Raw genomic sequence first — 144179 nt, 5'->3', positions numbered from 1 at the left:
AATAGAGATTTCTTAAAAATTGCAAAAGGCCTTCTTGGTACATCTGGCCCAATGTTCTGTCTACAAGGTTGTTTCTTTTGGTCAGTGCTCATTACCAACATCATAACTTAAAAAGTCCTCTTCCTTACTTTCATGTCCATGCCATAGGCGCTGGAAGTAGGGAAGCATGGGGGTGCTGAATCACACCCAAAATAACTGTGCGGGAGTTCAGAAGTGAACAAGCAATAAACAAGCCTTTACATTTTGTGATCTTGTCTCATTTGCTGAGCATTCAAGGACAGAGGTCAAATGTTAGGCTCTGTCTTCCAGTAGGTGGTGCTTACTTTTCTTTCTCTGACTGCAAAGCAAGAGGATTTATTTGACACTTTTACTGGGTACTGGGGTGTGAAAAGAAAGGCTGTAGAATGTTAATTTGTTCTAGCGTACGACAAAATGTAAATGCCAGTAAATGAACTGTACAAATATTTCAAAATATTTCAGAATTAGGAAAGCACAAATGAAGCACATTTATTTGTAATTCTGACGTGTGATGGAAGCAAATATTTTAATACGATCAAAACGAATCAATACACTAGGTGATATAGCTTTCCACAGGTTATCATTTGTGCGCTGTATATTTTTATTTGTAAAACAAACGCCGTCATTACAACCCTGGTGGTCGGTGATAAAGCGGCGGTAATAACGCCAACAGGCCGGCGGTAAAAAAATGGAATTATGACCACGGCAGAAACCGCCCACACAGACAGCCACTTCAACACATTGACCGCCACGGCGGTAGCAACAAGCACCGCAGCGGTAACCGACAACAGCCAGGGGGAAGACAATGTACCGCCCATAGTATTACAACAGGCCCATCCGCCACCTTTTCCTGGGCAGTACCAACAACATTAAAAGCACGGTGGAAACAGAACACAGAAGGCAAAGGACTCACCTCTGGAGGCACAAGGAAGAACCACAACGCCATGGAGCCCGAGTTGCACATCTTCTCCATGCTTGTATACCTCCTCATGCATTACGAACAGCAACGCCGGCGAAGACGACCATGGTGAGTAGTGCCGCCTAGCACACAAGGGAGGGGGGAGGAAAAAGAGAGTGACACATACACACAACACCCCCAACACCATACAGACAACCAGATGCAATAACATCACATATCTACCCCGTACACCTCAGGAATAATGCAAGGACAAAAGGAATTGATTGAAGTGAGTGTAATAAGATAACACAGTAGAAACTGCTTCAAAATCAAAACAGTATATACATATATACAAATGGAGGGACACCGCCCAATCCTCAATGTCTGTGGGCCACAGGGCCACATCACATAGGCCAAAGCCCCACCTTACTCCTGCAACAACACGGAGAGAACACTGCAGGGGCATCAGGTTGAAAATACACAGGCACCTCAGGGGGACGGAAAACAGGGGGGCACCTCAGCCGGAAGATGGTACAACGCCACTGGTCCTGGAGGGGGCTACATGCTCATCAGTCTGTCCTGGTGAGTGCACAGCCACAGTTTTTAAAGTGGGTGGTTAGCCCACTGCTTGGTCCCGGGGAGTGCAAGGCCACAGTCTCTCAAGTGGAGGGCTTCTCCACTGGTTCTGGAGGGGGTCTTGTGCCCATTGTGCTTCTTCCTGGCAAGGAGGGGGTGAGTGGATGGCTTCTTCCACTGGTTCTGGAGGGGGCCTTGTGCCCAGTGTGCTTCATGTTGGCAAGAAGGGGGTGAGTGGATGGCTTCTTCCACTGGTTCTGGAGGGGGCCTTGTGCCCTGTGTGCTTCATCCTAGCAAGGACGGGGTGAGTGGATGTCTTCTTCCACTGGTTCTGAAGGGGGCCTTGTGCCCTGTGTGCTTCATCCTGGCGAGGAGTTGGCGAGTGGATGGCTTCTTCCACTGGTTCTGGAGGGGGCCTTGTGCCCGGTGTGCTTCATCCTGGCAAGGAGGGGGTGAGTGGATGGCTTTTTCCACTGGTTCTGGATGGGGCCTTGTGCCCAGTGATGCAGCACTTGGGGAGTGAAAGGTCACAGTCTCTCACCTGGCTGTCACACTTACAGGATTTGCAGAGGCCAGGACGCACTACAACCCATGGAGGCAGGACTACACACTCCCCGCCGGCGATGACGGCTGCTCAGTAGTGGCAGTGGCAGTGCTGGTGGCGGTGCAGGCAGTGGTGAGGGAGGCTCCAGCTCTTCCCCTGCAGCCTCGGACGGCTGCCCACTGGGGCTGCTGGCAGTGGTGCTGGTGGCGGTGCAGGCAGTGGTGTGGGGAGGCTCCAGCCCTTCCCCTGCAGCCTCGGACGGCTGCCCACTGGGGCTGCTGCTGCTGGCAGTGGTGCTGGTGGCGGTGCTGGTGTCGGGGATGCCAGCGGTGGGGGGAGGCTCCAGTCTGTCCCCTGCAGCCTCCAACAGCTGAACCACCATGGTTGGTGGTGGGGGCTCAGAATCAGTCCCAGCACCAGGCCTCCTGTCCTTCCTGCCTGCAGGTGCAGGACCCTTGCCCTTCCCTTTGGCAGCTGGTGGTGCCTCCTTGCCCTTCCCCTTGGCAGCTAGTGGTGCCTCCTTGCCCTTCCCCTTGGCAGCTGGTGGTGCCTCCTTGCCCTTCCCCTTAGCAGCTGGTGGTGTCTCCTTGCCCTTCCCCTTGGCAGCTGGTGCAGGCACACTGTCAGTGCTGATGGCTGGTTCCCTGGAGCCTCTCCCACCTGCAGTAGCTGTCGACACTACTGTGGCCATGGACTAGGTGGCTGAGGTGCTCGCCTGGGTTCTGACCACCCTGACCTGATGTGAAGGACGGGGGGAGGGGTAGGGAAGAGGTCAAAGGCAGAGAGCAAAAGCTTCTTAGGGACACTGGGGCGGGAAGAGGGTGAAGGTTTGGGAGTGGTTGTAAGAGGTGTCTGTCTGCTGTGTTTGGGTGCAGGTGCATGGGCTTGATGCTGTACTGAGGTGGATAGCTGTTGGGTGTATGAGTGCTTGTGTATCTGTGTACTTTGGGAGGAGGGGGCACAGACACAGTGGGAGAGGACACAGGGGACGTGTGCATGGATGTGGGGGTGGTGACTGTCAGTGAGGGGTGTGTAGTGATAGGCGTGATGGTGATGGGGTAGTGGATGATGATGTAGTACATGCAGGTGTGAGTGGAGACGTTACTGGGAGGGTAGTGGAGGACGAGGAGGAGGGGGACACAGTGGAGGCAGTGGATGTTGGTATGTCTGCATCTGGATGGTGTTTCTGTGAGTGCCTGTGGGATGATGTGTGGTGCTTGTGTTTGCCTGAGCCACTCCTGTGTGTTTTCTTGGGTGCATGCTGGTCTGAATGTGTGCTTGGGATAGGTTGGGGTTCAGGGGAAGGGGACTGGGTAGAGGAAGTTGGAGGGGGGAGGGTAGAGGCAGGGACAATGGCTACCATCAGGGAGGAGGCCAGAGCCTGGATTGATCTCTGTTGGGCCGCCATGCCAGAGTGAATGCCCTCCAGGAATGCATTTGTTTGTTGCAAATGGGCTGCCAGCCCCTGGATGGCATTCACTATGGTTGACTGCCCAACAGAGATGGATCGCAGGAGGTCAATAGCCTCCTCACCCAGGGCAGCAGGGCTAACTTGGGCAGGGCCTGAGGTGCCTGGGGCGAAGGAGATGCCCACCCTCATGGGTGAGCGGGCACAGGAAACTCGCTGAGGGGCTGCTGGGAGGGAAGTGCTGGTACGGGGGTGGCAGCTGTACCTGCAGTTGGGGTGGGCACAACGGTGTCCGCCACCAGCAGGGAGCTTCCATCGGAGAAGGTATCACTGTCAGAACTGTCCCCTCCTGTCTCCATGGTGCTCCCCTCGCCCTCCATCCCACTGGTGCCCTCACCGTCGGTGGATTTGGCCTCCTGGGCCCTGTGGGATGCAGCTCCCTCCGTTGCCTGTGCCTCTGCTTCTCCGCCAGATGATGCTAATGCACATAAGGACAGGGTGACAAAACAAAAAGGGGGGGGGGAAGAGACGAAGGATACATTTGGTCAATGGCAGCAACAACACCACAGTTGGAGTACACAACACACACACAGAGAACAGCCCTACGCACTGGGCAATGCACTACCAGTCACATTGCTAGCCCATGGATATGAATACCTAACACCTATTGCACCATACCTGACACCCACAGACCCCTGCCCATTAGTGGTTGCCTGCTAGCTTGGTCGGAGGTGGTGTTTATCAGCCCCTGCCCAACATGGGACCTACCCTGCAATGTCCGGCCTGGCCTAGGGGCACCCACAGGCCCACATCCCCCACCCAGAGACCACCCCACCACGCACAAGTAGAATATTGGGAAACTGTACTCACCCCCTTATGGCTGCTGTGATGCCCTCAAGCGCCCATCTAACTCCGGATAGGCCGCCGTCAGTATGCAGGCCATCAGGGGGGGGTCAGGGTTCGACGGGCAACCCTTCCTCATTGGGTGGTCATCCCCAGCTGGGCCTCCGCCATCTTCCTTGCCCAGCGTCTCAGGTCCTCCCACCATTTGCAACAGTGGGTGCTCCGCCTGCCGTAGACCCCCAGTGTCCGCACGTCCTTGGCGATGGCACGCCAAATACCCTTTTTCTGATGGGTGCTGACCTGCAAGAAAAGAAACATAGAAAAAGGTATCAGTCATACCGTCCAGCCTGTTACACTCATGGCCCACCATAGCCCTCACATCCCCTTACGCATAGACATTGCCCACTATACATGCATCACGCGGCCCAGAACCCTTCCACCAACCCCCCCCACACGAGGCTCTCACACACAGCACTCCATGCATCCATGCCCCTTGCATCGTGCTCACAGTGTACTCACCTGTTGGTCTGGAGGCCCATACAGCATTCGGTACTGGGGTAGGACCCCATCCACCAGTCTTTCCAACTCCGCAGCAGTGAAGGCAGGGGCCCTTTCCCCAGTGACACAAGCCATGGTCGGTTCCAGACACAGGTCACAGCAGCATTTGCAGTGTAGGTCCTCTCCTGTTGAAGGTCAGGTAGCAAGTGAGTTAACAGATAGAAAATGGCGGTCACGCGTACCGTCACTGCCGGCGTACATCACCATTGGCCACTGTAACCCATAAGGCCCAATGACAACCAATGAGGAGTTGCACGGCGGTACTCGACCGTCTCCCGCAACCGCGCACAACATCAGCGGCATTACCTCATTTCCACATGTCCATTCACACAGGGCAGCCAGATGCCATTTCAAGGGGGGCAGGCCATGGCACCTAACTGCGTCATAGTACACATAGGCACCATTTGGGCCTATAAAACTAGATACTGTTACAGTCACAACATGCAATGCAGTGTAGTGTTTGGAAATGTGGAATACTGCTCACCGTTTTGCCCCCTAGATTACAACCGTTGCGGATGAAGAGGAGATGGAGACATCCCCCCGTGTACAGAACCCTGGTGGACTTGGCAACAAAGGAGGACAGGCACATTATCCTGACCTATAGACTGGACAGGGCCACAATCACAGAGCTGTGTGCCCAATTGGAGCCTGACCTGATATCTGCTATCCGTCAGCCCACTGAGATCCCCCCTCTTGTGCAAGTCCTATCTGTGCTCCATTTCTTGGCAAGTGGCTCCTTCCAAGTGTCAGTGGCTTGGCAGCAGGAATGTCTCAGCCAATGTTCTCAATAGTGCTGACCAGAGTGTTGTCTGCCCTGATTAAACACATGCGCAGCTACATTGTATTCCCCCAAGTGGAGGATATGGCCACAGTGAAAGCTGACTTCTATGCAATGGGACACATCCCCAACATTATTGGGGCTACTGATGGTACACATATTGCATTTGTTCCCCACCCCCCCGGAGAAATGAACAGGTACTCAGAAATCGAAAGAGCTTTCACTCGATGAATGTGCAGATAGTGTGCCTGGTGGACCAGTACATCTCCCATGTCAGTGCAAAGTATCCTGGGTCTGTGCATGATGCCTATATCCTGAGGAATAGCAGCATCCCATATGTGATGGCTCAACTCCAGAGGCACCAGGTGTGGCTAATAGGTGAGCCCTGGTTCCCACCCAGTGGATGTTGGTGTATGGGTATGGTGTGGGCCCTAAGGGTTAGTATGTGTCTAACAGTTGTCCCTCGATATTTGCAGGTGACTCTGGTTACCCCAACCTCTCATGGCCACTGACGCCTGAAGGCCAGGTTTTGTTGCCTCCATCTAACAGGTGGATCCCTGTACTACTCACCCAAGAAGGTGTGCCAGATCATTGTGGCATGCTGCATGTTGCATAACCTTGCCTTGAGACGCCAGGTACCTTTTCTGCAGGAGGATGAGGCTGGAGATGGGCGTGTGGCAGTAGTGGACCCTGTGGACAGTGAAGATGAGGAGGCAGAGGATGAGGATGAGGACAACAGAACAGCTATTATACAACAGTACTTCCAGTGACACACAGGTAAGACACTGCAACTTCACTTTGCATTGACAGTTTTGTGTTTGACATTGTGCATGGCAGGCAGATTCTCCCAGTCCTATGGCCACTTTCTGTACCCTTTGGCATCTCTATTTTCAGATATCTGTGCCCCACTCTGGCACCTGGTATGTTGACTGCAGCCAACTACAGGTCATTCCTATGTATATATTACTGTACAGTTGTATTGCAGTGTTTAAAGCTTGTTAAACGAATACATGCTTAAATCATTTGACATACTCCATACTTGAATTTTTTTAAAGGGTGTTTATTTAAGTGCTAAGGAGTAGAGGGTGTAGTGGAATGGGCTGGGTTGATGGTGGAGGAAAGTCCAGGATAGAGTCCAGTCTATTTGTATCACAGGTGCATTGTCTAAGGGGGCATAGGAAGGGGAGCACTGGCAGTTCAAGGTGGACAGGGTGACAGAGTGGGACACAAGGGTGACAATCGGGAGAGTCTTATTTCCTGGCGGTGGTCTTGGCAATGTTCTCTGGCTTCTGCCTGGATCTCAGGTACCATTTGTGGGGTGGTTCTCCTTCTGCAGGGGGAAGGGTGCTGGTGGCCTGTTGTTCCTGTGGCGGGGCCTCCTGTCCACTAGCGGCAGCGGAGGTGGAGGGCTGTTAATCAGTGTGGCTAGTGTCCGGTGGTGTGCCACTGCCCCCCTCATGGTGTTGTCCATGTCTGCCAGCACCCCTGCAATGGTGACTAGGGTGATGTTGATGTCCTTCAGGTCCTCCCTGATCCCCAGGTACTGTTCCTCCTGCAGCCGATGGGTCTCCTGCAACTTGTCCAGTATGTGGCCCATCGTCTCCTAGGAATTGTGGTATGCTCCCAGGATGTTGGTGAGTACCTCATGGAGAGTCGGTTCCCTGGGCCTGTCCTCCCCCTGTCGCACAGCAGTCCGCCTAGCTTCCCTGTTGTCCTGTGCCTCTGTCCCCTGTACTGTGTGTCTACTGCCACTGACCCCAGGTCCCTGTAGTGGTGGGCACACTGCTGATTGACGTGTGCTGGGGACAGAGGTATGGGCTCCCTGGGTGGGTGCTGTGCTGGTGTTTCCTGAGGGGCGGGGGGCTCTGTGGTGGTATGGCAATGTGCCTGGGTAATCGACTCTCCGGAGATCCCTGATGGGCCAGGTTGGTCATCCAGATCCAGGCGACCAGAGGTGCTGTCATCACTGTGGGCCTCTTCTGTGGGGGGACAGGATGTTGCAGGCCCCTCCTCTCCGGTGACGTTGTGTAGGAGACCTGTGGGGATGTAAATGCAGTGTTATTGTTTCTGGATGTGACATCTTGTGCATGTGTGTGTTGCCCTGTATGTTTGTGATTGCCCTGACAGCCTTGCCTTGTGTGAGTAGTGATTTTGTGGGCTAGCTCATTGTCTCTAGTGTGCATGCTTTAGTGATGGGTGTCCATGCAGGGCTGTGAGTGGTGTCCATGCATTGGTGTTTCATGCAGGGCTTGGTATTGGGACGGGTGGGGTGTATGTGAGGTGGTGGGGTGATGGGGGTGAGGGTAGGGTAGGGGTATGTGATGGCATGCATGTAGGGGGGGTGACAGTAATAGAGATTTGACTTACCAGAGTCCAGTCCTCCTGCTATGCCTGCCAGGCCCTCAGGATGCAGCATTGCCAAGACAGGCTCCACCCATGTTGTTAGTTGTGGGGGAGGAGATGGGAGTCCACCGCCAGTCCTCTGTACAGCTATCTGGTGTCTTGTAACCACGGAACGCACCTTCCCCATAGGTCGTTCCACCTCTTCCTGATGTCATCCCTTGTTCTTGGGTGCTGTCCCATGGCGTTGACTCTGTCCACGATTCTCCGCCATAGCTCCATCTTCCTAGCGATGGATGTCTGCTGCACCTGTGATCCGAATAGCTGTGGCTCTACCCTGATGACTTCATCCACCATGATCCTTAGCTCCTCCTCAGAGAACCTGGGGTGTCTTTGTGGTGCCACGGGTGTAGTGTGTGTGGTGTGTGTGAGGGTATGTGGGTTGATGGGTTGGGGTGTGTGCTGTAAGGTGCATGGATGGTGTATGGGTGATGATGTTCTGTGGCTCTGGTTCTGTGGGTGCTCTTGGTGTCTCTCGCTCTCTGGTGGCAATTCTTTCTAGTCGTAAAAAGTTGTGGGTAATGTGGATGTATGTTTTATATTGGTGTGGGTGTGTGAGTGTGGTGTGTGTATGTGTGTCAGGTGTGTGTAGTTTGAAAGGTCCAATGTAGTGTTGTTTTGTATGTGTGTGTGTGTATTTTGAGCGCAGCGGTATGTACTGCCAATGGTTTACCGCAGTTGAATGTCTGCTGCGGTGATTCGTGGGTTATAATGCTGTGGGCATAGTTCTGTTATCATAACGGTGTGGGTTTTGCTACCGCCAGTTTATCACTGACCTTTGGGCTGCCGGACTCATGTGTGTGGCTGTATAGTGACGGATTGCTATGTGTGGGTCAGAACGTGGATAGAGGTAAACCCCCTCAGCCGCAGTCTGTTGGCGCTAGTCGGCACGGCGGTAAGCGGCACTTACCGCCAATGTCATTATGAGGGCCATAATGTCTCCGCAAATGTAATGGTAATTTCATTTGAAAATGTGGTGTCTGTAATGGCAGTGTACTACACACCATACATACTCTACTTTACACCACTCCATTCTATGCCACTCTACTCCACTGTATGTCACTCCACTCTAAGTTAACCAACTCCACTCTGTGCCACTCCATGCCCCTCCACTCTACAACACTCTACTCCACTCTATGCCACTCTGCTCTGTGCCACTCCACTCCACTCTACGCCATTGCACTCCATGACACTTTACTCCAGTCTATGCAACTCCACTGTATGCACTCACTGTATGCCACTTCACCCTCTGACACTCCACTCAATTCTACAACATTTTACGCCACAATATGCAGCTCCACTTTACACATTCCACTGTATGTCACTCCACTCTATGACACTCCAATCTTCGCCACTCAACGCCACTTCACTCTACAACCACTCTACTGTATGACACTATACTCTACTCCACTCTGTCACTCTACTTTAGAACACTCTACTCTACTCCATTCTATGCCACTCCACTCAACAAAACTCCACTCTATGACACTCTACAACACATTACTCTACTATACTCCATTCTATGGCACTCCACTCTATGACACTTTACTCCATTCCAGCCTACAACACTCTATGCCACTTTAGGCTACTCCACTCAACAACACTCTACTCCATTGTTTGCCACTCCACTATACGCCGCCCAACTTCACTCTATGCCACTCTACTTCATTCTATGACATTCTTCTCCACTCTGCACCACACCATTCTATGACACTTGACTCCACTCCACTCTCCTCTATGCCACTAACTATTAGCCATGCTGAACAGCAGCCACGCTAGTGTGCTACATGGCTAAAACACATTGGTAAAACCAATAGCTCTTGCAGAGACCTATTGGATTTGCCAGTGCTTGTTCTATCTATTTTGCTTTGCCTAGTCCCTATTCTCTGTGCAAATCTGCTTCTATGTAGGACTCTTGTGCTTTTCAGCTTCCACACTACCTATGGCACTTAAAATCGCAGGCCACATGTACGAACATAAAAACTTGCGATTTCCTACTTGCGAATCCATGCAGTTGCAAGCCGGTAACAAGTAGCTTCACAAGCATGCTGAAGGTCCTTTCAATAACAGCTCTGGTGTGTCAATGTGGAATGTAATAGCGCCACTTATTATGGTCTGCAGGGGCTAGGTACTGGGTCAGAATCCATGGCCTCAATGCATATGTACTGTCACCTGGTGGAAAACATTGTAAGTGTGAGCATGGCATGATCTGATTATTGACAGACACATATATGTAATTTAGGTTACAGCTACACAAAACCTAGTAAATATCCATCATGAAACTCCCAATGTTCTAGGCGTTGGTGTATTCCACTGTGCCTTAAGATGTATGTATCATATCAGGGGTGCTCCCTGGGTATTTTGTCACTATGTCTGTGATGATATTATGGGCATCGCATACAAACTGGATGCTGAATAAATGAGTACTATTCCTATTGCGAGAACACATTTTCTAGATGTGCAGGAGGACAGATGGGAAGATGTGTCCCATCCGCACACTCTAATACATGGGAGAAGTTGGCTATCCTGTAAAAGTTCACTTTGGTGTTGCGTATTTCCTTCGCATTCCTGGGAAGGTAGATGTAGTTGGGCATGTATGAGAGCATAGCGTTTAGGAACCTTCTAAAGAAACGTGACAAGGCACTTTGGGACACCCCACCACCAACAGCAATCACCCTTTGGTAGCTACCTGGGGCCAAAAGGTGCAGTGAGCACAAGACTCTCACATGCATGGGGCTGGAGCAGCTGCGCAGTGTACGACTTTCTATCTGAGGACTAAGTATTTCTATTAGCTCTGAGATTACTGTGCTACTCAGTCTGTATTTCTCATACATTTTCTCCTCTGTCTGGAGGAAAATTGAGAGCCTGGTTCTGCAGAACCTCTACTGTCTCTGCCTCTCCCTCCTCTGCTGGGCAGCCAGAAATGGCCTCCTCAACACAATCACATAAAGTGCAGCCATTGTGGGACACCATGATGTATTCTGGGGCTGTTTTTATAGTTTGAATCTACTTACCACCTGAATTGAATTAGTGCTAAATGGACAATATTGCAACAAGCTGCTAATTGCGACTGTCTTGTACATATGGATTGCAACTGATAAATAGTGATCCTCTCTTTGAGAGTCACAAGATGCAGTCGCAAAACATATCAATTCACAAGTTGGTCGCATCGCTATTTGTGCTTACCAATTGGCGTTCATACATACAGAAATACCATTTGGTTGGTCGCAAATAGCGATGCGACCAAATTGCGACTCGCAAAATGTGCATACATGCGGTCCCTAGTGAGGTATAAGTGCCATAATAATTATGACAAAAGTTTTCTAGAATTTAAAATTATGTTAAGTTTTGCACTAATGCAGGAGTGAAGCAGTTCCCAGTTCCAGGTTTTTGCAGATTATCTAATACCAAATGAAGCAAACAGTTTTGTAGAAGGGCCGCCTTACATTGCTATGTTGCAGCAATCCAGAAATTATTCACCATTCTGTTTGCTGCTTGCACAGTAAGAAATTGGTGAATTCATTGAGCTTCAATTGAATGCCAGTGTTTTAAAACTGAAAAGTAGAGAAAGAAGTGATTGTGTTATTATTTATGAAATGATAACACACAAAATGGTGCAAAATCAGACAGAAGATACTTGCACTGGCAAAAACTATCTCCAACGTATATCTCTCTGCAACACCTTACAGTAATAATGTGTATTTTGTACAGTGCTTTTTGCCATACATCTGCTTTTTCTAAATACTTTAAATATCAGATGTTGTCATTGTTCAGTTTATGGTACTCAATTTACTGACCTTGAAAAAGATGGAAGGCTGAACTTAGCCCACATTCGAACTCATGATCTCTAGTCCATCGCATTTCATTAGCAGGAAGTCTGAGATCACAGACGCATTCTGCCTGTTTGCAACATGACCTTTAAAATATGTTATATCAGCTGGCACTTGTGTAGCACACAGCTGCCACTAGTGTGACATTGTGGCTCTCTAATCATCCTGAGCAACTGCAAGTGTGCCTGCATGCTTGATGGCAGAGGTTTCTGGTTATAGAAGTGTTGGGTGAGGGGCGTGAAGTACTAATGTGGAAGCCTGAACCGCAATAACTTACTGAACCACAATATCTTGTTTGCCTCAAGATTATCTCCAGCGATTTGGCTCTAGCACTCTTAATCTAGCATTAAGAGACACCACCTTCTACAACATTAGGCCTAACAAATAGCAGAGTAACATAAAAAATTGTACTGGGTCCACTCAAGAACTAAGGTCTAGAACAATGTAAAAATAAAGAGTTTTATTACAAACTTCTTAAGTAAGCAACACAAGATAAATCAAGGCTTGCCACAAAGGCACAATTACAAAGATACAAAGCCAGAAATCAGAATTATCAGGTTCAAAGAAAGAACTAACAGCATTTATAAAGGTAAAGTTTACAGGGTTGTGAAAAAAGTGAAAGTCTCACCAATTAAAATAGAGTTCCGTGAGGAAAAATCAAGATTCACGCAAACAGGCAGAGTTCCATGAGGGAAAGTAAAAGTCAACCCCATCCACATAAAACCAGGGTTTATTTATACAATTACTATACAACCAATGAGGTAAAATTGCAGATTCAGCATAGCATGATTGTGAACTATACATTGTAGACAAATCAGAAAACGGATTGTCACAATAATGTCTAAAACACTAGCCCACTTTTAAGAATAGTTAAGAATCTCCCACTACCTCCAACAGCAACATAACTCCCGAAATGCAAAACAAAATATGAAACATTCCCTAACAAAGACCAATACATTGATGTGTTAGCAAACCGGTATCTGCACGTCCAGCTGAAGTGTCTTTCAATGGAAGCTTTATTCACAGTCCATGCGCTCTAAAAAAGCAAGACAAATACGTCATGATATACTGTGATCCACAGAAACTCTGCCAAGAGAAGGCTTTCAGACGGAAACTGATTGAGATGGAGAATGAGCAGGAGCAAGATGAACAAAATACTAAAAACTGCATCCATTTTAATAAAATGGTGTCTCGACGAAAATGTGTCATAACCAAACTGTTACTAGCCACATTTTTAAACATTTCTATTCATTTGTTTTAAATGCAACATCATTAATTCATCAGTCATGACAACTATTCATCATAAAATGACTAATTCACACACATTATTTACTGCTTAAAATTGGACATATTAAAAAACTAACACTAGGGCTTGGCCAGCCAACATGGCCGACCGGTCGTGAAGCCTGGAGGCACCGTGACCACCCGCGCATGCGGAGCCCTTTTCCAGGTGTCTGGGGGGAGCCGTTAGCTGGTGTGGCTCCCCGGACGATGCCGTGAGTCCGGGGGAGCCGTGGAGCGCGCCGGGGCGGTTTGGAGGCAATCAACACCCACGCCGGCGCGGGTAGCACATTTCCTGGGAGCCAGAAACGGGCGGAAGCCCGGAGGCCTGTACTTTGGGGGGAGCCCCTGAGTGAGGTGAGGGGAGGTGTGGCCGTTTCTGCAATGCTGAGTGCATCGGATGGCCCTGGCGAGGAGCATAGGCTGAGTACCACGGAGTAGGGCTTTTTGGCTTGTTGGGCACCCCCCCCACATGGAGGTCCGGGGGGGGAGAGGGTAGACCCCTGGAGGCCCGTCTTTTTTCTTTTTTGGGGGCCTGCCTGACCTGGATGCCTGACCTTAAGATGGCATCCGGTCCCAGGCCTCGTGGAACTTTCCTGAGGCGGCTAAACAGAGAGCCATTGTGGGAGGGTCACTTCTCCTGTCCCTACATAGGGATCTGGTTTTTTTTGTGTGTCCACCAGCATTTTTACTTTGGGAGTCATGTCCTAGTGAGCAGCAGCTGGGGCTAGCAGCAGGAGTGGCCCTTATTGTGGAAAGAAGAGCACCACAGCAAGTGAGGTCTGGGGGCGCTTATGCCTCGGAGAAAGCTACAATCGAATAGGGTCTCTGAATATTTTCCGCCTGCCGGATCTGAGGTGCCCGAGACGCAGGGTCAGGTGGCACGGCACTCACCAAGGAGGATCTTCTGACCTCCCTCCACACCATTAAGGCGGAACTACGAGAGGAACTCATGGCGGATTTGAAGTTGGCGCTGGAGGCCCTTCAATCAGATGTTACAAGTTGCATGATCTCTCTTCAAGCGGACGTGGATTCAGTGGGGGCCCGCACGTTAGACCTTGAAACTCAGGTCCAAGAGATAAAACAACAAGTAAGTCCTTTGGAGAAGGATGTCTCGCAGCTCAAATCGCAACTCCAACTATCGATACTTAAATGTGAGGACTTGGAAAATCGTTCTCGAAGAGACAGCATTAGAGTGCGGGGGCTGGAGGAGGGCAGTGAGGGTCCAGATCTGGAGGCGTTTGCGTGGGTCTCTTCTCGCATCTCTTGGGCGATGATCATCCAGAAGTACAGATTGAAAGGGTGCATAGGGTGGGGAGCCGTCCCACCGCCGAGAATAAGAGACCCCATGATATTTTGATAAAACTGAGCTCATTCAAGGTTAAAGAGAGCATACTTCAGAAGGGGAGGCGACAAGACGTGGTGTCCTTTCAAGGTGCTCAATGTGCACTGTTCCAGGACATTGCCCCAGCTACACTGCTCCGGCGGCAGCGATTCCGCCTGATCATGGATGAGTTGAAAGCGCGAAATATTCGGTACAGATGGACATTTCCATTTGGCATTGCTTTTGCACTTAACAACAAGCCGTATAACTTTGTGGAGTGTAGGGAGGCGGCGGCTGCACTGGGCCTTCCGAAGAAGAGTGTGAACAGTGGTCTTGCTGGACAAGGGGAGTCGCGGTGTCGGGAGGAGTCCGTCGTGTCTCCCATTGGGGACCGTTGGAGATTGCCGTGGAGGGGGAGGAAGAACCTCAAGGAGTAGTATGTGAGCTTGTCTGCCGCCAGTTGGGGAAACCCTGGGGGGGGGGCGGAGACAGAGGCTTTTTGAGAGGGGCCATGTGGGGTTCCTCTTTCCGGGGGAGAGTGTGGAGGATCTGGACAGACTGGCGAACTGCTGGTGGCTTGAACGCTTTCGGGACAGCTCTCTAATCGTTCCTCCAGGGGCAGCAAAGTTCCTGTCAGGGGCACCAGACACTATGGGGGTCATTACAACCCTGGCGGTCAGTGTTAAAGCGGCGGTAAAACCGGCAACAGGCCGGCGGTAAAAAAAAATGGAATCACGACTGTGGCGGAAACCGCCAACATAGACAGCCACTTTAACACTCAGACCGCCACGGTGGTACAAACAAACACCGCAGCGGTAACCGCCAACAGACAGGCGGAAGACAAGGTTCCGCCCACTGTATTACAACAGTCCAATCCGCCACCTTTTCCGGGGCGGATTCACAGCGAACAAAAACACGTCGGAAACAGGACTTGGAAGGGAAAACGCTCACCTCTACACACCCCATGAGGAACCAGGACGCCATGGAACCTGAGCTCCAGATACTCCCAGCCTTTATCTTCCTGCTCCTCTACAAGGAACAACAAAGACGGCGGCGAAGACCACAGTGAGTACTGCACCTACGACACAGGGGAAGGGGGAGGGAAAAAAGAGTGACACACACATGCAACACTCCCACCCCCACCCACTACAACACACACACAAGTACATGTTGATACATTACATTAACAACCCCCAACCCCCCCTGGAAGAATACAAGGACAAAAGGAAATGAGTCGAACATTTGTAATCTATTAAAATATAGTAATCAAAAATACATATATATATATATATATATTTACACTATAAACAAATATGTACACCAAGAATACAAGTCCAAGGTATTGCACCATCATAGTCCGTGGACAACTGGAACCAAAATGCGAGTCCACTCAATACCCGATCAAAACGGAGAGAACACTGCTGGGGCATCAGATAGAAATACAACAGGCACCCAGGGAAAAGGAAAGGGAGGGCACCTCAGCCGGATTAGTGCACAACGCCAGATCCACGAGGGGGCTCCATGCCCACTGCTGTATCCTGAGGAGTCCAAAGCCACAGTCTCACAAGTCTTTCCAGTGGGTGGGTTGCCCACTGCTGCATCCTGGGGAGTGCAAAGCCACAGTCTCACAAGTCTTTCCAGTAGGTGGGTTGCCCACTGCTGCATCCTGGGGAGTGCAAAGCCACAGTCTCACAAGTCTTTCCAGTGGGTGGGTTGCCCACTGCTGCATCCTGTGGAGTGCAAAGCCACAGTCTCTCAAGTGGATAACAGTCTCCACTGGTTCTGGAGGGGGCTTTGTGCCCAGAGTGCTTCATCCTGCCAAGGACAGAGGTAGTGGATGTAAATCTCCACTGGTTCTGGAGGGGGCCTTGTGCCCAGAGTGATTCATCCTGCTCGTGGCGGCCTCAGTAGCGTCAGAAGCTTTGGCGCTCATCGGCCTGCGGTGCTGGTGGCGGCGGTGTCCTTGGCAGCGGTGCTTGAGGCGGCGGTGTCCTGTTCAGCGGTGCTGGTGGCGGCAGTGTCCTTGGCAGCGGTGCTTGTGGCGGCGGTGTCCTGTTCAACGGTGCTGGTGGCGGCGGTGTCCTTGGCAGCGGAGCTTGTGGCGGCGGTGTCCTTGCCAGCGGTGCTTGTGGCGGCGGTGTCCTGTTCAGCGGTGCTTGTGGCGGCGGTGTCCTTCGCAGCGGTGCCTGTGGCGGCGGTGTCCTGTTCAGCGGTGCTGGTGGCGGTGGTGTCCTTGGCAGCAGTGCTTGTGGCGGCGGTGTCCTTTGCAGCGGTGCTTGTGGCGGCGGTGTCCTGTTCAACGGTGCTTGTGGTGGCGGTGTCCTTAGCAGCAGTGCCTGTGGCAGCGGTGTCCTGTTCAGTGGTGCTTGTGGCGGCGGTGTCCTTGGCGGCGGTGCTTGTGGTGGTGGTGTCCTGTTCAGCGGTGCTGGTGGCAGCGGTGGCCTTGGCAGCGGTGCTTGTGGCGGTGGTGTCCTGTTTAGCGGTGCTGGTGGCGGCGGTGTCCTTGGCAGCGGTGCTTGTGGCGGCGGTGTCCTATTCAGCGGTGCTGATGGCGGTCTTGTCCGCCGTGCAGGTTTTCGCAGACTTGCCTGTTTTTCTGTGCCCCTTCCCTACCTTGGATGGTGGTGCAGCTGTCTTCACACTCCCAACTGTACCCCTGGGAAAGGCATTGGTGGTAGATGTTTTGCCTCACTCCCGCCGGGCACTGGCCAACTTTTTGTGCTTTTGAGGTGGGGGACTGTCCGTGGTCTGGCTCCTTGGCACACTGGCTGCCCTGCTGCCTGGCGCACTCCAGAAGCCGGTTACTACTGGCACCACTGTTCCCGCAGATGTTGTGGCTGAGGTGCTGGGTTGGGACCTGTAAAGGCGGGCCCTAGGAGACTGAAGGGGTGGGGGAGGTGAGGGGAAGAGGTCAAGGTTGGGCAGGAAAAGTTTTTGGGACACACTGGGACGGGTAGATGGGGGTTTGGGAGTGGAGGAAGAGGTAGTGGTTGTAGGAGGTGTACGTTTGCTGACTTTGGGTGAAGGTGCATGGGCTGGAGGCTGTCGTGAGCCGGATGGCTGTTGGGTGGGTGTGTGGCTGCGTTTGTGTACCTTGGGAGGTGGGCTCGCAGACACACTGGGAGAGGACACAGGGGATGTATGAATGGTAGTGGGGTGGTGACTGCACGTGAGCAGGGTGTGGTGGTGGGTGTGCTGGTGATGGAGGTAGTGGCTGTAGATGTAGTGCAGGCAGGTTTGAGTGGAGACGAGTCTGGGAGGGAGGAGGGAGACGAGGAGGAGGGGGACACAGTCGAGGCAGTGGCTGTTGGTATGTCTGCATGTGTATGATGCTTGCGTGAGTGCCTGTGGGATGTGTGGTGCTTATGTTTGCCTGAGCTTCCCTTGTGTCCATGCTGGTCTGATGGTGTGCTTGGGATAGGATGAGGTACAGGGGTTTGGGTCTGGGTGGAGGAAGTTGGAGGGGGTAGGCTAGAGACAGGGACAATGGCTGCCATCAGTGCTGAGGCCAGAGTCTCAAAAGCTCGCTGTTGGGCTGCCTGACCAGAATGAATGCCCTCCAGGTATGCATTGGTCTGTTGCAACTGCCTCTCTACACCCTGGATTGCTTTCAAAATGGTAGACTGCCCAACAGTGAGGGACCTGAGGAAGTCAATGGGGCTGAGGTGCTTGGGGCAAAGGAGATGCCCACCCTCCTGGGTGAGCGGCCACGGGGCACACGCTGAGGGGATGCTGGGAGGGCGGTGCTGGTAGGGGAGTGGCGGCTGTACCTGTTGATGCGGGGGCACAGAGGGGCCCGCCACCGCAAGGGAGCTCCCATCAGAGGAGGAGTCCGTATCGCTGGTCTCAGCTCCTGTCCCTGTGTGGAGCTCCCCTCGCCCTCCGTCCCACTGGTGGCTTCTGACTCTGTTGTGTCGCCCTCCAGGGCCACGTGGGATGCAGCTCCCTCCTGCTCCTGTGGCACTGCTCCTCCGCCTGATGATGCTAATGCACACAAGAACAGGGAGACCACAAAAAGGGGGGGGAGACAGAAGAAAGACATGTTCAGTGCATCCAATACCGCTACCGTTGGCGGACACTACAGACACAGAAGCCCCCTGCACTACGCCGTGCACTTAGAGTTCCCTAATTAATCACAGGGACATGGGTTACAAGGCCTATGCCCGATTGCTGCACACATAGAAGTCACAGGAGCCTGACTAGGTGTAGTTGGCTCTGAACACAGGTGGGGTGGGGTGCCACAGGGCCTGCCTTAAGAAGGGACCTTGCCTACTAAACTCGCCCTGGCCTAGGGGAACCCACAGCCCACCTCCCCCACCCAGACACCTACAATGCGCGCTGAATCAGCAGAATGAGAGTGTACTCACCCCCTTGTGGCTGTTGTGATGCCCTCAAGCACCCATCCAACTCCAGATACGCCACCGCCAGGATCCGGAACATCAGGGGGGTCATGATGCGACGGGCACCCCTCCCACGTTGGGAGGCCATCCCCAGCTGGGCCTCCGCCGTCTTCTTGCTCCAGCCGTGAATGTCCTCCCATCTTTTCTGGCAGTGGTTGCTCTGTCTGTGGTGGACCACCAGGGTCCGGACTTCCTTGGCGATGGCACGCCAAATATCCTTCTTCTGGTGGGCGCTGACCGACAGGAATAGTACAGGGGAAAAGGAGAAGATATAACTGTCCGCACCGTCACAGTCATTGGCCCGCATCCCTACCCTTGCCATGATGCACATGCACTCACCGTCGTATCATGCACGCCTCATTCTCCCTCCCTATCTTTCATCAACACCACTCCAAACAGGCATTGCCCATACAGCATACTCATAGTGTACTCACCTGTTTGTCTGGAGGACCGTAGAGTAGCGTGTACTGGGGGAGGACCCCATCCACTAGTTTCTCCAACTCCTCCGTGCTGAAGGCAGGGGCCCTTTCCCCAGACACACGAGCCATTGTCTCTTCCAGACTGAGGTCACAGCAGCACTTGCAGTGTAGGTCCTCTCCTGTCGAAGATCAGGTATCAAGTGATTGAACAGACAGAAAATGGCGGTGACGTCCGTGGCGGTGCGTACTGTCACCGCCGGCGTACATTGTCATTGGCTCCTGGGACCCATAGGGTCCAATGTTAACCAATGCAGGATTGCGCTGCGGTCTTCGACCACCTACCGCGACGGTGTACAACGCCAGCGCAGTTACCTCATATCCCCTTGTCCCACATTACAGGTCAGGCAGCCGCCATTTCAGGGGGCCACATGGCATTAATTTTGACTGCGTCATAGATATCTAGGCCTTGCTTAAACACTAATACAGCCATATGTCGATTTTCAAACATTTTCATATTAAGTTGTGTTTACGTACCTCAGTGTTGGCTGACCCTCTGATCGCTGTTCTCATCCATAGGGCACGTCCGCTGGGGCAGGTGAGGAGATGGCGGCATCCTCCGGTGTACAGACCGCTGGTGGACCTGTCGACAATGGAGGAGCGACATGTAATTGTCACCTACAGACTTGATCGTACCACAATCCATGAACTGTGTGCCCAGTTGGAGCCAGACCTGATGTCAGCTATCCACCATCCCAGAGGAATCCCCCCTCTAGTGCAGGTGCTGTCAGTACTCCATTTCCTAGCAAGTGGGTCTTTTCAAACAACAGTGGCCATTGCATCAGGGATGTCCCAGCCTATGTTCTCCAACGTGTTGTCCAGAGTGTTGTCTGCCCTGCTGCAACACATGCGCTGCTACATTGTTTTCCCTCATGTGGAGGACTTGCCTACAGTGAAAGGTGACTTCTATGCCCTGGGACATATCCCCAACATCATAGGTGCCATTGATGGGACACATGTGGCCTTGGTCCCCCCACGCAGGAGTGAACAGGTGTACAGAAACCGGAAGAGTTACAATTCTATGAATGTGCAGATGGTGTGTTTGGCTGACCAGTACATCTCCCATGTAAATGCCAAGTTTCCTGGCTCAGTGCATGACGCTTACATTCTACGGAATAGCAGCATCCCTTATGTGATGGGGCAACTCCAGAGGCACGGTGTGTGGCTATTAGGTGAGGACATGGACCCAATACAGTGTGACTAGGTGTCTGGGTCTGGGGATGTCCCTAAGAGTTAGTGTGTGTCTAACAGTTGTCCCTCGACATTTGCAGGTGACTCTGGTTACCCCAACCTGTCATGGCTACTGACCCCAGTGAGGAATCCCAGGACAATGGCAGAGGAACGCTACAATGAGGCCCATGGGCGAACTAGGAGGATTATAGAGAAGACTTTCGGCCTCCTGAAGGCCAGGTTCCGGTACCTCCATATGACAGGTGGTTCCCTATTCTACTCACCAAAGAAGGTGTGCCAGATCATCATGGCCTGCTGTATGCTTGACAACTTGGCTTTGCAACGACAGGTGCCTTTTCTGCAGGAGGATGGTCCAGATGGAGGTGTTGTAGCAGCTGTGGAGCCTGTGGACAGTGAAGACGAGGAAGCAGAAGAAGAGGACATAGACAACAGGAACACACTGATCCAACAATACTTCCAGTGAGACACAGGTAAGAAGACAACACTGCCTGCTACATCTGATTTAATTCTTCTACCTCTCATCTGTCTGTCATTTTCACCCAGTGTATGGACACTGAGTTTTCACTTTCCCTTTCGATTTCACAGATGTGGGTCCCACTGTGTGACCTCTGCTTTGTTTCCGCATGGACTTGAGCTGTGTGACATAGGTATGTTGACATTACATTGGATATAGCATTTTCCCACAGTTATTGCAAATACACATTTTCAAAAGCACAGACTGACTCCAGATTGTTTTGTGATTTAAGGGTGTTTATTTAAGTGCCAAATAGTGGAGGGGGTTGTAAAATGGTCAGGGGGGATGGTGGAGGAATGTCCATGGCAGAGTCCAGCCTATTAGTCTCACAGATGCATTGTCCAAAGGGGCATAGGAAGTGGAGCTAGGGCAGTTTAAGTATGGACAGGGAGACAAAGTGGGACAGAAGGATGACAATCAGGGTGGTCTCATTTCTTGGCGGGGGTCTTGGCATTGTTCTCTGTCTTTGTCCTGGATCTCAGGGACCGCTTGCGGGGTGGTTCTCCATCTGCAGGGGTTGGGGTGCTGGTGTTGTGATCCTGTGGCGGTGCCTCCTGTCCACTAGCGCCGGCGGAGGTGGTGGGCAGTTCATCGTCCAGGCTAGTGTCAGGGGCCCCTTGTTGTGCCACAGGGTCCCTCCTGGTGTTGACGAGTTCCTTCAGCACCCCTACAATGGTGCCCAGGGTGGAATTGATTGATTTGAGTTCCTCCCTGAACCCCAAATACTGTTCCTCCAGCAGCCGCTGGGTCTCCTGAAACTTGGCCAGTACCGTTGCCATCGTCTCCTGGGAATGGTGGTAGGCTCCCATGATGTTGGAGAGGGCCTCGTGGAGAGTGAGTTCCCTGGGCCTGTCCTACCCCTGTCACAGAGCAGCCCTCCCAGTTCCCCTGTTTTCCTGGGCCTCTGTCCCCTGAACCGTGTGCCCACTACAACTGCCCGCAGGTCCCTGGTGTTGTTGGGGTGGTGGGTTAGCCTGGGTTCCCTGTAGTGGTGGGCACACTGCTGCTTGACGTGTCCTGGGGACAGAGGTATGGGCCCGCTGGGTGGGTGGTGTGCTGGTGTTTCCAGAGGGGGGAAGCTCTGTAGTGGCCTGTGCCAGTGTGAGGGGAACCGACTGTCCCGAGGTTCCAGATGGGCCGGGCTGGTCATCTAGATCCAGCTGGACAGAGCTGCTGTCTTCACTGTGGGCCTCTTCTGTGGGTGGAGTGGACATGTCTGGACCCTCCTGTCCGGTGACGTTGGGTAGGGGTCCTGCAGGGGTGTAAAGGCGTGATTATTGCATCTGTATGTGCCATGGTGTGCAATGGGTGGGTGACCCTGTACCCCAGTGCTTCCATTCTTATGTGGGACCTTCTGTGATAATGGTTTAGGGGGGTGTATGGGTATGTGCAGTGGACATGCTTTGGTGATGGGTGTCCATGCTTTGGTGTTGCATGCAGGGCTTGGGTTTGGGATGTGTGGTTTGTGATAGTGGGACATGTGTGAGGAGTTGGAGTGATGGGGGTGAGGGCGAGAGTGGGGGTAGGTGATAGCATGCAGGTAGGGTGGGGGATATGGTAGTTTAAGGTTTGACTTACCAGAGTCCATTCCTCCAGCTACTCCTGCGAGGCCCTCAGGATGCAGTATAGCCAAGACCTGCTCCTCCCATGTTGTAAGTTCTGGGGGAGGAGGTGGGGGTCTGCCGCCAGTCCTCTTAACCGCAATCTGGTGTCATGAGACCACTGAACGCACCTTCCCCTGTAGGTCGTTCCACCTCTTCCTGATGTCATCCCTAGTTCTTGGGTGCTGTCCCACTGCGTTGACCCTGTCCACGATTCTTCGCCATAGCTCCATCTTCCTAGCTATGGTGGTGTGCGGCTGTGGCTCTACCCGGATGATTTCCTCCACCATGACCCTGATCTCCTCCTCAGAAAACCTGGGGTGTCTTTGCGGTGCCATGGGGTGGTGTGGGTGATGTGTGGCATGGTGTGTGTTGTGATGTGTGGGGTGATATTTAGAGGTCTGTTGTGTGAGGTGCGTGGATGTTGTGTGAGTGATGGTGTTGAGTGCCTGTGGATGCTAGTGTTGTTTCTGGTGGTGTCTCTCTCTGGCCTTCTGTCGCAATTGTTGTCGTAGGGGTTTGTGGGTGATGTGGGTATGTGTTTTATATTGTATTGGGTGTGTGGGAGTGGTGTGGGTATGTGTATCAGGTGTGTGTATTTCGATTTGTCAAATGTGGATGTGTTTTGTAAATGTGTGTGTATTTTGAGCGCGGCCGCCAATGGAGTACCGCGGTTGAAAGACCACCGCGTGGATTCGTGGGTCGTAATAGTGTGGGCGTATTCCTGTTGGCGTGACGGTGGAGGTTTTGTTATCGCCAGTTTATCACTGACCTTTGGTGTGGCGGACTTGTGTGGGTGTCTAGATTTTGGCGAATTCTGAGCTGTGGGTCATAATGGCTGTGGCGGAATACCGCGGCTGCGGCGGTGTGTTGGCGGTCTTCTGCACGGCGGTAAGCGGCTTTTACCGCCAATGTTGTAATGACCCCCTATATGTGCTTCTGTCAGGGGTCTGTAGGGGGTGGAGGCGGATGAATACCCCCTCCAGATCATGAGGACTACACGGAGTTTCTTGTTTCAATGTCAGAGACTTATAGTTGTTATTATATTATGTTTTGTGTTATCATTCTTGATGTTTGATTATTGTTTTTTGTCCCTATCTCTTGTGGGTGGACAGTTTGGGGGAGGAGGGACACGGGGGGCATGAGATGGAGGGGGGCACCAGGGGTTCAGGGCAACACATTTGGTCAGAAGTAATCATGGGAGAACGCCTCCTAGACACCTTGGTATGATGTTACACTTTTTAACATGGAATGTTAAAGGGTTGAATTCGCCTAACAAGCGGTCACAACTGCGGAAATTCTTTGATGATCACCAATACGAAATAGTGGCATAGCAGGAAACACATCTCAAGAAGGGTGACGGCCATAGACTGCAGCACAAACACTACCCGCAGATATATACTGCGTCTGCAACAACAAATCACTGTGGGGTAGCCTTGCTGTTTCATAGATCCATGCACTTTCAGCTTTCGGGGTCAAATCTAGATAAGGAAGGGCAGATTTTTGTTGGTTAAGGGATCCCTGGGCAGACAGGTTTGTACGATAGCCACACTCTATCCACCTAATAGTAGGCAAGTACAGTTTCTATTGCAATTTCTGGATGTGTTGGGGGGCTTTGCGGAAGGTGAGATAGTGCTTTTGGAAGATTTCAACCTGATTTGGGATACCGCTCAGGACACAACACATCCTCAGAGACTGCTTACTAGTGTCTTTGCAAAATCCATTAAGATGGCATTTCGCTGGTTGAGGAGCCAAGATGGCGCCCGAGTCGGACGCCTAAGCAGAAAGCTCCGACTCGGGCCCGGAGAAATGATCCTGCAGAGCGCTCCCGACCGGGAGATTGGAACCCTGTAGAGCACATCCGGTCCCGGGGTCATCCACGGAACCGGGGGACCGAGCAGAGCCATACAGCAGCGGGGAGCGCGCGAGCGCCGAGATGCGAGCGAGGCCGTGAGGCCCCGCAGTGACGGCACCTCAGAGGCTCGAGCCCCCGAAGAAAGAAGAGCGGAGTGCCCCGGTGCGACAGGGGTGGAGGTAAGAGGCCGGGGGGCTTCGGCGAGGGGGAGGCCCCGAGGAGTGAAGCCCGGGAATCGGTGCAGCTTCTCCCCTCGCCACTGCATCCCCCCCAGCGGATCCCAGCGGAGAGAGCCGATGGGCTCCATAGCGGGGCGGATTGTCCCCGCGAACCACACACGAGGGGGTTTGTTGGAGTGGTGGCGCTGCGGCCGGGCGCCGGAGACGACCCGGACGCGCAGAGGATACAGTGCGACCGGCGAAGGGGGTAAAAACAAGGCCTCACAGGCGCTCACCCGATCCAAGGGTGCAGCACCTAAGCACATCGGGGATAGCCCCCCCACCGCCCAACTAAGGAAATAATTGCCTTCCCCCCCCCCCAGAAGCGTGGGGACAGTGAAAAGCAAAAAAGGGGGCAACAACATGGACAACAGCAAAAAATAGCCGAGGGGGTGGATTAACCAGGAGGCTTTCCCCCCTCCCCCCGTGCCATCGCCCTCGATAACACTGGCCTCCCCTGCAGGCCTCCCTGCGCTACGTCGGTCGGGGCCTACGGACACGCGCAGGAGCGGTGACGGCGGTGGACGCTGCGGGCACCTTGGCCGCCTGGACCCCCCAAAGGCTCTACACAGGGTGGGCACCCTGTGGGGACACCTACACGCACCCCAGGACCGGAGCACCTAACCAGTAGCAACAAGACCCCCCACAACTAATCCAATCGATCCAGTGCAAGGTCCCACAGATGGAACTGATAGAAAGGGCCCATAAGCAGGCCATAGGGGCCTCAATAGGGCATTATACGTCGGAAGGAGAACTGGTGCTCTTGGGGCGCCCAGCCGTTCTAGAAACACACAACAAAGTTGCCCCCTTGCTGTGGGAGTTACTCAAAAGATAAAACAATGGCTGGGAAGTCCAAGTCAGCTAAAAATCAAGAACGAACTGCGCCTGGCCCGGCGCCCAGCGACCAACAGCAAATCCCAACCTTGCAATCACTGGAGAGCACACTCCAATCCCACTCTATACAATTTTCGAAAAAGTGCTACAGGCAATCATGGACACTAAATCCTCGCTAGAACTCAAAATAGACACAGTATCGCAAGATCTGAACCTACTCAGAGTGGACCATCGGAGCTTGACAGAGAGAGTGAAAACGACGGAGGATACCCTGAGCAAGACGAGCCCTACGGTCTCGGAAAACCAGAAACAAATTCAGCGTCTGGACGCAGAGGTGAAGATCCTATGGAGGCATGCCGAAGAAGCAGAAAGCAGATCCCGGCGCAATAATATTCGCTTCGTAGGGTTCCCTGAGCAATTACCAGAACAGAGCTCAGAACTATTCATAGAGCAGTGGCTAATTAAAGAGGTACTGAGCGGGTCCCCCTCGAAGTTCTTCTCTGTTGAAAGGGCGCACAGAGTCCCGGGAAGACCGCCATTGCCAGGTCAACCACCCAGACCATTAATAGTGAGATTCCTAAATTATAGGGACCGAGACCTGCTACTGCAGCAATTCCGTAGCAAAGGCCCATTTCGATATGAGGGCTCAGAGGTCCATGCCTACCCAAACTTCACACAAGAGGTACAGAAACAACAGAACTCCTATGTAAAGATTAAACAACGACTCCAGGAGCACAATATCAAATATGCTCTCCTTTTCCCTGCCAAACTGAGGGTAATTTCGGAAGAACGCACTCACATGTTCACCTCCCCCGAAGACGCCTGGACCTGGATGCACACTAAAGGCATAGCGCAGACTAACGAAGGAGTGAATGAAGAGGAGGAATGGCTGACCTCCACATCGAGAAAGCGCAACAGGAGATGCCCCAGGGGTCAACCCACGGAGAGACAGGCAGCGGAGGAAAGAGCACAAGTGTTGAAAGAAACCCCGTTGCTAATGCTGAATTCTTTTGAGACATTCAGGTCGGGCCCCTTGGCGGGCTCGGAATCGGCCAGCTCGGACTCCACGATTACAGAAGCGCTTAGGGGCCCGGAGGTCACCCCTAGAACTGCAGAGGAACTGTGAACGGTAATAACAGGACGGCCACCTCAGCCCTGCTGGGGCAGCAAGCGGCTAGGGTACAGAAGGGACCGCAGCAGGAACCGAACTGTCAGCCAATGTGGCTATAAAAAGTATATTTTGAATGATTAATCCCTAACTGTTGTGATCGCTGATTAATATCTGTGGACATACGGAATGGGGGGGGGGCTAACATATCAGGAGTGCCCACACCTACATATGTACATACACGCAGAGTAGGTCTGAGGGAGGATGTGAGCTCCATACAAGGGGCACATCTGGCACCTAAAATGGCTCTCCCACAGGTATTCGTTCAGATACAGACCTCACCAAATAGTAGAGTGTGGGGTATTTCAATGCGTGATAGTAGCTGGTTAAGGGAAATAGTTAGAATGGGGAGGGGAGTGGGGAGTTAAGTTGTATGTTATAGGTCAACTCAGTGAACAGGGTATACTACCGCGGATGTCAGTCTTAAACACACACCTGGCGAAATGGGGGGGGAGCTCGGAAGGAAGTCGTAATCCGGAAAGTGCATTGTGGTGGTGCACCACACAATAATACATGTCTCAACATACGAATGTACACGCACACCAATATGAAATAGTCACGTGGAATGTGAGGGGCATGGGCATGCCGGGCAAAAGAGCGCAAGTGCACGCGCGTCTCAGACGCCAGAGGGTTCACATAGCTATCTTACAAGAAACACACTTACTGGAGCCTGAGCTACAGGAGATCCGTGGGAAATGGGGCGGGCAGATAATAGGCACAGCCTACTCAGCATTCGCTAGGGGGGTACTGATATGTATAGCAGGCGGCGTCCCATTTGTCCAAACCTCGTATAAGTTAGACCTAGGAGGCAGATATGTAATAGCAGAGGGACAACTAGATGGGAGACACTTAACGATCATAGAGATTTACGCCCCCAACAACGCATTGGCGGGATTTCTGGCGAAACACTCCCCGGCACTACTAGTAAACCCCGCAGCCCCAGCCATATGGGGGGGCGATTTCAACAGCTTACCGAATGCAGTGCTGGATAGATCAACCCCCCCCAAGAAAGGTATAACAAACAGAAGTGCTAAGAGCCCTTTGCAGATATGGGCAGAAGATATGAGAATATACGACTTATGGCGCATGCAGCACCCCCAACAGAGAGAATACTCATTCTATTCAATACCCCACAAAGTACACACAGTACACACAGAATAGATATAATCTGGGGCACTGCGGATATATGCACATTGACGAACGGGACAGAATACCTGGCTAGGACACTATCGGACCACTCACCACTCAGAATGATATTAAAATGGGGGGGAACTCGCTCAGTGATCCCTAATTGGCGTCTACAGCCAGAAGCACTCCAAGATCAGGCATACGCAGAGGGACTGGACACGGCATTGAGGCAGTACTGGGAAATTAACACAGACTCCGCGGGCTCAAGGGCGACGGAGTGGGAGGCGCATAAGGTGGTAGTCAGGGGGTACTGTATGTCGTCCACTTGGGGGGTTAGGCGCACCCTACACTCGGAGATTAGCAACTTAGAAAAGGAACTGAGAGCACTTTAAACAGCGGTGGCAAGGAAGGAGGCACCCTACACTGTATTAAAAGAGGCACAAATAAAATATAATGAAGCAGATTCTCGCCTCCGAAGACACGACCACAAATATCATTTAATGCGGCTGCAGTCGGAGGGAGACAGGTCAGGCAGGCTGCTGGTGTGGCTCCTGAAGGGGGACCAACAGCAGTCTCCAATAGGGGCCATAAAACTAGATAACGGCGAGACAGTCACCACGCAAGGAGAGATAAATGGGGCGTTCAGGGAATACTATACGAACCTCTACGCCAAACGAGCGGCCTGCACACCTGCTCAGCTCGCATCCTTTCTTGCAGGATCTCAATTAGCACAACTATCTCAGGAAGATGGTGAGAGATTGGAGGCCCCTCTGAGTGTAGCGGAATTGAACGTAGCATTAGCACAGATGCCCAAGAACAAAGCGCCAGGAATAGACGGCCTTCCACTAGAATACTACGCGAAATACTCAAAACATTTAAAGCCTCATCTGCTGAAAGTATATGAGGAGGCTTGGAACCACAAGGCATTGCCCCCCACGCAGAGAGAAGCTATGATAGTGGTCCTACCCAAGCAGGGGCGGGACCCCACTGATGTTAAATCCTACAGGCCACTTTCACTCTTAAACACTGACTGTAAAATCCTGGGTAAAATATTGGCTAATAGGTTAGCACCCGTCATCCACACTTTGCTACATGACGACCAAAATGGCTTCATCCCCAGACGCAATACATTTCTAAATATGGCTGGATGGCACTCCGCCGGGGGCGCACGAGGAAATGGTGCTTTCACTAGACATCAAGAAGGCATTTGACACACTAGGGTGGGACTTCTTATTTGCCACCATGCGGAAAATGGGAATCGGCCCTAAATATATACAATGGCTGCAGACACTGTACTCCAACCCGCAAGCTCGCGTGAAAACGGGGAGAGTTGTATCTGATAGCATCCCAATTGCTAGAGGCACCGGACAGGGGTGCCCCCTGTCCCCCTTGCTATTCGCAATAGCAATGGAACCATTGGCGACCCACCTACGGATAATGGAGGACAGCTGGGGTATACTCAGGAATGGGGCGCACCATATAATATTGTTATATGCAGACGATGCCTTAATATACGTGCGGAAGGGAAGCGAGACGATTCCGTTAGTAATTTCACTCCTGACCGAATTCGGAGAGATGTCTGGACTGGTAGTGAATTGGGAAAAATCGTGCGTGTTCCCCCTGTCCGTACGGCCCCTGTCAAGCAGAGAAACATCCCCGACTGGGCACCTGAAATGGTTCTTTGACTCATTCAAATACCTGAGGGTGCAAATAAATCACAGACCAGAAGACCTTAGAGATGGAAATTTGGGGAGAGCACTGGCTTCCATAAAAGGGTCGTTACGTTTCTGGAGTAAACTACCACTATCACCGATGGGCAGCGTGGCGATCGCAAACATGCTGATATTACCCAGGCTTCTATACTACTTTGCGGCACTGCCGATTTTGATCCCCAGGAGTTTCTTCCGAGACTTGAACGGAGCTTTGCTGCAACTTATATGGGAGGGGGGTTAGAGCGCACATCGCGCTCACTACACTGCAGCGCCCAGTGACTGCGGGCGGTTTGGGTGCCCCTAATTTTGAACGCTACTACGCGGCTGCACAGCTACAGTGGATACTGAGCTGGCTGCATAGGCCCACGTTGGCGGAGTCTGCATGGGTACTGACGAGTTTGCGCGGTACACCCTTGGTCGCTTGGCTGGCAACCAGGTCTCCGAAGGGGGTGACCGACAAACCACTTATGCTAGTGGCGCATGCATGCTGGAAGAGATATATCCAGAATGGCCGCAGCGTGCTCCCCTACTCGCCGCTCATTCAGTTAGGTGTGATCCCTGGTTGGGAAAGAGGGGAAAGAAAACGCTTGTTGGCGGCCTGGACAGAGGCGGGAATAGTGACGGTAGGTGACTGCTTCGAGGAAGGGAAATGAATGCCTTTTGAATCGATATGGGACCTCACCTCAGTAAATCCAGGGCAGTTCATGACATATTACGCCATATGCCACTCCATCAAGAAGATGTGGTTGGCAGGAAACCAAGAACCAATGATCTCCCCAGCACTGCACCACATGCTGCAATATGACAGCCAGACGAAGGTCGTGTCGAATCTATATAAAACCCTGAATAAATACCCCGCACCCAACCTGGAGAATGCACGGGTAAGGTGGAACGCTGTTCTTCCAAACCCAATCTCGCAAGAGGAATGGCCGAACGCTCTACATCACACACAGGGGGTATCGAGAAACCCCAGATTTCGCTACACGCAATTTAAATACACACATCAAACGTACCTCTCACCAGCCAGGATCAAACGTATGCTCCCCAGCTCGGACCCAACCTGCCCAAGATGTAAGGCCCCGCTGGCACACTTCTACCACATGGTTTGGGAATGTGCCCAGGTGCACAGGGAATGGAGCGGAATAGTGGAGAGGGTATCGGAGTTGACAGGGTTGGTGCTCACAGTGGACCCTAAATCCTGCCTGCTGGGTCGGAAAAAAAGAGATAAGAAACATAAGCATCTACATAAATTCACACACCTACCATACGTGATGTACAAAAGACTGATAGCGATGAACTGGAAATCGGCTACTGCTCCAGATCTGAAAACCTGGCACAGCATGACACTGAGATGGGCTAATGCAGAATTAATGGTACTGCGGAAATCAGCTAGGGAGGGCCAACAGCATGCAGGAAGCGAGGTCTGGGAAACTTTAATAAGCAGACTAGAAGCCAAAAGCGATGAGAAACCGCCATGAATTGGAACACACGGCGACCCTGAGACAAACATTCTTTTACTTAACAGATCCTCTTACTCCGAGTAGGCTTGACGGGACAAATTGTATAATAAGAGTATGCTCCCGTGCCCACCTCTTCCACTAGAAGTAACCTACAGCGACTATTCAGAGCGGATCTAGGGCCCCGCACAGGAACACAAAGTTAAGGGAACCCACATACCACAAATTGCCACTAACTGAGTCTCCCCCACCAAAGCAAATAACCGCATAATCCAGTAAATGAACATAACTAAGCCGGGGCACACAAGTCCATTAAATCCACATGGTAAATGTGATCACCCAGAAACCCCATTTGAAAACCCTTTAAGCATAATGACAAGACCTAAGTTAAGTTTTATTGTTAATTTATGTGATAATTGCGTAATAGATCTACCATATCCTGAAACTGTAAATGTTAAATGTTGGTAATGGATCTAAAGTAAAAACAATAAAAATATAAAAAAAAAAAAAAAAGATGACATTTCACATATTGGGGCTTCTTGACTCTTGGTGCGCGTTTCACCCCATGGTAAAAGACTATACTTTTTTTCTCCCACTCTCACAGGTCCTATTCTAGGATTGATTATATTTTCATAAGCAAGCCCCTTCGACAGCTCCTCGGAACGCCCACTATCCACCCAATAATCCTCAGTCTTTACCCAAATTACCATCTGAGTGTGTACAGTGACAGAATTATCCAATTCACAAGAAGCTGGCCTAATCCCCCAAAAATCTTTAACTCTTTTCATCCAAATTTACAGCACCACCAGGAAATGCCTAAGTAAGAAGATAAGGCATTGAACAGCACTGTCAGAAATGGCATGCAACTAAAATGCAAATGTAATTAATTGTTCCTTTTAAAATCTTTACCAATTAATTGTCAAGCTCTAAGCAAACATAAGCTATTATCTCTTTTGCAAAATGAAAACCATAGTCAATCTCACAACAACCTTCACACGCCCCCCAGCCATAGCCAATAACCACAACCATATGCCTCACCCACATAAGAAACACATCTTTGAAACAACAGCTATAAATAGAGTATAAATCCAATGCAAGTTGCCAAACAACATCAATCTTTTACCCCACAAACAAGGTAAAGAATGGGGGCTAAACAGTGTTATATCCGTGACAAGAGCAGTGTCAAGAACTCACTGCTTACAGTAAGCAAATAAGCTCTCCACATGCCCCCTTTCAGCACTTTCCAGAATACCACACTCAGTTTATGGTTAATAATTTGCACCTCCCATACCACTCAGACATATCTACACTCTCAGGCATCCAGACCAGTACTCCACAAGCTGCCTGAAGCACGAAAGCATTAATAGGGTGGTGAGGCTCTGAAATCCAGAGTGGAACAAATGATGACTAACTGGGCTTCTTCTTTGCTTACCAAATGAACATCACCACTTCCTGGAAAGGGTGTGGACATGCTTTTTAACCAGCCATTACCAGGATGGCGGTCTGATTATAGTATGCAATTTGAGGTTCCTAATCCAAGGTGAAATAGAGCCTTATCCTATATCAGTTCCTGTTATAATCCTTTATAAATGAGGCAATTACAAGTGGAAGTTGTGTTGCAATGCAATATTTCCCTTATTCTTATTTTCAATTGGATTTCACACCCCATCCCCATATTTTTGTTCTAAATGTTTGCTTCTAGAAGTTGAATCCTCTCCTGTATCCACCACAGGGATTTCCTACTTAGTTTTTTCTATAATCCAAGGGAGAGTTTGGTGTCTTGCTGGTTTCTTCAGTATTAATCTGCATCTTCACCCCATACCTAGAAGAATACTTAGTAGTATTTCCACCTTTGTGGGTTTTTCCTAACTGGGGCCTTCTTAAGGAGACACTTGACACCTTAAACATATAGGTGGTCATTCTGACCCTGGCGGTCTTTGACCGCCAGGGCGGAGGACCGCGGGAGCACAGCCGACAGGCCGGCGGTGCTCCAATGGGGATTCCGACCGCGGCGGTAAAGCCGCGGTCGGACCGGCACCACTGGCGGGGTCCCGCCAGTGTACCGCGGCCCCATTGAATCCTCCGCGGCGGCGCAGCTTGCTGCACCGCCGCGGGGATTCCGACCCCCCCTACCGCCATCCAGATCCCGGCGGTCGGACCGCCGAGATCCGGATGGCGGTAGGGGGGGTCGCGGGGCCCCTGGGGGCCCCTGCAGTGCCCATGCCACTGGCATGGGCATTGCAGGGGCCCCCGTAAGAGGGCCCCTACATGTATTTCACTGTCTGCTGCGCAGACAGTGAAATACGCGACGGGTGCAACTGCACCCGTCGCACAGCTTCCACTCCGCCGGCTCGATTCCGAGCCGGCTTCATCGTGGAAGCCTCTTTCCCGCTGGGCTGGCTGGCGGTCTAAAGGCGACCGCCCGCCAGCCCAGCGGGAAAGTCAGAATTACCGCCGCGGTCTTTCGACCGCGGAACGGTAACCTGACGGCGGGACTTTGGCGGGCGGCCTCCGCCGCCCGCCAAGGTCAGAATGAGGGCCATACTGTTCTGAGCATGGTGGCACTACGATTACTGAGCAGGGCAGCCCTTCTCTCTGGCAGTCAAGAAGAGGACTCATCAGACTTTTTAACCATTCAGTCTTTGACACATTCCCAAAACCAAGAAACTGAAAGAAACAACTAGCAACTAGTTACAAAAAAACTGCTGCAAACTTCACAAAAGCAGTAAATTGTACTGTCCTGATTCACTACTAAACTCACCAAGTGTGACTTGCTCATTCAATCTCAGCCTTTGTCTTAACAAAAATGTACCACCCAATAGTAGTAATAAAGTTTATTGTAAATTATATAAAATCAATATAAAACAATAACGCATAAAAAGTCACCTGAGGTGAGCCTCAATCAAATAAAAAATGTAAAACAATGATAGCCACAGCCCCATGAGGCCAATAAAACCATATTCAATTATCAAAAGGTAAAGGCCCTGCCTAACGCAATATTTTAAAGCTTCAGAATAAAAATATTTAATAAGACACATAATTCAAAGATTTAAACATACAAAGTAGTTTATAGGCAAAGGTGTGGATTAATGTACTTTTTAAAGTAATGTTACTGATGAACATTGCTGTAATGCTAACATATGCTTGTGCTGTAATGATGTTCAAGGATATGGAAAACGTGAGTGTTGAATTTCATTGTTGGATAATGCTTGAATTTCTATCATTTTTTTGTATTTGGTACTAAAAAAATGAATAAAAACAGCTTTAAAAAAATACAATGCAGTTACTAATTAGAAATTTTAATAGTGTGTTTTTCAAGTATTTCATTGTAAGTGCACACATTTTTTTACTAACCACATTTTATTGATTTTCTTGCAATAGAGAAACAGTACAGAAAACAACAATGCATTACATACACATAGTAAGTTTGTCCAGGTGATGATAAGTTAGTAAACACCAAAAGAAAAGGAGTAAGGATCACACGTCCACCCCTAAGGTACCAATATAATGTAAGAGGCCCACTACCTCCCCTAGATCTTCCTGTGTTTATGTGGGCACCCCCATGCTAGGTATACTTGCTCCTCAGCTTGGGACACCAGTCCATCGCTGCTCTCCAAGCAGTTTGCAATGGGGCTTGGGTAGATTTTCAGTTCTTAGGAATGTCCCTCTTTGCCACGGTGACACCGATGCCCACTAACATGCGTTCTCCCCTAAGACCAACCACATCATTCAGGGTCCCCAACAGAGCTATGCATGGGGTGCAGTCAGTTGGGTGTTCAATCATCTTAGGCAGTGTGGAGAACATTTTTGTCCATTAAAGTGCGATAATTGGGTAGTCCCAGCCCATGTGGAAGAATCTGCAATCCTCATTCGCACATCTGGGACAAGCGGCCCCTGTGATTATCCCCATCCTCTTGAGGTTCCGGGGGTAGCATAGGGTGTATGTAGGTATTTTAGTGCCATGAGGCGGAGGCAGGAGAAGAGGACCAGCTCTCTTAGGGTAGGGAACATAATTTTTTTTAAACTGTTTTTATTAAGTTTTAAAAGTTGAAACCATCAAAAAACATACAGTACAGTGCAGATTATAGCAAGACAATACATCATCATTGCATAAGAGTACCAGAGGGCCATTTTCAACAGAGTTCAAGTCATGAGAGAGTCACAACCACTGTACAAACATTATCCTCCATCCCACCATCCCAATCCAAATCATCATGAGACAAGACATTAAACAGCTTATGCAAATAGGAATGTTGAAACCATAGTTGGCCGTCACATGCTCAGGGACGCGATGTGTGTCCCCACCCCAATCATCCTCCGCACTGCTTATAGAGCTTATGTCCTCCCCACCAGTAAAGCGTTCCAACAAGGTTCCCCAAGCCCCTACATCAGCGAGTGCCCTCTCATCTCTTTGTGTCAAGCGCATATGCTGCTCCTCGGCTGCCCCCCATTCCAGTATATCCTGTATCCAGTTGGAGATCATCGAGTTCCGGGAGCTCATCCAACCAATTGCTACCCTTCGCTTGGCCAGTACCAGCGCTGGCTGTGCCAATTTATATGGAATGCTCCAACCACGCGGCTTACGCACCGCACCCAAGAGATAGATCATCAGCGTTGCCTCTAACCCCAATCCCATTGCCTCCTCAATCGCTGTTGCCACTTCCTGCCAAAAGTCATACACTGCTCTTCAAGTCCTGGCCAGGTGTAGGAAAGAAGCACTAAATGTACCACACCTAGGGCAGCACTCTCTACGGCTCGGGTTGATCCTGTTTAGTCGATGAGGTGTGAGATACATTCTATGTACAAAGTTAAATGCAACAACTTAAACCTACAAAGCCAAATCCCAGTCGGCATCCGCTATGTGTTCCCCCAGGTCACACTCCCTAGCCCTGCATACCACATTTATCACACCTGGTTTATCCTCCCAAAGGGCTTTATAAAACCGAGTAATCAAGTGCGTCCCCTCACCCCAGTTAATCAGACCGTTCAGCACCGAGGAGACCCCAGGGGCGACCGGAAAACCACTCCAGATCTCACGTGCCAGATTCTCGATTTTCACATATTGCAGAAATTGACCAGGGCCCAGATCAAACAAATCCTGAGCGTCAGTAAAAGAGAGAAACTCTCCATTGGGATAAAGATCCCAAGCCACCTCACATCTTCCCAGTCTCCAAGCCTCTACCGACATAAGCTTCTCCAAATCCTGAAATGAGGCCAAGTCCCATAACTTCAGCTCTCTATCAAAAGGGGCTTGTCGGAGTACATGTTTAACTACCTGCTCCCAAATCCCAGCAGTGGTCTTGATCAGGTAGGGCGTTGCAGGGTCAGACCTACCCCGACATCAATATATGCAACAATGACCGTCCATCGCACATTCCTGCATACAATCTCTTCTCCCAGTTATCAGTATCCGTCATCCATTTGGCAGCATATTGCAAGTGTGCTGCGTAACAGTAGAGTCTGATGTTAGGAATCGCCAACCCACCCCCGTCAAGATCCCTCTGCAACACCGACAGAGCTACCCTACTTCGTCGACTAGCCCACACCAAAGAGATCAGCAGACTATCCAAACAACAAAACAGCCAGCAGCCAACAGATACAAAGAATTCTGGACCAATTATAAACACCGTGGCAAGAACACTATCTTTGCCACTGCAGCCCTGCCAATCACAGAGAGAGGTAACCTGTTCCACAAGGAGACCGAGCGTTCCAGGCAGGCAACTACTCGCTCAACATTGTGTTTATCATGTGCAGCCATAGAGTGACCCAGATACCGGAAACTCTCAACCTCCCACTTGAGTCCTGCTCTACGTAGATCAGCCTGCGGAACCCCGCTAAGGGACCCCAAGGGGAACAGGAGCGACTTCTTCCTGTTAACTTTGTGACCAGAGAAAGCCCCAAGAACATCCAACCTCTGCAGCAGCATCGGCACGACACACGAGGATCCCGTACACACACCAATGCATCATCCGCATACAGGGAAATTACATGTGTGGACCGTCCCACCTCGATCCCCCACGGCTCCAACCCCTCTCGAAGTCATATCGCTAGTGGCTCCACCGCCAGAGCAAACAGGAGAGGCGAGAGCGGGCATCCCTGCCTCGTGCCCCTGACGATCTCCCAGGTGTTCGAGAGCTCTCGCCCCACCCGTACTTGTGCAGTAGGAGCAGTATACAGTAACGGCACCCAAGCACAGAAACAGGGGCCAAACCCCATGCCCTGCAGGACCTCTAAAAGATAACCGCACTCAACTGTGTCAAAGGCTTTTTTCCAAATCCAGGGACACTAGCGCCAATTCAATCTCCACATCTTCGGTCTCGTGCAGGATATGTGCCAAGTGATGCAAATAATGGAACGTACTACGACCAGGGATAAACCCACATTGATCCTCGTGCACTAAACCCTAAAATCTTACAAAGTATCTTGACATCACTATTTAACATGGGAAGCGGGCGATAGGAGGAGGGGTCACCAGGGTCCCCCTCCCGGCTTGACCATCAAACACACAATACCCAGACGCATGGTGTCTAGTAACATACCACGCATTTGAGCTTCCTCAAATATCACCAGGAGCTTCTCCCACAGAGACAAGGAAAATGTTTGATACAATTCAACAGGAAAACCATCCCCACTGGGGGATTTGGACTTAGTCATCGCAGCCACAGCCTCACTCACCTCCTCTGCAGTAATCGCAGTCTCAAGGGCATCCCTACTCTCCAGGCCCAAGAGCGGGAGCCGCATCTGCGTCATAAACCTCCCCACACGCTCCTCGGGTAGTACAGCACCAGCCCTCGACACCCTTTGGAGATGCGCATCCAATTCCCGTAGAATGTCCGTGCGCTTTGTGAGCATTTCACCGTCAGCATTCCTAAAATGCAAAATAGGAGGGGCCTCCACCTCCTGTTTCAGAATCCACACCAGGAGTTTGCCAGATTCATCTCCTTCCCGATGCAGTCGCTGCCTATACCCTCTAAGTCTGATCTGGCTTAAAGTATCCCAACAACCATTAACCTCCCTGTATAACCTGAGTTCCTCCCGTTCAGCCATTCTCATGTCCGGTAACTGTTGCTGGACGTCCCCCAATTTCTCCTCCAGTTCTGTAAGATCCCGCTCCAACTGTCTGTGTACCACGCATGCCATGCCTATACACTCCCCCTATATGACTACCTTCATAGCCTCCCACTCCAGGCCCGTAGACAGTGTTGTGTTCCAATTAAATTCCATGTAGTGTTTATTGCCCTCACCCACCCTTTCACAACACCCGCATCAGTAAGGAAGTCTGCAGGCATATGCCAAATACGTGCTAGACTGGTGGCCGCTGCACCCCATTGTAATTGCAACCGCACTGGTGCATGATCAGATAAGAACCTACCCATATGTCTAACATCCAGTATTTGCAAGCTATTGAGACCACCCAGCAGAAACCTGTCCAATCGGGTATGCGTATTATGTGTTCTAGAATGGCAAGTGTATTCCCTGCCCTCAGGGTGCAGCTCCCTCCAACTGTCCCATAACCCTAAATGTGTCATCACTTCTGTAAGAGATTTCACCATCAAAGGCTTAGTCCCCAGCTTCGGCGGAAGGCGATCCAGTTCACAGTGCAATACTCAATTGTAGTCCCCCGCCCAGACCAAAGGCCCATCCACACTGTCCCCCAAAATCTCAGGTATTCTGGTATAAAAGGAGTGATCATCAGTGTTAGGTGCATATGTATTGAGGATAACGATGGGTGAGCCATCCAACATGCCTTCCACCAGAACATATCGACCCTCGACATCTACTTCACTGTATATGTGGGTGAATGGAACCCCAGGAGCCACCTATATAGACACACCTCACGCACAGGGGAAGAAGGAGAATAAAAACATTTGACCCGCCACTTCTTGGACAGTTTGTGTGCTTCCTCCTCAGTCATTTGTGTTTCCTGAAGACAGGCAATATGAACCTTATGCCTCCTTAGAAATGAGTGTACCCTATAGCGTTTGGTGTAGGTCTTCAACCCCCTGACATTCCATGTCAACATATATTTTGACGACCCATAGTGATACTGAGTTGCCCTCCCTCCCAACTGACCCCACCATGGTAAGACAAAGAAAAGACATATTGCACATCTCGCCCTTATACCTGCACTGTTGAATAAACTTCAAACATTGACAAACTTGGCCAATCAAACCCACTAAACCCCCAACCCCCACTCTGGATATACAGTAAAACAACCATAACAAACCATACTGTAGGTCCACTCCATAGATGGACCTCAGCCTAAACCCCAACTTTCCATGTCTAAAGTCCTACCACAACTGTGGGGTGACCACCCCCCACCCCTGCATCAATCCACTGATTACCCAAGTACCACCCCAATCCTAGTTCAATAAGTATCAGAGGTCCCCCCGATGACCAATACAGTCCAATCCTTAAGTAAGGCCCCGTCAGGACCAGAACCAAATTAGGGCTGCAGCTCTCCACCAGAGAAATACTTCCATTGTTGACACCAACCCTGCAAGGAAGGGCGCAATGGCACCCTGAATCATTAAGATCATAGTCAGACTCACACAGGAACACCCCCCAGCTCCTCGCCTCAGCTCCACATCCAGACCCCCAGCCAAACCAGTAGATACTACCGCCATTGTTCCGTCCTGTTGTATCTCAACTCTGTCATTAGAGTCCACAGCCGACCTGCAAGTCCCAGCACCCTCCAGCCAACTAGCTTCACGTGACCTCCAATCCGGACTCTCCGCTCCAGAGGCCCGAAGAGCGACGCCTCCAGTTCCCTCCGTCCTCCCCCGGGGCCACCTTATCCCACATCCCTAGCCATCTCCACACCTCCTCTGGACGATCGAAGAAGTGTGATCTCCCACCTGAGAGTACCTTTAAGCATGCCGGATACAGAAGCATATATCTAATGTTCATGGAGCGGAGTTTTGCCTTGACATCCATGAATCCCTTTCGAGAACTCTGCACCTTGTTTGTGTAATCAGGATAAATGGATATTTTGCAGTTCTCATATATTGCCTTGTCAGGCTCACGGGCGGGCCGCAACACACAGTTGCGATCCATATAGTTCAAAAGATGGGCAATGATGGCCCTGGGCGGTGCGCCAGGCCGGGGAGGCGCAACAAGGGCCCTATGCGCACCCTCCACTACAAATCCCTTGGATAGCCCAGTCGGCTGCAGCACATCTCTGATCAAGCTCTACACAAAAGATTCCGCAGCGGACCCCTCCGCACACTCCGGGAAACCCAGCAGCCTGACATTGTTCCACCGGGACCTCCCTTCTGCGTCCTCCAACCTCGCCTCCAGCCGTCCGACCGTGAAATTGGCCTGCACCATTTGTTTCCGCAGGGCCCCCACCTTTGTTTGTAGCTCCACAATAGAGCCCTCCGCCACTTTGACCTTGTCAGACACCTTCCGAAGGTCAGCCCAAAGCAGATTAACCTCCACTGCCACAGTCTCTATCGTACCCTCCAGTGCCACCCTAGAGCCCTGGGTGGCTGCAAGGAGCTCCGCATGTGAAGGTTCCTCAGGATTCACTGGCACCCTCATAGCGTCTCCGCTCCCCTCCGATCTGGCCGGACGCTGTGGCAGGGGCACCAGGGTAGTATACTGCTCCATGGTGTTACCCTGTGATGTGTCTGTCCACTTATGCCGCCCCATCCCGTCCCGTACCCGGACCAGGGCTCTGACCCAGTCCCAGCTGTAACAGGGAGACGCCAGTAAAGTCTGGAACTCAAAGTGTCACAAAAGCAGAGTCCACTGTTATTCCCACCGCCAGGCACTGCTGTCCACCACTATTTCACAAAGTATGCAGTGCAGAGGCTGCAAATACCCCCAATAGGAAAGGACCCCCCTCGATGCGTTCATAGGTAAGAGCCAAAGGGATCAAAAAGGTAGAAAATGTAGGGCCAGGGGCCACTTCCGCGCACACCCGCTCCGTTGCAGGTCAACCAGCGACTGCAGTCTATCAGGCCCCAATTCGGATCCCCAGATTCCAGTCGACCCCCCCGGTACTCCCACAGGACGCCACCGCCCCTCTCCAGGCCTAGGCGACCTCTCCCAGAGGCCGGGGGCCGTGTATCTGGCAGGCCCACCAGAGTCTGCAGCGTAGGAAACGCCGCCTGCTCTCTGATGCCGCACCTGTCAACGGGCCCAGCAGCTGGCCCCCGCACAGCCCAGGGGAGGCCTCCGACCACAACCTCCACTCACTTCAGGCCCTCCTGCAGCTCACCAGGGCCCAGCTGTCTCCGTCGGGTCCTTCTAGGATGCCGCTGCCCACCTCGCAGCTCAGGAGGCCTTCCGCATAGGAGGGGGCCGCCTAATCAGCGAGCCCCCCGAACCGGCAGTGCCTCCAATGCGCCTGCTCGCCACTCCAATGCGAGCTCACCGGGACCAGCTGCCACCTCCCCCACGGCCCAAGAGAGACGCGCGATCACCGCCTCGGCACCGGCTCTGCGGGTGCCAAAAAGAGGGGCCGTGCTGTGCCCGACTTCTCAGTATGTCGTCCCACTGCAGGAGGAATGTCCCTGCTGCCTCAGGTACCCCAGGATCCCTTCAGGATTTCACCGGGAACGGGAGCTCACTAGGAGCGCATCCCACCGGCCATGTTGCTTGGCCACGCCCCCTCTGAACATAATTTTATCACTCTTTGACCATGTACAGTGCTCCACTGCCTTTTGGCTACATTCATGCCATACAAATAAGCATACATACATCCTTACATATTTATCTAATTGTTCTGCAAGTAGATACCTAAAAGCAGAGGTCAACAGATGTTCAAACATTCTGCACCCGGCTTTCTTGATTATTATATGAAGGTATTTTTTTGAGGTTTTGAGGGAGGGCAGCTGTGGAAAAATACAAGTGATATATGCAATAGTTTGTGGAAGTTAGCAATGTAACCATCAAATAATTTTTTTTTTTTTATTGTGTACCGAGCAATTTTAGTATTGGAACGTATAATAGCTGGAAGTATGGAAATAAAAAATTGTCATGCACATGAAGATTAGATGTAAAATAAGGTCGTTTGTTAATGCTGTAGGGATTGGTCAAAAAGAAGAAATACTATTCTTCTATGTTTTCCTACATGTCTATGTTAAAAGCCCAATATTTAATTGCCTTCTTCAATGTAAATCTCCTTTACTTTTCAGCATATTTTAAAGTGATTAAAGCTTCCCATGTGTCCAGTTGGTGTTTGTACAACAATGAATTTAGACGTAATATGTAGTTCAAATACTTAGGTCTAAGCTTGCAATTCACAACGTCTCTGTACCAAATAGACTTTAAGAAACAGTGCTCTGATCTTGCAGAGGACATCAAATAGGTAAAATAATATTTGTCTGTCAGAGCATATATGGTGGTCAAGCCTAACTCAAGGTGGATCATAGGATGAGGAGCAGATTAAGGCAGATTTTGTCATCTGCATTTCTGTTTAATTGATAACAATTCTAAATGCGTAAGGTGTCCAAAGAGCAATGCTGTCCCACAAAGTGGCTAATAGCTCCACTTTATTTCTTAATGCATCTGGAGCTTCAGCAGCCCTATAGTCAGTGTCATCTTGAGGATTTTGGGAGTCTTGAGCAAGACATAATTATGTGGCCCCTGTATGGAACAAATTTGAACGATATTAACCTTTTTTGCTAGATCACACCCCAATATGATAATCAGTGCTAAATTAAGCCTTAAACTTAAAACGTTCACGCAAAACAACTGAAATGTGACTTGCCTAGAACTCCTAAAATGCTAAAGATGATACTTGTAGAGAGACAGATGGCCTAATTTATATGTTGGCAGAGAGGAAACACCGTCGCAATAGTGACGGTGTTCCATCAACCAACAAAGTGGTACACCCATCTGCCCAATTTAAATGCAGGCGGACAATAGTTAGCCATGTTAAGGGACTACTACGTCACCACCATGGCCAAACTTTTTCGACAGCCCAAGAGAATAAGGGCTGTCAGAGAATTGACTATGGCCCTCATTATGAGTCTGGCGGTCGCATGACCACCAGACTCGCGGTGGCAGTCTCACTGCCAACAGGCTGGCGGTGGGACTGCCACATTATGACTGTGGCGGAGCCGCCACAGTCGGGCCACCGACACTGCCAGGCTCCCACAAGCCAGCAGCTTGGTGGTCCCGGTGGTTTTCATCCTCGAGGGCAGCGCTGCACCCCTGCCAAACTCGTAATGAGTGCCTATATGTCCGTCCACCCAATTAGGATGGGCGGACATATAACCATTTTTTATTGTCTGTCACTGCTAGGTAAACCTTGGCGGTATGGGATAGTAGTAAAAAAACACCAGATGCCCCCCTCACCATGGGAGATGGCTCGCATTGTGGGGAGGGCATTATCTTTTTTATTTTCAAAAAGAAAATCCAGCTTCAGGATTTTCTTTTTGAAAATAAAAAATAAAAACGTTTGGTGCATGGCTTGATGATGTTGACAGAGCCCTGCACCAAACTGCAAAAAGCATTTACAGGAAGCACTGTGACAGTCATTTCTTGGCAGGCACCATCACCATCAGGGCAATGGAGTAATTTATTCAGTCGCCCTGGCAGAGAAATGGGCAGCTTGCCAACAAATAAATTAGGAAAGAGTCAGCAGTACAGGTAGGCCGAGAGGGAGAGAGGTTCTGAAAGAGAGTAAACAAACAAAGGCCAAATAGAGGGAACATTCACTTTCCAAGGATGCCGTGTGGAAGGTGGGGTCCCTGGGCATTTATCCACTTTGCCCATGCCTTAAAACGACTCTGCCTACAGTCATAAAACAATCAAACTCTATAACCACAACCATTGATGGCGCCGTTATAGCTTCAAGGTGGACCTGCCGATTCAACTAGGTGTATAGATAAAGCATCATCTGTCCAATCATTATATTTTAATATTATTAATCCTCCTCTAATAGTTATTGTGGACCTCCGCAAAAAAAAGTGCATTCCTTTTGAGACCAAATTCTTGATAAGAAAGGGAAGCAATGACATGCTTCTAATTTATTAAGTAATCGCTAAATCCCTAAGAGGATGACTTCCACTAGTACAAAAGTATCTGCATATGTGGCATCACTTAATGTATGCAGGCCCACCTTATTTGAAAAGCAATCTACCACTGTAAGGAAATATGGGAGCACTCTAAGCAGACAGAAAAAAATCAGCAGTTCCAAAAATACACCGCTCCTTTTAGCCGCACTTTATTCACTCTATCAAACCTGATAGTAAATCATCCAGGCTGCCTGTGCTCCTTATTGTGTACTGCTTTAGAGGCTATCCCTATAGGTGTAATAGTTTTCTTTATTTTCCCAGCCAGCATCATTCTCCCAGGCGGCAGGGTCTACCCCATCTTTGTGTTCTCTGTGATGCAGATTATTTTCATAGTCCATGAACCTATATAGAAGTGCCTTTTTCATACAAGCATAGTGTGTGTACTAATGGAAGCCAAAGGATACTACAGCCTGCTGTGATTATAATGGAAACAGCTCACTGAGCTCCCCCAGCCCAGCTGAATCCAGGTATAAGCAGTAACCCATCACATGTTTCAAACTCTTCAAACCCTGCAAATCTGGACACCAAGGAGCATATTAACAAGAAGCGCTGGAATACGGCACATCCCTGTGTTCCCCCCTGCGCCCGCACTAAATTAGCTGCTGAGCGCCAACGCAGCCATCCTTGCGCCATGGTGCAAAGATGGCTACGTTGCGGGGGAGATTGTTTTTGTGCCGGAAGGGATGCCTTCCGGCACAAAAACATTCTTCAGTGGGGATTTGCTCTTTCTATGTGTGCTGCATAGTGCAGCACACATAGAAACAACAAAAAAAGAGGAGAAATTAACACATTTCTCCTTGTTGTGCCATGCTAACGCCACCTCTGGGGTGGCGTTACATTTTGGTGCTGCCTCCGGGTTATGAAATCTTATAAGTCTGGGGCAGCCTCAAAATGCAATAGATGTTGCTATGGAACACCCACAGCAAATTCCCACTGCACGCCGCTTCCACGCAACATGCTGCGTGTAAAGGGGCCGTATTTACAAGGTGATGTTAAGTCACCAAAAGTGGCTTAATGCGACCTTGTAAACACGGCACAGTGCACAGCGCCACTGGAACGTCACAGAAAATGACACGGCAGTGGCGCTAGGGGCTTGTAAATATGCCCCTCAGTCTCCATCAAGGGCGTATGGCTCTCAAAGCGGAGATACACTAACTAAAGTTCTCTCAACCAAACCTTTCAATCCGTTTTAGACTCTTCTGTTCTGCTGTTTGTGGTTTAATAAGTGCACAAAAACTGGACTTATGAAATGGAAACTAGTGAATCTCAGCACTGGCTACCAGTGTGACAAATCTGGGTTGGAGTGTTCCAGAGGCGTCAGAAGGTACTGAGCTCCAAATTTAACAACTTGGATGTTTGCTTCTGGTGCCAGCAGCACCAAAACTGGAAATCAAGTACCCCTTTTTAGCACATAACTTTCAGGGTAGAGAAGGAGACCAGTCCACGGCTTACTCATGGGACACGCTCTAGGGCAGAAACTCAGAACTGAGAAATGGAACAAACATCACTTAATAAATCACTGTCCAGTCACTGCTTTTACTTTTAAAAATGAAATGTACTTTCTTACATACAAAACTAAATACTGCTCACCAAATAACAAACGTATGCAGACTGGCAAGTGGAAATGCCAATAAGGACACTTGTAAAGGGTCTCTCAGCCTTCATGCAGGGAACAATAAAGAAAGGTCACACAGGTCAAGTAACCCCCTAGATGTATACAGGACTCTTATGCCAGAGGTACCTCTAATGATCTACACACCAGTATTCTCTAACGCCTAAACACAATACACCACAGATGCCTAACACAACAAGCAATTGCAATGCAAGAGGTCTCGCATTTTCTCGAGTTACAGCTATTGACACTGTAAATTCAGAACTCAAATTTTCTTGCCACGTAAATTGGTCAACCCCGGCTCATAAATTCATGTTTTCCTGCCATGTTTTGGTGGCCACTGGCGGCAACTGACATCAGAAATCACAAGCCCTTGAAGAGAAATGAGACGACTCCACTACCTTGCGATGTGTAAACGTCTGAACAGAAATTAAAACTAAGGCTGTAAAAGTATTTTCTTTTTAACAGAGTAAAAAGTCTTGCAAACATTCTTGACTCGCATTTCAAGCAGAGCAGCCTGAGGAGATTTATGGCCCCAATAAAGGAGGTAAGCAAAGCCCTGTGTGGGATGTCCTGAGTGCTGGCAGGGAGGGGCCCTGGAGAGAGAGACTTCAGATGCGATGCAAGGCTAAGAATGTTTTGACATCATTGCTTCTAGGTTTAGCTACATTTTGCCAGAAAGGGAATATTGTGGCTTTCATTTCAGTGAGCTAAATGACTGAATGTTTCTTTTGTAAAATAAGCTTATTTTATGAGCCAGAGGTAAACGAGGACAGCACTGGAATAAAGCCAAAACAAAACTCAGCAACATGGGAGGAGGTGGGAGGAACTGAATGCTGCAATAAAACGCAGGCTGCTACCAGCCTAAAACACCCACACTGAAAGGGGAGCACCAAAGAAATAACAAAAATAGTCCATCACAGCAACAGATAAATAAAACAAAGTGGAATATTACAGTAGTTGGTCACTGCTCTGAAACAGAAAAAGGAGGGAGAAAAAGGCAGAACTGACAGCTAGCAAGCAAGAATTTTTAAAGGACACTGCAACCAATAAAGGAAATTGCTTTAAGCCATAAGAAGTATACTAAAAGCATACATGAGGTCGAACGCTTACACTCGACCTAAAAGATTGTTCCTGAAGACCCACTAGTCATTAAGTCCAGGTCCTGTAACTTTCTCCTTGGTGATGTCCACGAGTTTGCAAGCTTTTGTACCTGTTTTGCTATGCATGTCACTGATGCAAGCTCAAATCCTACACGTATTTTATTTACATCTTGGAACTGCTCTTTATCTCTATTACCTTCCTGAGTCCAAGTCTGATGATACCACAGTGGTGTGCATTTAGTCTTCGGAGGCAGTGAGTTTTTCAGCCACTTGGGGCTTAATATTGGCTCTAACTGCCTTGTCGGCGATGCAGCAGGTCATGAGGACGGCGTGGGACTTTATGGGCAGTCACCGTAGGGGCTGTCACTGTGGTTGTACTACTTTAGCCCTTTGATGGGGTGAGTAGTAGTAGGCTGAGGAAGAGTCAAGTTAATTGTGAGTGGAGTCTTGCAACCATCCAGGTGCAACATGACCAGGGATCAAACTGTGCTTCTGAAATACAATACATGCAGGTATGTTTGTTTGTGTACGCATGATAGCTGACGTCTGGATGTTGGAATTTTTTTACCATCTGGGTTCTGAGGGAATGGCCACTGTGATTTACAAATCCGCAAAGTATATCTGATGTGACTGCATCCAGTTTTGTGTTGGAGAGTCAGTGCTATTGTCAGTAGATGAATTTGGTGTTTTCTGGATTGAGTTTGATGTAGGCAATTGACATCCAGACTTGGATAAGGATGAGGCAATTACTGGGCCGATGTATGTTCTCACTTGCGGACACTTTCAAATATTGTATAATTGACAGTACTTAATTTGAGGCGGTGGTGCAGGTGGGTACCACCCGTACTCTTTTTTGGGAACCAGAGCTTATTTTTAATCATCAGACTTTGGTCCAGAACAAGAGAGATAAAGGCAACAGCGGAGGAAAGAGGATGAAGAGAAATATGGCAAAAAGTGAAAAGTGGAAATCAATCTGGGATGAAAAACAACCTGCATGTGTGAGATAAAAGTACAGGGTGCACAGGTTGGTGGATGAAAGAGGCAGTTAATATCAGATTGGACCGTCTCTGCATTTGGCAACACAGACATTAGGCAGCGTCAGCTGCAGATTTCTTAGAAAACTTTGGGCCCTGGAATTTATTCTTTTTTAAAATAGGCACTGACTCTACATAGTGATCAATCTTAAATTTGTGGTTATCAAGAACATTCTGAGAGGATCCATACCTAGAAAAGAGAATCCAGAAAAGAAGATGAATCCCCTTGAGTCAAGAAGAGAATGGCTTTGCCAAAGCAGCCACCTCAGGAGAGGTGTTTATCTATGGAGGACTCAGCAACTTTGGGGGGGGGGTTAGAGACACACCGCAAGCGCTTTGACATGGCCAGCGTTGGCTGCATTATAGTGTGGGTTTTTTGGCGGCAGTGAGGGATTAGGACAGGTAAGCAACGACGACGGGATGGGTGGAGGGGAAGCAAGCAAGATGATGGGAGGGGATACAAACAACAATGGGTGGGCAAGCTACAACGACTGGAGCTGCAGGAGCAAACATTGGCTTTGCCAATGCTTATTTTCTGTATGAAGGCACACATTGCATGACAACATACATTGTCTACATCCCAAAATGTATATAATTGTAATGTAAAAGCACACATTGCTCCATGCTGTCGTGGGTGGAAACTAAGGGGGTCATTCTGACCTCGGCGGTAAAAGGCTCTTACCGCCGGTCAGAAGACCGCCATTCTACCGCCACGGCCGCGGTAACCCGCCACGGTCATTCTGACCCACAACTGCCAAGCCGCCAAAAACCCGACATCCACGGAAGGCCGCCTCATCAGCGGGCAGCGATAAACTGGAGATGACTAAACCTCCACCGCCACGCCAACACAAACACGCCCATGCCATTACGACCCACGAATCCACGCGGCGGTCATTCAACCGCGGTATTCCATTGGCGGTACACACCGCCGCGGTCAAAATACACACCCAGCTCCAAAACCCAGCCACATTGGACAATTTGAAATACACACACCTGATACACATACAAACACCACCCCCCCACATCCAAGCAACTATAAAACACACACCCACATCACCCACAAACCCCCACTAGTTGGAAATCGGAGAGAAGGCGAGAGAGAGCGAGCGAGCGAGCACAGCAATCGAAAACCCCAACACACACAGGAACCCAACATCATCAACCACACCACATCTACGCACACATCACCACACACCACCACTCACATCACCGCAAACACCACCCCACACCTCATCCACACCACCCCATGGCACCCCAAAGACACCCCAGGTTTTCGGACCAAGAACTCCGGGTCATGGTGGAGGAAATCATAAGGGTAGAGCCCCAGCTCTTCGGCACACAGGTGCAACACACCACAATAGCCAGGAAGGCAGAGCTATGGCAGAGGATTGTCGACAGGGTCAACGCTGTGGGACAGCATCCCAGAAACCGTGAAGACATCAGAAAGCGCTGGAACGACCTACGGGGGAAGGTACGGTCGATGGTCTCCAGACACAACATCGCTGTGCAGAGGACTGGCGGCGGACCACCACCATCCCCTCCCGAATTCACAGCATGGGAGCAAGAGGTCCTTAACATCCTGCATCCTGCGGGCCTCGCCGGAGTATGCGGAGGAATGGACTCTGGTAAGTCTAGTCTCAACTACTCCCCCCCCCAACCACCAGCATGCCAACCCACACCCCCACCCTCACCCCCAACCCCCCAGCACACAGCCTCCCTGCCAATGTCTCACCAGCACAACCCACCCAACCCAAAACCAAACCCTGAATGCCAACACAAACCATGGACACCCATCACCTATGCATGACCACTGCACATACCCATCCCCCCACAAACCACCCTCACAACTCCTGCCACAAGGGAATGCCAGCACTGGGGGACAAGGGCACCCACGAATCGCACACCATGGAACACACAGAAGCAATAACCATACTCTTTCACCCATTCAGGGCCCGAACGCCAACACACCGGCCAGGAGGGTCCAGATATGTCCATCCCACCCCCAGAACAGGCCCGCAGTGAGGACAGCAGCTCTGTCGACCTGGAACCTGATGACCAGCCCGGACCATCGGGGACCTCTGGACAGTCGGTTCCCCACACACAGACACAGGCCACAGCAGACCTAACCCCCTCTGGGAATATCAGCACCGCTCCCACCCAGCGGGCCCATGCCTCTGTCTCCAGGACAGGTCAATCAGCGGTGTGTCCGCCACTACAGGGCACCCAGGCTGACCCAACACCCCAACAACAACAGGGACCTGGGGGCAGTGGTAGTGGTCACACCGTCCAGGGGACAGAGGCCCAGGGAAACAGGGCAACTGGGAGGGCTGCAGTGCGACGGGGGGGGAGGACAGGCCCAGGGAACCGACTCTCCAAGAGGCCCTCACCACCATCATGGGAGCATACCACCGCTCCCAGGAGACGATGGCGACGGTAATGGCCAGGTTCCAGGAGATCCAGGCACAGCAGGAGGAACGGTACATGGGGTACAGAGAGGAGCTCAGGAACATCGTCCAGGCCCTGAACCTAATAGTCACCACATTGCGGGACCATGTGGCACCCCAAAGGGCCCCTGTCACCAGCCCGGACCAGGAACAGTCTACCACCTCCGCCGGCGCTAGTGGACAGGAGGCCCACACACAACGACGGGCCACCAGAACCCCACCTCCTGCTGAAGATCAACCACCCCGCAAGAGGAGCCTGAGATCACAAAGGAAGACAGAGTAGGATGCCAAGACCCCCGCCAGCCTAAGATCCCCCCGGATGTCATTCCACTGTCCCACATCGTCACCCTGTCCAACCTTGAACTGCCCCTGCTCCATCCTTCCACAGGCACATGGACAATGCACCTGTGCGACCGAGAACTGGACTCTGCCATGGACATCACTCCACCCCCACCCATCACCGTTTTACTATCATGGACCTATATGTAGCACTTTAAATAAATCACTTATTGCACTTAAAACACTCAGGAGTCTGCTTGTATTCTTAACAAATGTATTACACATAACGGGTCAAAAATGTACAGTTACATTGTGATGACAACATACCAATGTCAATTTGCTTTACTCCATGGCCGAACAAACCAGAAGTCACGCAGTGGGTCATACAGCTCTGAAAAGCCAAGGGAAAGTCACAATTCAGTTGAAAGGAACTGGGGGGAAACACAGAAAGTAGAGATGCAGGAGGCCAGAAGTAAATGTAAAATGCCGTGGGGGATTCTTACCTGGGTGCTACTGAAAATACTGTTGTATGACCGTGTCCGTGTCATCCCCGTCGTCTTCCTCCTCTTCACTCTCCACAGGCTCCACAGCTGCTACAACACCACCATCTGGACCATCCTCCTGCAGAAAAGGCACCTGGCGTCGCAATGCAAGATTGTGAAGCATACAGCAGGCCACGATGATCTGGCACACCTTCTTGGGTGAGTACATTAGGGATCCCCCTGTCATATGCAGGCACCTAAACCTGGCCTTCAGGAGGCCGAAGGTCCTTTCTATGATCCTCCTAGATCGCCCATGGGCCTCATTGTACCGTTCCTCTGCGCTGGTCCGGGGATTCCTCACTGGGGTCAGTAGCCAAGGCAGGTTGGGGTAACCAGAGTCACCTATTAGCCACACACGGTGTCTCTGTAGCTGTTCCATCACATAGGGGATGCTGCTATTTCGCATAACATACGCGTCATGCACTGACCTAGGGAACATGGCATTTACATGGGAGATGTACTGGTCAGCCAAACAGACCACCTGGACATTCATCGAATGGTAACTTTTCCTGTTTCTGTACACCTGCTCATCGTCTTTTGGGGGTACTAAGGCCACATGGGTCCCATCAATGGCACCAATGATGTTGGGGATATGTCCAAGGGCATAGAAGTCAGCCTTCACAGTGGCCAAATCACCCTCCTCAGGGAAAATAATGTAGCTCCGCATGTATTTCGTCAGGGCAGACAACACTCTGGACAAAATCTTAGAAAACATAGGCTGAGACATCCCTGATGACATGGCCACTGTTGTCTGAAAAGACCCACTTGCTAAAAAATGGAGGACTGACAGAACCTGCACCAGAGGGGGAATTCCTGTGGGTTGGCGGATGGGGGACATCAGTGCTGGCTCCAGCTGGGCACACAGTTCATGTATAGTGGCTCGGTCAAGTCGGTATCGAAGTATTATATGACGTTCCTCCATTGTCGACAGGTCCACCAGCGGTCTGTACACGGGAGGATTCATCCTTCTCCTCGCAAGTCCCAGCGGACGGTGCCTAGGAAGGACAACATGGAGCACAGAGTCAAGCAACCCACAGGTACGAAACTCCAGCTTGCACTGTACACGATTGTCAATGCATTGAATGGCTTGTATGAGTGGCAATGCAAGGCCTAGGCCTGTGTGACGCAGTAGTAATTAAGCCCTGTGGTCCCTTGTAATGGCGGCTGCCTGACCTGAGAAGTGTGACAGTGGGATGTGAGGTCAATGCGCTGGCGTGACACACCGTGGCGGTAGGCGGTCGAAGACCGCGGCGCAAAGCCGCATTGGTTAACATCGAACCCTATGGGTTTCACGAGCCAATGACTAGCTGCGCCAGCGGTCGCGGAACGCACTGCGGCGGTACGCGCCGCCGCGGGCGTGACCGCCATTTTCTATCTGGTTAATCACTCTAGACCTGATCATCCACAGGAGAGGAACTATACTGCAAGTGCTGCTGTGACCTCGGTCTGGGAGATACAATGGCTGCTGCGACTGGGGAAAGGGCCCCTGCCTTCACTGCAGAAGAGTTGGAGAAACTTGTGGATGGGGTCCTGCCCCAGTATGCGCGACTCTACGGTCCTCCAGACCAACAGGTAAGTACACTGTGTGCATGTTGAATGGGCTATGCCTGGGTTGTGTATGGTGGATGTAAGATGGTGGGGTGGGGGGACAATGACGAGTGCAAGGCACGACAGATGAGAGCATGTGCCACATGGCAAGGTTGGGGAGGGGGGGGCCAATCGCATCTATCATGCGGAAAATTGATGATAGTTCAATTTCCACCCTGTACATGTCAAATAGGTCAGCGCCCATCAGAAGATCGACATTTGGCGTGCCATCGCCAAGGAAGTCCGGACCCTGGGGGTCCACAACAGACGGGGCACCCACTGCCGCAAGAGGTGGGAGGACATCCGCCGCGGGACCAGGAAGACCGCCGAGTCACTGCTGGGGATGGCCTCCCAACCTAGGAGGGGTGCCAGTCGTACCCTGACCCCCCTGATGTCCCGGATCCTGGCGGTGGCCTACCCCGATTTGGATGGGCGCGTGACGACATCACAGCAGACACAAGGGGGTGAGTACCAGCACATTCAGCTATCTTTACGCGCAGTGGAGGTGCCTGGGTGGGGGAGGAGGGCTGTGGGTGACATTAGGCCAGGGCGCTTTCTGTATTGTATTCCTCTCCTTTAGCCATGTCCCTGTGCCCCCGCACCCCACCTCTGTACGGTGACAGGTACAGCTAGCCATGGTCCTGCATCACCCATGTGCGCGTTTGTTGTCCCTAGACCTGTTGGCCCAGTCACAAGTACTCAGTAGTGTACCCCGATTGCGCGGCTTAGTGCATGAGGCTCCTGTGTCTGTCCTCTCCGCCAACGGTGTTGACAATGCATGTACTCAACCTTTTATTATGTCTCCCCCCACCCTTTTTCTTCATCTTCTTGTCCATGTGTGCTTCAGCATCATCAGGCGGAGGAGACTTGGCACCGGAGCACGAGGGAGCTGCGACTCACAAGGCCCCGGTGGGCCATGGCACAGACACCGAGGCCACCAGTGATACGGAGGGCGAGGGGAGCTTCACAACGGGGAGTCGTGGTGAAACCAGCGACACCGACACGTCCTCGGATGGGAGCTCCCTAGCGGTGGCGGCAACATCCGTGCCCCCCGCCTCTACAGGTACAGCCGCCACCCAGCGCACCAGCTCCGCCCTCCCAGCAGCCCCTCAGCCTACGCTCCGTGCCCGCTCGCCCAAGAAGGCGGGCATCTCCTTCGACCCAGGCACCTCAGCCCCTGCCCCTGTTACCCCTGCTACCCTCAGTGAGGAGGTCATTGACCTCCTGAGGACCATCATTGTTGGGCAGACTACCCTTTTGAATGCCATCCAGGGGGTAGAGAGGGAGGTGCATCGTAGCAATGCATACCTGGAGGGTATTCATTCGGGTCAGTCTGCCCATCAACGATCGTTCAATTCTCTGGCCTCAGCACTGACGGCAACCATTGTCCCTGTTTCCAGCCTCCCTATTCTAACTGCCTCCACCCTGTCTCTGTCTCCTGTTCCTCTGCCTATCCCATCCACACCATCAGACCAGCCTGCACACACCTCAACACCCAAGGGCAGCTCATCCAGACATAAGCACCACAGATCACACAAACATTCACCCAAGCAACACCCAGATGCAGACATGCCAACAGCCACTACCACCTCTGTGTCCCCCACCTCCTCGTCTCCCTCCTCCCTCCCTGTGACGTCTACACTCACACCTGCATGCACACCACCAACAGCCAGTACACCCATCACCAGCACACCCTCCAGTACAGTCCGCACACGTGCAGTCACCACCCCCACTGCCATTTACACGTCCCCTGTGTCCTCTCCCACTGTGTCTGTCACCCCCTCTTCCAAGACACACAAACGCAGGCAGCCACCCACCCAACAGCCAACCACCTCACGACAGCCTGCAGCCCATGCACCTTCACCCAAGGACAGCACACCTGACTCTCCTACAACCACCTCCTCTTCCTCCACTCCCATAACCACTGCACCTACCGTTTACCTTGGTCCTAAAAAGTTTTACCTCTCCAATCTTGACCTCTTTCCCTCACCTGACCCACCCCCTCCATCTGCTAAGAGTCCCAGGAGCACCTCAGCCACCACCAGCCCGGGTTCACGTGTCAGCGTAGTCCATGGATTTTGGAGTCCCCCCTTTGCCAGCAGTGAGACATCGGTCAGCAGCAAGGGGACAGCCAGCCCCCCCTGGAAAGAGGACCCGGAAAGTGAGGGGCCGCCGCGGGAGGAGTGCCACGGCTGCCCCCAAGGACCAATGTTCAGACACTTCACCTGCCACAACATCCAGGGGAGGCAAGGCCCAGAGAGCCACAGCGAAGGAGGGCAAGGGCAGCAGGGCGGAGAAGTCAGGCAGCAGGAGCGCAGACCAGGAGGGCCCCACAAGCCCCATCCCGGGTGTGAGGGAGGACACCCAAGGGCCCAGGACATCGTCACCGAAGGGTCCAGCAACTGCACGGTCGGAGGGCGACTGAGCAGGGAGTCCTGCCCAGGTCTGACTCCCTGGAATTACAGGACAAGCACCGCTGAAGAGGGCCCCACCGTGCAGGAAGGCACCGCTGAAGAGGGCCCCGCCGTCCAGAAAGGCACAGCTGAAGAGGGCCCCGCCGTCCAGAAAGGCACCGCTGAAGAGGGCCCCGCCGTGCAGGAAGGCACCGCTGAAGAGGGCCCCGCCGTGCAGGAAGGCACCGCTGAAGAGGGCCCCGCCGTGCAGGAAGGCACCGCTGAAGAGGGCCCCGCCGTGCAGAAAGGCACCGCTGAAGAGGGCCCCGGCGTGCAGGAAGGCACCGCTGAAGAGGGCCCCGCCGTCCAGAAAGGCACCGCTGAAGAGGGCCCTGCCGTGCAGGAAGGCACCGCTGAAGAGGGCCCCGCCAAGACAGGCCCGCTCCGCTGGGCCCTTCCTGTCAAGCACCGCTCCGCTGGGCCCTTCCTGTCAAGCACCGCTCCGCTGGCCCCTTCCTGTCAAGCACCGCTCCGCTGGGCCCTTCCTGTCAAGCACCGCTCCGCTGGGCCCCGCCGTCTCAGGCACCGCTCCACTGGGCCCTTCCTGTCAAGCACCGCTCCGCTGGGCCCCGCCGTCTCAAGCACCGCTCCGCTGGGCCCTTCATCTCAGACACCGCTCCGCTGGGCCCTTCCTGTCAAGCAACGCTCCGCTGGGCCCTTCCTGTCAAACACCGCTCCGCTGGGCCCTTCCTGTCAAGCACCGCTCCGCTGGGCCCCGCCGTCTCAAGCACCGCTCTGCTGGGCCCTTCATCTCAGGCACCGCTCCGCTGGGCCCTTCCTGTCAAGCACCGCTCCGCTGGGCCCTTCCTGTCAAGCACCGCTCCGCTGGGCCCTGCCGTCTCAAGCACCGCTCCGCTGGGCCCTTCATCTCAGGCACCGCTCCGCTGGGCCCTTCCTGTCAAGCACCGCTCCGCTGGGCCCTTCCTGTCAAGCACCGCTCCGCTGGGCCCTTCCTGTCAAGCACCGCTCCGCTGGGCCCTTCCTGTCAAGCACCCCTCCGCTGGGCCCCGCCGTCTCAGGCACCGCTCCGCTGGGCCCCGCCGTCTCAGGCACCGCTCCGCTGGGCCCTTCATCTCAGGCACCGCTCCGCTGGGCCCTTCATCTCAGGCACCGCTCTGCTGGGCCCTTCCTGTCAAGCACCGCTCCGCTGGGCCCCGCCGTCTCAAGCACCGCTGGCCCAATGACTGTGCCGGTTCTGTATCGTGCTAATGTTCACGCTGCACTCGGGCCACCCTGCCTCCTCCATTGCCTGTGGAGACTGTTATCCACTTGATGGACTGTGACTTTGCACTCCCCAGGTTATGACAGTGGGCAAGCCACCCACTGTAGAGACTTGAGAGACTGTGGCTTTGCACTCCCCAGGATTGAACAGTGGGCATGGTGGCCCCTTCTTGGATCTGGCGTCGTGGACTCATGTGGCTGTGGTGCCCCCCCTTCCCTTCCCCCTGAGGTGCCTGTAGTTTTGTCATCTGATGCCCCTGCAGTGTTCTCTCCAACGGACTCAGGTCTCCTGTGTGGGCTTTGCCCATGTGTTGATGCACTTTGGCCCACGGACATTTGCAATTTCTGTGACTGTGCGGGACTTTCTGCCTCTATTTCTCGGTCACGCAATGTTTACATTTGAAATTTTTTGCATAATTTTCCTATTTTACCATGTCTTCAATGAACCTATTTTTTACATAAATGTTGTTTCTCACTTTAATCATATCTTTTCGTTATTCCGGGGGGTTTGGGTGGGGTCACTTTGACTTGGTGCTCTGCATTGGTGTGTAGATAGTTGGGGGGTGGGTGTGATGCGTATGTGTGTGCCCGTAACCCTTCCTCTTCCCCCCCTCCCCTGTGTCGTAGGTGCGGTACTCACCGTTGTCGTCTGCGCCGGAGTTCGTACTCGTGGTAGATGAGCAGGTAGACGAGAGCGGGTAGGATGTGTAATTCGGGCTCCATGCTTTCCTCCGTCCTCGTGGAGTGTATAGAGGTGAGCGTTTTCCCGGACGGAAAAGGTGGCGGATTGGTGAGTTGTGATAGGGTGGGCGGTACATTGTCTGCCGCCTGCCTGTTGGCGGTGACCGCCGCGCTGTTTGTCTGTCCCGCCGTGGCGGTCGGAGTGTTAAAGTGGCGGGCTCTGTTGGCGGTTCCCGCCAGGGTCAGAATTCCATTTTTTGAACCGCCAGCCTGTTGGCGGGTTGGCCGCCGCTTTATCACCGACCGCCAGGGTCAGAATGACCCCCTAAATGTGAATGCCACTGTAGCAGACCAGTGTATGTTAAAGGTGGGACATCTACTGATGTGTTATACATGGCCTGACAGTGAAATACTGCCAAATTTGGTGTTCACTGTGCAAGGCCTGTCTCACTCATAGGTTAACATGGGGGCTGCCTTTAAATATTATTAAAGTGCAGATTCCTTTTGAGAGCAGAAAGAAATTTAGAGTTTGGGGTCTCTGAACTCACAATTTAAAAATACCTCTTTTAGTGAAGTTGGTTTTTAGATTGTGTGTTTGGAAATGCCACTTTTAGAATGTAGGCATTTTCTTGCTTAAACCATTCTGTGACTCTGCCTGTTTGTGGATTCCCTGCCTGAGTCAGTTTGACAGTTGAGCTGTTTGTGTATCTCCTCTAGAAAGTGACACAAAGGGTACTGGAGTGTAGCCTGCATATCCTGATGAGCCATCTGTGCTAGAGTGGAGGGAGGAGTGGTCACTCACACTTGAAAGGGCTGTGTCTGCCCTCACACAATGCAGTCTCCAACCCCCTGGTGTGTGTCTGGGACCTGGCCTGGGCAAGGCAGGATCTTGTGAACAACAGAGACTTTCCTTTGAAGTTTGCCTACTTCAAAGGCAGAGAGGGGTATAAGCAGTGGACCCAAAATCCCAGACTTTAGATTACTTCTAGAATCAAGAGGAACATTTGCCAAAGAGAAGAGCTGAAGAGTTGAGAAGTGCTACCCCTGCCTGTGACTGTGGTTTGTTAGACTATGCTGTTGTTGCTGCATCTGTCTGTGAAAGGGGACAGAGATTGGCCTGTGTTATGCATTCCTGCTTGAGAGGTAACTCCAAGGGCTTGGAGTAGATCGTCCCTTCTGTTTTGAAGCCTCAGGGACAGCAAAGGCTTCATCATCCAGTTTTGAGCCTACAAGCTGTGGACTCTAGCTTGCCAGAGGGTGCCATTCCAGTTCCTGGGCCCTTGGAAGTAAATTTCTGGTGAAGTCCTGTGAAACAACACCGGATGACATAATGCGACTTCACTAAGGACGCTGCTGCACAGAACCCGTAATGCCGTCTGTACCTGGGGGTCCGTACGATTCCTCAAACGGCGCCAGTGGCGTCGTATTGTGGGAAACAAGTCTATCACAATGCTGCCTAACATCAAATTGCAGTATTTGTGCCTCCAGGCAGTATTTTTGTGTTTTCAAGTGCTAAGATCATATTTTTAATGGTGTATTGTGGATTTTTATTGTATATGGTCTTGTTTATTTAGATAAAATATTTACTATTTTTCTAAACCTGTGTTGTGTCATTTTGTAGTGGTTCACTGTATTACTATGTATGTTGGTACAAATACTTAACACATTGTCTTTGAGTTAAGCCTGCCTTCTCGTGCCAAGCTACCAGGGGGGTGAGCGGGGGTTAACTGAGTATGATGCTCCTTTACCCTGACTAGGGTGAGGGTCCTTGCTTGGACAGGGGGCAGCCTGACTGACAACCAAAGACTCCATTTCTAAAAGTCCCGATTTTATAGAGGATAAAACAGAACTACAGATTCACAATGTAAGCTCCTGGGCTTGGTGAGCGTCTTACGCAACTTGAGAGCTCTGTAATTGGCACATCTCGTCTCTTTTTTCAGAAAAGCCTTTAGTGGAGAGGCCAATAACTGAATGGGAATGAAGCCTCAGCGCCGCTTTAACCAGTCTAACCCAGTGCGAGGCACCAATGGCTAATGTGGACAGTTCGTATACTCCTAAATATCTGATGACAATGTCACCAGAAACCCCAGTTGCAGCATTGGGATTTAATTTAAAAGTCCCTTTTTCAGTTGTGCTAGGCTAGGTGGATCAGTTGAAATTATCCAAACATACAACTCCCAGGATGCATCAAGTTGATATAGAAAAGGCCAGGGTTAGAGCAGAGTCATCTAGTATCTCCTTTAAATACTCAAGGCTGTGTGCAGCTCAGTCCAGCGCTACATTCGAGCTAAAAGTATATATACAAGTCCATTCATTTTGCTCCCTAAGTGCAGGATACGAGACAAATGCCCTTTTGCTCACCTGTAAGTCACTGTCCTCCCTTGGGACCTAGCACCTCTCTTGTTCAATATCTTTTTTAGACGCAGGCTCCCTGGAGCCCCAGCCCGTGGTCTTCTCCGAGTACCGCTCTCTGTTTCCCGGGCCTGGCCACTCTGACAGTCTCCCCTCCCTGGGGTGCTCCGGGTCCTCTTAGTCCTTTTATTCCCCACCCATGGGGTTGGTTGACGTGGGAGCCCCGTCCTCTGATAACCTTCAGTCTGAGAGCAGGGATTAGCCAGGGGCAGCGAACAAGCATGAATAAGAGGGAGGGGAGAGTCTGGGGCACCTGTGGGGCAGAAGGAGAAAGTGAGGGGGCAAAGGAAGGGGGAGGGAAAAGGGAGACAAAGGGTAAGATGAAGGATGGATACCGCAGAACACCCAGAAGGCAGTAAAAGGCAAGAGAGAGTGAATTAAAGAGCAAGGGAGGGAAGGAACGAACGTGGATGGAGGCTAGGAGATTTCGAGAAAACATATCATAAGGGGCAGGGAGCATGAGTGTGAAAAGAGTCAGAGGTAAATGAAATCTATTTCATAAATCTGTATTGAAAGTTAAGGCTAACTGTATGCCTCATCCTTTGTGGGGCAAAGGAAGCCTTTTGAGAAAGCATTTGAAATGCAATGGGTCTCGCGCTTGCTCTAGTTAGAGCTATTAGTGTTGTAAATTTCTAACTGGACTTTTCTGGCCACGCAAACTGACAATAAAAAGTTAAACAGTTGACATAAGCGAGCCAATTCAAAGCGCCACCGCTGCCATGAGCATGTGCACGAAGGAGCAACACAAAAGGAAAAAGAAGTTCGTTGGCAGGCAAAGTTATCAGCAAAAGTGCAATTATCCATGTAACAGGGTCGGTGGCCAAGGCAGTAACAAACCGCCCAGAGAAAACAAAGGATTTTTGGAAGGCAAGCCCATGAACGAATGATAGTAGCGAGCATGCGGTGGGTGTGGTTAAAAGCCCAGGTACATACTGATGAAGCAGAAAAAGAAAGACTAACAAACATTCATATATCATGTAACAAAATCGTATAAGACAATGTGATTTTAGCAAAGAAAAATAATGTATGTAAAAAAATGTGCCCACGAAGTAGATCGCCATTAGTATAAACAAGCTTAATTAATCATGAAAACCAACAAATGTATCAATGTGTCATAATTGCAGCTATATTCTATGATTTTCTCGTTAAACTGTTATATGCTTAGCTTAAATTTAGCAGAGGCTTTGGCCTAGTCGCCTGGTCTCAATTTTAACTGCGTAGTTTTCATTTGTATTAACAAAGACGTGTTTTAAACCTTTAAAAGCTGTATTTTTCCAGTAGAATGACTAATACACTTATCTCAAAGTTGCGTGCTAGGCAACTTTCATCCCCTTTGAAGCAAGGTCAGTTTCTGCAGGTGCAGACAATGAAGACACTGATGCAGAATTAATTGGCAACTTTGTTGCTACTTGTGTTCCAAAACTCCAAGGACACCTTATGCGTAGATGAGCATTAAGAGAAGGACACTATTCATTGGTTAAAGAGAAACCACCCCATGGACCCTCCAATGGAAGAACCTGAAGAACTTGGAATGTTTCTTACTTAATCCCACCGGACAAAGAGAAGCCAGCCATTTTCTTTGATGCCATTTTGAAGCCAGATTCGAGAAGCCATTTTGATGACACTTTGATGCTTTTTCTCTATCCCAGAGAGAGAGACTTTAAAGAATTCTCACCCTAGAGACTTTAACTTTAACTTTACTTTGCCTTGCCCATTCCATAACTCTTGTTCCCCCATTTTCCTTGCTGCTGCAAGGAAAACTTGCCTTAAAACTTTGCCCCTTGAAGTCTGCCCCATGCTGATCGAACCGGTACCTGAAGGACGAAGACTTACGAAGACCTGTTTCAGGTCCTGAGCTCGCCCCCCACGACCGCAGCACCAACCTGCTGCCCTCTGCCTCTGTCCCACGAGCACGCTGCCGTTTGCGTGTTCGAGGCCCTCCTCCACCCGCAGGCATCCTCCTGCGCCTCATCCCTGGTGGCTAGTGGGCTCTCTTGACCCGTGTGCCGCTTCCGCCGTCCTGTAAGTTGTTTTTTGGCTTTTTCGCTTTTTCAGCGCCTCGCCGCCGGCGCTTTTGCCCCCTTTGTGCCCCCCTGAATTGCTGTCTCCCCGATCGTGTATTGTGCCATTATTGTATTTCTGATTGTGTGCTTTTCTTATTGTTACTGCCTGTATTTTTGCTCGTTTTCAGTGTTTTTGCCCCTTGTGCGCTCCCCGTTCCCTGCCGCTGCCTCCCTGCGGCCCCGCCCTCCTCGCGCCCCCATTTGCCGCTCCCTCCCGCCTCCCGCCTCCCAGCTGCTCCTCCCTCCCCCCTCCCTTCTTAATGGCTGGCGCTGCGCGTCGCGAGTGAGCGAACTCTGACCTGTTTCAGGTCCTGAGCTCGCCCCCCACGACCGCAGCACCAACCTGCTGCCCTCTGCCTCTGTCCCACGAGCACGCTGCCGTTTGCGTGTTCGAGGCCCTCCTCCACCCGCAGGCATCCTCCTGCGCCTCATCCCTGGTGGCTAGTGGGCTCTCTTGACCTGTGTGCCGCTTCCGCCGTCCTGTAAGTTGTTTTTTGGCTTTTTCAGCGCCTCGCCGCCGGCGCTTCTGCCCCCTTTGTGCCCCCCTGAATTGCTGTCCCCCCGATCGTGTATTGTGCCGTTATTGTATTTCTGATTGTGTGCTTTTCTTATTGTTACTGCCTGTATTTTTGCTCGTTTTCAGTGTTTTTGCCCCTTGTGCGCTCCCCGTTCCCTGCCGCTGCCTCCCTGCGGCCCCGCCCTCCTCGCGCCCCCATTTGCCGCTCCCTCCCGCCTCCCGCCTCCCAGCTGCTCCTCCCTCCCCCCTCCCTTCTTAATGGCTGGCGCTGCGCATCCACGCGCAGCGGGCGTGCCGCTGGCGCGCCGCTGGCGCGCCAGAGGCAAGCCCGTCTGCGCCCGTCTGCGCCTGGACTGCGCCCAGCGCCACCCCCCCTGGCCCCCGCGCCCCCCGCATCCGCTACTCAACCAACGAACTCCGCGCTTTCAACCCCGGCCCCTCCACTGAATGCTTCCGGGCGTCCCCGAAGCATACTAAAGGGCCTTTTTCCTGCCGCACCTGCAACTTCTCCTGCATCAGAACTACTAATCCAACTACTAAAATATTCAACCCCAACCACCTGAACTGCATCCTCATCAACACCCGCTCCGCACGAAAACACGCCATCGAGCTCTGGGATTTGCTCGACACCTCTGCACCTGATGTGGCTTTCCTGACCGAAACCTGGTGGAACGATCCCGATCCACACGGACCCCAACACGACCCTCAGAGGAACCCTCATATACCGCCCTCCAGGACCAAGAGCCCCCTTCAGCGACACCATCGCCGACCTCGCAAGCACCCACGCCCTCGCCTCCACTGATTACATCCTCCTGGGAGATCTAAACTACCATCTGGAAAACGCCAACGACGCCAACACCGCATCACTGACCTCCAACCTCCTCAACCTCGGACTCCACCAGCTAATCAACACTCCCACCCACATCGCCGGACACACCCTTGACCCCCTCTTCACCTCAAGCAACCACATCTCCTTCAGCCACACCTCCGAACTCCACTGGACCGACCATCACTGCGTCCATTTCACCTATAAGAAAATCACAGAGCAACACCGCACCCAGCTACCTCCTCACCGCCGCTGGGGCAAAGTCACCCAAGACCAACTGACCAGCACCCTCATCAACAACCCTCCACCCGACGCAACCGACCCGAGCACAGCCGCCATCAATCTCCATCAATGGATCCTCGACTGCGCCAACACCCTTGCCCCACTCAAGAAACCCACGCAACCCAAGGAAAGAAAAAACCAGCCTGGTTCACAGACGATCTAACCACCTCCAAAAGCATCTGCCAGAAGCTCAAAAAGAAATGGATCCAAGAACGCACACCCGACAACCTCGCCACCCTCAAAAACGCCAACCGTGAACACCACCAACGGATCCGCCTCGCCAAGCGCGCCCACTTCACCGAACGCATCAACAACAACGCCCACGACTGCAAAGAACTCTTCGGCATCGTGAAGGAACTCTCCAACCCAAAAGCCAACTCCAACGACATCCCGCCCTCCCAGAAACTCTGCGACGACCTCTCCACCTTCTTCCACCAGAAAATCGCCACCATCCACGACAGCTTTAACACCGGTCCGCCGCCAGACCCCACCCCCGACGTCTCCTCCCACGACTGCCGCCTCACCGCCTGGACCCACGTGGACGATGCAGAAACCATAACAACCATGAACACCATCCACTTAGGTTCCCCTACGGACCCTTGCCCTCATCACGTATTCAACTCAGCCAACGCCACCATCGCCCCCGAACTCCGCAAGATCATCAACCTCTCCTTCACTTCCGCCACTTTCCCGGACAGCTGGAAACACGCAGAAATCCAACCCCTCCTCAAGAAACCCAAAGCCGACCCCAACGATCTCAAAAACTTCCGTCCGATCTCTCTCCTCCCTTTTCCAGCTAAGGTCATCGAGAAGATCGTCAACACTCAACTCACCCACTTCCTCGAAGACAATTCCATCCTGGACCCCTCACAATCCGGATTCAGACGAAACCACAGCACTGAGACTGCTCTCCTCGCCGCCACAGATGACATCAGACATCAATTGGACAACGGCGAAACCTCAGCCCTCATCCTCCTCGACCTATCAGCCGCCTTTGACACAGTCTGCCACCGCACCCTACTGACCCGCCTCCAGGAAGCCGGCATCCAAGATAAAGCCCTCCACTGGATCTCATCCTTCCTCTCCGACAGAACTCAGAGAGTCCGTCTCTCCCCTTTCCGCTCCAAAGCCACCAACCTCATCTGCGGCGTCCCCCAAGGATCCTCCCTCAGCCCTACGTTGTTCAACGTCTACATGGCCCCCCTCGCTAAACTGGCCCGCCAACATCATCTCAGCATCATCTCCTACGCCGACGACACCCAGCTCGTCCTCTCCCTGACCAAAGACCCGCTCACCGCCAAAACAAACCTCCACGAGGGACTAAAAGCCATCGCCGAATGGATGAACAACAGTCGCCTGAAACTCAACTCCGACAAGACGGAAGTCCTCATCCTCGGGCGCACTCCCTCGGCCTGGAACGACTCTTGGTGGCCCTCCGACCTCGGACCCCCGCCCACCCCTGCCAACCACGCAAGAAACCTCGGCTTCATCCTGGACTCCGCCCTCACCATGTCCAAACAGGTCAGCGCCGTCTCCTCCTCCTGTTTCAACACCCTTCGAATGCTCCGCAGAATCTTCAAGTGGATTCCAACAGAAACCAGAAAGACGGTGACCCAGGCCCTTGTCAGCAGCAGACTTGACTACAGCAACGCACTCTACACAGGCATCCCAACCAAAGACATCAAACGACTCCAACGTATCCAAAATGCCTCCGCCCGACTGATTCTCGACATACCCCGCCGATGTCACATCTCCCCTCACCTGAAGGAACTCCACTGGCTCCCGGTAGACAAGAGGATCACCTTCAAACTCCTCACCCACGCTCACAAGGCGCTTCACAACACCGGACCCTCCTACCTCAACACCAGACTTAACTTCTACACTCCAACACGTCAACTCCGATCCGCCAACTTCGCCCTCGCCATCGTACCCCGAATCCAGCGCAAGACCTCCGGCGGCAGATCCTTCTCCATCTTCGCCGCCAAGACCTGGAACTCTCTCCCCACACCTCTTCGCCAGACCCAGGACCTCCTCACATTCAGAAGGCTCCTCAAAACCTGGCTCTTCGACTGCTAAACAGCAGCGCTCCACGCCCCCCCCCCCCCCTCCCCTCAGCGCCTCGAAACCCTGACGGGTACATAGCGCGCTTTATAAATATTGTGATTGATTGATTGATTGATTACCTTGAATGCTGATTGTATTTGGTAATTATAAAAGGATAAAATGTACTGTTCATTGTATTTTCCTTCTTAGGTACCAACTGCTTATTTTTGACAGAGCCTAAGCTAGAAGTTTTCTAAATTTATGTTGATTAAATTCATTTTGCATGAAGCCCCACATGCCAATGCTAATCAGAGGTTAGTTGAGGTATTCATTTGATGCACGGTGCTGAATTGAAATCTTGTTATGCTGACCGATGTATGCAATTAGTCAAATTCAGTTACTTTTATTAGTGATTTGCATTGCTATAGCTGAGTGTATTATAATCCAAGTTTTGCGTAAATTGCGTTTCTTCCGTCGCTATGGACAGCTAGTAATGTTCGTATATGTGTATCATTTGATTTTAAGACTTACTTACATTGTGTTAGCTTTGTTAATATAGGGAAATAAACTCATTAACTTTTAATAAACAGGTGTGGTTATTCATGACTGAAAGGTCATGGTGTGTCAAATTACTGATTACTATTGATTCCTAATTTTTTGTTTGATTACTAATTGAGTATTGGTTATTGATTATAAATGATTATTGATTATTGATTCGAGGATCCGAAAATTCTTTGGATGAGGAGAACTCAACCCGGTCAAAAGGTTCACCGGCCTCTGGCGTGTCCAAGTGTAAGTAATTTATAAGGACTGGACGCGCTATCAATACCAACACGTCGGAAAGGCAACTTGCGCAATGCTATGCTAGACCTAAAATGGGGGTGCATTAATAAAAAGTCAGGCCTACTGGCTTCTTCAGGTGGTTAACATGCAAATCAGTAGTAGATCATAAGCCTGCAATGTCTTATTTAACATGCTAGTTACCAGAAATATGCACTGTTTAACTATAGTTTTGCACACTTAAGTTCAGCACAATAAAAGTGTGAACATTTTTTGTGAGAGTATTATCGGCTGCCTAACAACATCAGAAACCTAACAACAAAGATCCTTGTACCTAGGAGCCTCCACTCAAAAGTACCCCCTCCAGGAGTGTTTGTTTCGTGGCCAAAACTCTTTCACTATCACTCCTTTTGTGATCGAGAATACTTAAGTTGAGGGGTTGTAAAATATAATGTGGGCACCTTTCCTCCAGCTGTCCATTGCTGCTCTTGGGTGGCCATTATGCACAATTCTGCCCCTTCTACAATGGTGTGCTCCTCCCTTTCTAGAGTTCCATGCACCATTTCTACAAATTTTACCAAGTCCTGCGGTGGCTTATGGGACAAGCTCAAGCTGGTGGTAGCATTTTTTATAAAGCAGATGTTCAACTTTTTCTTTTCCCCACTGTTTGTTTTTCGCTGCATCCCGTGGTGCACTTTCTTCTTTTCATCAGGAAGCACCTGCGCTCACTATGGGATAGAAACCCAGACCTGCATGGTCAGGCTGGTTTCCCACCCAGGCGGTGCACCTCTTACTGCGCAACAGGAAAGATGACTGCTGCTTTTTCCATTTCCTACACATGCTCCTGCATTATCCCTCTGCCGCCTCTCTCTTTCTCTGTGGCTTCTCCTATGACCATGGAAGACAGACAGGCAGCCTTAACTGATTCTGGGAGAGTCACCTGTGGTGGTGAGGCCTGTCCCATAGGCTCACATAGCAACTGGGAGACATAATCAGGCCCGTAGCTACAGCTTTAGAATATTAAACAGATTTTGATAGGGCTCAGCACTGCAGGGTCCACAATGGCACTGGTCCTTCTCAGAGGTACAACAAATGGATTGCTGCATGCGCTAACAGTTTTCTCTGCCGAGCGACCTGAGGAAAGGCAGCTCACAATAGGCCTACACAACACAGTTTCTTCAGCCCCATTGGGTGTTTTTGGATGGGGGTTTCTGTTTTCTGCTTCTGGGTTGGGGCTCCAGCCAGCAAGAGTGGTTAGTCAGGGCCTCCTTAAACTTAAAAACAGATAACAAATAGAAACACTTTGCCAATTAAAAATAGTTTAAAGAGGAAACAAAAATCAAACAGTTGCTGCAGAAGAAGCCACCACTGCTGGGAAGTGTCACTCTTCCTGACTGAAGCTATGAACTGAAAGGCCGCAACACTCACCAGAAATGAAGCCCCTCCATTTTATAAGTAAGTACTAAATTAGAACATAAGTTAAACTAAACTGCCAAGATGAGCTAAATAATTTAATACACACACAAATATATAACAATTATTTACAAAGCATATTTCCAAAACAGATACCAAGGCTATTAAAAAAGAACACCAAACAACGCACACAGAAGTCCAAGCCACAAAACTGTTGCAAAATAAAATTAGAAGAAATATAAAATGTAAGTATAACAACAAATACAACTTAACTACTGTAGGTAATAAATAACAAACCTGTTTTTACTTTTGTAATACGTACAGAAAAGGTAAAATACAAAAAAAGTTGACTAAGTAACCATAACTAAAATATTTCCCTTTCTGGATAGTAAGTTCAAAACAATTAGACAAATGCAAAGAAAAAAAACAGAACAGCTCTCCAAATAAAGCAGAATCAACCTATCCTGAAAAGAAGAAAAGCCAAAACTGTAAACATATAGGCCCTCATCATGAGTTTAGCGGGTTTTGGGCAAGACCGCCGTGCAAAATGGCGCCACCATAAAGGCAGCGGTGGCGTATAGCGACTGCCAGATTACGAGTCACAAAACACAAACCACCCAAATACAGACACAAAACCAACACTGCCAGGGCAACCCAGGGCGAAAGAGTGATTCATCAATCACTGGCCCGCCACGCCGACACCATTCCGACTGTCATATTATAAATCAACCTCCATCACAGTGGAAACATGCACGGTGGACACCGTAGGTGGTTCGCACGGCGTTGGAACAGATAAGCACCACGGAAAGTAGCCAACACCACATTAGCCAGTTTGAATATCCCACACCTGAAAACCATACACACACCCAGCACACCTGACCACGCCACCATATAGCCCCTCCTCAACAAGCCATTGCGACAAATACGAGTAGCACTCAAGACTAAGCACAGCTAACAAATATCACACAGCACACATTGCACAAATCAACACCACAGCTCATCAGCACACCAGCACACACAGCCAAACACCCCCACATCACCACACACCCCGTACTGCACCCAACACGCACAATACGTACCCACCCCCACAATATGTCACGCCAGAAGCACCCACGGTTCACTGACAATGAGTTGCGGATCATGGTGGATGAGATCATCAGAGTAGAGCAACAGCTCATGAGAGTCCAGGTAGAACAAACATCCATAGCCAAAAAGACAGAGTTATGGCAGAGGATCATCGACAGGGTCAACGCAGTCGGCACATACCCATGCACAAAGGAGGACATCAGGAAGAGGTGGAACAACCTCAGGGGGAAGGTCTGTTCCATGGCATCCAGGTAGAGGATCAGTAACAAGACCGCCGGAGGGCCCCCATTTCCTCCCCTTCAGTTGACAGCCTGGGAGGAGAAGGTCCTGGACATCATGTATCCCAAGGGCGTGACTGGCATCAGCGGAGGGCTCGACACTGGTAGGTCAGCAATACCCCCCAAGCACCAACCACCCATGCCCAGCATGCCTCCCCACCACTCTCCAACCTACTGCAACCCACACCACTGACCCCATCCCAAACACCCCACGCCCCTCCTCTGAATGCCACCCCACCCACTCCCACCATTCCTACTCACACACCCCGAATGCACAAATTTCAACCACAATGTGAAGGACCACAGAGCCCACAATCCAATCCAAACCAATGTCTGCAGCTGTCATTGCAATCACTGGGAAGCAAGTTCGAGCCACTACATGCATCACAACAGTCACACAACTAACATCTATCGTATCCATCCACAGGTACCCCTGCCACTGATACCCTGCAGAGGATGCCAGACTCAGAAAGCCCTCCCCAGGATGAAGGATCCACTGGCTGTCTGGATGAGGACGACTTACCTGGGCCATTTGGGGCCACTGGACAGCCCACCAACGGCACCCCCACCCTGGACACACCGGAAGACCCTACCCCTGTGGCAACAACACCACAGCCAGACCCTGAACCCCAAACCTGTGCCCCAGGGACCCATCAGTCAGAAGTGTGCCCCGGAGTACAGCGGCCAGAGTAAAGGGCTCCCACCCCAGGCAATGACAGCCCTGCTGCTACTGGGCGTGGACACACTGTGCCAAGGGTCGGGACAGCCACACCAACTGACTGCCCCAGAGGGGCTCAACCAAGTCCTGGGTGTATACAAGCACACCCAGGATACAGTGGCCCAGATCCTCGCAGCCAGTGGCATGGGGGCCCCACCACAGGGCTCACAGGACACCAGCACCCGTATCCCTGTAGCAAGTGGGGACGTCCAAGTAGACATCCAGCCGGACATGATGCCCAGATCATGACCACCGCCAGGAAGTGACCCTCACCTGAACATTTTCCCTTGTGTGTGACTGTGACACCCTGCCGACTGTCCACTTCCATATCTCCGTCTACCCATGGTCAGTAGACTGAACCTGGTCTACCTACAGCTGGCCTTACCATTCTGATGATCTCCGCCGCCATGACCCCACTCTTCACCCCTTACACTTGTACATCCCAAATAAAAACGACAATTGAGCACAGTCCATGTCTACATGTTTACTTGTCATGCGTATATATGGAACTGCCAATGCGTGTACAAGTGGCAATCCATCGCCCAGCACATTCATGGGAAGGTGACAGAGGGGGAAGCAAAATGCCAGGATGTCAATCTTGGAGCAGCCAGTGACTGGAGATATGTGTCAATAGAGGCAACAGCCCAGGCAGGGAGCACCGAACACCACTACATTGTCCTGAAAGGAGGGCAAGACAGGGACAACAATCACTGTAGGAGTCACAGATGCCAACCCCACACATGCACTGTGGGAACATGTATCCAGGGCAGATATGCCAGTCAGGTCCACAACCATATGGCCAGTACCAACCAACACACCTACACAACACATACCAACCCAATGGTCCCACCCTCATAGCACCCAGAGCCAGACCTGGCCCCAAATCCACTGCCACCAACAACAATGTTGCACTGCCACCCAAGGCCGACTCCCAGGATTGATGCTGCACAGATGCAACAACCCTGTGTGGCTAACACATAGCACTTGAACTGGCAACTCAGGAGACATTCTACATACACATTGATGGCACTAGTGCACCAGCACAACAGCTGCCAGACCATAGGCCTGACCTGTACACTATGACTACCTCAGTCATGGGCACATGTGACATCCCCCCAACCTACCTAGAGTCAGAGCTGCAACCAATACTGTCAGTGGTCACAGACAACAGGTGGCATCAGGGACAAGGCAGACAATTGTAGCCGGCACATACCACACAGTTTTCACATACCTGCATCTCAGCCGAAGTCATGTTGAATCAGCGCCGCCCTGGAGTCAGCTGCATCCTCATCATCCTCCTCTTCATCACATGGGGACAAGATCCCCACGGAGCACCTGAACTCCCAACTGACACAAACCCCTCCCCCCAACACCACCGACCCCAACACCGCTGCACACAACCTCAACAAATGGATCACCACCTGTGCCAACGCTCTCGCGCCCCTCAAAAAAAACATCACCACCCGCAATATCAAGAACGCCCCATGGTTCACAACTGAACTCCACGAGTCCAAACGCAAATGCCGCAAAGCAGAGAAAACCTGGAGACAAGAACCCTCCGCCACAAACTTCTCCGCCCTCAAAACCACCACACGCATCCACCACCAACTCATACGCACCACCAAAAGAGCACACTACAAGGAACGTATTGACAACAACTTCCAAAGCAGCAAAGAACTCTTTACCATCATCAAAGAGCTCTCCAAACTCAAAGCCAGCAACCGAGACCCCACCCACACACAAACCCTCTGCAACTCCCTCTCAAATCATTTCCACCACAAAATCCAGGACATACACAACAGCTTCATACCACACACACCTTCCACACACAACCCCCACCCACCCAACACAAACCCACCACACACACCCCCAACCTACTCACCACCTGGGCCCCCACCACCGACGAAGAAACTGAAAAGACAATGAACTCCATTCACTCTGGCTCCCCCTCCGACCCATGCCCCCACCAAATATACAACAAGGCCAGCCCCACCATCGCCCCTAAACTCCGAGCCATAATCAACAGCTCATTCGCAACCGCCACCTTCCCCGACCTCTGGAAACACGCGGAAGTCACTGCGCTCCTAAAAAAAACCAAAGCCGACCCAGACAACCTCTCCAACTACCGCCCCATCTCCCTCCTCCCTTTCCCAGCCAAGGTCACTGAAAAACTAGTCAACTCCCGCCTATCCCACTTCCTCGAGACAAACCACACACTTGACCCCTCCCAATCTGGGTTCCGCAAGAATCACAGCACGGAAACCGCTCTCATTGCTTGCACCGACGAAATCAGATCCAGAGTCGGCATGGGCGAGACCGTAGTACTCATACTCCTGGACCTCTCCGCAGCCTTTGACACTGTCTGCCACCACTCACTCCGTACACGACTCCACCACGCCGGGATCCGCCACTTAGCCCTGGACTGGCTCACCTCCTTCCTTACCGACAGAACCCAAAAAGTCCATCTCCCACCCTTCCAATTCTCCGCCACCAAAATCACCTGCGGAGTCCCACAAGGCTCCTCCCTCAGCCCCACACTCTTTAACATCTACATGGCCCCACTATCCAACATCCTCGAACCCCACGGCATCACCATCCTCTCATACGCTGATGACACACAACTCATTTTTTCCCTCACCTGCAACCCCACCACCGCCAAAACCAACCTACACGCTGTACTCCTTGACACCGCTGCCTGGATGACAGCCAACCACCTTAAACTCAACTCCAACAAAACCGAAATAATCATTTTTGGTCCACACAAAAACACTTGGGACCCCTCTTGGTGGCCCACCACGTTAGGCCCCGCACCCACTCCCGCAAACCACGCACGCAACCTCGGCGTCATCCTGGACCCCTCCCTCTCTATGACCCAACAAATCAACGCCCTCACCTCCTCATGTTTTAACACACTCCGCACACTGAAGAAGACATTCAAATGGATCCCCACAGAGACCAGAAAGACAGTCACCCACGCACTCATCAGCAGCAGGCTTGACTACGGCATCGCCCTCTATGCCGGCACCACACTAAAACTCAAACGCAAACTACAACGTATCCAGAACTCAGCAGCACGACTCATCCTCGACCTGCCCCGCCATGAACACATCTCACCACACCTCAAATCCCTCCACTGGCTCCCCATAGACAAAAGGATCACCTTTAAGATCCTCATCCACGCACACAAATCCCTCCACAACACCGGCCCAACCTACCTCAACGAAAGAGTGACCTTCCACACTCCCACACGCCACCTCCGCTCCGCCGACCTCTCTCTCGCCACAGTCCCTCACATCAAACACACCACCACTGGAGGCAGATCCTTCTCCTATCTGGCCCCCAAAGCCTGGAACTCCCTCCCCACCCACCTCCGCAAGACCCAGGACCTCCTACTCTTCAGGAAAAACCTTAAAACCTGGCTTTTCGAACAAGGATCTCCCCTCCCCTCCCCCCCATTCTCCCCCCTCCAGCGCCTTGAGACCCTCACGGGTGAGTAGCGCGCTCTATAAGTCTCTTTGATTGATTGATTGATCACTCCCCATGTCCTCTTCATCAGCCACTGGCAGAGCTACCCCCTCATCTGCATCCAGCAATGGGATGTGATGCCTCAGGGCCAGACTGTGCAGCATGCAGCAGGCCATAATGATTTGGCACACCTTTTGTGGGTTGTAGAGCAGAGCACCCTCGGAGACATGCAAACAGCAGAACCTGGCCTTCAGCAGGCCAAAGCATCTCTCAATGACCCATCTGTTACGACCGTGGGCCTCATTGTAATGGTCCTCTGCAGCTGAGGTTGGATTCCTCACGGGTGTCAGGAGCCTGGGCAGATTGGGATAGCCAGAGTCACCTGTGTGCATAGAGGGAAGAGGCATGTCAAGACCAGGAGGGCAATAGGGCAGGGACACAAAGGTGCAGTGAGCTGAGAAGGCACACATATACAGGGGTACATACCGATGAGCCAGGCTCGGTCCCTCTGGAGTGGTGCCATCATGTGTGGGAAGCTGCTGTTCCGCAGGATGTAGGAATCATGCACAGAGCCTGGGTACTTGGCCGTCACCTGGGAGATGTACTGATCCGCGAGACACACGACCTGCACATTGACTGAATTAAAGTTTTTGCGGTTTCTGTACACCTGTTCATTCCTCTTGGGTGGCACCAGGGCAATGTGGGTGTCATCAACAGCCCCATTGACATATGGGATGTGTGCCACATCGTAGAACGCAGCCTTGACAGTGTGCAAATCTGCATGTCAGGAGAACCCGATGTAGTTGGCCATATATTTTATAAGGGCACACAGTACATCCCTCAGGAAGTTGCTTAACATGGGCTGCGACATCCCACTTGCAAGGCCCACTGTGACTTGGAAGGAGCCTGAGGCAAGGTAGTGGAGGAGTGACAACACCTGCACTATGGGAGGAATGTCATTGCGAATGGCAGGCAACAGATCAGGCTCCAACTGGGCCACTAGTTCCATTATGGTCACACAGTTCAGGCGATAGGTCTGGATGATGTGACGTTCCTCCAGGGTGGCAAAGTCTACTAGGGGCCTGTACACCAGTACATTCCTCATCCTTAACTGTCCATCATACCTGGGAACAGGAGACAGAGTTGGTTTAATGTCGATGGTGTTGATGTGGCCGCAGGCCAACATATGTCACCCATGACGCACAAACTTACACACACATTACACATTGGATATGTAAAATGGTAGCCGCCTGTCTGAATGCATGGGACAGGTGAAAGTGAGATCATCCCACCGGCATAACACGTCATGGCGGTAGGAGGTCAATGACCGCTGTGCAACTCACCATTGGTTAACACTGTTGCCTATAGGAAGCAGGAGCCGATGGTTACCGCCGACGGCGGCGACAGTGATGTCCGCCGCGGCCGTGATGGCCCTTTCATGTGCACACGCTCACTTGACTCCTGAACCTCGTGCACTGAAAGCCTCCACTGCGTGTGCTGCTGTGCTCTGACTCTGGTAGCCAAGCTACCAGGTCCTGCAGGAGACAGGGCCCCAGTCTTCACCCAGGAAGAGTTGCAGTGGCTCGTGGATGGGGTCCTGCCCCTGTATAGACAGTTGTATGGGGCACCAGGTGAGCAGGTGAGCCCAATGTCATTGTCCTGTAAGTGATTTGTGCAGATGTGGATGGGGGCCTTGGTAGGTGGCAGTGTGTATGGAGCATGGACATGGGTGAGGGGCCTAAAGCTAAGTTGGCTGATGACATGTGGGAGTGGAAGTGTGTTGTTTGCTGACCACTACATGCCACTCTACATGACTGTGTCCTTCTGTCTGTCACACATGCAGGTCAGCGTTCATCAGAAGAAGGGGATTTGGTGTGCCATTGCCAAGCAAGTGCGGACACTGGGGGTCTATACCCGGAGGAGCACCCACTGCCGAAAGAGGTGGGAGGACCTGAGATGCTGGGCCCAGAAGACCGCAGAGGTACAGCTGGGGCCGTCCTGCCAACGTGAGAGGAGTGTCTGTCGGACCCTGACTCCCCAATAACCTCCATTCTGGCGGTGGCCGACCCTGAGGTGGCTGTGCGCTTGAGGGCAGCAGAGCAGCCACAAGGGGGTGAGTACACACTCTCACTTACAACATGTGTTGCCATGGTGGCTCGAGGTCAGCACTATTGGGGAACTGTAGCGTGGGTAGTAGGTGGATTCATGTCCACTATGGGTAATAGACAACCGGGCAGGATTGGCATCATAGATGTGTGGCTATGCCATGCCATGCAGTTAGTAAATAGAGGGGCAATTACCTATAATGTGCTATCTGTCTTGTCACCTACTACCAAGAAAGGGCTAGGCAGCTCATGCCAACAGGATCATTGCATCTGGGGTGTCAGGCCAGTGTAATCAGTTTTTGCCAAACAATGTGCCAGGGGCGAATGTAGAGTCCTCAATCTGCTGGCAGGTACTGTGTGTTGTGAGGTAAGGTGGGGCAAGATGTCACTGTGCAATTAGACAATGACCTAGTAGGCATGCTAACTACCCATGCAGGATTATGTACGTTCAGTTGTCCAGGACTTGTGTGTCTCAACGGGCATGGGAAATGGACAGGTACTGGGCAGGTGTGCTAGGTATGCCTCTCATCATGTACACAATTGCATCTGTATCAGCGTCAGTGGTACACATGTGCATAGCTATGCTTTCCCCTATGGTGTCCCATTGTTGTATCATGTGTAGGTGAGGGCATGGCATGCATTGGCATGGCATCAGAAGATGATGTGGTTACTCTGTGTGACTGTTGAGCTGGCATTGACTGATTGCACCCTGTCCCTCTCTTCCACCCACCCTCCCTCCCTCTTGTCCTCTGTCTTTGTGTGCATCAGCATCATCTGGTGAAGGAGAAGGGGCACCGGCCCACTGAACCAAGGAGGCTGACACCACCGGAGCCGAGGGGACCATTGGGAAGGAGGGCCAGGGTAGTGGCAAGGGGGAGACAAGATCGACCACTCCATCTTCAGATTCCTCCTCCAATGGCGGCTCCCTGGCGGTGGCGGACCCATCTGTGCCCATGCCTGCATTATCCTTGTCCGCCATCCCCCTTACCAGCACCGACCTCCCTTTGGCTCCCCACCCAATTGCCCGTGCCCTCTCACCCAAGAGGGTGGGCATCTCCTTCGCCGCAGGAACATCTGCCCCCGCCCCAGTAAGCCCTGCTGCCCTCATTGAGGAGGCTATTGACCTCCTGAAGTCCATCTCTGTGGGGCAGACATGGAGCAGACAACTACTGTGAATGCCATCCAGGGACTGGCATCCCAGATGCAACAGCGCAATGCGTTCCTGGACATCATTCACAGTGCCTTGTCTGGCCTGCAGAAATTGTTTCAGGCTCTGGCCTCCTCCTGGACACCGGCCAGTGTCCCTTCTACTTCTGCCCCCCCTCCAGCTACCTGTTCCTAAACCCGCATCCCACTCCCCCACCCATTTAAGTTACACCTACTGACACACATGCATCCACATCAACAGACACGGTACGCAAGGACAGACATAAGCACCACAGATGCCACCACCATGCACACACTCAACTGACAAATGCAGACATGACAGCATCCATACCCTGCTCCGACACCCCCACTGCCTTCCCCCTCACAGGCGGCACACCACTCACACCTGTAGTCTGCACCACATCAGTCACTGATCCTGCCACATGTGCCCTCACTGGCACTGTCGCCACATCCTCTGACCCATATTCATGCACCCCATACACCACTATGGCTCAACTGTCAACACACCCACATGCAGCACATCCACCCTACCTGCAGACACCACCCTAACATACACTCACACGTTCCCCTTGCCATCATCCTGCATCTCTTCCCCACCTCCTCCCAGTACATCTAAACACCCGCACTCACCCACCCAACAGTCCCCCAGCACACTCATATCTTCCACACATGCACCTGCACCCAAGACACCTCCAGGTACACACCTCACAACCATACCCACTCCCTCCACTCCCAAACGTCCTTTCCTTGACCTCCCATGTGTCCCCAAAAAATGTTTCCTTCATGAGTTTACCCTGTTCTCCACCACTGACCCAGTCCCTGTTCCCCCCAAGCGCACTGCTACCCTTAAATGCCCCTGCCTTCTGCCTCCCAATCAGCCACTGCCCCCGCCCATGCACCTCCACCACCTGCCACTTCTGCCCCTGTCACGTTCACTGCTCCTGCTGCCAAACCCAAGGCCAGGCCCACTCCCTCCACTTCCCAGGTCAAGCCCACTTCCTCCACTTCCCAGGCCAAGCCCACTCCCTCCACTTCTAAGGCCAACCCCCCCCCCTTGGCAAACTCCCCCTCCTCCTCTAAAGGCAAGTCCAAGGACCCCCCATCCAAGAACACCCCTAAGGACCCCTCACTCCCACTCACCCCTGAAGTGACTGCATTCCCCATTGATGCCCCTGCCCTGTGGAGGCCTGCACTTTGCAGTGAGGAGTCAAGTTGCGGTGTCACTTTGTGCCCAGTGTACTCGGGGCACCTATTGGACTGGCCCTTGGGACTGTGTATTAATAGGTACATTCACAATGTTGACTTTTGTGATATATCTGCGCCACAACACCGTTGGTGTCAATGGTACCTACCTTGTCCACGCTTTCCTTCCACATGTGTGTGTGGTGGTTGTGGGTATTAGCGTGTATGCGTGTGTGTATGTGTGTGTGTAGGTACGAGTTTTTGTTTGCGTGTCTGTGTGTGTGTGGCTTCCCGTGTTGTGTGTGTGTTGTGTGTGTGTGTGTACTGAGATCGTTCTCTCCAGTGTGTGCTAGGCTGGTGTACTTACGGTTGGTGTCGTGGTCGCCGTCACTGGTCTGGGAGTTGCAGGCCCAAGTGGAGGATTTGGAGGAGTTGCAATTCTGTGCCATAGTGCCTACTGTAGTGCCTGTGTTCCTGAAGGTAGGTGTTCCCATTTATATTGTTAGTTTCTGCAAGGCTTTTGGTGGCAGTGGTTCCACGCCGGAAATCCTGGCAGTGTGCAACCTTGTAATATGGTTGTGGCTTCCTGTCTGACCTCCAGACTGATGATGGCTGCCGCCTGGCACGCCAGCCCTTCCGCTGTCGCGGGCCGAACAGTAACTTGCCTGTATTCTGCAGGTGCCTTTCCAGTACTTGTGATATGGCGGTCTTCACCGCCAGGCCCGCGGTGGTGCGGCCGCCAACTCCACTGCAGAAGTACGCTGACTGCCAAAACCTTAATGAGGGCCATAATGTAACACATTTTGCAAACATTTAAAAATTATTTTTTGATAAGAAATATCTTGCATATCAATAACATATGTTTAAAATGTGTTTATCCCACAAATACAATGTTGTAAACTACAGCATAAATCAAATTGCAAGTGGGGAACTACTATTAAGCTATAAGGTATACACTAATTGCAGGGAAAGCACTTGTAGTGAAAGGACACATTAGAAGTACAGTCAATATTATTCCAATGCTTGCTATTAAATAGCCACCCCTAAAGAAGATATTATTAAAGGTGTAAGAGGATCCATCCACCCTCCAAATATCACTAACATTCAAGTTAGGAGTGTCCTATAGGACTTCAGAGAAGCACGCACAAGCTCAGAACAACCCATAAGACCTATGCTAAAATATAAATCCCTAAATTCATGAAGAAGCTACTGGGTAACTCCCTGCCATTGAGAACCTAAAAATAGTAATAACCAGAAAAAGGAGAATTACTAGAGAAGCACAAAGAGGACCTACAACATATGACAAAATAGAACGCCCCCAAAAATATAAAAATAACACATGGTAACCAAGATATCATACTGCAAAACAATGAAACTAACAGCAAAACAATCATTGTCCACCCAGCTAACAATAATTTACTAATCCTAAGGCACTGCAACACATGGATGATGGACGACACATTTAAATCATGCCCACCACCATTTACACAAATGTACACACTCCATGGGCAATATCATAAAACACATTTCCCTCCTGTATATGCACTGCTCCCAAACAAAGTTCTACTTATAACAAACTCTTAACACTAATCAAACAAAAAACAAATTATTTTAATCCCCATAAAATACCTGACTTTGAATAGGTCCTGATTTGTACTATCTTGAAAGTTTAACTACATACAGCAATAGAAGGGTGCTACTACCACTACAACCAAAGTATATGGAAGTGAATTACACAAGTTATTTTTTTGCCATAGCAATAGAATTTTAAATGCTGAGATTCTTTAGAAAAATGTATTCTGCATCTGTACCTTGTCTTCTGCATTCTCCTTCAGTTTGCTGCAATGTTCTCTCAGCACCGCTGAGTATTAGCTGTACTTACCTTGCTCTTTTGCCCATTTCCTTTGCACATTGCACTTACTTGCACTTCACCTTTGTTCCCCTGTCTGCCCCGGATTTACACTTTGAACCGGAGAGAATTAATTGGAGACTTCCCTTGAGACAACTATGGTGCCATTTTTGACTTGGTCAGCAGTATAGTCTCTTGAATCCCAAATGTCTATTTACTCAGCATTCTGGCGCAGACACGCAGAGGATGTGTGCAGTAGGTGCACCACTGGTTCGCCAAAGGCAAGCCCAAACGCCACCAGCCACCAGACACCCTGCTTCAATTTCAATAGAGGTAAGAGAGATGCCTCTACTCTGTTACACGAGTGCTGAACATAAAGATATTAGGGACAAGGCAGCCCTACATAGGACTCCCATGCTATTCCGTCCCTCCCATCTCTCCTTGGAAATGGAGGGCCTCCCCTCTTGCGAGTCCTTCGACTTTGTGTGCTCATTGTGCCCCTCTCAGGAGGCTAGCATCATCACAAAGGACTCCAACCTTAGACAAACACAGGATGTATAGGAAAGTCCCCTCCTATGCTTGGTAGTAGGACCTCCATTGAACCGAGTTAATGATCAGCTTTTGCTACACAGCCTCTATTGCAACACATTCTGTATCCCTAAACATGCCATTGACCATGGGATCTTCTTTTAATCAATCAACCAGATATGTTGTTTAATTTCTTAAACATGGCTTCATTCCCTAGCTCTTCCCAATATCCCCATAGCAATCCCTGCTAACTATAGGCTGACCAGATCGGACAGCGAGACCACAATAGAAGGTGGAGCTACCATTGCCTTTTACGACTCTGCTAAAATCACAGTGGTACACTCCCTTTTTACTGATTGAGTCGAACTTTGCATATTAGCTGTCTGGTGTTTCATGGAAAGGCACTTTTGTTTATTGCCTTCCTGGACCCAAAAAAGACTTTAGCAACAGGTTGACAGAACGTCTAGCACCTCACGTTCTCACCTCTGGCAACTTTATGTTGGTGGGGAACTTTAACTACCATGCTGAACTGTATTCTGATCCAGAAACCCTACTTTTGTTCTCCATTATTGAGATGCTGGGTTTGCATCAAAAAGTATCTGACCCTACGCACATAGCGAACAAAACCTTGGATGTTATCTTTACAAACTCTCCTAACCTTCAGGTTGACTCCCTCTGTCCTTTAATTTGGACAGATCATCTTTCTATTAGCTTTCAGCTCCACATCAAAGGAGAACTTCCTGGCTGCAAGGAGGGTCCTAGAATGACAAAACCATGGAGGAAGCTCTCCCTCTTCTCCTGCTTCCCTTTTTTTCCACCCAGTTCCTCCATTAAGAATTCAGATGTATGTCAACAGAGCCCTTACGGACTTTCAGAGTTCCTTTTCTCATGCTTTAGATATATTCACTCCCTTTAAACAAAGCCACTACAATCAAACTAAAATTCACTCCCCCTGGTACTCTGAGGACCTTAAAGGGGAGAAATCAGCTTGCAGAAAACTTGAGAGGAGATGGTGCACCACAAAATCTCTCCCCGATAAAACTGCCTATAAATTGGCAATAGGGACCTACCATAAAAATAACAGAGGAGCTTGCAGGCCCCACATTATTAACAGGATAGATAATGCCAGGAACTCGGTGAAGGAATTATACAAGGTATTCAACAAGTTTACTAAGTCCACCGCCTGTGCTTTCACAATCCCGGCCTCGCAGCCTTTGTGGGATGCTCTTTCGAATCATTTTGAGGAGAAAATCTAAAAAAAATCTACTGAGCCCTACATTCTTTAACATCTATGTAGCCCCCCCTAGCTCAAGTGGTAAGATCTTGTGGCTTTGAAGTCATCTCATGCGCAGATGAGACTCAACTGAACATCACTACGGGACCCAACCCTGAATCCACCAAAAGCAGATGTGGTGAATGTATGAGGAAAATTGCCTCCTGGATGGCTTTTATTTGCCTACAACCGAACAGAGACAAGACAGAGATCCTGCTATTTGGCAAGGCCTATGCACACTGGTCCGACGTTTGGTGGCCCTCTGAGCAGAGGGCAGTCCCCCACCCTAAAAAGGTGGTAAAAAACCTTGGCATCCTGATAGATGAGAGCCTCTCTATGAGGAAGCAGGTAGGCTCCACCTGTGGTGTCTACTTTGAGATCACGCGTAGGCTCAGGAAGGTCTTCCAGTGGCTCCCGCTGCATACTACAAAAATCCTCACTAAGGCACTCCTTATAACCAGTTTGGATTACTGCAATGCTCTCCTGGATGCACCAAATGATTCACTACTTTCTAAGCTGCAGGTGGTTCAGAACACTGCTGCCTGCCAGATTGGCAAACCTCCTCCTGGCTCTCCAACAGAGCCCTTACGGACTTTCAGAGTTCCTTTTCTCATGCTTTAGATATATTCACTCCCTTTAAACAAAGCCACTGCAATCGAACTAAAATTCACTCCCCCTGGTACTCTGAGGACCTTAAAGGGGAGAAATCAGCTTGCAGAAAACTTGAGAGGAGATGGTGCACCACAAAATCTCTCCCCAATAAAACTGCCTATAAATTGGCAATAGGGACCTACCATAAAAATAACAGAGGAGCTTGCAGGCCCCACATTATTAACAGGATAGATAATGCCAGGAACTCGGTGAAGGAATTATACAAGGTATTCAACAAGTTTACTAAGTCCACCGCCTGTGCTTTCACAATCCCGGCCTCGCAGCCTTTGTGGGATGCTCTTGCGAATCATTTGGAGGAGAAAATCTAAAAAAAAATCTACTGAAACCTTTCTATCTGCACTTCACAGACAGAAGTCTCCTCTAATATCTCCTCTGCCAGCAACCCGCCTGCTTTCCTGGAGGCATTTGAATCCATCACCTCAGAGCAAGTCTCTGGCATGAAGAGTAAAATTTAATTAGGCTCACCTTCTGATTCTTCCCCCCATTATTGTGACCCTGGCCACTTTATTCCTTCCTGTCATCACTTTGCTCTGAAACTCTACCTTTGAGCTGGAAAGCAGCACAAGTCTTGCCCATTCTAAAGAAACCTGATGTGGATCCCCTTGAGCTCCCCAATTACAGACCCATATCGCTACTTCCTTACATTAGCAAAATCTTGGAGACCTTGGCAAATAGACAACTTTCTTCTTACTTGAAAAGCCCACTTTCTTTTGGATCCCTCTCAGTCAAAGTTTCAAGCCTCCTATAGCACAGAAACAGTGCTGGTGGTGGTACTGGATACCATCAGGCTTTCCCTAGACAAAGGTCTCCCAGCCATGTTGGCACTATTGAATTTATCTGCTGCTTTCAACACCATCTCTCATTCTATCCTGATCCAAATACTGACAGAGATTAGTGTTGGAGGGAAAGCTTTAGGATGGCTCAATCATTTCCTTAGTAATAGGACTCAGACTGTGCTTTTGGAATCCTTTAAATCCCATACCATGACTTTAGATAAAGGGATTTCACAGGGCTCATCACTGAGCCCTACATTCTTTAACATCTATGTAGCCCCCCCAGCTCAAGTGGTAAGATCTTGTGGCTTTGAAGTCATCTCATACGCAGATGAGACTCAACTGAACATCACTACGGGACCCAACCCCGAATCCACCAAAAGCAGATGTGGTGAATGTATGAGGAAAATTGCCTCCTGGATGGCTTTTATTTGCCTACAAATGAACAGGGACAAGACAGAGATCCTGCTATTTGGCAAGGCCTATGCACACTGGTCCAGCGTCTGGTGGCCCTCTGAGCAGGGGGCAGCCCCCCACCCTAAAAAGGTGGTAAAAAACCTTGGCATCCTGATAGATGAGAGCCTCTCTATGAGGAAGCAGGTAGGCTCCACCTGTGGTGTCTACTTTGAGATCACGCGTAGGCTCAGGAAGGTCTTCCAGTGGCTCCCGCTGCATACTACAAAAATCCTCACTAAGGCACTCCTTATAACCAGTTTGGATTACTGCAATGCTCTCCTGGATGCACCAAATGATTCACTACTTTCTAAGCTGCAGGTGGTTCAGAACACTGCTGCCTGCCAGATTGGCAAACCTCCTCCTGGCTCTCCAACAGAGCCCTTACGGACTTTCAGAGTTCCTTTTCTCATGCTTTAGATATATTCACTCCCTTTAAACAAAGCCACTGCAATCGAACTAAAATTCACTCCCCCTGGTACTCTGAGGACCTTAAAGGGGAGAAATCAGCTTGCAGAAAACTTGAGAGGAGATGGTGCACCACAAAATCTCTCCCCAATAAAACTGCCTATAAATTGGCAATAGGGACCTACCATAAAAATAACAGAGGAGCTTGCAGGCCCCACATTATTAACAGGATATATAATGCCAGGAACTCGGTGAAGGAATTATACAAGGTATTCAACAAGTTTACTAAGTCCACCGCCTGTGCTTTCACAATCCCGGCCTCGCAGCCTTTGTGGGATGCTCTTGCGAATCATTTGGAGGAGAAAATCTAAAAAAAATCTACTGAAACCTTTCTATCTGCACTTCACAGACAGAAGTCTCCTCTAATATCTCCTCTGCCAGCAACCCGCCTGCTTTCCTGGAGGCATTTGAATCCATCACCTCAGAGCAAGTCTCTGACATGAAGAGTAAAATTAAATTAGGCTCACCTTCTGATTCTTCCCCCCATTATTGTGACCCTGGCCACTTTATTCCTTCCTGTCATCACTTTGCTCTGAAACTCTACCTTTGAGCTGGAAAGCAGCACAAGTCTTGTCCATTCTAAAGAAACCTGATGTGGATCCCCTTGAGCTCGCCAATTACAGACCCATATCACTACTTCCTTACATTAGCAAAATCTTGGAGACCTTAGCAAATAGACAACTTTCTTCTTACTTGAAAAGCCCACTTCCTTTTGGATCCCTCTCAGTCAAACTTTCAAGCCTCCTATAGCACAGAAACAGTGCTGGTGGTGGTACTGGATACCATCAGCCTTTCCCTAGACAAAGGTCTCCCAGCCATGTTGGCACTACTGAATTTATCAGCTGCTTTCAACACCATCTCTCATTCTATCCTGATTCAAATACTGACAGAGATTAGTGTTGGAGGGAAAGCTTTAGGATGGCTCAAGAATTTCCTTAGTAATAGGACTCAGACTGTGCTTTTGGAATCCTTTAAATCCCATACCATGACTTTAGATAAAGGGATTTCACAGGGCTCATCACTGAGCCCTACATTCTTTAACATCTATGTAGCCCCCCCTAGCTCAAGTGGTAAGATCTTGTGGCTTTGAAGTCATCTCATACGCAGATGAGACTCAACTGAACATCACTACGGGACCCAACCCTGAATCCACCAAAAGCAGATGTGGTGAATGTATGAGGAAAATTGCCTCCTGGATGGCTTTTATTTGCCTACAACTGAACAGGGACAAGACAGAGATCCTGCTATTTGGCAAGGCCTATGCACACTGGTCCGGCGTCTGGTGGCCCTCTGAGCAGGGGGCAGTCCCCCACCCTAAAAAGGTGGTAAAAAATCTTGGCATCCTGATAGATGAGAGCCTCTCTATGAGGAAGCAGGTAGGCTCCACCTGTGGTGTCTACTTTGAGATCACGCGTAGGCTCAGGAAGGTCTTCCAGTGGCTCCCGCTGCATACTACAAAAATCCTCACTAAGGCAATCCTTATAACCAGTTTGGATTACTGCAATGCTCTCCTGGATGCACCAAATGATTCACTACTTTCTAAGCTGCAGGTGGTTCAGAACACTGCTGCCTGCCAGATTGGCAAACCTCCTCCTGGCTCTCCAACAGAGCCCTTACGGACTTTCAGAGTTCCTTTTCTCATGCTTTAGATATATTCACTCCCTTTAAACAAAGCCACTGCAATCAAACTAAAATTCACTCCCCCTGGTACTCTGAGGACCTTAAAGGGGAGAAATCAGCTTGCAGAAAACTTGAGAGGAGATGGTGCTCCACAAAATCTCTCCCCGATAAAACTGCCTATAAATTGGCAATAGGGACCTACCATAAAAATAACAGAGGAGCTTGCAGGCCCCACATTATTAACAGGATAGATAATGCCAGGAACTCGGTGAAGGAATTATACAAGGTATTCAACAAGTTTACTAAGTCCACCGCCTGTGCTTTCACAATCCCGGCCTCGCAGCCTTTGTGGGATGCTCTTGCGAATCATTTGGAGGAGAAAATCTATAAAAAAATCTACTGAAACCTTTCTATCTGCACTTCACAGACAGAAGTCTCCTCTAATATCTCCTCTGCCAGCAACCCGCCTGCTTTCCTGGAGGCATTTGAATCCATCACCTCAGAGCAAGTCTCTGGCATGAAGAGTAAAATTTAATTAGGCTCACCTTCTGATTCTTCCCCCCATTATTGTGACCCTGGCCACTTTATTCCTTCCTGTCATCACTTTGCTCTGAAACTCTACCTTTGAGCTGGAAAGCAGCACAAGTCTTGCCCATTCTAAAGAAACCTGATGTGGATCCCCTTGAGCTCGCCAATTACAGACCCATATCACTACTTCCTTACATTAGCAAACTCTTGGAGACCTTAGCAAATAGACAACTTTCTTCTTACTTGAAAAGCCCACTTCCTTTTGGATCCCTCTCAGTCAAAGTTTCAAGCCTCCTATAGCACAGAAACAGTGCTGGTGGTGGTACTGGATACCATCAGGCTTTCCCTAGACAAAGGTCTCCCAGCCATGTTGGCACTACTGAATTTATCTGCTGCTTTCAACACCATCTCTCATTCTATCCTGATTCAAATACTGACAGAGATTAGTGTTGGAGGGAAAGCTTTAGGATGGCTCAAGCATTTCCTTAGTAATATAGGACTCAGACTGTGCTTTTGGAATCCTTTAAATTCCATACCATGACTTTAGATAAAGGGATTTCACAGGGCTCATCACTGAGCCCTACATTCTTTAACATCTATGTAGCCCCCCCTAGCTCAAGTGGTAAGATCTTGTGGCTTTGAAGTCATCTCATACGCAGATGAGACTCAACTGAACATCACTACGGGACCCAACCCTGAATCCACCACAAGCAGATGTGGTGAATGTATGAGGAAAATTGCCTCCTGGATGGCTTTTATTTGCCTACAACCGAACAGAGACAAGACAGAGATCCTGCTATTTGGCAAGGCCTATGCACACTGGTCCGACGTCTGGTGGCCCTCTGAGCAGAGGGCAGTCCCCCACCCTAAAAAGGTGGTAAAAAACCTTGGCATCCTGATAGATGAGAGCCTCTCTATGAGGAAGCAGGTAGGCTCCACCTGTGGTGTCTACTTTGAGATCCCGCGTAGGCTTAGGAAGGTCTTCCAGTGGCTCCCACTGCATACTACAAAAATCCTCACTAAGGCACTCCTTATAACCAGTTTGGATTACTGCAATGCTCTGCTGGATGCACCAAATGATTCACTACTTTCTAAGCTGCAGGTGGTTCAGAACACTGCTGCCTGCCAGATTGGCAAACCTCCTCCTGGCTCTCCATCAGAACCCACACTGAAATCTCTTCACTGGCTCCCAGTGAGGAAATGCTCTTTATTCAACCTCCTGTGCCTGGTTCACAAAACTCTGTTAGATGAGGGCCCTCTTTATCTTCATGACAAACTCCTGCCATATCTTCCTACTCTGAAACTCAGATCTAAAGGGCAACTCTTGAAATGCACTTGTTGCATATGTACGACCAAATATGGTGGGAGATCCTTTTCCTACCTCACTCCCCATCACTGGAACAGACTGCCCTTTCATATTCTGTCCTGTTCTGACTTTGCTTGTCTTAAAAAAACATACTCAATACCTGGTCCCTTCAAACTCTTCCTTTCCTTAATCATGTGCTGAAGTGCCAAGAGACCCCTTCAGGGGTGATTTGTTTGCGCTATAACAAATCCTATTAACATAACTTCAACTAAAATTTACGCTTAGTATAGAATATGCCACAAATTCAGAACTGGCCTATGAAATCAATAAATTAAAAGCATTAGCCTATGTCCCTGTGACAGAAGTAACTAAACATTACAACATGCAAATAGAATCCCTATAGTACTAAAATAATTAAAACAAATTCTCTCATTTAATGGACAGTTTTGAAGATACGCGGGTTGGATGTCTACACTGATCAGGACACAGGAGCCAACCCAAACTTCACATCCCATTGTGGAATGTCTACAACAGCACAATATCTGGAGATGCAAAAACTAATAATGCAGTTAAATAGTGGCACAATTCCTTCCAGGGATCACTTGAAAGAAGCCACATAACACTCCGATTTCTAGAAATACTCAAAAATCAACAAAGCTGCAAAGAACAAAGCCTAGAACAGTGGCTCCCAACCTGCGGTCCGGGGACCCCCAGAGGGTCCTTGAAGCCTCCTCAGGGCATCTGCAATAGCTTAGAAAATTAAATAATATCAACAGATTAATAATGTGTATATACAGAAAGTGGCTATACGTACACCTGAACATTTTAAAACGTACTGTAAAGGTCAAGTAATTTGAAATTGGAGGGTAAAAATTAAATTAGTATCCTCAGATTGATTTGTGGGAGCTGTGCAGGTGCATCAAATAGAATATGGCATTGCCGATGTGTGGCTTCAATTGAATTTAGAAAAGCTCCAAACTTCCTATTAAAATTTAAAAAATGTACATTTATATTTGTTTAAAAATTAAACAAAATGTGTTTTTATTTGTGTATGTATTTGATATATTTTTGTGTATTGATTTACATTTCAGATCAACAATGTTAGGCCGGGATCCTTATCTTCCAGTAATGACTGTGTGTGGGGGGAGGGTCCCCTGATTCCAATAATGATTCAGTGGAGGTTCCTGGGTTCTAGTAATGAGATAGTGGGGGTCCACAGAAGTCAAAAGGTTGGGAACCACTGGCCTAAAACAAACCTTAAAAGAACTAAAACTAAAAATATCCAAACAAACCAAACAAATGCACCAAATGATAGCAATCAAAGTGACTACTAACAACCAAGGCCTATTCTACCTGGAAACAATAGCCAGAATACTATTACTAAAAAAATTAAATAACATAACCTAAAACCTGACTTAAATAAATGAAACAACCGAACCATGCACAATTTAAATTATAAATAATTAATATTTTTCATCAAAACAATGAAACATAGTTTCAGCATAATACAAAATTACAATACTTATTACTTAGAAAAAAATCCAAATAAATAAAAGAATGCCCGCGTAAATACAAGAAAAATTCTACATATAATATTAGCACACACAATGCAATTAAGAATGCCCATCCAACAAATAAGTGAATAAATATACAAGTAGAATGACTCATGGTTTTGTAGGTGAAATCATCTGTAGGCAGTATGACGTCCATGACATCCATGACAAGATATATTCCATCAAACAAAAATGTGTCAAATGTGTAGCCACAAAGCAAAAATGCAAATAAAAAAATATAATCCATCCCATAAAACCAAATATCCAGGGAAACCAGACAAAACCCCCAAAACATTAAAAAGTCAAAAAATGATTCAGGAAAACTGCAAAAGACAAGGAAAAATAAAATGAACATCCCAAACATCCTAACTATTTATCCTTGTAAAAATAAAAAAATAAGAGCATATCCACCATCCTAAAACAGAATCTTAACTTCAACTATAAAGCCTGTAAAATACAAAACACAAACACACACCTTCAAAACAAACATACCCCATGTAAACACTAACCAGGCTATTCACAGAGGTAACTTGCATGTCATTTACTCTTAAACATTTGATTAATTTTACTACTTTTGGCTAGTCACAAAATTTGAATGTAATGTTACTCAAAATTGTAGGCCTGCATGTCTCCTCTAACTTCCTTTGGGGGCAAAGGCAGAATAATCGTAATTTATGGCCGTATAGTTACTACATTGTACGCACAACCATATTTTATGTCTGGTGAGACCTCTGCACTTGAGCTGGAGCTCCCTTTCGGGATGGAGTGTCTGCCTTGAAGCGAACCGGAGACCTTCACACATGGGACAGAAGCTCCACACAGGTGGCAGAGACCTCCACATGGCAGTGAATAGGAGACCTCCCTTTGGTAGTGAATAGGAAAATGATTTACACCTGAAAGAAACCAGAAAAACCTGACACACATTCCCTTACAATCACATACATACTGCCCCCACGTAGGATCAGATTTTTTACTTTCAGATCCTGCAGCCACCACTGTGACTTTCTGCCTGAAGGATGATGCCTGTGTTGATAAGGAAACAAAATTTAGCTGAGAAGACAGCTCTTGTAGCAAAATGTGTGGTTCAATACTACAACCAACTACATGGGCTGCATCCATTCTCCCTCAGTGGAACCCAAAAAGCAGCCTTATGGCAGGAGGTCACAGACTCAACTAATGCACTGGGGAGGAGTTCTGTATGAGGTATTTTGAACCTGAAAGCCTTAGAGTGGTCTCCCCTACCCAACTTTTTACCTGCCTGCTCCACTTTTCTAACCTTGTTTTTGCTGGCATTAGGACTTTGTACACTTTACCACTGCTAACCAGTGCTAAAGTGCTTATGCTGTCTCCCCTAAACATGGTAACATTGGTTTCTTCCCAAATGCCATTTTTAATTTACTTATAAGTCCCAAGTAAAGTGGTACTACAGGTACCTAGAGCCTGTAAGTTAAATGCTACTTGTGGGCCTGCAGCACAGATTAGTCACCCACGTAGGTAGTCCTTTAACCATGTCTCAGACCTGGCATTGCAGAGCCTGTGTGTGCAGTTTTACACTACCATGTCGACCTAGAAAAATAACCCTTTTGCCAGGCTCAAACCTTCCCTTTCTATACATATAAATCACCCCTAAGGTAGGCCCTGGCTTGTCTTTTAAATACATTGCACCCTGCCCTCCTGCTTTGGTATGCTGACCTGCTGCCCTCTGCCTGGGCGAGAAGGTATGGACCTGCATCACTTGAACCCAGAGGTTCTCTGAGGGCTAGTTTGCTGGCTTCCTGATCTGAAGACTCAGGGGCATAAAAGACTTTCAACTCTGCCATCTGTGAGTTTACCCTGCCAACTGGTGCCATCCCAGTCTTGGATGCTTGGAAGTAGGCCATAGGTGCTTATCAGCGGAACCAACGCATCCTCTCTGCTGAGTGATGCATCCCTGAGTAGAACCGACACCTCCTCAGCTAAGCGGTGCAACCTTGAGCAGAACCAATGCATCTCTGCTGCTGCGTAGATTGGCCTTGTCGCAAAAAACTTGCATTGCTGTGGTATTCGGCATCTTGGGTTCGACGCATCGACTTTGGAACCTCTGCGGCACAAGGTCTTTCCCGGTGCAATTTCCTCGCATCCCCTGTCAATGGCAACTTTGATGCCAAAGTTCTGCATCGCAACTTCACCGCTCATCGAAACCGATGCACTGTCTTGACCACATAACACATCCTCGACACTGGCCTTTACATCGCAAGCACCATCGATAGGATCCTCAACGACGTAACAGCAGGACCTCAGACAGCAGCATGCTGTATCTTGAAACCGACGCATGGGCTCAGCTGTGTGACTCATCTTCAACAAGGATCCACGCAACGCTTCGCAACCTAGGATTTAAGGTACATTGGTTCACCTGGCCTAACTGGGTCCCTAAAGCTGTTCCATATTCTATTGCAGTTGGCCGGACCATTTTACTTTGTTCTGGTCAGACACGACCAAATATCCACAGTTATCGCTTTACACTTCTTACTGCTATTTTACTTTAAATCTTTGAAATTCAATATCTCCAGTTCTACCAATTGGATTTCTGTTGTTTTGGTTTTGTTTTATTCATTACATTTTAATCTATTTTTCTAACCTGATGTGGAATCTCTTTGTGTGTTGTTTTCACTGTTGCACTGTTTACTGTTTGAAGTGTTGCACAAATACTTTACACACTGCCTCTAAGTTAAGCCTAACTGCTCTGTGTCAATCTACCAGAGGGTGAGAAAAAGTTAATTTAAGCTTTCCTGTACCTTACCCTGACTAGGATTGTGGTTGCTGCTTGTCCTGGTCTCATACCCCAGTAAACAACAACCCAATTTCTAACATTGATCAGTGGTGGGTTAAGGACTTGTGTTTGTTCAGTGCCATACAGTGAATTGGTGTACATTACCATACCATATCTAAGACCAATTTGTCTTTGTTTTAAAATTCTTATGATTTTTTTCGAAATCTTTTCTTTGACTGTTGTGCTTGAAACTACACCTGCAAGAATGAAATTTGAGCTGGACAACATAAAGGTCTACACTGAGGCCCAGATCAAGGATTTCTGCAAAGAGTTTGGACTTCCTCCGAAGAGCACCACAAGGAAGGTGGAATTGCAAAAGGCACTGACGACCTGAGCAGAACTTCACTCTAGACTGGTTGAAGCCACAGGAGAGGATGAGGAGATGGGGGGCCAAAGGAGAACCCTTGTGAGGAATCACCCACCATGGAACGGGTGAAGTTGACCCCTGAAATGGAGATTCCTGCCAGTGAAGGGAGCAGTGTCTCTTCATACGGCCTGTCTCCAGAGGAAATGGTGGAGAGGAGGGAGAAGAGAGAATTCAAGCTCCAAATGACCAAAAATAGATAAAGGAAAAAAAGGCAGAAAGAATCTTGAAGGAATAGGAAATCTTGTTGGCTCATGAACTGAGCCTGAAAGTGCTGAACATCAAGGCCAGGCAAACAGAGTTCAGCAGTGATGGTGGCAGCATTTCCACAGTTCCTCAGAGAAAAGGGTTTGCACAACCAAGGATTTGGTGCCCAGCTATGTGGTGGGAGATGACACAGACAAATGGTTTTCTGCCTACAAAGTAGCACTGAGAGTTCTCAAGATACCTGAAGAGCACTGGGGGGGTGGTCTGTGGAAACACATGCCTACTGTGCAGAAGGACACACTTCTTACACTACAGATTGGAGAGCATATCAAGTACACCCCTATGAAAGTCATTTTATTTGCCAAAGTTGCAATGACCCCTGAAACGTATCACCAAAGGTTCAGGGACAGGCAGACACTCCCCAACCAGTCTTGAGCAGATTTTGTGGACTACTCCAGCAATGCACTGAATGGTTGGGACCAGGAAGCTTGCTGTGGAGACGGACCCCTAGGCTAGTACCAGAGTGTCCAAAAAGGTATCTGGGGGGACTCCCACAAAGGTGGTCAGGATTCCAACCAGAAGAAAGAAGGGAGAAAATCATAAAAGCAAAGAGTTCTCTAAAGGCCCCAAAATAATTTTCAAGGGAATAGTAGTAACCAGTCCCAGCCTGATTCTAAGTAGAAGGGGTTCTCTGATAAGCAGACAGCGAAGTTTGTACCTCAGTGTACTGAGTGCTACAAGTATGGCCACCCCAAGGGTGACTCCCAATGTCCCAAGAGGAAAAAGCCCCCCTCTGGTGGGCAGACAGATGGGTGGGTGACTGTGGCGCTCTGAGAGGAAATAAACCCAGTTAGCTTTGGGGAGCAGACAGAGCTGACCCTAGTTTCCCTGGGGATAAGGAGATGGTGCCAAAAGGCCATATTCCTGCTAATTCTTTCAAGTACAGGCAATGGTAACCCTCAATGGGGAACGGTTTGGGGCTCACTGCAGACACAGGAGCCAGCATGACTACTGTGAAGTGTCAGCTGGTGTCTGAGAGCAGGTCCTACCAAACACATTCCACCAGGTCATGGTCGCTGACAATCGTGAGAGCCCGGTGGCTCAGTTTCCCATGGAGGAGGGGGTCTCCGGTTCTCTGAAAGTAGCTGTGAGCCCTGCTATGCCTGCAGATTGTCTGCTAGGCAACGACCTGGAGCACACTGCCTGAAGGGAGGTAGAGCTCAGGTCACACTTGGAGATATGACCACACAGTCCATTGCTGCCCAGGAAGGGAGGTTACGGGCATCTGGAGCCTGGAACAATGGCCCAGATAGCCGCTAAGAAGGAGAGGGGCAAGTGGCATGGGAACCCAGACCCTGAATTTCTCATGGTCTAAGTTGATGGGCCCTTGAAGAGGAGACCCCTGAGCCAACTGGTAAGGACATTGTCGCCCTAGGTTGCCTGCCTGAGCTTGCTGGCTGGCAAGTTGAGAATGGGCCCATCAGAGAGGAGTTCTGCAAGATTCAGAAGGAGGCAGAAGGAGTGCCCCCATCCAAGAGGCAGATGACGCCTGTGGGATCACCTAATCTACTCGGAGAATGATCTCATACGTAGTGAGGCTAAGGCTCCTGGTTCTGGGGCAGCCCGTTTGCTGGTGATCCTCCAGTGCTAGAGGACCTTCCTACTGGGTTTGGCTCATTATATACCCCTGACAGGACATATAGGGCAAGACAAGACATTTGCCAGGCTTGTTGCCCACTTTTATTGGCCCCGGATGAAGACAGCCTCTGATGCATTCTGTAGGTCCTGCTCCACCAGCCAGGCCAGTGAGAAGTCAGGGAAAAAGCACAAAGCTCCCCTGGCTCCATTACCTGTCATTGGCACTCCCTTAGAAAGGATAGACCTCAACATCATTGGATCCTTGGACCCCAAGACAGCCTTAGGCCGCAGTTTGTCTTGGTCGTGGTAGATCATGCCACTCACAATGCAGCAGCCATCCCTCTGAGGTTAGTGACTGCACCTGTGGTGTCTAAAGTTCTGAAGGGGTTCTTTACCCGCATGGGGTTCCCCAAGGAGGTGGTGTCTGACCTAGGCACTAACTTCATGTCAGTGTACATGTGGGATGAGTGTGGAATAACCTACAAGTTTACCACACCCTATCACCCACAAACCATTGGTCTTGTGGAGAGATTCAACAAGACCTTGAAGGGCATGATTATGGACCTACTGAGTCCATGATGCTTAAGTTGGAGATCCTCCTTCCATGCCTTCTGTTTGCCTAGAGGGAGCTGCCACAGAAAGGAGTAGGGTTTAGCCCCTTTGAACTCCTCTATGGCCACCCTGTTAAGAGTTTTCTTTTTTGAACTTGTCTTTTATTGAGCATGGACAGAAAGGACAATTGAACATCATGATACAAAAGTCAGATCCACATGTGTAAGTTAGAACTTTCCGGTATAATTTACAAGTAGCATGAATACTGATAACAATAAGGGTCCACTCCAAAAAGGCCGGAGGACCTACCTCTGTAGTCACTGCAAATCAGACACTCAACCTTAGTCACTGCAATTCAGACACTCAACCTTACCACTCCAACCAAGCAGGGGGAGTGCATATAGGACTGTTTCTGTGCTATATTTTCTGAGCAGATAACCTAAGCTACATAATAATGGTAATCAAGACAAATAAACAGAATTGATAGCAAAACACAACAACAGTGGCATTGTAGAATCAATGTGAAGATGTGTAGGTGTGTGATTCGCCCATCCATGACCCACCGGGGAGTGTTTGTAGACATCACTTGCGAGGGGTAAAATGGCACTTAAAGGTGGTGAGGGAAACAAGTCCACAGCATCTCAGGAGTCAGGGGGTATCTGGGAGCACACTATCCAAGATTTCAGAGGCCAGATCGGGTGAATCGACCGTGGGGGTCCCCAGATCCACCACTGCCGAGTGTCCAGAGGAAGCCTCCATGCATGGCCCCGCATCCAACAAACACTCCAACATATTGCCCCACATCTTGTGGTCTCTCCCTGCATTCTCATCTGGGCATACAATCTGGAGCCAACTCTCCTCTGTGACTCCCCACTTGCGCAGGCCCTCCCTCTAGGTGTACAGCGCGGGGGCTGTCACACATCCAGTGGATAGCTATTTGCCGTTTGGCAAATCTATGGGTCATTTTAGTCCTCTGTCATGGGGTTGGAAGACCCCTTGAAGGCAATGTTTAGTTGATGATGCAAAATCAACCCAAGTAATCTCCCGTAGCCGCTGCAGGATCCTTTCCCAGTAGTGTCATGTGGAGGAATATTGCCTGTTCCACTCGCATTTGGGGCAGGCAGGTGATCGTCCCACATCAAAGCTGTGCAGCCGATGTGGAGGTAGGTAAGTGTGATGTATGTAGTAGAATTGGGTGAGTTTGAAGCGGGCATTGCTGGCAACCTCACAGACCTGCGCAAAGGCCCTTCTCCATTCACCGTCTATGAGGGGTTCCGGCAGGTCCGCCGACCACCGGTCGCAGACTCCCAATGTATCCACTCTACAATCAGCCTTTTGTATATGCAAAAAATCCGGCCTCTGAAAGAGCCTGGGTCTAGGAGGAGCTGCAAAGTTGTTGACTCCTCTGGTTCTGCTGGGAAACCAACCCAAAGCTCTGGCACTGTGCAGGAGATCTTGGCGCATTGCAAAAATTGGCCAGGTCATAGTTGAAACAAGTCCAGTCGTAGTGAGGAAAGTCCAATTAAACTATAGATCCCAAGCTGTGGTGCAGCCCGATCATATCACTGCATGAGGTCCATCACAGATTATATCTGTCTGAAACAGGGCAAACATTTGAGAGGTAATAACTTGGAGTATACGGCTGTCCATAGCATGTATAGAACTGCCTGCTCCCATACCTCCGCAACTATGAATGGATAGTGCCCTGGGAGTCTCAAGCCCCTCATCAAGCATCCAGGGAGGTCCCCTCAATATTCCATTCTGCTAGTAATTTCCGCTCTCAATTTGGGCCATCTGCGCACCATTGCACCGCATACTATTACAGCTTGGCAAAATACTGCAGGTCCGAAACTCCCAGACTCCCCAGCTCCACATCTAGCTTTAATACCCCTAGTTTTACTCTGCTCGTCCTACCAACCCACACCTGAAACACCAGGAATCTATTCAGTCTGGTGAAGGTATATGACAGACGGAGTTCTGCAAGACAACTAGGCAGTGTGGAAGTAGCACCATTCTACCCAATGCCACTCATCCCATGCGGGAAAGAGGTAGGCGGTTCTAGAAACAGATCAAGGTCTCCAAGCGGTCGAGTACCCTACCCATGTTCAGACTATAATAAGCTTCATCATTGTGGGCCACTTGTATTCCCAAGTATCGGAAGTGATCACATTCCCAGCAGAGTTCAGTCGCAGGGTGGGTGCCCGCACCCATCCCCACTAAATTGGCCAAAGGGAAAAGCAACAGATTCTGGTGGTTTGCCTGTAAGCCAGAGACCACTCTAAACGCTGTCAAGGTCTCCAGCAGCTCCGTCACTGAGAACTCCGGGCGGGCAACGTATACCAACGCATCGTCCACATACAGGGAAATAATGTGGGTGTAGCCATCAACCGCAACCTCCCATCTGTCCATATTGTGGCGCAATCAGATGGCCAGGGGCTCCATCACCAGGATGAAGAGGAGAGGGGACAACCCTGCCTCATGCCCCTCCCAATGGGGAAACACTCTGAGATCACAGTCCCATTTCTGATCCGAGCCATCGAGTGGGCACCTACGGGAGTCTCACCCATGAAAGATACACCAGTCCCAAGCCCATTCTCCACAGCTCTTAAAGAGATAGTCCCAGCCAATAGTATCAAAGACTTTCTCGATGTATAGTAACCCCATGCTCCCCCTCCTCATGTGAGTTCTATTGGTGTCTGTCAGTGCTTTCTCGGGCTCTGGACAGCTCAGACTCAACTCTGCGTCTTTTGCCACCTGATTGTAGACAGGCACTCCCCACGCTTCACGACCTTTAAGGTGTCCCACTCTAGTCCACACTTCTCAGTGGACAGCCAATTGGTGTCGAAGTAACCAGTAGTTTCCTCATAGAGTTCCTCCCTGAATAACGCATCATCCAAGGCCCCCAGGTGCAGACACCAAAGGGGGACCCATGGTCTGGCTCTGCCAGCACCCCAGTCCAACGACAATGGTGCATGATCCAAAAGAAACCAGTCCTGAATCTGGGTCCGGAGAATGGCAGGGGCCATATCACTAGACACCAAGAACCATTCCAGGAGGCTGTAAGTCCCATGCGTCAGTGCGCAAGCATCCACACAATGCAGGTGACCCATCACTCCACACAGGGCGTCAACCATATGTGGCCTGGTGTGCAGCCTTGGTGGATGGCGGTCGAGCCACCCATCCAGCATGCAGGTAAAGTCTCCCACCCACAGCAGGGGGACACTAATGTATGGGTGCAGTACCCTCTCAAGGCCAAGGTAAAAATCACTGCCATCCACATTCGGGGCAGAGGCATTCAGCAGGCACACTACCCTGCCGTCCAAGAGGCCGTGTAATAGGAGATAGCATCCCCCAATTTCCACTTCAAAGCAACAAATTTGAAAGGGCATCTGTAGGGCCACCCATGTCAGAAACCCTTGGGCGTAGTTGGAGTAGGTGGAAGAATACAGTCGACCTCTCCATTTCTTATGCACCTTGAGCACTTCCCCTCCATCAAGTGTGCAGGGGCAAAGGCACAGTAGGCTCTTTTACCAGCAAACACAAATGACAATGAGGCCTCCGGGAAGGTCTCTCGAATCCAATGTTCAAGGAAGAGTTCGGGCTCTCGGCCCTCCATGCCTTCCAGAAAAACCAACAAAATAAAGATTACAGTATCTGGAGCGGCGATCCGCATCCTCAGCACGGCGCTCAAGCTCCGCTGTCTTAACAGACATGGCAGAGAGTGTCGCCTTCAGCAAGGAAACCTCTCCTTGCTGTTTTGTGGCCAGCGATCTTTCGGCCACCTTTCAGATATCCACTATTAGGAGGCCAACATCCAAAGAAAAGGCATCCATCGTGGCCTGGACCGCTGCACTGGATGACTCAATTGCCGCCAGTATCTATGTGCCAGTGGTCCCAGTGGCTCCCCATGGTCATCTGCCGCGTACCTGCGCAGGGTTCACCCCTCACGGCTGTTGCGGGGGTCATGAACGGATCCATTTTTGTCTGCTGTGCTCCCCTGTGTAGTCTGGCCCTCTCCATATTAGGTATACACCAAAAGAGAAGGTGAGAGGGAGAGCGGAAACAGGGCGACCCCAAGGTAGTCCTCCGTACCACCCTTGAGGCTGCTCAAACCCAAGAGTCCCAGTGGCCCTACAGAGCTTAGAAGCGAACAAGAAAGGAAGGGGGGCTTAAATATCTGATCTGTAGTATAGCCAGTCTGCTGCTATTTGTAGGGTCAGCACTGCTGAGAAAGGTCCCTGCCACAGTCTGTCTGGCCCCTAAGAGGTGTGATCTAAAGCAGGAGGCGGTGACAGCTGTCAGTATCTTTGGGGAGAATCACCAACCAGGCTAAGTCATCTGGGGCACCCAGGTGGGTCAACAACAATAGAGACTGCAAGGGGGATCTGTGTAGCACTGAGCGCCCAGTGGAGGCAAGACCACGCTAGCAGTAGATCCAAGACAAATCACGCGTGCCGGGAGGGTCTGGGGGCACCTGGCACGCTTCAGAGGGCCAACAGCTGGACCAACCCCTTGAACAATATCCTCACGTTCTGTGGTGTCCAGCCAGGCGGTGCGCAATGCCCCACATCTCAGGGTCTTCACTCCATGTCCCAGGTGATGATCTAGCCCTGGGTCAAGGGCCAGCAGGGTAGATGTAGAGCAGTTGTGCCACAGAGGGGGTCCCTCAGATTATCTATCCCCTCATGGGGTGGCATCACCTTCTTCTCCAGGGCCTCCCAGAGAGAGAACCTGCAGCCTCCCGCAGGTTGGGGACGCATGTCCCATGACAGCAGGCAGTTCGCTAACACTGCCCCGGGTGCCAGGAAGGGCTGTCAGATCCCAGGATCCAGAGCTGCCCCACAGCAGGATGCAGCTGGCTCTAGTAGCATTAGGAAGGGCCGTCTTCTAGTCCAGCATCTCCTCACTAATCTGCACCAGGTCCAGGGAGCCTCCTCCCTCATCTCCTTGGGCTCCTTAAGGACTGCATGCAGTCCATTACTGCATTTCAGGAGTGCAGATGGCAGTCCGGTCCTGCCACCATGACCGGTGTGGGCTGCCTCACCTCACGTCCAGGCGGGTAAAGAAGGGTCAATGGGCAGAGTCTCAAGGCACTCGCAACACCAGAGGGTGTTTTCTGTTTAACGCCCCCTCAGGCACTTCTGTGGTGCCTAGTCTCTATGAGGCTTCAGGGCCACAGCAGTAATCCCCCTGTGGGTCGCAGCTCCAGCTATGCAGCACTCAATCGTGCCACCCGGATGGGGGGGGGGGTTGTGCTCTCCAACCTACATCAATTGCACGACTCCAGGCAGGGCCAACAGTGTGGCATGTAGTCTGTGTAGGCTGCAGCGGGGATTAGCAGAATATTTGACAGATTAAGTCCGGGCCAGGTGTGGAGCTCGCTAAAGTTCGACTGATGCGGACGGCATCTTGCCCATGCTCCCTCCAGTTAGGGGATCTCTGAGCCTTGTCAGAGAGGCATGGGAGCAAGCTCCCAGGAAACTCCCCCAGGATGTGATCAGCAATATGCTGGCCCTCCACAACCAGATGCATCACTTCTGGAAGAAAGCAAAAAGCATGAACTCTGGTATGACTAAAAGTCCACTCTGGTGGAGTTTCAATCTGGCCAGAAAGTATGGGTCATGCAGCCAGTAGAACCCAGAGCTCTCTAGAATCGCTGGAAAGGCCCATATGAAATGAAGGAGTGGAAGGGGTAGTCGAACTACTTGGTAAATCTCCAGAGCCTTAGGAACCTGTTATGGGTTCTCAATGTGAATCGGCAAAAGAGGTCCAGAGGTCCGAAGTGAGCATGCTCTTTGTGACAGATGAGAGAGTTGAAGAGGAGAACAAGCCTCTCCCTAAACTCTCATCTTCCTAGGAACACTATGGGTCAGTGGAAAGTGTCAAACTCTCTTCTAACCTTTCCCCAGAGCAGCAAACCGACTGTTACCAGTTACTGGGACAGTTTGGCTCTCTGTTCTCCCTCACCCTTGGACTCACAAACCTGCGCACCCATGATATTGACACTGGAGAACGCTTACCTGTGAAGAACAAAATTTACAGCTTGTAAGATAAGGTGGGGGTTCGCATCAAGGAGGAGATCTCCAAGAAGATGGCATTTGGGGTGAGTGAGCCCTCCAATAGGCTCTGGTCCAGCCCTGGGGAGCTGGTACCGAAGGCTTCCCCACCGGGCACCACTGCACAACTCAGGTTCTGTGTGGACTGGCAGCAACTCAATTCAGTCACCAGGATTGACGCACACCCCATCCCACGAGCTGAAAAGCTCATTGACAGGCAGGGCACTGCTAGATTTCACTGTACCTTTGATTTGACATCAGGGTACTGACAGATTGCTCTGGCTGAGGGGGCAAATGAGAGGTCAGCATTCTCAACCCCAGAGGGCCACTTCCAATTCTGGGTGATGCCCTCTGGATTGAAGAATGCCCCTGCAACCTTTCAGAGGTTGGTTAACAGGATCCTAGCTGGTAAGGAGGTCTGTTGTGTCATCCCTCTGAACAATAGCACTGTCTACAGTTCCAGCTGGGTGGAACCTCCAGGTGATACTTTAGGCCCTGCTGCAGGCAGGCCTGACTACTATCAAGGCCAGTAGGTGCCAGATAGGGCAAGGTTGTGTAGTGTATCTGCCTCACCTGGCAGAAGGAGGCAAGGTGCAGCCCCTCCAGGCCAAGATTGAGACTATCATGGCCTGTCAAACCCCTAACACTCGAACAGAGGTGAGAGCCTTCCTGGACCTCAAAGGATAGTACAGAAAATTTGTTAAGGGATATGGCACCATTGTTGCCCCCTTAACAGACCTGACGGTGATCTGGACAGAGGCTTGCCAGAAAGCCTCTGATACCCACAAGGAGGGTATGTGCACAGCACCCATCCTCAAGGCCCCAGACTTCTCTAAGGAATTTATAGTGCAGACCAAGGCTTCAGAGCATGGCAGAGGGGTGGTCTTAGCACAGTTGAAGAAGAAGGGCCTAGATCAACCAGTAGCCTTCATTAGTTGGGGCTACTTCCACTGGAACAGAGGTGAAGTGTGATTGAGAGAGAAGCTTTTGCTGTTGTCTGGGCAATGAAGAAGTTGACACCCTACCTGTTTGGGACTCACTTCCTGGTTCAGACAGACCACAGGCCCCTCAGATGGCTTATGCAAATGAGGGGTGAAAATCCCAAACCACTGAGGTGGTCCATCTCCCTAGAGGGAATGACAGTATGGTGGAACACCATCCGTGGTCAGACCACACCAGTGCTGATGGTCTCTCCAGGTTCTTCCACCTTAGTGAAGAGAACTCCCAAGGGGTTGGGTAGCTCTCCCCACTTTCAGCTGTGAAAGACACGTGTTAGACCTGACAGCCTTAGGGTGGTCTCCACCCCCCAACTTTTTGCCTGCTTCTTCCACTTTTCTGACCTAATTTTTGCTGGCATTAGGACTCTTTACATTTTACCACTATAACCAGTGCCAAAATGTTTGCACTCTCTCCCCTACACATGGTAAAATTGGCGTATTTAATTTACTTATAAGTCCCTGGTAAATGGGTACCATAGGTACTCAGGGCATGTATGTTAAATGCTCCTAGTGAGCATGCAGCAGGGTTTGTGCCACTCACTTAAGTAGCCCTTTAACCATGTCTCAGACCTGCCATTACAGAGCCTGTATGTGCAGTTTTAAACTGCCATTTGGAGCTGGCAAAATAACCCTTTTCAACCAACATTCCCGTTTTTATACATATAAATAACCCCTTAGGTAGGCCCTGGACAACCCGGAGGGCAGGGTGCAATGCACTTTTAAGTTTTGCTTGCACTCGTAGTGAAAACTCCTAAAGTTGCTTTTCACCACTGCAAGGCCTATCTCTGCCATAGGATAACATTGAGATTTGCTTAATACATTTTATAAGTGTAAATTGCTATAATAAACTTTTCAAGTCTGATGTCTCTGATATCACAATTTAAAATCCAAACTAATTTTGAAGTCAGATTTTGAATTGAAATTCCAAAAGTGCCGCTTTGAGAAAGTTGGCATTTTCTTACTTTAGCCATTTGGTGCCTAATGCCTGTCTCTCATCATATGCCTGGGGTGTGTGACAGCTGGCCTTTTTGTAGTCCCCCTAGAAAGCCACACACAATAGAAGCTAAGGTGTGTCTTATGGGGCCATCTCTGGCAGGATGGGAGGGTGGAGCTGGGCACAGCCTCACTTACACCTGAATAGGCTGTGTCCTGCCCACACACAAAGTGCTGCATAGCCCCCTGTAGTAAGTCTGAAGCCAGGGCAGGAAGGGCAGGACCTCTGTGCACTTCAAAGGCCTGTCTTTTAAGTCTCCTCTGTAGGAGGCTGGCTCGGTTTATGATGTACAACTATGGTGTGGCACCCTATAATGAGTCCTGGCAACCCTTAGTGATAGTGTTTAGGTAGTCAGATAGCAAACGTTCTCTAGGGGTAGCTGCAGTGAGCAGCTAAAGCTTATCCAGGAGGATTGTAAAGCACTTGCAATACAACAATAGACCGTCAGTAACTGTTACACAAAAAAGAACCACACCAGGTGTTACAAAAAAAAAAGTATGCATTATTACAACCCTAAGACTATACTAACATTGGTATATCTCCACTTGAAGATACACAATACAGCAATACACAAAATATATGCTTAGTAACAAACAGGAAAAGCACAGAAATACATGGGACCCTCTGGAAGGGCCAAACCATATACTAAGAAAGTGGTATAAGAATGGAAGTGCCCAACTAAGGTAAGTGTGTTAGGATCACAGAGGCTGGGGGAATAGTAAATTATCAGAGGTAAGTACTAGAAATCCCAAAGGTGCCGAGGTGCAGAGTTGTTATTGAGCCAGGTGTCCTATAGGCTTACACACTACCGTCGCAGTTGGAGTTTTATGGACTCAGGACACTTCCCAGTGGACACCAAGGAAACCAGTTGGCACACAGAAGGTTGGATAGTGCCCCCACCTGTGGATACCCAGAAGACCGGAGTACCTACACCAGGGAGCCCAGGTGCATAGGGGTGAAGTGGCTTCGGAAAATCTTGTTGAAGTCAGTGGAAGCCATGGTTGTCCAGCTTCTGTCGAGACCTGTGGACCAGGCCCGTGGGGCCAAAAGGTGAATTCTGCATGAGAAGAACCTGAAAAAGAAGGGGACAGTTCCTTGATGGTGGTGAAGGAAGAAATCCAGCTGGGGAGTCCAGAGGGATGGAGGAGATCCTTGGAGTTGAATGCAGGCAGAGTCCATGTGACCCTGAAGGATGCACAGCCACGGATGTTGCAGAAATCTTGCAGGAGTTGGAGATTGCAGTAGGAGCCCTCCCAACTGGATACAGTCTTGTTTTAGTTCCAAATGCAGACCAGCAGCGGTTCCGGAGTCCAGGAGCAGAAGATGTCTTGCAGAGAGTTCCTTGAAGAGTCTTGCTCAATGAATCTGAGGACCTACACTCGGGGGAGCCCTTAAGTAACTCTAAAAGGGGGTTGGTCACTCTCTGTAGTGACCCACCTATTAGAGGGGATCAGGGATGTCATCCACATGGCCTGACCAGTAAGATCCTCCTTGGGGCCTCTGCCTACATTGTTTCCAAGATGGCAGGCTCAACCGGCCACCTGGCAGAGCTATATGCACCTCCCTATGGGAGGAGCTGGACAGAGGGGTGGAAACTCCCCTATCCTTTGTGTAGTTTTGCACCAGACCGAGAACCGGAGGTTCCTGAACTGGTGCAAACCGAAGTATGCAAGGAGGGAACCAAATGTGCCTTTCAAAGCAGTCTGGTGGCGCTCAGAGGCCACCCCACCCTAGACAAGAGACACCTATTTCAAAGGGAGAGGTGGTCACACCTCTCCATTGCAGGAAATCCTTTATTCTGCCTTCCCCTGCTTGAGTTAGGCTTATCCGCAGGAGGGCAGAACAGTGTCTGAGGTTGGCAGCAGCGTGGGCTGGCAGCCAGACTCCATAAGGCTGCACAGGGAGAACTAGGGAATCCTCTAAGGAACCCCCAGAGTACATGGGATCATGCAACTGGCACTGGAATCAGTGTAGTTGCATGATTCCAAGATGTTTGATACCAAACATGCCTAGGTTCGGAGAAGCTATTAAATAGTTGGACCACTTGTGTTGACCAGTGTCCACTACATACCTTATGATGGTTTCCACACACTTACAAAGTCCAGGGAATGAAGTCTGAGGTTTGTAGGGATACCCTGCTCATGCAGGGGTACCCTTACACTTAGGGACGTGCACCCTCACCGCATCTCGCAAACCTATGCATCGCCTCGACTGCATGACACATCTTAACGTAGATCCACACAATGCTCCACATCAAATGATTTAAGGTATTTTGGTTCAGCAGGACTAACTGAGTCCCTGTTGCCGGACCGTGCTCCATCATGTTCAGCTTGAACCTTTGACTTTGTCCTGGTCTGCCGCGATCAGTTATTCACAGTTACAACTATACCCTTCTTGGTGATATTTTACTTAAAAACGTTGAAATTCAATATCTCCAGTTCTACTTATTGAAATTTGTCGTTTTGGTCTTGTCTTATTTATTAAACTTTTATCTATTTTTCTACCCTGGCGTGGAATCTTTTTGAGTGGTATTTTCATTGTTTTCTGTGGGGAATGTTGCACAAACACTTAACAAACTGTCTCTAAGCTAAGCCTGACTGCTCTGTGGCAAGCTACAAGAGGTTTAGTGATGGTTCATTTAGGGTCTGCCTGTACTTTACCCTGACTAGGACTGTGGCTGCTGCTTGACCTGGGCTCTAACGCCAGTCAACCAATAACCCAATTTCTAACACTGGGGACATTACACAATGGCGGGATGAAAGAAGGCAGTGAAGGAGATGTTCTTTATGATTTAACTGGCTGAAGTTCATCCTAAATGGCAACTGGAGCCCATCTCTGTCGCATCCCCTTTGAGAAGGATGTCTTCTCCATCATGTACTCCTACCTGCTATATGGGATGCCACTTTAGGACAACACTAATGAGGTATGTTTTTCTTTGATTTGTGAGCCTTGTAGTCTTGGTGTTATACTGGATTAAATAAGACTACAAGTCCCAGAATTATAAGAAAATAATGGAGATGGGCTAGCTATTAACACTTGTACCTGGGAAACGTGTCAGCTACGACTTTCTCTATAAACACAAAACTAACAGAATTCATCCATATCTGTCCTTCAGTCATACCGACTTTATTAGTTGCACATCACTTGTTAACCCTTATAAACACCCTGTAGCACAAGTCCTAAAAATTCATAAATTTTCTATTAATGTTGATTTTACTACTCTTCCATACACCGAGATTGGTTGCGCCAGTTCGCCCGGAAGCCATTGGAACTGTAGCCGAGCAAACACAGGACAGGTCTTGCAATGCAAACCCCCTACACACACACATATATTCCTATGCTACCAAGCTGACTAACACACTATAGAGGATTGTACTCTCTTATTTTTATTAAAAACAGAACTATCAATATGTGTTTTTCATGTTCTTTAATTGTACTCAAATGTAACCTTATTGTGTGTAGTACTGGTACACTATTGTATGCTACTGTGTTTATTTTTTGCTTTTAAGGCTGTGTTGTTTTCCATTCCATCACCTGTCACATCATCAACTTTTGCTCCCAGCAGTGCTACAACACCTGGACTGGCACCACACAGCAGACGGACAGTTCACAGTGGTAAGTATAATCTCTGCTCTTTTGCCTAAAGATTTAATATATTTATTACTGACAGGGTAGTAGTATGTCTTTTCTCACACACTCCCATTGGCATCATGCTCAATATTGCATCTTATTTATTTACATATTATTACAATAATATATAATTGACATTCAATATTGGCCCTGACATTTGGCAATGTAAACAGAGCACTATAGGAAACATTAGGCCTTGTTTTAACTTAAAGAATATTAATTTTTGTACCTCTCAAAATGAGTAGTCAAACCATGTTCCTAGCATCTTCTTGTTCGATTTACAATGACTTATTCCCCTATGACCATATGTGTGTCTCTTTCTCCTATCAATTCTGCTACAACATCCCCTAGTGTCAACTTTGAAAACATCTTAAATCAGGACACCAGGGGACATCCTGATAGTAGCAATTAGACCCTCTACCATCTGTCTGTCTGTCAGGTAGGGTCTAGAACCTATGATTGTAACTGTCAAGCTTGCCCAATAGCGGGCCTGGAACACTGCGTGTTGCTCCTGGGTGGAGCGCTTAGCCTATAAATCTGCATACTCCACCACAGGAAACGGCTTACCATTCCAGTTTTTTTCCAGCCAGCAGTTTCCTGCTCTTACCTGAATTTGTGTCTGGTCTTCCGTCTTCCCATCATCCTCTCTGGTTCTTCAGCATTCTCTAGACAACCCAGTAGTCGGCTTTGTATTTTCGTCCGCATTGGAGTGTCTTCTTGTCCTTTTCTCCCACAAGGGGGACTGTTGAATCTTGGAATCTGCAAAAAGAAAGAAAAGAAGAAAAAAGCCACTTATGGACTACATCATGGGTAATGCGTCACATGCACAAACAATATAACAAAGACACTTATCTGAATGTCTTCCTTCATTATTTTATGTTATGATGTTTTGTTCTTATGAAACCTGCAAAACAAATGAGAATTGAACCTATAACTATGTGGTACCACAATTAGATATGGACCTCTATATTAAGAATATTGTAAATGTTTGTTTAATTTAACTCTGCATATTGTTTGAGCATAAAGCAGTACAGATTTTTTTTTTATTATGAGTTGCATAAAGTAATGAATTGTATCCATACATAGATGTATGTTCGTTTTAGCTACAGCCCAAGTTTCTGGATGTTTGGAATGGTTCACTTAAAGCATACATAGTGATAGCCTGGGTGCACTGTTCTCGAGCCTACAGTAGTTATACCTACCTTAATGATCATTGTCCATATACTTAGATTCACAGGTACCTCTCTCACATTTTAGGAATTAATCCACATTACAGTACTTCTCAACACCACTCACAAGACAGAGGAGGGGAGAATGAAAAATTTCCTAGTAAACATGAAGGAAAGTTTTAATTCTATTAAGGACACGGAGGCAATGAGTATGCCTTCTTTCTTTCTTTATTTTTTCAACAGCAGATTCAACTTTAACCACATTGAACTACATTTCCCAAGAAACACAGGGAAAAATCTACAGGTCCCATGATCCCCGCACCGGGTTCCGCTCAATGACATCAGAGTGGCCTCCCCTGTGACGTCCTCTTTCTTGACTATGAGGAGAAAAGTTGGTTTTCCCTTTCCTCATTCCTGTTTGGACCCCTCATTTCCTGTTAAACAAAGAGAAAGAATCTCGTAATATAATGCCAATGAATAACTAAAGCCAACTAAATAGCATTCTGATGAAGCCAAGAGCCACACCAGATAGTCATAGCCAGAAAAAAGGTACGCAGCGCGAATACATTTATAACTTCACATGACTTCCCATTCTTTTAGGACATGCAGTTCCAAGAAAAACCATAAAGATTACTTAGACCTTATGCTGTAACGGTTAGCACATCTTCCGGAATAAAGTCCAAGGGTTGGGTAATGGTCTTGATAAGCCAAGGGTGGGAATAATCCTTACCTCCGTGTCCTTAATAGAATTGAAACTTTCCTTCATGTTTACTAGGATATTTTAAATTCTATTTCAGGACCAGAGGCGACGATTATGCCCATTCAAAGCTTATTCACCACCAACGAAGCCATATCCAATACTGGTTTGAAATAAAACTGCTTCAACATAGAATCTGAAGACCAATCCGCTGCATTGATAATGTCTTCCAAGCAGAACACTTTAGAAGCCATCGCTCCTCGTACTGAGTGAGCTCCGCCTCCTGCATGATCCATCGGACCCACTTCACGATTATGGGCGATAACACTGCTCTATAAGGCTTTTTAAAGAGATGAGTAACTGCCTCTCCCCAGGAGGTCTGAACTCTTCTGTCACTGACTCGTAGGCTTTAAGGCAAAGCACAAAGCATTGTTTGGGGAAGCCCTGAAAGGATGGGTAAGAAACCACTCTCAAATTAGTTTTTGTTTGCCTGAAAATATTGAATGTCACCCCCTCTGGAGTGAAGGAGTGGCCAAGAATGTCCAGGGGCCTCACGTCCGATACCCGACGACATGAGACCTTTCAGGATAAATATTCGTTCAGTTGCCACGAAAGGAAGGGATTGAGAACGAGATTTACATCCCACAGAGCCGAGTAGCATGGCTCGGGAGGCAAAGTCAGACGTATGCCCGCATTAGTTTGCAAAGGAGGGGATGTTTCTCTACCGGGCACCCTCCAAAGGGAGATGGCCTGCTGAAATCGCGGACCCATAAGAATTCACTGTTCTGTACGCCAACCCCCTGGATGCCAGGGAGGCCAAGAAGTTCAGGATGGGGACCACTTGGCACCACAGGGGATCCTGGTTGTTTTGTGCACACCAACGTACCCATCTAAACCAGGCTGACTGATATCGTTCCCTCTGCCCATGCCGCTGCCAACATGTTCTCAGCCTCTTCCGATAACCCCGGGACTCTCCAATGTTGCCTGAAATCCACCAAGCCACAAGCGTAATCTGCCCGCGCATCACCAGTGGGTGATAGGTGCCCTGTGGATCCCGAAGGAGCTACGGAACGTGGGGTAGGAGGATTGGAGAATCCCAAGAAAGTTCCAGAAGAACCGGAAACCAAACTTGTGACCTCCAGTACGGAGTGATCAGAACCACCTTGGCTTCTTGTCTGCGAACCTGTGCTGTCAACCTTGTGATCATATCGAAAGGGCGAAACGCATACCCTTGCTCCTTCAACCAGTCCTGGAGCAAAGCATCTGTTGCTATCGCCAGAGGATCCGGCCTCCAACTGAAGAAGCGCGGTACCTGATGATCCAGCCTCGATGCAAAATGGTCTATCGTGAAGGGACCCCACCGGGAATTCAAGAGGCTGAAAATCTCCCTGTCGAAACGCCACAGGTTTGAGTCCGACCACTTTCTGGAGTACCAATCCGTCACAGAATTGGAAGCCCCCGGCAGATACTCGTCCGTAACTGAGATGTTCCTGCTGAGACAAAACTCCCATAGGTCCTTGGCTAAGTCGGCCAACATTTTGGATCTTGAGCCACCCAATTTGTTGCTGTATCTGACAGCTGACCGATTGTCCATCTTTAACAGGACAGTACAGCAAAACCGGTCCTTCGTCCAGCATTTTATCGCGAAGGAACCCGCCATGAGCTCCAGGCAATCGATATGCAAAGCCCGTTCCTCATCGGACATTTTCCGCCTGCACAAGAGACCAAGCCATGCGCGCCCCAACCCGATTTGCTGGCGTCCGATTCGATCACCAGATCAGGATCGGAACCAAACATGGCACGTCCGTTCCAAGCTTCCATGTGCATCAGCCACCACTTCATCTCGTCAACTACCTCGTTGGTGAGGGGAGACCCTCTCTGAGTACTGGAGTCCCCTGCGCAAGTGAGAGGCCTTCTGATTTCCCAATGTATTTTGGCGATCTTTCGTGCCGGGAGGCTCAACGATTTTGCGACCAAATCTATCCAGAAACTCAATAAGGTAGTCTGACAGGCAGGGACTAACAGGGACTTGTGTCTGTTGATGATAAAGCCCAGGTTCTCTAAAAGAGTGACTGCAACCTGAAGTTGGTCTGACAGGCGTCGCAGCCATTAAAAGGATATCTTTCAAGTACACTATCAGACGAAAACCATGAGCTCTCAAAGCCTTCATCGCCGGCTTGAGGGCCTTGGTAAAGCACCAAGGAGCTGAGGCAGACCGAAAGGCAGGGTTCTCAATTCGTAGATCTGATGCCTCCACCGAATTTGCAGAAATCTGCGATCGGGGGAAAAGATTGGGACCGTCAGATAGGCATTCTGCAGATCCAAATGGACCATCCAGTCGTTGGGTCGCAGAAGGTCCCGTAGAAGATGGATACCCTCCATCTTGAAATGGAGGAACACCAGCCAGCCATTGAACTCCCTTAGGTTGATCACCGGACGCTGCCCCCCGTCCCACTACTCCACCAGAAAGAGACTGCTAAAAAAAAAACTGAGGTGTCGTTGAGTCTTGGTTGTGGCCTTCTTTTGCAAGAGATCTGCCACTTCCTTGTCGATTAGGGCGGCTTGGTCTCCTGTAAACTGAATTGGGCATAGGGAAACCGGCTGCACCGGTGTACCATAAAACTCTATATGGAAACCCTGAATGGTTTGTAAGACCCATGCGTTGGATGTGAGTTTTACCTAATTGTGTTTGAACTGTGCCAGCCTGCCTCCCAGATCTCAGGGGGAAGAGTTATGGAACCTTCCCTGGCTGGGTCTGAAGTTGTGCCCTGGAGGAGCCTCTCGAACCACGACCTCTGTAGGGTCTGCGGGAGCAGAAAAATTTGCCCAGACGGGGCAGCTCTTGCGGGTGTTGGAAGCCCTTGGGAGGGCTCTGGATGTAGAAGCGGCCGGTTGAGTGCCCTCTGCCACGGCCGGCCCCTATGAAAATTTTGGGGTTGAAAATCTTTTTAATTGACGTCTGTGCTTTATCCAGTGAGGCAAACGTCGCTACACACATGCCCAATTCCTTAATAAAAGGCTCACCGAAGAGTCCCCCTTGCGCCGCTAGACCTGCTTCTATGGATGCCAAGTCACCCAGTTTCGGGTCTACCTTCAGGAGGAAGGAACGCCTCCTCTCTGTGGAGAGTGCACAGTTGGCATTGCTCAAAAAGATAATCGCCCTTTGGGCCCAACCCTAAAGGATCTCTGGGGAAATAGGAGAATTTGAGGCCTTAACCTTTTCCGCAAAGTCCAGGATTTTTGTCAGAGGACCACTGACTTCCTGCAATTTATTTTGGCACGAGCGTCATGACCTTTCAATTCCTTTCTTTGGGTCTTTGAAGTACTTCTGGAGGAAGCTGGCCATGTGAGGGTCGAGCTTGGGAGTTAGTGCCACCTTCCTGGGAATGGACGGACGCGGACATTCCGCTTTGAGACAGGCCCTGACTTCTTTATCCAATGGTTTGCGGAGGCGGCTGGCGACGTATTTGGACACCTTATCTGAGGGAAACCACTCCGAAGAACGTGGATGAATAAGATCCTTGGGGTCCAGCATATCGATCAGAGGATCTTGGGCCTTAGATTCCTCCAGGGGCAAAGGGCGCCAAGGGCTGGACGACCCCGCTTCATACAGGGGGTCTACATCATCAGACAGAAGAGGGAGCTCCGGTAGTTCTTGAGCGATGTCTTCTGCGGAAGGCTCGGACCCAATAAAGACCTTCAAGATGTTCAGATCTGCACATCTATCTGCCTTGCGCTTCTGAGGTGGTCGTTTCGAAAGAGGGACCCCCCAGTGGAGGTTATCCAAGGCGCCCCCTAAAGGAATGGGACAAGTGCCGACCAGCTCCAGTAAGCGGTGCTTGAAAGGTTCCATCGCCACTGCCACTGCCTGGTGAAAGGAGGCGTCTACTGCTGACAAAATTCATCGTCAGTCGGGAGCAGCTGAAGGGACGCCTCCTCTACATACTCCTGTGCCATTTAGGGACTGTTTGCGACCCAGAGACACCGGAGAAAGATGGGTGGGCTGCCTAAGGTGATTTTTTTGGAGCTACCACGTAGCAGATTCAAATGCACAAAGCGCTAGTCAATACAAACCCCTCCTTGGGGCCCCACGCCCTGTAAAGTAACACAGGCAAATTCTATTAATATTGGTATGAGCGCCTGGGCCGGGCCCCTGAGGCAGTGAAGGTGTCAGAGCGCCAGCAAGCGAATATGCTCAGCAGGCATCAAGGTTTTTTTTTTTTCGTTTTTTTTTATGAACTGCCTTGAATCACAGAAAAAACAGGCACTCAGTGCCCTAAATACAGACTCACAAACTGTGTGCATAAGACTTCCAGGCGGCTCGGGGCACCGAGACATGTCTGACTGGAGCGACGCGGGCTGTCATATCTGAATCTGGAAATAACAAGCGCGCGTTGTCTCGACACCGCCTCTAGCGGCAAGAATGCCGCACCGCACTCATGCGGGTCCGAGGCTTAAGTGTGCCATGATCGCAACACTGATTTGCTCCCGCTGCACCGTTTAGGGCTACAAAGGTGCCTGCTGTGGGAAAACTGCACAAAAATCCTCGCTTCCGGTCCTGAAATAGAATTAGGTCCTTGTAGAGGTTTTTTGACTTATGTATAAATGGAATAGCACACCCACACAATTAAATAGTTCATATTGTCTTGTTTGATTACAAGAAGAAATTTACAGTATCTTAGGCATCCCAGAGGTAGGGCGTGCAGAGCCTAGTAAGTGTCTAAATTTTTCTCTTCCTTCCCCTCTTCCCGGTTAGGCAAGTTTGACTTTGACTTAGTTGGGGCTTCTTGTTTGATAGGGACGTTGGGAGTAGTCTTTGCTGCCACACCTCGCTCCCATGGAAAAGCCAGGTGAGATCCAGACAGAACAGCAAGCCTACGTGGAGTTTTTGCCTGAGCGAGATGGAGGCACAGGTAGAGGACTTGGCTCATGTGCATGGCAATTTGCAGAAGGAGAATCAGGCACTGACTCAAGGAGTCAATGCATTTCAGGTTTGTAGAAAATGCAGGTCCAAGTGGTCAGGGGACTAGGCAAGGAGTAAAATCAGCAACTAACACTTTTACTCACGTTTCTCCAGCAGGAGCAAGTCAAGGCTCTGGCGCTCCCATTATTCGAGTTACTACTCCTTCTACCATCCCCTTAGCTCCTCCTGAATGGTTTACTGGGGATCCTGCGAAGTTTGCTACCTTTGTAAAACGGTGTCAATTACACTTCATGTGGAAACCAGCATGTTTTCTCAATAACCGGTTGAAAGTAGTATTTGTGCTATCTTATTCGGGGGGGGCACAAAAGCTGCTTGGTCCATTCATTTAATCAAACAAGGTGACTACTCAGGCTTTAAGGCTGAACTGAAAAAGCTGTTTGACCGACACTCTTTCATGCAATCCATGGACACAGAATTGATAAATCGGCGTCAGGGCAATAAAGATCTTATGACGTATATAACCACATTTAATAGACTTGTGGCAGAATTAGAGTGGCCTGAAAACAAAAGAAGTTCATTATTTTACAGAGAATTCAAAGACAAGTTAAAGGACCTCTTAGCACAGTTCATAGATCCCCCAGAGACCTGCAGTGATCTGATAGATTTAGTGGTGAAGTTAGAACACCGCCTTTTGGAATGTTGTTGAAACAGTAGGAGGTCTGATCCCAAAATCCCTGTTTTTAGGGAGAGAAAGAGAGACCCCAAAATACACAGAGGAATCTGAACCAATGCAGATAGGAAGTATGAAAGGCCCTTTAACTAAGGAAGAAAGATAAAGACATTGTGACATTAAACTATGCTTATACTGTGGAAAGAAAGGTCATGTTATGTGGGACTGTCCTTTAAAGCCCACAAAAAAGAGGAGTTAGAAACCTAGATGACCCAAGATCTATTGAGGTGAGTGTTTCTGGTCCCCTATCTTGCCTAGCCTGAAGAACTTTGGCACAGGTTACCTCTATCCGTATCGCCATTTTTATGCTACCGCTCAGTTGACCTGGAATGGGACTCTGTATGTTTTATGTAATTATTAAATTCAGGAGCGACTGGAAACTTTATATACAAATCGTTAGCTGCACAATATGGTTTACCAGTTCTTCCTAAGGATCTGGTGGATGAGTCCGGTCCCCTTACTAATTCCACTGAAAGTGTTGTTATGCATTCAGGAGAAGCACAAGACCCTTAGCCATTATGATTAATAACGAACCTGAAAATGAGGTCAAAGCTATTTTGGATTCAAAACGCAGACTCTACTACCTGAATCACTGGAAGGTATATGGCCCAGAAGATCACATCTGGGAACCCGTGGGCCATTTACACGCTCCTAGCTTACTACGTCTATTCCATCCCAGGTTCCCTAACAAACCTAAACTTGGGAGAGGTACTATAGGAATGGTATACTGTTGGGCTTGCCCGATAGCGGGCCCGAAACACCGTAGGGCATATTTATACTCCGTTTGCGCCGAATTTGCGTCGTTTTTTTCGACGCAAATTAGACGCAAAACTAACTCCATATTTATACTTTGACGTTAGACGCGTCTAGCGCCAAAGTTCATGGAGTTAGCGTAATTTTTGTGCGTGAACACCTTCCTTGCGTTAATGATATGCAAGGTAGGCGTTCCCGTCTTAAAAAATGACTCCGATGCATATGCGTCGTATTTATACTCCCGGGCAAAAATGACGCCCGGGAGTGGGCGGGTCTAAAAAACCCGCATTAGCGCCGGATTTTAGCGCCTGGGTCAGGGCAGGCGTTAAGGGACATGTGGGCTCATAATGAGCCCAGAGGTGCCCTCCCCTGCCCCCAGGGACACCCCCTGCCACCCTTGCCCACCCCAGGAGGACACCCAAGGATGGAGAGACCCACCCCAGGGACATTAAGGTAAGTCCAGGTAAGTATTTTTTTTTATTTTTTTTTGTGGCATAGGGGGGCCTGATTTGTGCCCCCCTACATGCCACTCTGCCCAATGACCATGCCCAGGGGACAGAAGTCCCCTGGGCATGGCCATTAGGCAAGGGGGCATGACTCCTGTCTTTGCTAAGACAGGAGTCATTTCAATGGGGGATGGGCGTCGTAAAAAAATGGCGCAAATCGGGTTGAGGCGATTTTTTTGCCTCAGCCTGACTTGCACCATTTGTGGACGCCCATACGCCATTTTCCCCCTACGCCGGCGCTGCCTGGTGTACGTCGTTTTTTTTAACGCACACCAGACAGCGCCGGCGGCTAACGCCGGCTAACGTCATTGAATAAATACGGCGCCCGCATGGCGCTTCAGAATGGCGTTAGCCGGCGCTAATTTTTTTGGTGCAAAACTGCATTAGCGCAGTTTTGCGTCAAAAAGTATAAATATGGCCCCGTGTGTTGTTCCTGGGTGGAGCACGTAGCCTATAAAGCTGCTCGCTCCACCACAGAAAGCTGCTTGCCGGTCCAGTTTTTTCCAGGCCAGCAGATTCTGTTCTTACCTGAACCGTGTCTTGCCTTCTGCCTTCCCGCATCCTCTCTGGTTCTTCGGCATTCTCTAGGACTACTGGCGGCCAGCTTCGCATTTTTGTCCATGTTGGAGCTTCAGGTGCTTTCTTGTCCTTTTCAATGACTAAGGGGACTGTTGAATCTTGTAACCTACAAAAGGAAGCAAAATAAGTAAAAAGCCACTTATGGACTACATCATGGGTAACGCCCCGTATGCACACAAAATATAACAAAAACTCTTATCTGACTGTCTTCTTTGATTATTTTCTATTATGATGTTTTGTTCTTATGAAACCTTCAAATGAAAATCACAAAAGTATTACAAATGAGAACTGAACCTAAAGCTATGTGGTACCACAGATAGTCAGAATATTGTACGTTTGTTTAGTTTAACTCTGCATATTGTTGTTGGTGCAAAGAGCAGTACAAATTTGTTCTGAGTATCAGACACATTAAGTTTTGCATTGTATTGGCATATAGATATTTGTTCTTTTTAGCTGCAACCCACGTTTCTGCAAGTTCTGTGATGGTTCACTTGAAGCATACACAATAATAGCCTAAGTATGGTGTTCTCAAGCCTAGTTATACCTACCTTATTGATTATTGTCCATAATACTTAGACTCACAAGTACCGCTCTCACGTTTTTTTAATTAATCCAGATTGCATTACTTCCCCACACCAATCACAAAATGGATGAGGAGAGAATAAGATATTAATATAGGCTTTTTCACTTATGTATAAAGGGAATAGCACACACACACACAATTAAATAGTTGATATTGTTTTGTTTGATTACAGGAAGAGACTGAGGGGAAGTTGGACAGCCCATAAGTAGGACGTGCGGAGCCTGGGCAGTGTCTACATTTTTCTCGTACTTCCGCTTTCCCCGGCTGGGCAAGTTTGACTTTGACTTACTTGGGTCTTCTTGTCTGATAGGAAAGTTGGGACTAATCTTCACTGCCACATCTCGCTCCAGCAGAAAAGCTAGGTGAGATCCTGACAATAACTTCTACATCTCATCATGAGTCCTTACAAAAAATAACTTTTCCTCTTTTTTTAAAGTGTTTCACATTAAGCTACTGTGTGTCTCTCTAATTTACCTGCATTTATGGTCCCAATAACTTGTACAGACTGACCATGTAAACTGAACCTACATCTCCTCTCTATAGCTGCTGGATCCAGACATACTTTGTAAACAGCAACTACAAGGACTTAGGTTCAGGAGCTGACCTCACGGAGCTTATTCTTAAAAGTAATCTCTGCATCTTGAGCTGTTGACTTTATTGAGATATAATAACCTCATCCATAGATAAAATCATAATAGCAATTGTTGTCTTAGGCTCATATGGTACTGACTTTAACATTTATTTGCAGAACATTGTTTATTAAAGTAGTGTGTTGATAATTTGATACAAAACTGGACTTCATTTACTTGTTGTACTGAAATCATCTTCCGAGTACTGGTGACATTAAAATGGTCGATGATGCTGACCCAGCTACAAGCATAGGATGGAGGGTAATCTGAGAAGAGAATCCGATCCTCTTCCAAGCTACAATATTTGCAGCCAGGACTACTCACCTAGAAGAGGAGGAGGATAAGCACAAGTTGGACAAGGAATAGGAGAACTTGGACGAAGAGAAGAGCAATGTTTTCCCCACACATAAAATCTTCAAGAATGCCAATTCATGGTCGGGCAGAAGAGTTCCTTCTAAATTCCTTCTGAGGATTGTCAGTCCCTAGCCATTTGCTAAGCAAACATGGGTGCTACATCCGCCTACGCAATAGTCACCTCCACACAGCCATCAAATCACAGGTCCAGATATAAAATCTACTACACACTCCTATCCATGAAGGATTATTTCCTGTCTCCTCCCAAACATCTAAGGAAGAGCCCACCCATGATTATAATCAGGTATCCCCCATTCATGAATCTCCTCCTATAGGTTCCCAGTTGCCGCCCCTCTCTCTGCTGGTCAGCCTGCTGGCCAAGTGACATGGCCAAGCATTCAGGGAAGATTGGCATGGGCTAATGTCGGTAACTGGGAGTATCAGTTTTACTAATGTGTAATGTGTGGCAGGATATTCAGGCTATTGGGGGGCTCTCTCTGTGAGATCTCTGACTCCTTTAAACGACTTCCACAGATGATTGATAGCAGACCCCTGCCTTGGATAATGTTGAAAAATGTTACCAAATCATCGCGATGATGCACCAAGAACATCTAAGAACCTTTACAGAAGAGAGTGAAAGGCACCATGCCTCAGCCATGAAGTTGATACAGGCGATAAGCAAATAATGTCAATGTTGATTTTCATGGGCAACACATGCAAGAGCTTATATGTTGATACCTGCACCACCTCTACCACCTGCGCCACCTACTTAACTACTCACAACCTACGCACAGTCTCAAGCACACGAACCACCAGCATTGTGTTGGTGGAGTAGCAGGAGAAAAGCCCCTTAATAACCGTGTTCTTTCGGTATCTCAAATACATTTACTGTCACCATTTTTCCACAATAAAATTATGTACCCTTTTTAGATCACAAACCGGGGTCAAACTTTCATCTGTATTGAATGTATGACATAAAATAAAATTGGCCGAACAAAAGTGTTACAGATTCATAATGTATAATGTGTGTTTTTTGCTTATGTTGTTGGGCTTTCTGAATATTTTAAAATGTTTTCTGTAATGCCAAAATCAGATGAATGGTCAAACCAAAGAAAACAAGCAATAAACATGCATTTTAGTAGTTTACCTTTGAAAATGTTCGTACTGCAAAATGAATGTTAAGTAGAATTTATAAAATTATGACAAAGCACACAACAGAACAGCACTTTCAAAATGCACCTACAGTATATGCCAAATACTAAATACACTTACTTACCATGTCTCCGCTGCTCAAACTCTTCCAGTCGAGCATGGAGGGTCAGCTAGGCAGCTTTCACGACTGGTCTGTAATATCCTGGACGTTAATTCGGGCCCAGAAACTCAAGTCTCCCAGAGCTTGTGACACAGCTTCCTCAACGGGTGTGGACAACCACTGTACTGCAAAGAAGTGGCTATCTCTTGCCAGATATGGGCTCACCCTTCAATGATCAGCTGTGTATCAGGATCCCTATGAAGCTGAGGGTACTTGTCATGACTCCCTCAGTGTTGATGGTCCATTCACTCTAAGAACATGGGAGCCTTTTCATCACGTCTCTCAGCCATGTTGAGGGCAAGATTTCTCAAATGAGCAGTAAAATGGAGGAGGATGGTGCTTAGAGGAGAGAATTACTCAGAATGGCATATGGCTTACTTTCTCTTGTATGTCATTTCCTGTTTGTTGTGGTATGCAGACAACTTTGACTTGAGTGCGGAGTCTCCACTCTACATGTGGAGGAGTGTCTCCGCACAAAGGTCGGTGCTCCGGATGCATAAAGGAGAAAACCGACATGTACAACAAGAACTCAAGATGTGCTACAGTAACAAAATCAAAGCAAGGATTGTTTGTGCACCTAATATATGTGTGTTAAGTTAGGATTTTATTATGTTTTCCCTAACACAGTGATAAACCGATGTACCCTTCTGTTGATGCATCCTAGTACATGATGCAAGCATCAAGACTGGGTTGCCTGTGAGATGCCAATGGTGTCAGAGGAGGCCCTCTTGAAAGATCCAGTGGCTATGAAATGGAGTGCAGTCAGTATTTTGACATAGGTTGGGATAGCCTGGGAATGGGCTGTAGGTGAATCCAGATCCTGTTCTCTGTCAACAACCATATCCAAAATCACATCAGATATCAAGTGGTACCTGGCAATGACAGTTTTATTGTACATTCCAAAGAGTTTGGTTGTTTATCTGTAAACCGTCTGTCTCTGCCCCCTCAAATAATTCCTCCTCAAAACAAGAGGCAAACCTACAAAGACATTTACTAAAAAAAAGTGAGCACAAGAAAGGAGGTTTGGTGTAGATTCCTTTTCTATGTGGTCAGCCTGGCTGCGACTGGTTGTTGTTGAAATAAGTTTCAGGTGGAGATGGGTGGTGGAGTTGAGAATAACCACTTATTTAATTAAAATGTGTGTTGCAAGTGTTGTATTTTTGTTATGTAAATCTTCACATTTAGTTCTCATAGTAACTTCCAAAGATGAGCAAACATTTGCCTAGGTTCTATCATTAAACAGCCTTTTAGTTGAAGAGTCATTAACCTCTTAGCTGCTGGGCCTTCCCCCGTACCACAGTGCTGCGCCCTTTTATGGATATTTGGAGTAGTTCACACTTAAGGCAACATAACTTTTTTTCCACATAAGCTATTCACAGCAAATGTGCGTCCTTATTTTCCAACATCCTTGCCATTCTAAAGGTGCCCAGGGTTTGTCAGTTCCCCTGGTGGGAGCCAAGAAATTAGCTAAAATACAGCTACAATTTGTTTTTTGGGGGGAAAATGGGAAAAAAGTGCAGCAGAAGAAAGCATCTGTTTTTTTCCCTGCAAATAGCATCAACGAAATGTTTGCAGTGCCAAAATCACCGTCTTCCCAGGTTTCAGGAACAGGCAGACTAGAAACAGAAACCCCAATTTTTTAACACAGTTTTGGCATTTTACTGGGACATACCCCATTTTACCTATTTATGTGCTTTCAACCTCCTTCCAGTTAGTGACAGAAATGGGTGTGAAACCAAAGGTGGATCCTGGAAAGCTATGCATTTCTGAGAAGTAGACAAGATTCTGAAGTCAGCAAGGGTCATTTGTGTTGATACTTCAAGGTTTCCCTGTAGAAAGTAACAGTTGAAATAAAAACTATTGAAATTGAATTGAAAAAAATCCATTTCTGTCTACGTTTTCATCTGTAACTTTTTCCAATTATGGCATATTTTCAAAAGCAATACACTGTTACATTTGCTGGACCCTTCTGGTTGTGGGGATAGATAGGACTTGTAGGTTCACTAAGAACCCAAGGTACCAAGAGCCAATAAATGAGCTGCACCTTGCAATGGGTTTTCATTGTGTACCGAGTGTACAGCAATTCATTTGGTAAAATATAACAAATGGAAAATAAGTATCAAGGACCCCTATGTATTTCCAAAATGGGCACAAAATATGGGGTGGGTATTTGCACATCTCTGAATTTGAAGGTCCGCATAATAGCATGAGAATTACAGGGCATTTCTCAAAATAGCTTCTTTCTTACACACTGTCTTATATTTGGAAGGTGCAAATGCAGAGAAAGACAATTGGTAATAACCCTTGTTCTGCTGTTCTGTGTTCCCCCACGTCTCCCAATAAAAATGGTACCTCACTTGTGTGGGTAGGCGTAGTGCCTGCAACAGGAAATGCCTCAAAACACAACATGGACACATCGCATTTTCACACTGTAAACTGACGTGTTTTTTGCATGGTGCCCAGCAGGGGATTTTAGGCTCTAGCTTAGGCAGGACTTAGAGAAACCTAGCAAACCTGAACATTATAGAACACTAGACACCTTGGGAAATCCAGGATGGGGTGACTTGTGGGGCTCTCACCAGGGTTCTGTCACCCGGAATTCTTTGCAAACCTCAAAATGTGGCTAAAAACACATTTTCCTTACATTTCAGTGATGTAAAGTTCTGGAATCTGAAGGGAGCCATAGATTTCCTCCCATCCAGCACTCCCCCAAGTCTCCTGATTAAAACGGTACCTCATTTGTGTGGATAGGCCTAGTGCCCGCGACAGGAAAAGCCCCAAAACGCAATGTGGAAACATCACAGTTTCACACTGAAAACAGACATGTTTTTTGCAAAGCTGTGGATTTTGTGCTCTAGCTCAGTAAACCACTTAGGGAAACCTAGCAAACCTGTACAGTTTTGAAAACTAGGCACCTAGGGAAATACAGAACGGGGGACTTGTGAAGCTCTCACCGGGTTCTGTCACCAAGAATCCTTTGCAAATTTCAAAATTTGGTGAAAAAAACACATTTTCCTCACATTTCAATGATGGTAAGTTCTGGAATCTGAGGGGCAGCACCAACGTCCTTCACTCAGCATTCCCCCAAGTCTCCTGATTAAAATGGTACCTCACTTGTGTGGGTAGGCTTAGTGCCCATGACAGGAAACGCCCCAAAACACAACCTGGACACATCACATTTTCACATTGAAAAATGACTCATTTTTCGCAAAGTGTCTAACTGTGGCTTTTGGGCTCTAGCTCAGCCGGCACTTAGGAAAACCTATCAAACCTGTACATTTTTAAAAACTAGACACTTAGGGGAATCCAGGATAGGGTGACTTGTGGTGTGGGGCTCTCACAAGGGTCTACTACCCAGAATCCTTTGCAAACCTCAAAATTTGGCTAAAAACACTTTATCCGCACATTTCGGTGATGAAAAATTCTGGAATCTGAGTGAAGCCACAAACTCCCTTCTACTCAGCATTCCCCCAAGTCTCCCAATTATAATGGTACCTCACTTGTGTGAGTACGCTAGTGCATGCAACAGGAAATGCCCCAAAAAGCAACATGGACACATCAGATTTTCACACTAAAAACGAAAAACAAATTTGCAAAGTGCCTACCTGTGGATTTTGGACTTTAGTTCAGCTGGCACTTAGGGAAACCTAGCAAACCTGAACATTTTTCAAAACTATGGGCCTAGGGGAATCCATGAGAGGGGGACTTCTGGGGTTCTCACCAGGTTCTGTCACCCAGCATCCTTTGGAAACCTAAATATTTGGATGAAAAAAACTTTTTCCTCACAATTCGGTGATGGAAAGTTCTGGAATCTGAGAGAAGCCACAAACTTCCTTCCACTCAGCATTTCCCCTGGTCCCCCATAAAAACAGTACCTCACTTGTGTGGGTAGGCCAAGTACCCACAACAGGGAAGGGCCCAAAACATATTATAGTGACAATGATAACTAAGGTGAGTGTACTAATTAGTCCTGGGATCGGGAACCATTTAGGGAAACCTATCAAACCCAGACATTTCTGAAAAGTAGACATCAAGGGGTGCCCAGGGAGGTATCACTTGTGTGGATTCCCCACATTTTTTACACAGAATACATTGCAAGGGTAAAACTTCTGTGATGTAAACTACAGCAATATGCAGGGATCCACAAACATTTTACCACCCAGCGTTTCCCAACTTGTTCCAATAAAAACAATACCCTACTGGTGTGCCTGGTCTTAGTGCCTGTGAAAGGAATGGATAACATAAGGGTCAATGATAGTCCTAACATGAGGGCTAATGTTGACCCTTGGGTAATCCATTCCTGATGCGGGCACTAGACATAGGCACACAAGTGGGGTAGCGTGTTTATCAGGACACATAGGGAAACTCAGGGTGGTAGGAATTTTGTGGATCCCTGCACATTCCTGTAGTTTATGTAACAGAAATGCAAGGACAAATTGTGCTTTTATTCAATATTTCACCTTTGCAGGGTATTCTGGGTAGGAAAACATAGGGGAATCCACACAAGCCACACCTCAGTGTACTCCCACAGGTGTCTAGTTTTCAGAAATGTCTCGGCTTGGTAGGTTTCCCTATATGGCCGCCAAGCCCAGGACCAGAAAATGGAGGTGGCCACCAGGTTCTTTTGTGAAAGATAATTTTGATGGCTCCACAATACGTTTTGGGCCTTTCCCTGTCGTGGCCACTTGCCCACCCACACAATTAGGGCAACTTTTTCTCAGGAGACTTAGGAGATATTTGTTGCTGCCAGCAGATTGCAGGATTTTCCCTCACGAAATGCAAGGAAAATGTGTTTTTAAGCAAAGTTTGTGATTTGCATGGGATTCTGGGTGAAGAAAAACTGGTGAGAGCCACACAAGTCCTGCACCCTTGGACTCCCCTGGTACTAGCATGTTAAAGGTAATCCCCCACTCACACTGGTTGGATTTAGCACCTCCAGAAAGCATAAATATTCATCAAAGTATCCGAATACTGAAACCAATCCTTCTGAAGGTGAGCCACAAAGTCTTTTCACAGCAAAAACTGATTTATGGTCCATTCACACGCCATTCACGCACAACACACAATACTTTCATACCGCCGGCCACGGGCCCAATCCAACTGATCATTGCACTCACATCAACTTACAGCTGCCAGACAAGGGCCCATTATATTTATATGCCACAGGACGGAATAAGTTTGACTACATTTTACCACCTGTCAAGTAACTGCCTCCTTCTTCATGAACATTAACAAACGCATGCATAAGGGACCTTTACTAATGGCTCCTATGACAGCCACATGAGGCTCAGGAAGACCTGTCTTTCATGCGCCTTTAGCACACTCACTGTGCTAAATCCAACTCCACCCAGTTTGTGGGTGCAAGCTGGGGGTGTCCGAAAATGCCCAGTGAGGTCCATTCATTGAACTGAATGAGCATATCTTCCTTTGAAAGAAAGGCATTCATGCTAGGCAATTTTCGCAAGGTTCTCTAAAGAAAACGTCATAAACTATGAAGAAGGGTAGTGTTTGGCACACAGGGTAGTCAGTGAAAACACTGCAAATGTCCCAGCCACCGTTAAGTGCAGTGCTGTGACTATAATGTACTTATACACCAAATCAAACATCTACTAAGTTCTGACGGAGGCTGAACATGGCAAGCAGGTCAAACACTGACCCATACGTGTCACAGAATTTCAGTTTGAGAGGAGCACCAATTGGTTTGAACTCATAGGTGTAGATGATGTGTATCTGCACTACCTTTACTATCTGCCTTCTGCCTATGTAATATGCCTGGGAAAGCACACCTGCTGTAAGCTCTTGTTACCTGTTCATGTCTCTGCCCTCATTAATCCTGATTAATTGCCAAGTGAACCTATACTAATGCCTTCCAACCCTAGCTACTTACTTAGCGCACTTTCTGTGCTAAATCCAACTCCTTCCAGTTTGTGGATGCAAGTTGCAGTGTCTGAGTATGCCTTGCAAGGCCTGTTCCTCGAACTGAGCGAGCATATCTACCTTTGAAACTAAAGCAGACATGATGGTGAATACTATCTAATGTCTCTAAAGTACAAAGCTAAACAAATATCCTGTGGGAATAATTCACCAACACTTTTACTTTTGCTTTGAAAGTGAAGCTACAAATTGAGTTTGCACACTTTCAAACAAGTGGAAACTTTGGTGACTGTGTCCCACTGGGCATTTGTTTGACTTATTACACTGACTCTGGTTCTCATTGGCAATCGAGGTGGTCCTTGTGTAGCATACATAACTTTTCTAACAAGCACTTCAAAATTGAATCACACTTTTAACATTTTGTCACACAGGGTACTCTGTGACACTAGTATGTGCAGTGGGAGGGCTATAATGCATGTTAATCTCAGTACAGCTACCTGATTCTGACAGCGAATAAAGGTGTCAAGCAGGCCATAAGGAAATCCATGATTTCATGAAGTAGATGAACTAAAATTCTGTGGCTGCTTTCCTAACAAAGTAGTGGCTCATGAACAGTATCCATGCACAGCCATTGAAAATCTTACCCAATAGCAGCTCCACCTCATTCAATTTCCCAAAAGTTTGCATCAGTATGATACAACATGAAGCAAGTAGGAAAACACAGAGCTGGCTGAGATGGGCACTGGGGACAGTAAACACGACTCTCCTGCCTCTTTCCATGCTTCAAGCACACTTTACATCGACAACATGGTTGATCCTTTTTGTTTATTTTAGGAATGCGATCAGCAAAGTGTCGCTCCTGCAGCCTTGCCACATCCTCCATGAACATATGAAGTGGGGCTTTCAATCACCAACAACTGAAAATCACGGAAGGACATGAGTCTTCCTGTGGTTGTCTGACGATAAACAACATACACATTGTATGTTGCCATCTGGATCAGGCGAGTAAACAGTTTCTTGTACCAAGTGCAAGTTTTACGACTTGCATTGTATGGTTGAAGAACCTGGTCGTTATTGTCCATTCCGCCCATGTAGTTATTGTAATCAAGTATACAGGTGGGCTTATGGACTTTGCCCATCCGACCCCGAACTGTGATGGAGGAAGTGCTCTCATCATGAATTGTAGTGAGCATATACAGATCACGCCTATCCAAGAATTTGACTGCAAGCAGTCTGTTGGAATGCAACGCAGTACTCTGGGATTTCTAGAACTTCTTGCAAACATTCTCTTGCGGGAATACTTTGTGGTGACAACAAACTGAACCGCAGGCCACAGTGCCAGCTTTGTAGCTCACTGAACAGCTCTGCTTTGTAGAGCTCACTGAACAGCTATACTCCTGTATAGAAATTGTCCACATCTAGGTTATAATCATTGTGAAGGAGTGGCTGGACAAGCTCCCATACAGTCTTTCCTGTGACCCCTAGCGTGGGAGGGCAACCTACAGGGTTTAGTGTGGAGTCCTACCCTCTATACACTTTCAAGCTGTACACAAAGCCAGTAGAGCTCTCATACAGTATGTACAGCCTGATGCCATAGCAAGCTCTTTTGCTTGTAATGTACTGTCTGAACATCAGCTGCCCTTTGTACAGGATAAAAGACTCATGAACTGCTATATTCTTTCCAAGAGTGTAGGTCTCTGGAAGCCTAGCAGACAAATGTTCCACGACAGGCCGCATTTTGAACAACCTGTCATTGTCCGGATGGTCCCGGGGCAATGCAGCAGAATCGTAATTGAAATGCAGCATGGGCTGCAATAGCAAAAACAATCTTTGCTCATATATGGTGCGAAGATGGGGGTTACCCACACTATGCAAGTGGTCCAGTAGGACTGCAAGGTGGGTTTCTGCAATACCCCATTTTAAGTGTAAGGCCCAAAAATATCTTCAACTCCGACAGCGCAGTGGGAGTCTACTAGCGTGCCCTAGAACGGAGCCCTAGAGTGCCTCCATGCGCCCTCAGAAATTGTTAGGCAAGCAAATTTGTTTGCTGTACTATTTGCTGAAGGAAGTGAACATCCAAAAAGAGATGGGCATAGTCAATTGGCAAAAAATTGGGCGTATCGACTTTACATCCAGCGTCACCAGTAAAAGGTGGAATTTGGGGCCGAACTAAAAAGGGGGTCTGCCAAGAGAGCACTCTGTCTGTGCTTGCCGTCGCACACACCTGCTCTCTGGGTTGGGCTAACCTGCTGCTGTCCCGCTGCACAGACTGCGCTTGCGAAGGGACAGCATGACTGTTCTCATCATCTCCCTCAGAATAATTGGAAGTGTTGTCGAATGGGGCTCTGCTGACTGAAAAATCACTCCGAGATTCTGCTCCATTGTCCCCTCCCTCAGTTGTTGTCTCAGTATCTGCTATGTCCGACTCTGATCCTGCCTCAGAGCTGTCTTTCTTCAGTTAGATCTTGAGCAGCAGTCTTCCTCTGAGACGCCATCTCTGCTACTGGCCCTCTAAAGCTCTAGTCTACATAGAAGGCAGATATGGTCACAACATTTCTGGTGGGTGTGTATGTGTGTGTGTGATGTGTGCAACAGTAAATGTCAATCACCTTACCTTCACTTCTCTCAATCAGCAGATTCTCTGAAGACACTGAAAAAAAAAACCAAAAGACACACTATTACTTCACCTTGCCACATACCCATCAACACACAGCCCAGTGCGACAATCATTTTTGGTGCTCCCCCTCCCATGATCTTCCCAGATTCCCTCACTACCACCCAGCAAAAGTACCCTTCATCTCTCCATAGGGCCCCTCACACATACATTTAATTTGTTTTAAAGTGCAAGTAAAGGATGGCTTTACTAATCAACTCAGCTATTTACATAAAATACAGATCTGTTCTTTGCAGCAGGCATACAAACCTTCTGCGCTACTTTATGGAGTCAAAACTGCCACTAGACAAAATTCCGATCTCTTTCTCTAGCAGTCACATAATCACAAGAGTTATCTTGATATTTTAATTGTTGCCTATATATACATATACATAGAGAGAGAGAGACTATCTCTAGGTATAGATATACATATACATATGTGTGGATTCTCTGAGGGCCGATTGCGGCTCCCAGAAAATAATAAATGTAAAAAACAAAGGGTGATATATATCTATATATAGAGAGAGTCAGTCTTTCTATATCACTTTTTTTCATACATGTGTGCGTTTCTGGAGATTCCAAGACAAACCACACACACATAAAACAAATTATGCCCCCAAAGGCAGTGAGCCCATGTCAGGAGGGCCGACCCCAACATTTTCAATGAGTTTTTTGTATTTCCCCTGGGGGGGGGGGCGATTCCCCCCCCCCCACACACACACACACCATCCAGGGGAAAGGGGAATCCATTCTTGTTTAATAAAATTATTACCCTTTAGGGGGTTAGCCTGTGCCTGTGCCTTTTTTTTTTCTTTTTTTTAATCCTCGGGGGACGAAATCGCCCCAAAGAGGAAAACCATTGTGTTTTTTAAAAAAATAATGCCCCAACAGGGGGCAGTGGGGCCGGCCCACTTACACAGGGGCCAACACCCCCCCCAAACAAGATGCTTTTAAAAAAAGGGTGTTAATATATTTTATAAAAATATAATAAATGTGTATTATTTTTATATATTTTGTTAACATTAAATTGAATGTCCTTACATTTTTAACTATTTAAAGTAATTTAATTTAATTTAACATTATTTCCTGTGAGTCTTCCATTGCCTCCATTATTTACTATGGGAGAGTGTTGCAGTATCAGTGGTTGGCCATGTGTGTTGCTTTACTTACTTCAGCTCTAAGTTGGAGTAATTTATTACAGTTTGGGTCACTTTTTGGCTGCAGTAACTTCAGAAGTGGAATTTGCGAATAGCAGTCTTAAGTGTAGGTACCCATCCCTCCCTAAGACCCTATCTAACCCTCCATAAACTTCTCCTTAGTCTTCCGTAAAGTCCACTCCTTTAGTAGTAAGTATTCCCCATTTTCCATACTCTCTTACCGTCCCTCCCACATTTACTACTAAAACATATACTTACATGAGCTGAGACTCTGCACTTGGGACGGAGATCTCTGCACAGAAAAAGATAGATGAGGCAGAGGCAAAAACTCCACACATATGTTTGTGAATGGCATTTTGTAATATGTTGGTAGTACTATTATAGTCCTGCAAAAAGCAGTACACCATGCAGTATGTGAACGGGCCGCTCATACGCCAATCAAATGACCTAAAAATATGTAAAATATAACATAATTGCTCAAATAAATATACATAAACAATAAATCAAACTTAGGTCTAGTGTACACATCTCAAAAAACTATGAGAGAAACCCACACTAACTACAACCACAAAAAATACAAATACTAACCTAACTAACAAAATAACACCTTCCTTAAGACCTATTAGTTATAGATAATGGATTAAAATAGAATTTACAAGTATCAAAAAGCAGCAAGGATGAACGGCTAGCCTTTACAGCCGTCGGGGTCCAAAGATGACAAAAACAGACTATAAAATAAAGCAAGTGGTAAAAACAGTAGAATAATGGAAAGGAAACCTTTCTTACTACGCAAACCAATGGAATAAATAAATACAATGTATTTCTTTTATAAAAAAATGTACAAACAATATAAAAAATGGAGATATATCTAAACATACGTAAAAAATATACAATACTGTAATTATTATATATTAACACTGATTCTGAAATTAAAATAATTTACTGACACTTTTGGTTAATGTATACAAATGTAGAAAATGAAGAACGGTCCGCCCCCACTCTTGCGGTGGAGATGAGGGGTGGACTGGTGCACCCAAATGGAACGCTCGGTATACAGGGCTCGTGGATGCCCACAGAAACATGCTAATGTCTGGTCACGATGGCTGGGGAATATTCAGGCTGGTCCAGAGTTGCCGTAACAGTATAGGGACCTGAACAATACAGTGGACAATTAATTTTATCTCAGTTTTATTGGCTGCCTGTTGTTGTATGCTGAAGGTCTGGGCTCTAAAGGAAGTACTGCATATATACATCTTATGTTTGTCTCCCACAACTTTGTAAATGTGACACATTAACATTGTTGTTTACTCAAAATAATACCATTTGGTGATAAAAAATGTAGAAAATGAAATTATAAATGCAAAAATGCAAAAAATCTACTTTCAAATGTTCTTCTCAATAATATGCATGTAAACATGTATAAATACCTTTCAAAAATGCATATGCAAAAAATATTTTGTGATACAAAGTTTTAAAAAGTATACTTAAACTGTACTTAAAAATAAAGCATACAAACATGAATAAAATTTTTACAATAAAGTTTTGTATTATTTTAGATAAATGTTGAAAATATTAAAAGTATACAATATTATAGACAATTGATATTATGACAACATTAAATAAACCTGTTAAAATGCAAAGTAACCAATATAACCAAACTAAACACTACATATGTAACTTGCATGAAGTATTTTAAGAAATTTGTATTATTGCAACTTCAAACAATAAAAAGCAAGGAGCCAGACCTATTGCAAACAAACACGCCTCCAGGTTACAATAGATTGTGGTACTTCTTCCTATGCTGCTACATTCACTTTTTTCTACTTATTGCTGCCTTGGGCACCATATCTCTGCAGCAAACTGCTATCGCTCATCCATACAGACCCTCTTCTTCAAGCCCCTCCCTGTGAACCACATTACACTTTCCAGTCCTCACACTTACCTAAGCAGTGGGTGCTCCTGCCTGGACGCTCACGCACAGTAGTCACATGTATGTACATCTGCAGCTCTACTTGACAGAATTACTATCCCTGCTCTAAACTTAATCACACAGTGGAAAGTGTTAGACTTTGGGAGGGTCAAATTTATTATCCACAATTGAAACTTAACCACACTGCAGAAAGTATATGATGTTAGGGATGGCGGGGGCAGATTTACTCTTCCTACTGGAAACATAGGTACATTGGGGAAAGTGCTAAAGACATAAAACGTTATTTCTGGGAATCACAATTCAAACATATTTGACCATTTTTAGAAAGCGAATATGTAGATGGAACATTTTGTAATAAAGAAACAACTCCTTATCAAGTAGTAGATTTTCAAACTCTCAATTCTTCAGAAAAATTAAGTTTAAAATACTGAGTGATTGGACTATTGTTTGACAAGGAAATGTCAGTATTTTTGAATTCCTCATTTTTCCAAAGTACGTGATCTGTGGGACTGCACAGATTGCAGTAGAAAGATTCACTTAGCATAATGTTACTGCAAGGTAACGTGAAGGTGGTTCAGGATTTATATCCAGAGGAAAGACTCCTAGCTCAAGATAAGTTGTTTCATTTGGGAATGATGAGACTCAAATGTTTGAAATGAGTGCAACTGAAAAAGGTTGAGAGTTGGACTTGATGAATAGGACTGAAAGAGGATCAGAGCAGGAGAAGGAACTACTTAGCTCTCAAGATGATGTTACATCAGTATCATCAGTGTATGCTCTTTGGCTTGAAGCTGAGGGCTCTGAAACAATAATGTGAAGTAAGTGGAAATGAAGAAATGGACCCCCTTTAGACAATGAGTACTTCCCATTTACATAAAATGGCCAAGCCTAAAGCTGAATAAGGTAACTTGTCAAATGGAATTTTGTCCAAGATGACGAATTCCTAAAGCATCGCTCGACCATCTTTTTATGTATTTTTATAAAGCTTTTATTTATTTAGAATGACAGTATACAATGCATCGCCTCCAGAATTGCTGGTGGACAAGAAAAACCAAGAAAAAATTAAATCAAAGTTCATATGTGCAGCATCAAGCCATATGAACACAATGCACATCAGAACTGAAAGCAAGGTATAAGCCCTTATCCCCAATACCTCAACCTTCCATCCATCAAACACCAACACAGTCAGGTGATAAATCAAAGACAAGTAACGGTAGCCTAACCCAGATCCTTAAGTTGAATGAAGTGACCACAAAGACAGAAACAACAGCCAAATTAACGCATGAGCACTCCCCCACAGGATCTAGTCTTAAGGATAAAGACTAGCCATCTTATGCTTATTTCCATAGACCAGAGCCAGAGAGATAACCCATAGTCTGCCTCCCACCTCACCTCCATGCCCCCCCACCCTGTTCCATTTTTCCCAGCCAACTAGTAATAGGTAGCCAAATCCTCTGTCTTATATTTCATGCTTTCACACACTTACATGCATCTAAACTCATTTCTAGAATATACACTGTTAAGAGTCTAGATCTCCATTCTGCAAACATTGCAGGTTCCAACCTAAGGCAGCCAGATGCTATACACATTTGTGCCACTGCCATTGCTATGGAAATGAAATACTCCTCTTTCTTCACACCACCCTCAGCTTCAATAACCCTCAGCAGTATCATCACAGTGGTAATCTGTACCTCTTTTCATATGATCTGATTAATAAATATGGCACTATCTCCCAAAAATGGGGCCAGAGTAGAACATGAAAAAAGCACATGCATGCTCTCCACCTCACTACCCCCGCAACGATGACAAGTGATGCTAGGTCTCCTGCCCCATTTATAAAGCTTTAGTGCGGTAAAATATAGATTGAATATAGTTTTAAAATGTTGGCTCTCTAATCCTGCCATCAACAAAGTTTTCCTCCCAATATCATGTAACTGTTGTACTGATAATCCTCCTATGTCAAATCTTAGTTCCCACTTGGCATTAACAGAATCAAGGACGACAGGCAATTCCTGCATAACAAAGCAATATATTGTCCCAGTTCTAGCCCCCTTATTAGTAGCCTCTGCTAAAGGGACACAAACAATCGAAGATTGATTCTTACATGTCTTGATGATAAAATCCCTGATCTGGAGATACTTACAAAAAAGTCTACCTTAGTCAGCCCATACCTTCCTTGAAACTTGCTAAATGAGCACAGCTAATCTTCTTCAAATAGATCCCAGAGCACTGTAATACCATGCTGTGCCCATCTTATGCTGATTGTGTCATGAAAAATAACAGGTAATGCTGGTGATCCCCATAAAGGTGTATAATAATTACATTTAGCCACCTTGATGACCCTCGAGATTTACCCACACCCTATATGCTCCCCTTGCCGTCTTGAATTTTGTCTTTTTGTAATAGCTAGGCTCACTATTCCTCACCAGACATCCCTTGGCATCAATTCCTAAAACTAACTCATAGATTGAGGAGGCTTCTGCTACTGTTAACCTCTCTGTCCTACCCGTGATCAATATATCTATATGTTGTAAAATACAAGACCAATAATAAAAACTGAGGTTGGGGACTGCCCAACCCCCTCGCTCCGTGGGGAGTATCATATACTTCACCACCCTGCTTGCCTTTTCAACCTCCCAAGAAAACTGAAGCACAAACTTTTCAATTTCCCCAACCAAAACTTGTTGACTTCCAGGGGAATTGCCCGAAAAAGATAAAGTAATTTTGGCAGAATTATCATTTTGAGAATGTTGCACCTCCCCACCAAAGATAGATGCAGATAGCTAGGTCTTCTCAATTCCTGCCCCAAAATATCCACAAGCAGGGCCATATTTAATGCGACCAGATGTCCTAAATCTGCTGTCATCATCTGTACCACTAAATATGTAGCCTTCTCAATCCAGATGTGATCACTGCACCCAAGCCCTTTGGTACAAACCACTTGCGTCTTAGCAACATTCAGTTTATAACCGCCCAGTAGCTTCTTACAATAAGTAATCGTTATTTAGTGATAGAGGCATTAGGACCCCATCTGGACCGTATGGTAGAGGTAAGCAAAAGGTTATTCCTGAGTCTCATTGATGATTTAAACTATATTCATTTATATTAGTTGCACTGAAAATTATGAGAAACTGGATATGTGACTTCAGGTCTTTATCTAGTTTAAGAAAAAAAACAATGACTCTATGTAAATTTGCTTAAGGCTGAACCAGTAGAATTTGAGGAGATTAGAATCAGAGGATTTGGGACCTGTAGAAATCAAAGAAATGCCTTTTGATAATATAGTTTAGGTCTTACTTCCTTATCTACTTTCCATTGCTCTTATTTTCAATTTTTGTTTCTTTCTGTCGTTCCTGCTTATTTACTCTGAGTAGACTGTTTAACATTAAGCGCTTTGGCTTCATGTCCAGTTTTAATTATTATTAGTAGAGTTTGACTATCTGCAAGCCAAAGATAGCACATTAACACCTGCTTTGCAGCTATAAGGGAAAAATACTAAAATTGAAAAAACCTTCTCCCTCTGAATCAGAAGTAGTCTTGATAAACAGAAAATGTCAAACTGGTTTGTGCTAAGGTGTTGGGCCGAAACCACACATTGCGTGCCGGGTGCCACTAACGTGGATGGACATGGAGTGAAGAAGTACTGAACCCCCAACCCCTGTGGAGATATTTGCAGCATCTACAAGTCAATACTCTTGAAATATGTCCACTGAGCTTAATGGGTGTTTTTAGTTTAATTGTTACTGTATTTAGTTTCAGTTAAGTTTAAAAATATGGTTATTAAGACAAAGTCTTAAGAAACTAGACCCAAAATCGTAATCACTATCATAAGTACAAATTCCTCAACATCATTACGAATTTTCCAAGAGCGATAACTATTTTTAAGAAAAGCTACTGAGCTAGGAATTGCACTGCATCTGCCCTGTTGGCCGCATTATACTTTAAAAACAATGGGTGCAAATAGATTACATAATATAATATACTCACTTTAATATTTGATCCATAAGTACAATGTCCATTATTACCTTTGATTGATTTAGCCTGCTCTGTCTGAATCACCAACTATAGCTTCCTATCTGGAAGATTTAAGAGACAGGAAAATATTTTTGAGTTCCCCAACCAATCTTTAAAACAGCAAACCAATTGTTTCTTTCTTAAATACGCACAATCCACTTCTACAGACAATTGTTTCACAAAAATGTTTACGTTAGATTTAAGTTCAGAGGATGACATAATCCATAAGGACAACCTGCCACCAATTAATTCCATATTAACTGTAATTAGAAGTTTGCCTGAATTGTAAATTCTGCAAACTCTACTCTCAAACCTTTGAAGCAATTACTGGAAATTGTATTTGAATAATTAGGACGTAGGTGCAAGTAATACTTTGTGCAATATGATTTGTCTTCAACGCAAGTTCTGTTCACAAAGCTTAATGCATTGTATTTAGGGGGAAATGCAACACATTTTTCAAACAAAATTCCTCTAGCTTGGCTCAGCTCACACGTGAGTCAAAACCCAGTAATTCTGCACCGTAAAGTACCTGGAGGACTACTTTCCCTGTAAATGCTTCCTAAAATGACAACTAAAATACTAACCAATGTTAAAAAACTGATTTGTATTATTGTTAGATGGTAATCTGATTTTAGGTTAAGCGAGACATTGGCACAAGGTATTATTTATAGTCATGACCCTGTTCCAATTTCACTCCCTCTGACCACTATGAACATTTCTGTACTTAGGGAGCAAAGATTATGGTCTTTGTTTTGTCCACACTAATAATTATCTTTTTCTCCTTGCACTATATGCTGCTGACCTTTAGGTGTATAATCCATAATTACTAGATTATCAGCTAAAAACAGACAAGAAACTGTGCTAGGTGCTATCTTGAGTGGAGAAAATTTGTGAATTTCCATAAATAGCAAGGGAAGGTCAGCCAAATAAAAGATAAAAAGGGGCTCTGCTTAAAGTCCTTCGCAGCCAGGATGCGTTCCGATAATCTAATCTGCACTCCAGATCAACTTCCACTTAAACCCACACGATTATGTATTCATTCGGTCATATGCTAATCAACAGTCTATCACCCAAACAACTGTGATCAGTTCAAGTATTCCACCCATCACTGTTTTGTATATACTATTGTGTAGACTTAAGTGAGACGAGTATGCCTAGACATGGGTCCCATACACACCGTGTCACTTGAGCCAAGTTGTACCTGGCTGATGAGCCCATAACTACGGCGAAACTGGTCCTGGGTTGGTTGTGTTCCAGTACAGAGAGAACCTGCCTTTGCACTTCTGGCTGGTCTGTACCTTTTGGAGCAGGATAGACTGTTTTGCATTTAGCTAGGTCTAAACTGAGGTGGCATGGTATGCAAATAACTATGGATTGCAAGGCGGCCTGGGTGATTACCAGTGGCTGAGATTAATTCAAGCATTCCATCCATCACAGTTTTGTATAAATACTGTATCAACAAAACAACAACATAAGCTCCCAAAGGAGTGAAGAGCATTTTAAGCTAAGGACCGTACTGTGAAGCAGTGATCAAGTGTCAAATGCCTATGTGCAATCCTCCTATTTCCATTGGAAAAATATGAAAATATCTATTTCCTCTGCCTAGGTTGAACATCTTCTCAAAGGTTTTTGAAATTGTTTTCCGGGATCCCACAACCTTCTTTTGTAAAAAGTGGTTTTACAAAGGCACATTTCCAGGAGCTTCTTGAAAGAAACTACCTACATAACTAAGTCTCGACAATCAAAGATTTTATCTTAAAAGCACTGAGGGTATATTGTCAGGTCCTGTCATTTTCAGTGACATTATAACCACTAAGATATTATTAGGTTGCATCAAATCAAGAAGTTATTCATCAAAAAGTGCTCCTTTAAGGGGACACCTTTCTAAGAAAAGGATAACCCCTCATTCAGAGAGCAAAGAAAAACAAAGACCCAAAAAGGATTGGACGCCACAGATTCTCGGTTAGCAGATTTAATATTGCCATTTAGGCACCTAAATCACTAGTCTCGAAACATGCATGATAATTTCCAGAACCTCTTATCTCAACCACCTTGTCCCACTTGTTCTTAAGGATGAAAGATTTCTTGTCCTTAAGTAATGTTATATATTTACGCTTCAGAGAACAAACCTCAATTGCTTTCTCTGGTAGACAGTTCTTTAGAGCATTCTGTTTTACCTTAGCGCCAGCTCCAAGCACTCTGCACTCTGAACAAAACCACTGGATTTATGTTTTTATAGTTTCATTATTTCCATCCACGTTCTTTTTACTGTACACCATTTTTACACAGGAAACCACCCACCCACCCAATTAAAGCCTCATGCTTTACTGATATAACTTCCTGAGCAGGGGCACCAAAAATATTTAGATCTAGTTGAACTTTGAATAGACTCTCTAAAGATTCATCTCTTTGGTCTTGTCCTAATTCTGCAAGGGTAGCTGAGATCTAAACAGGGAACAGAGTTTGAACTTACAGTACAAGCAGTTGGCATTTCAACACAAAGGCACCAATCAATTCGTTGGTGCAAAGGGTATGCAACATGGACGGAGTACCCTTTCTGCCGACATAATGGTCTGCCTGCTTGCTTTCAAAGAAGGCAGACCTTTGATGTAATGATGGCGGAGACTATGGTTACACCCCTCCAACGACCCAGCAGAGTAAGGGTCGCTGGAGGCTGATTTAGAGGGGTGAATATACAGGTCAGTTTTCAGTGTCCGTCACCACCATGAAAACCCTGGCAGTAAAAACGCAGTGAAAACTACAAAATGCCCCCCTTGCCATGGTAGATAACCCCCATGGTGATGGAGAGGCATTGTATTTTTTTATTTTGAAAAGCATACTCCCACCATGGGTTTTGTTTTTGCAAATAACAAAAAAATTGTAACTTTGCCGTACAGCTCCATCATGATGACTAAGCCATACAGCAAAGCTGCAATACATTGGCTAGAACTGCCTTGACAGCAGTTCCTCTCAATGGGTGAAATGCCCACCAGCCCGAAGGGCATTTAAAATTTTTATTATGCAGACCTTTGCCAGAGTGACGAAGTGATTTAATTTATCAACCTAGAGAAGGATGGTCCAACTGCCAAGTTTTAAATCGGGTCCTTAATTTATAATGATCACTGCTGAATACCCCAGTAACCCTAACATTGAAAGCAAAGACCACAATGATTCATGGACCTAAAAACATAATCGGTAGGGGCTACATAGGCACCAAAGCAAAACTATTTTCAGGCAGGAGAATCATTTGGGTTCCTGCCCGTTTAAACAGGCCGAATTCCATTGTGCCAACGGGGAGAACTGATCTGCTCTCATCTATACTGTAAATTTTATAACATTGGATCTAGATATCCCTCATACTTCTAACATTTCATCATTTAGTAAGGCTAAGCAACATTTTGAAATGAAATATTGTGCTAGCACAATTATTCAGAAAGTGTTCTCTGTAATTATTATAGAAATGGTTAGCATACAAAAGGCCTAGATAGGACTTCACATTACAAGAAGGTACAATTTATAAAAATAAGTGTTTTACTAACATTTCCCCCAATCCTAATTCTGCCTTATAAATGAATAGCCCATCACAGCTTTTACATTTGCAGCACTTTAAGATTTTTGAAGAAAGCAATATTAGCTGGCCTTCTGATGACCTACCACCATTCTGACAGGTTGCTGACTTGTTTACCGTTATAAAATCACTAATCTCTGGGCACTCCTAGAGCATTAATATAGCTGAACACTTAAAAAATTCTCTTTAACTATCATTGATCATTAACAATGACTGCTCCAGGATAACAAAGTGAAGCAACTGTAGGGCCCTTCCAGTATGAAAAATCACTAAACCGGATTGCATTAAGATCATGGGTTTTTGCCAGTGAAGAACACATCGGGGATCATTATGAGTTTAGTGGACGGAAAAGACCACTCCAGCTGTCAGGTTACCCCCTGTGCGGTCCCCTTAAGAGTTTCCCGCTGGGTCAGCAGGCGAAAACAACATTTCCACCAGCTGGCCAGTTGGGAAACGGCCTACACCATTGATGCCGGCTCATAATAGGGCTGGCGGCAATGCTGTAGCGTGTAGGGTGCACCAGCACCCGCTGCGATTTTCACTGTCTGCAAAGCCTACAGTGAAAATCGCGACAGGGCTGGCCAGGGGGGGCCCTGCATTGCCCATGGCAAGTGCATGGGTAGTGCAGGAGCCCTCCTGGGGCACACAGCACCCCATGGTGGGGCTTCCCAGGGCAGCGGATTAGGACCGCCAGCACTGCCAGATCAACTAAAAGTTGTGATCAGGCGGTTCTGGCAGTCTGACCGTGGCACGACCGCCACAGTCGTAATGTGGCTGCCTGACCACTGCATTGGCGGCAGTCCAACCACCACCGCAACCGTAATGATGGCCATTGTTTTGTTATAATATCTTTCAATATCTTCAAGATAGGGTGGTGGCTCTATTGAATTACCCACCACTATTCCTAAAACTTTGCATCAACTCTTGTTGGGGTTTAATGTCTTCCTTTTGCATGCATCTTTAACTGATTATGAACCAAGCCTGTATGAAGGTTTAGTACAGAACCACATGTTGATTTCACCGTAGCCACTATTTGGTGAGGAACCAGTACAAGTGCTACCTTTTTTAATATATTCACGGCTAATTTAACATCATCACAGATTAATCAATCCTGAGTAGAGTACTACCTTTGCCACTTCATTCGAAGAGCCACTTATATACCCTACTAATGGCAGGCCAGAAGATTCTGTGCCTCAGCGGTCTGGACGTTTTTTAAAAGTCTGAATTAATTTAGCTTTATTTAGCTGAAAGATCTTTTTTTCTTTTCCCCTTGTGCATTAATTCCAGAAAAGAGTATATCTCTAACTCCACCAAGTAGGTACAGGTTAGGCATTTGTTTCCAGACTGGAGAATTTTCTGATCATCCATACTCTTTTCCTTTCTTCCTGATGTCTGGGCATCAATCCGATGTCCAGGAATGCAGTTCTCTGCAGAAAGGCACTCAGTTACATAAAAGACACTTGCTTCACATTTTTGAACTTTTTAGGTGGAAACTCATCCTTAATATTCTTTGCTGATAACCTACATTCCTTTGAAAGACTTTTCTGTGGGAGCATATGACTGCCTCTTACTGGGAGTTTGGCTCTTTTCTCTTTATGGGGTGAGCTGCTAATTTCTGATGCTTCATGGGATCAGATTTTTCCCAGTTAACATAGGTCTTTGCAAAATATAGGTTTAAGATATCCCTGGCTCCAGGTCCTCCTCAGGTTGTCGATGCATACAGGATGAAAAGAGCTCAGAATTGGCAGCATAGATCAGACAGAAGATAATGTACAAATAGATGTTTTCATCCTGCTCAGAATTTTAATCTGGATAGCCTGATCCTTTTTTATTAAAAATTGTGCCTTCAAGATACAATAACATGCGTTTTGCATTAATATCGAGACATAGATGAAAACGAGGACAGGACCCCAGCTGAGAAGTTCAGAGAGGAGCATGGAAAACCCAACTCCTCCTCCTCCGACAAGTGACCCAGCAAGTGGTTCACCAATATTAGTAAGGTTGACAGATATCTCAGTATTTCCATTTGACTAAGGGCCTGATTTAGAACTCAGCAGGGGGGATACTCCGTCACGAACGTGACGGATATCTCCTCTGCTGTACTACAAGCCCAATAGGATAGAATGTGATTATAATATGGCAGATGGGTTATCGGGCACGTTTGTGATAGAGTATTCCCTCCACCGACTTCTAAATCAGGCTGTAAGTCACTCCGTCAATTTGATACATACATACAGCAGTCCTAAGCAAATGCAGTGATAAGAGAAACAAGGATCTCTTTAATTTCCTGGTAAAAGAGATTCAATAAAAGAAATTGGTAGCTCCCCAAGTAGAGCTGTAAGCACATTATATGATGCTTACATCAGATAGGGATTTATCATCATCCGAACTGAGTGCAGAGATACCTGTTTCTGAGGAACATTAAAGTGTTTTTCAACAAAGGCTTTAATAAATTATGGGAGTAGCACTGGAGTGTTAGACATATTTCCATTTTGCTCTGTTTGGGACAAAGGCTGAGACAGGGAGGGATATGCAATTTCAGTCAACTCTCCTTTCCTCCTTTTCAACTGCAGAGAATGTATTTTAGCCAATATGATAATCGCTGCAAACTCCAAGTCTAAAACGGGTTACACACTTTCAGCCTCTTTCACGATAATCACTTCCTCCGGTAATTCTTGGCCGCCTGTAGTGTTGCTCCAGAGACAGAACTGGAGCACCAGACTAATAATTACATTTTCCTAGAGAAGTGGAATAATGTTGCTCTCCTTGTACCATGCCCAGCAATTAATTGACCCTGTAACCACATGGGTCGCTTGTCATAAATGCTGGGAGCTGCCAGGCATGGTCAGGCGGGAAACGAAAGGAGACCCACCTGCGCAGACCACCAGCAAGAAAGTAAATTGCTGTCCAAGTTTTATTGCTGCGTCTACGAAGTGCAGCACACACTCATACACAACAATGCCCTCACCACAATTATGCCGGAGCCCTGGCACGATCCTGGGGATCTGACACAACACTGGCAACAATGGTGGTGCTCACTTGTTTGAGGTGCCGTGACAGCTGTGTGCATTCTTGCAGGTGCACGGTGCTCGTGCCACATGCATCCACAGAGAGCCCTTCACCGTGTGGTGCACCTTGGCCACGATCGGAGCTCACTCGATCTGCGTGAGCAGCAAAGCATGAGAATTCAGAGGCCTGCCACTGCTCGGGGAAAGCAGGGTGAGTCACCTTACGAGCAGCTTAAGTTGGGCGGGGGAACTGCCATCGGCGCCCGCAACATGTAATGTTAAAGGAGGTGAGGCCCCCCCCTGCTGACAAGCTCACGTATGAACCACGTTATTAGGAGGAAGAGTGATGCTGAACTGTAGTCTCCAAACAGCCTACAAGCACATACTGAATCACAGACGGTGAAGTAGGAAGTTGGACAGTACTCTCACAGTCAGCACACAACTGTGCCCTAATTCATAGGAGAAAAGACCTATAGACAATAATTTGTTTGAAAGCTGCTGGTGCTGCAAAGACTTAAAGTCCCCACCACATGACCCCTCAGACATCACAAGTGCAATTGGCATAGATTACCCCACAATAGTTAACTCACTGCACACAAGAAGAAGGGGTCAGGCCTGACGCAGTTCAAGACACTATACCACGGCCACCATTCGGTCAATAGAGCTTTTCATAATTGAAGGTGCCCCGTCGGCACAAGCACCCAAATAGAAAGACTGGGTTGAGGGAGTACTGCTGTTCTTTGAGGTCACTAAATTGGAAAATGCCCAGAAATGAGTAATGACCCTCCAATTGGGGGCAAGGACATTTACAGGATTTCAAAAACAATCACGGAAGCCGCTCCCAAAACACACCTCACCCTCACTGCAGCGCATAATGCCCATTTAGAGCCGATTGCGAACAGAGACTATGAAAGATTTGTGTTTCGCCACGTTAGACAGCAGGCAGAGGAATTCATTGACACTTTCTACATGCGTTTAAAAGAGTTTGCCAGCACATGTGGCTTTGCTGATGAAAATGAGGACATAAGGGCAGGTAATTCAAGGATGTGCATCAGCGAAACTGTGTGAATGCATTCTGAAAGAATCATGAAGGTTCCTGGCTGACATCCTAATGCTGGGGCGAAGAACAAAAGAACAATGTGAACTGTGGAATGCCCAGCAAGAGGAAAGGTGTACTGGGTGTGGAAAGCTCATCCACTTCATGAAAGTGTGCTGATCAAGCAAAGGGCACGTGCTGCACACTACCGTGAATGCGGTGCTGGAGGTGCAAGAAAGAAGTGACATGGATAATGACAACAGGTAAGAACACACAATGCACTCCATTTTCACCATCAGTATGGCACCACTGACAATACGTCATCTGCCTCAGTGCGAAATACGTGTAAAAACTCACCCAACTCTTGCAGTTGTGGGCACAGGAGTGTCCATAAACATCATGGGCCTGATTTTAACCTTGGCGGACGGCGGAGGCCGTCCGCCAAGGTTCCGCCGCCAAATGACCGCACCGCGGTCACAAGACCGCGGCGGCCATTCTAACATTTCCTCTGGGCCGGCGGGCGCTCTCCAAAAGAGCGCCCGCCGGCCCAGAGGAAATGCCCCTGCAACGAGGACGCCGGCTCAGAATTGAGCCGGCGTAGTTGCAGGGGTGCGACGGGTGCAGTTTGCACCCGTCGCGTATTTCAGTGTCTGCATGGCAGACACTGAAATACTTTGCGGGGCCCTCTTAATGGGGCCCCTGCCGTGCCCATGCCATTGGCCCCCAGGGGCCCCGCAGCACCCCCTACCGCCATCCTGTTCATGGCGGGTTTCCCGCCATGAACAGGATGGCGGTAGGGGCTGTCAGAATCCTCATGGCGGCGGAGCGCGCTCCGCCGCCATGAAGGATTCCCCCGAGCAGCGGTAAGTCGGCGGGAGCCCGCCGACTTGCCGCTTCTGACCGCGGCTGAACCGCCGCGGTCAGAATGCTCGTGGGAGCACCGCCAGCCTGTTGGCGGTGCTCCTGTGGTCGGTGGCCCTGGCGGCCACCGGCCGCCAGGGTCAGAATGACCCCCCATGTCCTCTGAAGCCTACAATGCCCTGACGTCACCCCCAAGTCTAGGCCCGGCCAAGATCAAAGTATTAGTATGCGGCGAAGACAGACCACTCTTCATGTGAGGGAAGCTCAAAACAACCATAACGTACAGATCTCAGTTAGTGGATGAACAAGTTTATGTCACAGAAGACAGCCATGGCAGGCTAATAGTGTGCCGGGCTGCAGAGGCCCTGGGCATAGTGATTTTTGCCTTTGGAGTATACCAAGAAGACATAACAATCATCCTTGAGGAATTCCCAAAAGTGTTTGAGGGCATTGGCTGCCTGAGAGGCATGGTGATAAAACTGCACATAGACAAGTCAGTACAACCTGTGGCCCTCCGACACAGACGCATTGCTTTTCATCTGAGACCTCAAGTGGAAAAAGAACTCAACAAGCTTGAGTCTGCCAGTATAATTAAGAAAATGACAGGGTCCACACCCTGGGAGTCTCCAATTGTAGTGGCCAGGGCGCCTAAACAACCTGGCAAAGTGTGAATCTGTGTCGACATGGTTTCCCAATGTCTCCATCAAGAGGGAGCAGCACCTAACTCCCACATTAGATGATTTGATTGATGAACTGAGTGGGGCCAGCTGGTTCTCTAAGATAGACTTGCGGTCGGGCTACCATCAGCTTGTCCTCGCAGAAGAGTCCCACTACATCACAATTTTTTTGATGCACATGGGCCTACAGCGTTACAAGAGACTGAATTCTGGCATTTTGAGTGCCACAGAGGTGTTCCAAAATGTAATACACGAGCTCCTAGGCGGACCTCCCAGGGGTGACATTCTGATACATGCCAAGACCATACCTGAACACAACCTAAAACTAAGGAAAGTGCTTCAAAGAATCCAGGTTCCTGGCCTCACTCTTCATCACAGCAAGTGCAAATTTCTGAAACAGAAACTCCACTTTTTTTTATATGTGTTCTCATCAGAAGGAGTGGCCCCTGACCCTCACAAGGTTCGGGCATCAAAGAAGGGCCTCCCCCAACAACAGTGACTGAGGTACGCATTATTATAAGGATGGTCAACTACTGCGGGCGCTTCATCAAAGACCTCATGATCTTGACCCAACCACTCCGAAACCTCATCAAGTTTGCAGCGCCCAGGTCCTGGGGCCCTAAACAAAAAGCAGCAAGCTACTAAAAATGTCATTTCAGTGGACACAACTCTCTTTTATTTTGATCCTTGGAACGATACCACCATAGCAGTGGAAACACGTCCAAGAGGGCTAGTGTAGGAAGCTGGCTCTGTATATACTATTTCAAAATGAGATATACTGTGCACACACAGTCCAGGGATTCCCCCAGAGGCTTAACAGAGGCTTAAGTAGATAATACAAATGCTCTCTTTTGTGCTAGTGTGGTTGAGCATTTAGACTTATCATGGGGTAGTGCAAAACATTTGTTGTACACACACACAGTCGATAAATGAGGCACACACTCAATGACTAACTCCAGGCCAATGAATTTGTATTGAAAAAATATATTTTGTTACTTTATTTCTAGAACCAAAGGGATCTTGTTGCAGGTAAGTATAGTTGCAAGTAAGTATCAAGCATTGGTATCAAAGACACTTTGTTTAGATTTCGCAAATAAAACGGTTTACAGGCAAGTAACACTTTTCACTTTTAAAAGCTGACACACTGCAATTTTCAGAACAGTCCTGGGGGGAAGTGTTAGTGCAGTTTTGAGGTAAGTGCTCAACTTACAGTTCCAGTCTACAGGGGTTAGGATGTCCACAGGTTGGGGTTGAGGATGACTCCAAACTTACACCACCAGCAACACAGGGCCGGCCGGGTGCAGATGTCAAAGTTGAAGGTAGATTTATAATGTGATCCTATGGAGACTGGAACTCGGAAACAGATCTGCCAGCAGGTAAGTACCCGTTACTTCGTAGGGCAGACCCGGGGGGTCACAGGCTAGCACCAAACACACACTCTCAGCGGCACTGGGGGAAGCCTGGTGCAGGGTGCAAACCCAGCGTCGGGCAACCAATGCTTCCACAATAGGGGAATCCCAGGGCTCACAAGTAGGCTGCAGGCTGGGTCCAAGGGGTG

This window comes from Pleurodeles waltl, chromosome 2_1 (assembly GCF_031143425.1).
Source record: "Pleurodeles waltl isolate 20211129_DDA chromosome 2_1, aPleWal1.hap1.20221129, whole genome shotgun sequence".
Lineage (NCBI taxonomy): Eukaryota > Metazoa > Chordata > Amphibia > Caudata > Salamandridae > Pleurodeles > Pleurodeles waltl.
This window is presented reverse-complemented; position numbering follows the sequence as displayed.